Genomic DNA, 144,179 nt, shown 5'->3' with positions numbered 1-144,179 from the left:
CACCCCTCAATGAGGATTTTAGCATCTATGTTCTTGAAGGTATGATTCTGAGTTTTCTTTTCTTCCAGTGTCTTTGTCTGGATTTGTGTACAAGAGTAATTCTGGCCTCATTAAGTGAGCTGGGAAGTATCTTTTATTCTATTTTTCCATTTATTTTTATTTATTCTATTTTTTGCTTCTATTGTCTGGAAAGAATTATGAAATCATTTTTATTTCTTCTTTAAATGTTTACTAGAATTCTCTAGTGAAATAATCTGGGCTAGATTTTTTTTTTCAGATTTTAAAACATGAATTCAGTTTGTTGAGTCGTGATAGGATTATTCTGATTAGATAAGTTTTAGTAGTTTGTAGTTTTCAAGGATTGGTCCTTTTAGTCTTAGGTGCATAGGAGTTATTAAATTGATGTGTATAATTAAAATTATAAATTATTTATAATATTCCCTTATTTTCCTTTCTTGTTATTCTTTTGTTTGTGGGATCTGTAGTGATATCCTCCCTCATATTCCTGATATTAATTTTTTTGTACTGTTTCTTCTGTTTTGCTAGAAGTTTATCAATTCTATTTATTCTTTTTAAAAATCTGTTTTTAATGTTTATTTATGTTTGAAAGAGAGAGACAGAGCACAAGTGGGGGAGGAGCAAAAAGAGAGGGAGACACAGAATCCAAAGCAGGCTGCAGGCAGGCTCTGAGCTGTCAGCACAGAGCCTGACTTGGGGCTCAAACTCGTGAACCGTGAGTGAGATCATGACCTGAGCCAAAGTCGGAGGCTTAACTGACTGAGCCACCCAGGCGCCCTTCAATTCTATTCTTTTCAAAGACCCTGTCCCTTGTTTCAATGACTTCATTGTTTTTCTGTTTTCTCTTTTTTTCTATTTCAACTTGGTTGATTTCTGCTCTAGTCTTTATTTCCTTAATTCTTTTTGCTTTTGGTTTTTCTCTTCTTTTGCTAATTCCTGAATTAGAAACTTACATTATTGATTTGAGAATTTTCTTCCTTTCTAATATAAATATTTAATGCTATAAATATCCTAGTAGGCACTGATTTAGCTACTGTCTTTCAGTTTTAAGATTCATTGTATATTAAGATTATTAGCCCTATGTCCATCTTATATGTCATCAATATTTCTCCCTATTTGTCAGTTTATGACTATTTATGGTTTTTTTGTCATGCAAAATTTTTAAATTTTTATGTAGTCAAATTTATTATTTTCTTATTGTCTCTGGATTTTGAATCATGATTAGAAAGTCTTTCATTATACCTAGGTTAAAGAGGAATTCACTCATGTTTTCTTTTTTTGAAAATTTATTTTAAACATTCATTTTTGAGAGACAGAGACAGAACGCCTGCGGGGGAGGCTGCAGAGAGAGAGACACACACAGAATCTGAAGCAGGCCCCAGGCTCTGAGCTGTCATCACAGAGCCTGATGCAGGGCTCAAACTCATGAACCATGAGATCATGACCTGAGCTGAAGTTGGACACCTAACCCACTGAGCCACCCATGTCTTCTTTTAGTACTTTTATAATTTTTTAATTTACATTTAGATTTCTAATCTATTTGGAGTTTAGATATGGATCTAATTTTATCTTTTTCCAAATGGTTACCTAGTTGTCCACATACTTTTATGTTCTGGGGTTAATGGAAAACTCAGCAACCAGAAATGAATGAATGGATAAATGAATGACAAGATTGTTGAGAATACAGACTCCTCGGGAATTAAGTTTGGGATCGGTCCACCAGGTGATGAGCCCCAGCTAGCTGATATCTTTCCTGAGAGCAAGCAAAATGTGGAAAGTATAGTAGGAGAAAGAAGTCCCAGATGTCAATACAGACTCATGGCCAATTACAAAAGCTGAGGCTATAGCAGCTTTGCATATTTTCTGTTTGCTTAAATGCGTGTATTAGTGACTTTCTTCCGTCTCATTTATGATTTTATATACGTGTTTTTGAAGGTTACATTTACAGTGTAGCCTTTAGATAACAGAATATTCAATTGGCCTATGATTGAATTATAATACAGTAATTACAATAACCGTGTGTCTCCCCATTTTGGGAAAAGGGTAAGAGTTTTCACGTGTACAGAGGACAGCTGTAACTTACTGGTGGAGAACTTGAGTTGTTTTGTTTTTGAGTAGAGGTCTAAATGTGTGGACAAAAGTGTATATGGAAGCTGAAAAGCCAGAGAATGGGCTGTGAGATTATCGATTTATTGTCTGTCAGCTACAAATCCACCATTATCTGCTCTACTTGGTAATATTACAGCTGGACTGTAAACACTAGTGAGACCCTCCAGGCAATAGCAGCAGGAACGTAAGTCCCTTCCAGATTCCTGCCTTCCAATATTATTATTTAGAGCAGATTAGCAGCTGGTTGTTCAGGGGAGCTCCAGGCATACCCTAAGGTTATGATCTCCCTACCAGAAGCCTGAGCAGCTCTGCCCTGCCTACACTTTCTGGCAACGTTGTATCACTTCTAGAAACCAGCTCCAGCCCACTCACAACTGCCAGTAATGATGCACCCTTTTCTGCAGACCGGTATCAACCTGTACTCAGGCAACTTCTTTGGCTACCAGCAGCTATGTGCTACTATTGTAGCCACTTTCTCTCTGAAGACGTCAGAATCTCAGCCCGAAGCAGGGGATAGCCTGCTCCTGGTGATTAGTTCCTTTATTATCTATGGTTTCACAGTCTACAAAAAGTAGCTGCTTTTTTACACCTGACATTTCAGAACTCTTTTTACTCATTTTGGTAGATGACCACCTTCTACCTTCTAGCAACTCTTTATATTGTATCATTTCTGTCCCAACAACTGGTGTGATTTCTGTCTCCTCACTGGACTCTGACTCATAAACCCTTTGAAAAGAGTATCATTTTTTTAAATCGTAAATTGCCTATTGCTCTTTGGTTCACTAGATTAGTAATAAATGTCCTACATCAGATTGCATTTTGTTTTAGAGTGTACTTTCTGTTCTCTAAGCTCCTGTCCCCAAAAAGATGTGCTATGGAACCTGATTTTATCTATTATGAAATACACGATAGCAACCTTTGTACTTGAGTAAGTGTAAAAGTTTTGTGAAGCATTGTAGTAAATAATTGCCTAAAGTCACCGAGTGAAAATTGATGACGGCTCATAAATGTTATCCGTTGGTGCAAATGAATCAGCAGCAAGTTTACTGCTTTTTAAAGTCTTTCATTTTCAGAACTATAAAAAATTCATTGTACATCTCATTGGTTAGAAAAACCAGTCTCTTTTTTCCCCCTGCAACAGACATTTTCAACAAGAGGATTTGTGACTGATTCTTGAGATCTAAACACAATGCAAAAATTTTGGATGGCTTTTTCAAAAAAATGAAAATCTTTAACATATAATAATCAAGACAGAAACTGGCTGTTAGAGTTAGACTGAGCTTCTGCTCTCATTAAAATAAGTTGCAGGGACACCTGGGTGGTTCAGTTGGTTAAGCGTCCGACTTTGGCTCAGGTCATGATCTCACAGCACCTGGGTTCAAGTCCCGCATCAGGCTCTGTGCTGACAGCTCAGAGCCGGGAGTCAGCTTCAGATTCTGTGTCTCCCTCTCTCTCTGCCCTTATCCTGCTCGTGCTCTCTTTCTCTCAAAAATAAACATTTAAAAAAATTTTTTTAAAGCTGTAAACACTAACTGATGTTATAGAGAAGTGGTTCTCAGACTTTAGCGTATACTAAATCACCTGTGGGGGTGGGTTAAAATCTGGGTTGCTGGATCCCACCTAAAAGTTCCCTATTCAGTAGGCATAGGGCAAGGCCTGAGAATCTGCATTTCTAACAAATTTTCATATGATGCTTATCTGGGGTCCACCCTTTAAGAACCAATGTTTTCTAGGGCAACCACTCGGGACCTACTTTCTCTATTTTCTCTCATTTCTCTCTCTTTCCTTCACTTTAGTCCCAAACTGTTTGCACTTGGTATTATTATCTGGCGTTCCATACTCTTCGCACCACATTCTGCCTTAAATTCCTGTAACTCTTTTTTCAACATTTTTTACAAGTTAGCACATTTTTTTCTCTTTCTTTCCTCAATCACCTCACCTTGACATCTCCCATTGCCAAAGCCTTTTAATTGCCTGCCCTAATGTCCAGTGTTATGCTATACTAACTTAAATTACAGCCCTGTAGCCAATGTCCCTCTTCTTTTCCCCTCTCTCCCTCTCTGTAGATCTCAAACACACTTTTCTATTCTTAGTAATGAATGGTAGGAATGAGAGATGAGTTTAGGGTACGTTGATATTTTCAAGTCCTAGGAGAACTAGGAGGACATGAAGCATTCTTTAATAATCCACTTAGAATCCTCCTTGGAATCTATCATTTCAGAAATTTATGGAATGATCTCTCTTCTGCATGTTATATAATCTTTATTTTACTCCTCTGCATCTGTCTTTCATGTGTCATGTGGGTAGCAGTGTTAAGAATGGGATTGCAATGTTTCCTCTATGTTTAGACTTGATATATCTTTCCTACCATTGTTCCTGATGCTTTTCCTCACTTCCTGCTTTTTATGATCTGATCTTTGCCTCTTGGTCCTAATGATTGATATTACTCTTCTAATACTAACTAGAGGATCATATCTGCTTATATGTGTCCCCTCTGAGTAAGCCCTATTTCTGGGACCATGATGTAATGACTTAGTTTTGTACAAATTGGTTTTAGAGTAGCAAAAGTAAGCACTCTGACACATATGTCTTCTATATTTTATTGTGTGACTTACAGTGATACATTTGCAGCAAAACAAAACAAAACAAAACAAAACAAACCTCCAGAAGGTATGAAGCTAGGGAAGTCTTTCTCAACTAATTCCAAGAAAGAATCAGGCATATTTCAATAAGGTATCCCTTGCTTGCAATGGATTGACTTCTCTCCTATGCATCTAGAGTCGTAGTAGTTGTGGAACCAACTTGAGAGAATTGAGAAAATTGTCACTCAAATCATTTTTCCATGTTCTTTGGCTGAGATCTCAGGGTAGAGAATATGGCTTCTAGTGTCCCACAGAATGGGGCTGAGGTTTCTGTGATGGTTCAGGGTAAGGTCTTGCTACACTGAAGAGAGTCCCCTGTTGGAGCAAAGGCAGATCTAAGCTTAAGCTTTAGGATCCCTTGCTTGCAAAAGCCTACCCCTCAGGCCTTTGGAGATACCATATAAATTTTGAATCCATCAGTTTTTATTTCTCAAGTAGGCCCCAGCTGCCAAACTGAATACATTTCAGACTGCAGAAAATCTGGATCTGCTATTGTTGTTCTTACTCAAACTATGTTCACCTGAAACTCCAGGATAATTACCTTCTATGGGTTCTAAACCATCTTAAAAGTACATTACATGCATTTCATCCAGGTTGTAGGTACAATATTTGCTGTTACAGATACCATATTGCTACATGGTACATCGGTCATATACAAATGACTAGGGCTTATCCATGTATAGTGGCACTGCAGCCATGTTTCCTTGGCACTATCCAACAATGGGCAGTCTGCAAACATGCATGTGGCATGTGGGTGCCAGCCTTAGGAGCTTGAACTTGGTCTTCTCCTTTCTTTTTCCTCTCTTTTCCTCTTCTTTTTCTTTGTTTTCTTTGTCTCTCTCTTTCTCTCTTTCTTTTTTCTTTCCTTCCTTCCTTTTTGTGAAATATAACAGAAAAGGCAGGAAGAAGGGAGAAAGGGGATGAAGGTAAGTAAGCAGGAAAGAAACAACTTGCTATGTATGGTATTTTAAAAATCATCTCCTTTTATTTAGGCACATTACTACCCTCTGATGTTTCCCATAGCTACATGCTTTTATTTCCACTACATATACATAAATACATACATACATACACACATACACGCGTTCATGTGTGTATGTGCATGAGTATAGGTAATATCACAATCAAAACTATAATTTAAATGAGAGTACCAAAAATTCACTGTGAATCATATTGTTTCTTTTGATATCTCCTCATTCACTCACTCATACTAAACCAATAACAATACATAGTCTAGAGTAGCTACTCAGTATTAGTGTGATTACTGATGCCATTTGAATTATATAATGGGAAATTGATTTCTGGAGTTTTAAACCCTCTTCAGCTATATAGGAACCTTAGAATCTGTTCCTCTGAGTTTTTTTGAAATATAGCTTCTTAAATTTAGGAAAATTGATTTATTTTAGATTTTAGACTTCCCCAAATTAGATTATGCCCAGTCTTTCTCTCCAGACCTATGACAAACTCTAAAATTACAAAACTTAAGTTCTTTAACACTGCCTCTCCTACATCATCTCCTGCCATTCCCACCTTCACACCTTATGTTCCAACAAAATTGGGCTGCTTAAAATTCTCTAATCCAGTTGGCTCCAGGGTAGTGACAGTAGTTAAGGACATTCACAAAGACACGTCCTTCATAGCCCCTCCATGTGGATACCTCCACCTTATGGGAGGTAAACTTGCTAATAAGCCTGCCAAGATCTCTAACATAAAATATCAGTTCTAAGAGGTGGAGGATATTTAACTGTAACACTTTTAAACTATAATATAAAATAAAACAAAGAAACAAATATACTGGAGTCATGGTTTTTTAAAAATCCCTTGACACTGCAGAATAGTACAAAGATCATGTGCAGCAACTTTAGTTGCATTGGGAATCCTTGTCACTCCAAGAGAGGTGCTGTATGCCGAGCTATGAATAAACACATCCTAAATAGAATGCCTAGGATTACAGTTCTGTATCTTATTTTGGATAATTCCTGACAGCATTTAATGGGAAATATAGCCGACTGTACCACAGGAAATAAGATCTTCCTCCTGCACAGGTTTTTCCCCCAATGGAAAGAAAGTATTTTAACCGAGAAGCAGACTAGAAAGCCAATTTTATATAAATTATATGCAAAACAAAGTTACTGTTTTAGACTTAATTTAGCTTGTGTTCAAATAAGTAAGGAGAGGCTTACAAGAGAAATGACCAGAAATAAATGAGGTAAGTAAATAAATATAGGAGTTATGCTTGTCCCTTTCAATTTTTTTTAATGTTTTATTTATTTCTAGGAGAGAGAGAGAGAGAGAGAGACAGCGTGAGCAGAGGAAGGTCAGAGAGAGGGAGACATAGAATCCAAAGACAGGCTCCAGGCTCTGAGCTGTCAGCACAGAGCCTGACGCGGGGCTCGCACCCACGAACCGTGAGATCATGACCTAAGCGAAAGTGGGACGCTTAACCAACTAAGCCACGCAGGCGCCCCTATGCTTGTCCCTTTGAAATGACACTGAGGAGAAAGAGGGTGAGTCATAAAGCACCTCAGCAGAGCTGAAAATTGGGGCAGTTCCCCAGAAATCTGTGTGTGGGGATGTGCGGGCGGAGTCTGTCACTACTGAGCAAACAGTACCTGGCAAGAGCAGGGCCATGACTCAGGGCAGGGAGTCTCTTTTGAGACAGGAAGTGGCTCAGCCACTATTAGAGCCCGGCCTGAGATCTGTGTTTGTAGAATGCAATTCTACCTGAATACAAATGTTGGCTAACCAGCTAGAGGGAAGGGTGAAGCTGTGATGTTTGTCCCTGACCACCCACACTCTTCTAGAGTTCCATAAAGAGAAGTTAATGCTGTTAGATCATTTGGGGGAGGGGGGAAGGGGAGAGAAGAGAAAAAGAACAAATCCAAGGCAAATTCAACAGCTAGATAAGGTGTAAAGATTTTGGGCTGGGGTGCCTGGGTAGCTCACTTGTTTAAGTGTCCGACTTTTGGTTTTGGTTCAGGTCATCCAGCTCTTTTTAGTTGTTCATATTGCCACCCAGAATAAAATCAAGGTCTAGTTATTAAGTAAGAGGAAGAGAATCAATATTGGTTTGGCAGCAAGCCTCTCTCCTAACTGTAAATCAGGACCCTGACATTGCCATCATTATGAGCTTTTAATTGATCTAAACACAACTGCTAAATTATGTTGTCTGTTTTTGCCCTGTGGTAAAGATGTGCTCGAGCCACTGGAATGCATCTTTTCTTAAAGTTTGTGTGAGGGTAATTCACTTCAAGGTACAAATCTAAGATTTTTGAGTTCTAAGAGTAAGACAGGTTGCCAGTCATTATATTTTGCTTCCAGTATACAAACAGATACAGATACATATGTGTACTTTATCATTCTGTGTTGTTCATGGATCATAGCTATCTCCAGATTGGCATGTAAAAGGATAAAGCCAGCCAGTATATAAGGATAAGCTCTTTCCTTGATTCAATCATTTTAAAATGCCATCACTAATAATTAGCCTAGAAAGTGTATGATCTTATAAATGATAGGTTTTCCGGTGAGAATGTTCTAAGAACTAAGATGTGATATGACATAAAAAAAAACTACTCTTTTTAAAGTACATTCTTATCTTTTATATAAAAGAGAGAGATAATGTAAGTAGTGAGGATGAGGCTCTTTGAGGAGAAAAAGTATAATTATTCTTTGAGTATTAAAGCTTAATAATCAACACAGAGACATCAGTGGCTTAAAGGATCTCCCATGGACAAGGCAGATGGCCAACTACCCAGGTTTGCCTGGGATGTTCCCAGTGTTAAAACCGAAAATATTAAGTCCTGGGAAACTTTCAGTTTAGTTTGGGAAACAGTTGGTTACTCTACTTTTAGTTAATATCAGGTTAGCTGGTTTATGGTCATGTAAGAGAAATGATTACGGGGTGCCTAGGTGGCTCAGTCAGCTGGGCGTCCGACTTCTGCTCAAGTCATGATCTCATGGTTCGTGGGTTTGAGCCGCGCGTCGGGCTCTGTGCTGACAGCTCAGAGCCTGGAGCCTGCTTCAGATTCTGTGTCTCCATCTCTTTCTGACCCTCCCCTGCTCATGCTGCCTCCCTCTCTTTCTCTCTCTCTCTCTCTCTCTCAGAAATAAATAAAACATTAAAAAAGAGAGAGAGAGAGAGATGATTACTTTTTTTTTTTCAGAATTGGCTAACAAAAACCTAACAGATGGTTCATTGTTAGGAGACATTGATTCTTGAAGTCAGAGGTGAAGGTGGATGTTTCTGGAAACGACACAGGTAGGAAAGAAGCACAGCTGATCAGTCTATGATTGTTGTCATGTTATGAACATGTGTTTGTGGACCTGTCTGTTATTGACAGTGAGTCATGCTTGCAAACAAAATGAGCATTAATGAATGAATAAGATTTTTATAATAAACTTCAACCTTAACTTAAAGTATTAGGTATTCGTCATCACATCTAAATTTTTAAGTTCTCATATAAGGTTACCAGATAACATACAGGTTGCCAAGTTAAATTTGTATTTAAAATAATGAATGAATAATTTTTTAGTTTAAGTATATCCCAAATATTGTGTAAAGATGTACTTATCCCAAAAAACTATGCTTTGTTTATTTGAAATTCAAATGGAGACCCATCTCTTATATTATTATTGGCTAAGTCTGGCAACTCTATGGGAAGAAAATCACAGTGGACTCATTGGTACCGATACAAACACACGTTTTTTTTTTCCTTGATAGGGCTCTCTTAGACACATAGCACGTTTTTTTTTTTAATTTTTTAATGTTTTATTTATTTCTGAGAGAGAGAGACAGCATGAGAAAGGGAGGGTCAGAGAGAGATGGAGACACAGAATCTGAAACAGGCTCCAGGTTCTGAGCTAGCTGTCAGCACAGAGCCCGATGTGGGGCTCTAACCCATGAACCGTGAGATCATGACCTGAGCTGAAGTCGGCCACCCAACTGACTGAGCCACCCAGGCGCCCCCACACAGCATGTTTCTGTTTCTCCCGTGAGCTCCATCTCATCCCTCTCATCCCTTCCATGATTCTTATCATTGTTCTTATGCACCTTTGCCTTTTTTAGAATAAGACCTGGGTGCTTCACTGAGAAAAAGCACTGGGTGGGGGGGGGGGGAAGGGGAGGGTAGGATATAAGCAGAATTCCTTCATTCCTGCCCCTAACCTTCCCACCCCAACAGTCTGGGTCTATGTTCCTATCCTTTCTTCTTTAGTTCCTAACTCAGAACTGAGATGCTCGTTCTGTTGAAAGTCTTTCTCCTACAAGATCTATTTCAAAGTCTTGGCTCCCCCAGCTTCTCCCTTCCTGTTACTTCTCTTTCTTTGGCATGTGAACAGTCATGTCATTTAGAACTTTCACCAAAGCTTCCCCTTGGCCTTCTAATTGCCATCCTCTGTCTTCTCTTTTATTTGACACTCAAGTTCTTTGATAATCTGTGTTGGCATACCCCACACCTGACTCTTCAGCAATATACCTAGAAAATTTTATTAAACTATTGGTTTCAAGATCTTTCCATAGACCTACTAATCCTGGGGTGGGGCCCTCATAATGTCTAGCCAGTTTGTCTCCTGAATATCTCTGGGTTTTGTCCCTGCCTCTGAGGGCCTAATGGCCCAGCATTGGCCCAGGTGACCACGACTCCTGCTGCCTTTTCAGTTTCCTATGTGCCTCAGACCTCCTGAATACGCTTTCACCTCATCCTCAGATTAATTGTAAATTCCTAATTTAACTTGTCACAATTCTTTTTTTTTATGTTTTTTTAAGATTTATTTTTGAGAGACAGAGAGAAACAGTGCAAGCAGGGGAGGGTCAGAGAGAGGGGGAGACACAGAATCCAAAGACAGGCTCCAGGCTCTGAGCTGGTCAGCACAGAGCCCCAAACAGGGATTGAACCCACAAACAGTGAGATCATGACCTGAGCTGAAGTGGGAGGCTTAACCAACTGAGTCACCCAGGCACCCCATTTTTTTAAAAGTTTCTTTATTTATTTTGAGAGAGAGAAAGTGAGCATGAGCAGAAGGGCAGAGAGAGAGGGAAAGAGAATCCTAAGCAGGTCCCAAGCTGTGAGCATGGAGCCCGACACAAGGGTTGAACCCACAAACTGTGAGATCATGACCTGAGCCAAAACCAAGAGTCAGACGCCCAACTGATGGAGCCACTCAGGTGCCCCTATCTTGTCACATGTTTCATTTGAGTTTTTTTTTTACTGACTTCCCCTTGTCTTCATGATAAAATCCAAGATCCTTAGCATACCATATAGAGTTCTTAATTATGTGGCTACTCTTAACCATGCAGCCCAATCACTCACCACCCTTCTCCCCAAGAATGCTTAACCACTACAATCTCTCTAGACACTGTGCATTCTGGTTTCTCAGGTTTTTCTTGTGCACCTTCAAAGTTCCTCATACCTGGAACACCTTTAGCCCACTTCTTAACCTTACTCCTCCTTATCCTTTAAGATGAAGGGAGTAGTAGAGTCAACTCCTGTATCATGGCTACATTGATGGTGAGCTCCTTGAGGGAAGACAAGGTATTGAATTCATTTTTGTGACCTCATTATATACCACAAAATTATAAGATATTGTGGTAGATATTCTGTCAAAGGAAGAGTGCCTGAATGAACTACTGAATGATTGAATTAAAAAATTATTAAAAAGCCAACAAGTTACTTCTTGAGAAGAAGTGTTAGGATGCAAGTTTAATTTTAAAAGGCAACTGGAACTTAGAATATTATACTGAGAAAGGAAAAGAATTGCAGAGTTCATATAGTCTAGCCTATAATTACTGTACATCACAAAATTTAAAAATTAAATGTAACTCAGATGTACACATATACCTCATCAGAACTGAGTCCATATTCAGCTACGTTTCCTGCTTTGTTTTGTTTTCCTGTGTTTCCTATGCCCTGATTCTTTGGTCTTTTCTTTGTTTTACTTTCTCTTTACCATAAAATCCCACAATGGCTACCAAACTTCTTAGTATATCTAGTAAATGTAACTAGTAACCTCAATTCTAATGATAGAGAGATAAAGATAGATAGGATGATATTCATCCCTGTATCTGAATCTGTGCTGAATAGGTCAAACATTTAACAGTCCATCTCTCTTACTTCTTTATTTTATAAATGCTTATTTATTTATTTTGAGAGAGATAGAGAGAGAGAGAGAGACTGAGTGCAGGAGAGGGGCAGAGAGAGAGAGAGAAAGGGAGAGAGAGAGACAAAGCCTGACACAGGGCTCAAACTTATGAACCGTGAGGATCTGACCTGAGCCGAAATCAGGAGTTGGATGCCGAACCAACTGAGCCACCCAGGCGCTCCCCGACCTCTCTTACTTCTGCCTGTGAGTAGGATGTTGTAACTGAATGAAACAATTTATTTCCTTTCAGGCAGACATTTATCATCAACTTTTTATGTTTTCTTCGTATTTTTTCTAATTAATCATGTTCTCCACAGTAATTAGAAATTATAAAATTTCCAAGCAAAACTGAGTTCCCTATCTGAATAGTGTTCTTCTTCAGAATATATATACAGGGGTCACTCATGTATTTGTGTATGCTAGATTTGCAGTCACATATTCAAAATATTTATGAATCTCTCTTGTTTCACCCTTAATGTACAGTTTGTCTTATGGTGAAAGTAGCGTAATATAGTCTGTTAACTTATTTTTCTCCCAGGCTTTATTTTTAAGTGATCTCTACACCCAATATGGGGCTCGAACTTACAATCCTGAGATAAAGAGTCACATGTTCTATCAAACTGAGCCATCCAGGTGCCCACCCCCCAATTTTTTTATTGTAGTAAAATACATAATATAAAATTTACCACCTTACCATTTTTAAGTTTTTAAAAATATTTATTTATTTTTGAGACAGAGAGAGACAGAGAATGAGCAGGGGAGGAGCAGAGAGAGAGGGAGACATAGAATCTGAAACAGGTGCTGAGCTATCAGCACAGAGCCCTATGCGGGGCTCGAACCCATGAACCGTGAGATGATGACCTGAGCCAAAGTCGGACACTTAACTGACTAAGCCACCCAGGGGCCCTACCATCTTACCATTTTTAAGTGCACAGTTCAGTGGTATTAAGTCCATTCATATTGTTGTATAATCATCATCACTATCCATCTCTAGAACTCTTTTCATCTTGCAAAACTGAAACTCTATTCCATTAAACAATAATTCCCCACCACACCCTTCCCTCAGCCCCTGGCAACCACCATTCTACTTTCTTTCTCTATGATTTTGACTACTTTAAGTAACTTAGGTAAATGGAATCCTACAGTATTTGTCTTTTTGTGACTGGCTTATTTCACTTAGCACAAATTCCTCAATGTTCTTCCATGTTGAGGCATGTGTCAGAATTCCCTTGCTCTTTAAGACTGAATAATATCCCATTGTATGTATAGACTGCATTTTGCTTATCCATCCCTTTGTCCATGGACATTTGGGTTGCTTCCATATTTTAGCTATTTTGAATATTGATGCTATAAACATGGGGGTACAAATAACTCTTTAAGAATCTGCTTTCAGTTCTTTTGAGTGAATACTCAGAAGTGGAATTGGTGGATCATATAGTAATTCTATTTTTGATTTTTTAAAGAATTGTCATACTGCTTTCCACAATGGCTGCACCACTTTACATTTCCACCAACAGTGCAGGATTCTCAGTTCCTCACATCTCCACCAACACTTATTTTCTCTTTTGTTATTGTTGTTTTGTTTTGTTTTTGATAATAGCCATCCTAATGGGTGTGAGGCAGTAACTTGTTTTTATAAGGATTATTTGCCCTATTTTAAATAACTGAATAGCCTAAAGTTACTTTTAAGTATGTTTGTGAGGCTTTTTTAGTTGTTGTTAGCAAATAATAAATAAAACATACTGAGCTCATTTTCTGAATAGTGATCTCTAATGTTTCTGATACCAAGTGATCGGTCACCTTGAATTGATGACAATATCCTATGTGTTCCCCAACCTTGAAATTTGGTGTTAAGGTGAGAAAAGACAACTGGCATTTTTTTTTTTGGTTTGACTCTATATTTGATAATTTTATGAATTATTGTTAAGGGTTTTTACGGTTTGCTTTTAGCTATGATAATGGATATTTTGATTATGTTTTAAAAAGAGTTCTTGGGGAACCTGGGTAGCTCAGTTGGTTAAGCATCCGACTTTGGCTCAGGTCATGACCTCACAGTTCATGGGTTCGAGTGCCACACCGGGCTCTGTGCTGACAGCTCAGAGCCTGGAGCCTGCTTCGGATTTGATGTTTTCCTCTCTCTCTGCCCCTCTCCCAGTCACATTTTGTTTCTCTCTTTCTCTCAAAAAAATGTTAAAAAAATTAAAAAAGAGTTCTTACTTATTGTGGTAATCATTTCACAATATATGTAAGGCAAGGTATTATGCTGTGTACCTTAAACCCATGCAGTGCTGGATGTCAATTATATCTCAATAAAATTTAAACAAAATAAAAACAAAAAAAGTTCTTATCTCTCAGAAATACATACTAAAATGTACATAGACAAAATGAAATAATATCTGGTATTTGCTTCAAAATAATCCAGTGGAGTGAAAAAAGACACATTATAGATAAAGATTGGTCATTAATTGATAACTGATAACTGTTGAAACTAGGCAATGAACCAAGGAAGATTTCTTACATTAGTTTCTCTACTTCTGAGAAAATTGTGATTTTTCATTATACAAAGTTTGTTTTAATCTGAGTTTGATCTATTAAGTATTTAAAAGATAACAGAGGCACCTGTGTGGCTCAATAGGTTAAGCATCTGACTCTTGATTTCAGCTCAGGTCATGATCTCATGGTTCATGAGTTTAAGCCCTGGACCGGGCTCCATGCTGATAGTGTGGAGCCTGCTTGGGATTCTCTTTCTCCCTCCCCTCTTACCCTCTCTCTCTATCAAAATAAATGAATAAATAACAGAGATAAATAAACAAATAAGTTAAAAATAACATTGGTTAAGTATGGTAGGAGTAGGTTTTCACTTAATGCAGGAAACAAAAATGTGAAATAAAACTTTTTTTATTAGCTTTTTTTTGTTGTTGAGATTTGTTTATTACTACAGGGCATCTTTTTCTTTTTTTTTAATTATTTAATTTTATTTTATTTTTATACAAATAGTTTATTGTCAAGTTGGTTTCCATATAACACCCAGTGCTCATCCTCACAAGTGCCCTCCTCCATGCCCATCACCCCCTGCCCCCCCACACCTATCGGTCCTCAGTTTGTTCTCAGCATTCAAGAGTCTCTCATGGTTTGCCTCTCTCCCTCTCTCCCACTATTTCCCCCCTTCTTCTCCCCCACGGTCCTCGGTTAAGTTCCTCCTAATCCTCCTATACATGCAAACATATAGTATTTGTCCTTCTCTGCCTGACTTATTTCGCTCAGCATAACACCCTCAAGGTCCATCCATGTTGCTACACATGGCAGATCGGAAGAGCACCCGTCTGCCCTCAGTTTGTTCTCAGCATTCAAGAGTCTCTCATGGTTTGCCTCCCTCCCTCTCCCCAACTAGTTTTCCCCTTTTTCTCACCCATGGTCCTCCGTTAAGTTCCTCCTAATCCTCCTATACATGCAAACATATAGTATTTGTCCTTCTCTGCCTGACTTATTTCACTCAGCATAACACCCTCAAGGTCCATCCATGCAGCTGAAAATATTTAATATTAATTTACNTCCTGAGGAACCTCCACACTGTTTTCCAGAGGGGCTGCACCAGTTTACATTCCCACCAACAGTGCAGGAGGGTGCCCATTTCTCCACATCCTCGCCAGCATCTAGAGTTCTCTGATTTGCTCATTTTAGCCACTCTGACTGGTGTGAGGTGATATCTCAGTGTGGTTTTGATTTGTATTTCCCTGATGAGGAGCGATGCTGAGCATCGTTTCATGTGTCTGTTGGCCATCTGGATGTCCTCGAAATAAAACATTATACCACACTCACATATTGCTTTTCTTGCATTTGATCCTTACTATAGATGATTGATTCAGTTCTGAAATAATATTAGGCTTGTATTATATTATAAAAACATTTCTAATGACTAAAAATTAAATAATTTATTGAATAAAATGGAGGCAAAAACATTACTCGTGAATTGATGCATACTCCAATCATGCCGCTTTCTGCCTAAAGTCATAGTACAGTTCCTTTCTGTACTGCACTGTACTTTCTGCAATAACAAAAATGGTCTATATCAGCTCTCTATGATATTGTAGCCACTAGCCATATATGGCTATTAAGCTGGCTGGTGTAACCAAGTGGCTAGTGGGACTGGGAAATGGAAATTAAAAATTTATTGATTTTCACTTGTATTTTTAAGCACTTTTCATTATATCTGAGAAATTATGTTTTTCAGTGACAATGTATATCCCTTAGACAAGTGAAAAATAAAATTACAAACTTAGTCCCCCCCATGTATCAAAAGTTGGTAATTAGAAGTCCTACTACTTGACCTAAAATACTTCATTGTTGTTAAAATGTAAACAGAAGGCTGTATAAACTATAAATAATATTACAGATTTTAAGTCTAGTTAACTATTATATCTGTCTTGTCTTAAGATTTCAGTATTTAGCATACCAAATATGCACTGAATAATTTAATGTGTAATGTGTCATAGATGAACACACTTAATACTTATACCAATCCTATCAGGTAGGTACACTATTTATATTCTCATTTTTCAATGAAGAAACTGAGACACAGGGAAGAAATAACTTACTCGAGTTAATGCTGGTAACTGGTGGGACTAGGATTTGAACACACAAATTTGGCTTAGGGCCACATTCTTGATTGCTTCGTATATTTCCTCTCTTGAAATAAGTTGCCAGGAAAAGGAGTAAGAAAGAATAATTAATTAGTTTTTTAAAATGTGTTCATAAATTTAGGGTTTTTCATCACTTTGGAAAAATTGTATGTAAAGTATTATAAGGTCTAGTGGAAAAGGATATAAAATTGAATATGGAGTATCATTGACTATGTTTACTCTCTCCACTACCTCCCTAAAAAATTATGTCCAGGAGAAGGAATCAGAAATAAAGTCTTTATCTATTTTGTATGTTCATATTTCTAAAATTTTTTAAATGTCAATTATAAAACTTTATTATAATTATAAAACATACTTAAAACTTCTTTATGACTTAAATTAATATTTTATATCAGAGACAATAAAAACCATACTATTCTAAAAGTTAATAAAAAATTTGTCTGAATAGTTTGGCTGTTTATTTTCCCAGATGCTAATTCTAAGAATTAGTCTCAGTTGAGTCTGAAGATGCTTTTATTTCTAATAAGTTAGTAATTTCATATTCCTTAAAGATACAATTCTACTTACTTGTTAGAAAAACAAAATGAAACATTTTCTCTCTGAAAAGACAAATCACTGATACTCCTTAAAACTGAATTCTTTGAAGTGACATTTTAACCTCTTTGAAGTTGTCAAATAGATTTGGGGGTAGAGTAAAAAAAAATGTGTTTTACAAATGATTCTTGTCTTCTTTCGTTGATTTGAACTTTTTATTTTATTTTATGTTTATTTTTGAGACAGAGAGCCGAGAGGGGCAGAGAGCAAAGGAGACACAGGCTCTGTGCTGACAGCATGAGTCTGATGTGGGGCTCGAACTCACGAACAGTAAGATCATGACCTGAGCCAAAAGTTTGACTGGCTGAGCCACCTAGGCACCCCAAATGATTTGAACATTTCAAAGCCAAAAATACCTTTTGGATATGCCATATGTATACGGCCTCAGATGACTTTTTCATAAAGCAGGGGATGCAAGGGATACATGGAGTACCTTAGTCTGGACTTATGTATTGCACACTCTCCAGTTGTTTGCCATCAACATGAATCATTATGTTACTAGCTGCCCTTTATTTAATACCAATTATGTGATAGGCACTATACTAGGTATTTTGTTATCTTATTAAATCCTTACCCCAGCGAGGTGGGTAATTTCATTTCTATTTTATAAATAGGGAAATTAATATGCAAAGGGAAAATTCAACTCAGCCAGTCAGTTGCTATGTAAGCAACAGAGTCAGCTTTCAAATTCAGGCCTACCAGGGCTGGTAATTGTGAAGATTAAACAAAACAACCCAGGTGGAAACAACCCAAATGTCCACTGATGGATGAATGGATAAATCCTATGTGATATATATATATACAATGAAATATTCAGTCTTAAAAAAAGGAATGAAATTTTGATATTACAACATAGATAAACCTGAGGACATTATGCTAAATGAAATAAGCCAGATGCAAAAGGGTGAATCTTATATGAATCTACTTACATGAAGTACTTTGAATAGTCACAGTCTAGAGATAGAAAGTAGAGTAGTGGTTACTAGGAGCTGGAAGGAGCAGCTGGAGTGGGGAGATGGAATTTAGTGGGTACGGAGTCTCAGTTTGCAATAATGGAAAAGTTCTGGAGATGAATCATGATGATGGTTGCATAACAGTGTGAAAGTATTAGTGCCACTGAACTGTACCCTTAAAAATAGTAAAAAGGGTAAATTTGATGTTGCGTACATTTACCATCATAAAAAGTAACTTAGAGAAAAAGAAAAGTGTGAGCTGAGAAGAGGAGCAGGGGAAGGGGAGAGAGAGAGAGAAAGAGAGTCTTAAGCAGGCTCCATGCTCAGCACAGAGCCGGACATTGGGGCTTGATCCCAAGACCCTGCGATTGTGACCTGAACTGAAATCAAGAGTTGGGTGCTCAACCACTGAGCCACCCAGGTGCCCCTCCACCCCACCACGCCATTTAAAGTAGGCTTTATAACCTTAGGAGGAACTTGACAGAGGACCAAGGGGGAGAAGAAGGGCGGAAATGGTGGGGGAAAGGGAGAGAGGCAAACCATGAGAGACTCTTGAATGCTGACAAAAACTGAGGACTGATGGATGTGGGGGGNCACAGAGCCCGACGCGGGGCTCGAACCCACAAACCGTGAGATCATGACCTAAGCAAAAGTCGGACGCTTAACCAACTAAGCCACCCAGGCGCCCCATTCACATAAGATTTTATTTGAATAAAGAGTTTAATTGCTACAATCACTTTGACAGCATTGCTTTAAGACCCAGGACTTTAGGGACTAGATGGCCCTTTAGCATCTTATCATAGTGGACTAGAATTGCTTCTTTTATTATTATTAATGATTATTATTATTATTTAAAATTTTAAATCCAAGTTAGCTGACATATAGTATAATAATGATTTCAGGAATAGAATTTAGTGATTCATCACTTACATATAATACCCAGTGCTCATCCCAACAAGTGCACTTCTTAATGCACATTTAGCCCTTCCTCCCACCCAGAACCCCACCAGCAATCCCCAGTTTGTTGGACTGGAATTGTTTCTTAAGGATGTTTAGACTTTCATAAGCAGCCCCAAGGTCCACATCCAGACCACATCTCAGAATGGCATTGTGTCCAGGTGCTCTTCTCGTCTGTCACGCCACTCAGCGTTCACAGGAAGATCGCAATCCTACCTCTCAAATGAGCTAATGCTACCACTTTGCATTTGAACAACACGGTTCCATACAGTATACTCCAGAGTGTAAACTTGAACCACGGTCTTTCTTGCCTAATGAAATCTGCATCACAAGCAATATGTATAGATGATTGTCTAAAGAATTGTCAATCAATACATTTTTCTAGATACTATAAAATCTATTCTTGGATTCTGTTGGCTAATAGTAATCTGCATGTTGGACCAAACTGTGAACTTGCCATTACTGAATCCTACTTTGTCCTGACACTACATATCCACTTTGGGAGAGCATAGGAGGAAACACTAGCAACTTCAGGCTGTCTTTCCTGCTCTGATAACTGCCAGCGTGTTCTGTCTGTTCCTCTGTGTCTTCTCCATGGAGAAGGAGCCACTCTTTGCCCTCATTCACAGCACAATTCCCTGACCAGTTGTTTAGTGTCTTCCTTAAGGTGTTCCCAGTCATATAACCATTATTTCACTATGGTAATCAGTGGCTGAAAGACTCAGAACCCTATTATTAATATTTTTTCCATACTTCTCATAAACGTTGAAGACCTTCAGGCAGGGATCTGGATATCGGCTTTACTGCTGCTTTGATCAGTTTATTGCTTCTTCTGTGATTTCCTCATTGCCTTTATTTTAAATGTTGTTACAGTGTGTGTGTATTTACATAAGCTACATAAGCTACCTTCATTTCCTTTGCTTATATAAAGGAAGGTATAATAAATTAAAAATACAATCAATTTATAATGTAGGATAAATTTAAATCAGCGAATGTCCACTCCCAGGGGTGGTGACTTGTTACAACTTATCTCCAAAGAATGAATGAAAACCTTACCTCACCCTTGACAACAAAGACCACAGTTTTGATGTTGACCCCTGGTGGAGAAATCCTGCCTATCTTTCAAGCACTGACCAGGAGTGGTAGAGATAGAGAATGTCTTGTGTGTGTGTGAGGTGTCTACATTTTGATACAGATAACACCAACTCTGTTGTAAGTAAAAGAAAGGAAATATGTGTTCCATTACACAGTCATCAGGAGCCTGCAAAGAAGAGGCAAATATGATTTCCAAAAATATATTTAAAGCTTTTTAAAATATATATATATAGATTCAGAAAAAAAAAAAAAAGTAGGCTTTATAACCAGCACAGAACATAGTACAGGGCTTGAACTCACGATCCTGAGATCAAGACCTGAGCTAAAATCAATCCTTGGACACAACTGACTGAGCCACCCAGGGACCTCATGAAAACTCTTTTTGTTTTTAATTCCTTTTTTTTGAGGTGGTGTGGGAGCATCTGTGTGGCTCAGTTGGTTAAGCAGCCAACTTCAGCTCAGGTCATGATCTCAATGTTTCTGAGTTCTTGCCCTGCAAGAACTGTGCTCAGTTCTATGCCCTGCCCTCTGTGCTTAGAGCCTGGAGCCTGCCTCAGATTCTGTGTCTTCTTCTCTCTCTTCGCTTTCTCTCTCTCTCTCAAAAACATTTTTAATGTTTATTTATTAAATGGTCAGAGAGATAGAAAGAATCCCAAGCAGGCTGTGCACTGTCAGTGCAGAGCCTAATGCGGAGTTCAAACTCAAAACCATGAAATCAAGAGTTGGATGTTTAACTGACTGAGCCACCCAGGAGCTCCCTCATGAAAACTCTTAAGTAGAGTTATAGCCCGTTATAGAACTAATACAAGGTTGAGGATCATGAGACTCTATCTGTATAATATATGAAAGTGGGAAGAAGATCATTAGTGAGATGTTATTTAAATGGCCAGACCTAGTTCTATTTACATTTAGAATAAACCAGGAAAATTTTCATGGAGAGCTATCAGAGATTTCCTAAACCTCATTTACAAAGTATCACATTTTTGGTAATCTCTTGAAATATTTTTTGCTGATGTTAAAAATTCTTTTTTTTGTTGTTGTTGATGTCAAAAATTCTCAAAAAACAAGACAACATCCTATGAATGGATACTACTGTGCATCTATTGCATGGCAATCAAATGGAGGCTTCAATCAATTATAGTCAACAAATCAACAGTGAGGGCCTACTTTATGCAAGGGCCCATATTAGGTACTGAAAGCAGACACATACATCCTATCCTTCTCTGTAGCCAGTGCTTGTAGGGAGGGGAATTAAGCATACATAAAAATCTGTAAAAAATACAGGTAAGCAGGCCAAGTGGCTAAAGCCTTTTGAAAGGAATGTTGAAAAGAATAGGCAGATAGATAGTCTGACACTCAGAGAAACATGCACACTCTCTGAAATGAAAGGTCAGATTTAAAAAAATTTTTCAAATAAATTTGCACTAATTTATTCCTCCTGTCCCTATTTTAGGGTATGATTTTTCACTTTATACCCTTGGCATTTTAAACATGTGCATAAGAAAAGGCAGAAAGTGAGGCAAATTACTTATATCTGTCCACTTGCCTGGAGCCTAGTTCCTAACTCCAAGAAGAGTGAAAAGGGGTACATGTGTATACATGAAGGACCTATTATTTCTGGAAAAATAATGAGTTATTACAAATCACAGATAAATGCAGGTAATCCAATAGAAAGACAAATGACCAGATCAGCAAAACGATCTCCACATGATCAATAAAGATATCAACAAGGAGTTCAACTTTATTAATCATCAGAGAAATCAAAATAGAAATCACAATGAGATATAACTATATTCCCATCATAATGGCTTAAATAAAAAAGACACAATACCAAATGTTGGTGAGGCTGTGGCTTAGCTGGAATTCTCATACCTTGATTAGAGGAGGGAAAATTGGTATTACGAATTCGGAAAACTGATTGGCAGTGTCTACTCAAGCTGAACATATGCATAGTCTAAAATCTAGCATATCCACTTGTAGGAATATACTCATCAGAAATAAGTACATTTATTAATTGAGATATGTCCAAGAATATTGTTGGCAGTATTGGCCATTGTAGCCTTGTTATGGGTTGAGTTGTGTCTCTCCCTACCCCCAATTTATCTGTTGAGTTGTGCCTCTCCCTACCCCCAATTTATATGTTAAAGTCTTAACTCCCAGTATCTCAGACTGGGGCCTTATTTGGAAATAGACTCATTGGAGATGTTATTAAAGTGAGATCATAGTAGGGTGTGGCCCTAACCTGACTAATGACCTGTTAGAAGGGGAGACTTTGGACACAGACACACACACACACAAGGAGAGAATGCCTTTGTAAAGATGAAGACAGAGATTGGGGTGATGCTTCTACAAGGCAAGGAACACCAAAGGTTGCCAGAAATCCCCCAGAAGCTAGGGGAAAGCATGGAATAGATTTTTTTCCTTACACGTCTCCAAAGAAGCCAGTCCCACTGACACTTGATCTCCGCCTTCCATCCTCTAGATCATGAGATAATACATTTCTGTTGCTTAAGCCACTCAGTTTGGGTACTTTGTTATGGCAGCTCTGGGAAACTTACACAAGCCCCAAGGTAGAAGGAACTCAAATGTCAGGGGTGCCTGGGTGGCTCAGTCGGTTAAGCATTGGACTTTGGCTCAGGCCATGATCTTGCAGTTCATGAGTTCGAGCCCTGCGTTGGGTTCTGTGCTGGCAGCTGAGAACCTGGAGCTTGTTTCGGATTCTGTGTCTCCCTCTCTCTCTACCCTTCCCCTGCTCATGCTCTGTCTCTCTCTGTTTCAAAAGTAAATAAACTACAAAAAAATTTTAAAAAATGTCAATCAGCTGTATTTACTCAGAAGACAGGTAAATAAGGTAAGTTATGTTCATGCAGTGGAATACTATACAGCAACAAAATGGACTAGCTACACCTATACTCAACTGTATAAATAAATCTTACAAATATAAAGTTAAGCAGAAAATCAGACTCAAAAGAGTACATATACTATGATTTCATGTATATAAAGTCAAAACTATAAATTAGTGCAAACTACTTTATGGTGTTAAAAGTCAGCATTATGATTACTCTTTGTCTGGGAGAAGAGACAGGAATTGGGCCAAGGGTTTTTCTGAGGTTCTGGAACTATTCTATTTCTTAATATGGGTGCTGGTTGCATGGGTTTGTTTAGTTTATGTAAAATCTTTGAGCTGTATATTTATGAAATGCATGCAAGTATTTTATTTCTTTTTTTTTTAATGTTTATTCATTTTTGAGAGAGACAGTGACAGAGCATGAACAAGGGAGGGGCAGAGAGAGAGAGGGAGACCCAGAATCCGAAGCAGGCTTCAGGTTCCGAGCTGTCAACACAAAGTATGACATGGGGCTTGAACCCATAAACTGCAAGATCATGACCTGAGCCGAAGTTGGACGCTTAAGTGACTGAGCCACCCAGGCATCCCAAATATGTATATTTCAATAAAAAGTTGTTAAAGTAAAACAGCAACAACAACAAAACAAACAAACAAACAAATAGAAAATTCCTTTTACCTCAGGTGTTTGTGACCTTTGGTAAATTTTTTGAGACTCTAAGTCTCAGTTTTCTGATATATAAAGTGGTAGTAAGAATAGCACTTACAGGATACATTTGTTGTGAAATATAGGGAGGTAATACATGTGATGCACTTAGCAAACTGACAGCATTTAATAAATGTTAGCTATTATTACCATAATTATAATGATTGACAAGCATACTTCTGGATAAACGTAAAATGACGTATTTTCTGTGGTTACACATATTGGAGTCTTTTATTTATTTTAGGATAACTCCCAGAGAGCATAAGCTCAGACATTAGCTTAGAGAAAAATAAAATGTGGCCAAGTTGGGAGGCCTAACCAGCTTCTGGGTTCTTTCAGTAAGTCTCCATCTTCTCCAAATTATAATATTTATTCCACATTTTATCTATAAAAGGCATTAAACATCACTTTTTTTCTCCTTGCAGTCACTAGAAAATGGAAGAAAGGAAAAGACCCTTTAGGATTAATATTATTTTTTATTTGTATGGTTACATTTCATTTGAGCTTCACAACAGCTTGGGAGACAGATAGGGAAGGAATCAGTATTCTGATATTTAAGATGAGCAAACCAGCTCAGCAGGTCAAGTGACTGGCCTGGAAGCCACATTGCTAAGATATGCAGAGTTGGGATCAAAGCTACTAGAAAATTATGTGGATAATTCAGGAAGTAAAAGGGTGGGGTGCCTGTGTGGCTCAGTTGATGGAGGGTCCAATTTTGGCTCAGGTCATGATCCCATGGTTTGTGAGTTCGAGCCCTGCTTCAGGCTCTGTGCTGACAGCTCAGAGCCTAGGGCCTGCTTCTGATTCTGTGTCTCCCTTTCTCTCTGTGCCCTTCCCCTGTCCACTCTGTCTCTCTCTCTCTCTAAAAATAAACATTAAAAATTTATTTTAAAAGGAGGGTAATTTAAGGTGAATAGTAAGAGAATCTTTGCCTGAGCAATGGTGGCAAATGGAACTTTCTGTGATGATGCAAATGTTCTTTCTTTGCTCTGTCCAACACAATAGTCGCTAAACATTTGTGATTAGTGTCACTGAAGAACCAAGTTTTTAATATTAATTTAAATGTAATTGATCACTTGTAGCTATCATATGTATGTGCATCTGTATCATTTCCAGGAATCATGGTAAAGTCTCATGGTTAAGGGGTTGGGGCTGCACTGACAGCTGCCATCCTGTCCACTGTATGTGTTTACATTGTCTTGTATCCTTACCTTATCTGAATGGGCATGCATGTATGAGATTGGGATTGTTTGTTTTTTAAGGTTGCACGCATACAACTAATGTTAGATATCTGTTGTATTGTCAAACACTATCTTTTTGAGAGCTCATTTATTGTATCTTAAAAAGTAGATGTTCACGGGCAACCTGATGCTAAGCCATTTGTATATGACCTGCTTCTGCGTTGGGGTTTTATACTTAGCAGGGCAGCTCTCTCACTGCGATCAACTGAAAGTCAGCCCCCAACGAAAGGGTTTGAAAAAAGTATATAAGAAAGGCACTTGGCTGGCTCAGTTGGAAGAGCATGTGATTCTTGATTGTGGGGTCATGAATTTAAGCCCCATCTTGGGTGTAGACATTCTACTAAAAAATAAACTTTAAATAAAAGAAAAAAGAGAGGCGCCTGGGTGGCTCAGTCAGTTAAGTGTCAACTCTTGATTTCAGCTCAGCTCGTGATCTCACGGTTTGTGAGTTCAAGCCCCTTGACAGGCTCTGCACTTGGGATTATTTCTCTCTCTCTGCTCTTCCCTCACCCCTCAAAATAAATAAATAAAAGAAAAAATAAGAAAAAAAGGACAAGAGAGAAAACAATATTTAATACCTGTTTATAAAATTGTAAGCACACACACACAGACACACATACAGACACACACACACAGTAGATGTTTTACTTGTTCCGAAGCAGCAGCCCCTGAAAGAATTAGGAATGATCTTAAAATTTATCCTGTTTGGTGGCAATACATTTCACTAGAATATTTCTTCCAAAATAAATATTGACATGTTGAGTTCATGATGTGTTGGAATTCTATATTCACTTTTATTAGTAATGTTTTGGAGGGCTGTTTCTTGTTGAATGTGGTAGGAACAGTCAATGGGGTATTTTCTAATGTTTTGTAAGTTACCACATTTGAACTAAGCTGTAAGTGGAGTGGTAGTTTCACAGATAATCATTTCAAGGCTGCATTTACCTCTCTGAGTCTTAGTTTCAGTATCTCCAAAATGAAGGTTTTGGAATTGGTGACTAGGAAGGTCCCCTGAAATGCTAAAGTTTTATGAATCCATGAAAACACACATTTCTCTCTTTTTCAGACATTTGGGCTCTAAGGAAATTTCAGTGGCCTGTGAGCCAAAGCATCTGTTCTGCTAAAAGCATAGAATTAAATTTGATTTTCTAGTCTATGTGCTTTATTTGTAAGTACACATGTGGGTTTTTTTTGTAACATTTATGCTTTTGTTTTTAAATATTCTTTTTTCTAATGTTTTATTTATTCCTGAGAGAGAGAGAGAGAGAGAGAGAGAGAGAGACAGTGTGAGCAGGAGAGGGTCAGAGAGAGAGGGAGATACAGAATCCGAAGCAGGATCCAGACTCTGAGCTGGCTGTCAGCACAGACACCGACGTGAGGCTCGAACCCGCGAACCATGAGATCATGACCTGAGGGGAGTCGGACACTCAGCTGACTGAGCCACCCAGGCGCCCCTATGCTTTTGTTTTTAAAAGATAGTATCTGGATGCGAAGATCTGAATGTTTGTGTCTCTCTCCTCCCTGCCGCCCTAAATTCAAATATTGAAAATCTAATGCCAAAGTTGATGGTATTAGGAAGTGGATCTTTAGGAGGGGATTAGGTCCAGAGGCATGGGATTAATGCCCTTTTAGCTCTTTTAGATCTAGATGGATCCCTCAAGACCCTTTCTGCCATGTGAGGATACAATGAGAAGCTGGCAGTCTGAAACCTGCATGGGGTCCCTCACTAGAACCCAACCATGCTGGCATCCTGATTGTGGCCTTACAGCCTTGAGAGCTGTGAGAAATAAATTTCTGTTTATAAGCCCCCCCAATCGATGGTATTTTGTTATAGCAGTCCAAACACTCTAGGATACTGGATAAAGAATAAGGTTTAAGCTTGAAGTCTTTATCTTTACTGGGGAAATCATGCCAGATTTCTCAGTGATCATTCTTTGTAAGCAAAATTTATAGGCATTTCATGGGAGCTTCACATATTATTGACAGGTAAAGTGGGAAGTATAAATATTTTATTTTTTCTATGATATCTAGCAGATATAAAAGGAACTCCCTTTTTTCATTATCTTGACTTTTTCTGGCTCAGTCAGGCCATTAAGTTTGTTTGTTTTTCCCTATTTGAATCTGAAGACCGGGAAATGAGTATGAATTTCTTCTTAGTTCTGGAAAGGCAGCATCTTGTAAGTCATTCTCTCTGAATATTGTCATCATTTTATGCCTTCACCTTCAGATATTGAATGCCCTTTATCCTCACTACTGAAACCAGTCACTTTTATCATATGGCAACCTTATTGGTAATGTTGTTAATGGTGAAGCGCCATTCTGACTTCAGATGATTTAACAAATGAGGCCTGGTTCCTGTTACAGAAGGAGAGCAAATAATGACTTACATGTTCAGAAAATCTTGGTATATAAGAGACATTTTAATCTCCTAGTATTTTATACACACACACACACACACACACACACACACACATCCCTATATGCACACAAAAATAGGATTTGTCTTCTTACATGATGATCTTGTGGTAGTTAGTCAAGAGACGCCCGTCATAATAGGCAATGTACTCAGTGTCCTTTCTGCTCTTCTATGATGAAAGTGGTTATCAGGCTTGCAGAGAAAACAGGAGACAAATAACACATAAAATCCTGCTTTAATATGGTCAAAGAACAGCCTTCTCTACTCAAGGTAAAGCAAAGAACATTTTAATAATTTATGACTTAGCCCAATTTTAAATATGTAATCCCTAAGGCAAAATGGCTGTTGATTTGCTCACATTTGTTGCTCATGACTAAACAAAAAATGAAAATGCTAAATAACAATAGTGTTAGGACAACTTATCAGAATTCAAATATTTTCTAATTGTTGCCTGGTGATGCCTCCATATATATGACTACATATAGAAAATAAAGCTGATAGGAAATACTTAATATGGAAATGTATGTATGTATTTATTTATTTTAATATGGAAATTTATTTTAATCTCTAAGCTAACTCTCTGGTACTTCTCCCTCTCTTCTGTTTCTCTCTATCTTTATCCTTTATTTTATAGAGACAGTTTCAGCTTGTAGTATTTAAATAAACATGAGATAGTCAATTTTCTGTGTCAACTTGGTTAGGTTATAGCTCCAATTAATTAGCTCAAATACTAATCTAGGCATTGCTGTGATGATGTCTTCTAGATATTATGATCAAAGTCCAAAATCAGTTGACTTTAAGGAGATTATCTTCTATAATCTGGGAGGGCTTGATTTAATCTGCTGAAAGGTCAAGAGCAAAAGCAAGGCTTCCCTGAGGTAGAAGAAATTCTAGCTGTAGAAAGCAGCTTCTAGAACTCTTCTAGAGTTCCAGTTGCCTGTACTATGGATTTTGGATGCTTAGCCAGCCCTCACAACAGTTTAAGCCAATTCTGCCCAATAAATCTCTTCATATATATCTTCTATTGGTTCTTTCTCTTAGGTTGAGTCCTGACAGGTTAAAAAAAAAAAACAACAACAACAAAAAACCATTAGCTGTATTTTAGATTCTTCCTATATCTCCCTATATTGATGTTCAACATAGTGTATGAGAATAGAGAGAGAGGAAGCAGATACCTGATTGTCAAATTGCTCACTCAGATTTCCTCTCTTAAATTAGAGAGGGAACAGATGACAGGAAACTCACAACCAGTTAAATAAGGACACTATGTAAAGCTAATTCGAGGTTCAAGCCTCCAAGCTGCTTAAAAGATCCACGTACATGGTCATAGAGATAAAAGTTTGGAGTATTAATTATGCTCATTTTCATTTACCAAAATGACAAACAATAGTTACTTGTATTTTTTAAAATCTACTTTAGAATTTAGTGTGCCGAAAATAATGGCTAGTGAATTTTTTAGGTAAAGATAGAAATCTTCAGACAGAATGGAATTATACCTCTTTTCCATCACTAGGTAAATATACAAAATTGTACACATTCCAAATGCAATTAACTATTAGGATCTACAGTCACACTAACCATTAGCAGCTACTTGAGGAGTAGTTCTATGTTGTATGTTGTATGTTCTATGTTGTAGGGGAAGTGGTAAAAAAAATAAGAGTCAAGAAGTAAGGAAAATTGGAGCATTTGCCTACCTGTGATTTAGGCCTGTGTAGAAAGCCATCTGCTGGCAAGGGCATATCTGTCCACTGCTCTTTAACTGTTGAAATATCAACAAAGAGTCCTGGCACATTTATATGCAGTTTGGCATATCTGGTTTGAACTAGGAGGAGAGTATGGAGGATGATAAGAAATCAGTTTACCCCTGAAGGGAATGGCTCTGCCTCTGGGAAGGTAGGAGGAATTCCCAGTGGGAAGTATGTCCCAGGAAAAGGGGTCCCTATGACTTGATAGCATCACCACTCTACAGAACTTCAAAGTCACTCTTGCTGGGAAGACTGTAGATACCTTATGTCTGCATGAGAAAATGGTAATGATGGAGGGTACTGGGGATTCATCTGGGGATGAAACATCAATTAATGTGAAAGGACAGTTGTCACTTCACAAAATTTTGATATTAACCATGTTTTATCACTTTACATCTTGGCACTTGTCTAGTTTGGGTTCTCTAGGAAGCAGGTGTTGATTTGAAGTTATGAGTACAAGAGAATTATTGGGAATTAACATCTGTGAAAAAAAAAAGAATTGGGCAGGGAGAGTCCTCACAACATACTACAAAGTCAATAAAGTCTCTGCCAGTTTAGCAGGGAGTTTGGAAGAAAAGATTGTCCCTTAAAAGGGTCAGTGTCAGGCAAAAGGGGCTCCATTTGACTGACCACCACCAGTCAATGGTCAGATGCCATCCTGAAAATAATACAACCGCAGGTTGAAAATTGACAACTGGACAAAACAGCTGGAGGTTGTTGCTTAGTCACACTCCTTGCAACTGGTCACAGAATATTTTCTTGACAGGGAATCCAGGCACTTTATCTCCGTATCTGCCCCAGTACTGCAGTGTGGCACTAGTAAAATTTTGGGTGGCTGAGTATTTGAAGATGAAAACTGATTAGGCCAGAACAAGAGGTGTTTGTGAAGTGCGTTAACATTCTAAATTTACACTTGCAGTAGATTATATAGTGGTGCATGACCAACAATTCCCTAGGTAATTAGAGTTGTCACCACCAAAACATTAGGGACTGAATATATTGGATGTTGTTAAAAGCTTCTAAGATGGTAAGAATATCGTTTCTACCATTTCATGCTCCCAGTGGGACAATGCAGGGCTTCCACTCGTGATGGCCTATTACAGGCCGCACTGACTTAGTTGTGCAATGGGCAAAAGGAGCTCAGAGTGGCTCTTTTTGGAATGATGAGAAAGCATCATTTATTTCATATAAATCAAGAAGGTGGGATTTAAGAAAGTCAGATTGGCTCTTTGTGATACATCACTATGGGGGGGGTGTATTTTATGCTTAATACAGTGGAGACTGGAGTGTGTGACCACTTGCTAATGATTTGGCTTTGGACAAGTTCCTGAACCTCTTGGTGCCTTAGCTTCCTGATGTGTTAAACAAGGATTATAGTCGTGCCTACATCATAGAGCTCCTGTGAGGATAAAATGACAGAACACATGCAGCCCCTGGCTTGGGAAAGGCTTAATATCCATTAGCTGTTATTTTACTTCTTTCCTCTTTTTCTCTTCGTCTTCTTCACTGAAAAAAAAATGCTTTCTGTTGAATTTTGTCATCTGCTATCTAGATTAGCAAAATGCTCACAAAACTGAGGAGTAGGGTAAAATTGAAAGAATCTGGTGCTTTAACAGAATTCAGGATGACAGGTTTTGGTTTTTGGTTTTTGTTTTTCACCATTATGTTCTCAGTACTGTTCTGGATGTGCTAGGTGTAAAAAATGGCCTCTGCCCAGAGCAGTCGTCTATTTGAAAAACAACAAATGGGCACATAAATGATTAATGAAAACACAAGCACATATAAAATTAGGTTCTAAAGGAACAGTACAGACCAAGTGATGTAGGACTCTTAATTTCATTTTGCTATCTGTTTAAATACTGTGTGATATCATTTGGGGTGAAATTGCGGTGACCTCTTGTACAGTAATATAATAAAATGTTCTGTTTATTGTCTTCGAATCTAAAATACATGAATTTATATAAAAGAAAACAAGTTTAAAGACATTTAAGTATATTATTGCCTCCTTTTAACGTTAGCCTATTCATCTATTCACTAGATGTGTGAAGATGGTAAAAATAGAAAGCACTGGTCAATGCTTTCAATAAAACTATCAAGAAGGCTTAAATTTTTTTAGTTGATGATTTCTCAATGAGTTTGTTTTTATGTATTTTTTCTATTTTAACTAGTTGGATCAGGCTCATTCAGTGGCCTTTTTCATTACAGGACTCTCCTTTGGAAATTCAGAAAGGGAGTAAAGTAAAAGAGATAGCTGGACCAGATTAAGTGGGATCATAGTTTTCGGGGTACAGAAAGGAGGTTAAGAGGTACTTTACTTTGTCCCATCATACTCTTCTACCCGCTAGTAAAACATGCTTTGTGGCCTTTGGGAGATACCCTCATATAGTAGGTCACGTGTGCCTAATCGGACCCTAAGACTGTCTTAACAATGTTGCAAACCAAGTGATTTCTTACTGTTATATCCTTCGTCAGTATTCAAGTACGATGACAAAATCGTCCTATTTTACTTCCTTGTTTTCTTGTATCCTTCCAGTAACCTAGGGCTCAGAGGCCTCCTTCCTTGGCGCGATATGAGAGTGTGGTTCAAGGGGCGCCTGGGTGGCTTAGTCGGTTAAGCGTCGGACTTTCCCTTAGGTCATGATCTCTCGGTTCGTGGGTTCGAGCCCCGCGTCGGGCTCTGCGCTGACTGCCAGCTCAGAGCCTGGAGCCTGTTTCAGTCTGTGACTCTCTCTCTCTCCTAGAAATAAATAAAACATTTAAAAAAAAATAAAGAGAGTGTGGTTCAAGAGTCCCTGTTAGGTTGTTCAATCTCATACTACCAAGAGGGGTACAAAACAGTATTTAAAAAGATTTCCTTTACCTAATGATTTTGAATGAGCGTTTTAGGAACGTCTTAGAGACGGATCTCCCTACATTGTCCTGGCCTGGGTGAGCACTAAGAGGAAGTGTTGGGTAAATAAATGGGTGACCCATCCTGAGGTGTTCTAGGAATTCGTTCCCTTCTTCCTGTGTCTGCGTGGTGTGATGGTGTACCGCCTGTGCCTGCGCCGAAACCCGTCCAATAGAAAAGGCCTATCAAGGACGGTGATGTTTTTTTTCCGTCCCTTTTGCCACCGCCCACTCCTGACAAGCTGACAAACTAGACAGTTCCCCGGACTTGTCTTACTTTTCCATCTCCTCCCACCCAGCCAAATCCCCCAGCTCGCGACGCGAACCGGACGCCGGAAGACCCAACGAGCATGCGCGACCACTGCGAGCATGCTCAGTAGCTCGCGCGGCGTTCCGGAGCTTCACCGCGCGGCGGCCGACGCGGAGGTTTCCGCGGCTGCTGCGGGAGCTACAGGAAGTGAAGCGGCCCGGCCGGGAGACCGCGGCGGCAGAAACAGCGGCGGAAGGGGCGCTGCGGCGAGGACGTCGTCAACGGGGGTGGACGAGGGGTCCGAGCACCGAGGGGACCCGCCGGCTCGGAAGCCGGATCCCGAGCCGGGCAGGATGGATCATCACCAGCCGGGGACTGGTCGCTACCAGGTGGTGAGTTCCTGCGCCCCCCGCCCCGGCCTTCTGCGCGGCCTGGGACCCCGGGACCGCCTCCCGCCCTGGGCCCGGGAATCCCCTTCCTCCGGCTAAAAACTGCCTAATTCTTTTTTTTTTTTCCTCCCTTAACGCCTTTCCTTGTGGAGTTTGCCTCTGACTCTTTCGAGATCCTTTCCTCTCTACCGCCCTACCCCTCACCCGCACCCTATGTTCCGCTGTAAGATACCCTTCGCCCCCCTTCCTCAAACTTCTATTTGTTTTACTTCTCACCGTCTTGATCATTTCCTTATTTCCTGATCCAGTCACTTCTGAGACATTTCCAGTGGATTGTCTGCTGGAAATGTGCTGGGGAGAGGATCGCCGTCAAACATGGAGCGGGGGGGGGGGTGGAGGAGATGTAAGCACAATGTAAGGTGGGATGTGGATTCGGTGAAAAATGTGGGTTGACAAATTGTGTAACAATGGAGAATGGTGGTGCTGATCTTGTGTCTCAGCTCTGGTTAACCTTGTCATTTTGTCCTTTTCCATTTTGTTAGTGTTAAGACTTTATTTCTATCCTCACTTTTGGGGGGGGAGGGGAGCGGTGGGGCAGGAGAGGAAAGAAGTTTTGCTAGGAAAAATGAAAATCTTGTTTGAAAAATTATTTTTCATTAAATACAAGGTTTTCCAGTTCAACCACATAAATCTTTGTATGTTGTGAAAAGTGTTCCTGTATATTTTCAGTGTCAGTTTCTCTAATGTAGTTTTTCCTGTAGTTTGAATTCTGGTAGCGTCTTGGAGATTTCTGTTCTAAACCCTCTTTAAAAAATGGGCTCAGCTATAGTTGACTCTTTTGTAGTAGTTAGATAGCATGTTACAAACTTTCATGTGGTAATTAAACCTTTTCACTAAGGAAGAATAGGAAAACATTACTATGTAGCATTGATGGTGTAATTAATAGTGCTGTTTGTGAAGTTTTGCAGATGTAGATATATTAGTGCAGATTTCACCTCTCAAATATATATTTGCAAATGTGAGACTTAGTTATGAACAAAGAATTCCTATCATTACAAAGAATTTCTAACAGTAAGTGGATTTTGACAAAATATGAAGGCTATTGAAAAAAGAACTTCCAATGTGTGCAGTTTTGGATTTTTCTAAGATATAAACTCATGATGCTTCCATTTCATCCGGTTTACGTCCTGTAAACCTTCAAATGATCTATATTACATTTTGTGAAAATATCAGTATTTTTAGAACGGTTTAGAAAATATTGTTGCCACTATGGAAGGCATTTTTCTTTTCATTTTTTTTTTTAATGTTTATACTTTTGAGAGAGAGAGATCGAGAGATCGAGAGACTGAGCATGAGCAGGGGAGGGGCAGAGAGAGAGAGAGAGAGAGAGAGACAGTGTGAAACAGGCTCCAGGCTCTAAGCTGCCAGCACAGAGCCTGACGCAGGGCTCAAACTCATAAACCATGAGATCATGACCGGAGCCAAAGTGGTGGGATGCTTAACCTACTAAGCCACCAAGACACACCCCTTGGTAATTTTCTTAAAAAGACATTCTTGTTTTTGCAGATGTTAGCTAAAATAAAATGCAGTAAATATTGAATACTCTTTCCAGTGTCTTTTTTCTAATCTTTCTTATTTCTGTTTATTCTCTTAATGGCATTAGCTAATTTGAATTCTTTCTCTTTGGGGTTTTGCTTATGAGAATCAGCCATATTCTCGTACACAAGTCACTACTCAAAACATTTTTTTGGTCTTTATTTTATTTTGAGAGACAGAGACAGAGAGTGAGCGGGGGAGGGGCAGAGAGAGAGGGAGACAGAATCTGAAGCAGGCCCCAGGCTCTGAGCTGTCAGCACAGAGCCCCACTTGGGGCTCGAACCCACGGACTGTATATCATGACCTGAGCCGAAGTTGGATGCTTACCTGACTGAGCCACCCAGGTGCCCCTCAAAACATTTTTAATTGATGTAGCTGTGCCGTAAAATAATTTGTCACATTTGCTTTCAGTAATTATGAACCAGTGACTTAATTATTACTGGGAAAAAAAAATCCTAACATTAATGTATTGAAATTTACTCACCCAGTTTTAAGATTTTTTTTTTCTTTATCCCTACAACTCCTTTCACAATAAATGGACAATATCACTTTATTGAATTTCCCCTCCCAACCCCCCCTCCCACCACCCAGAGTTATGTCCTACATAGACTTTGAAATGGACTGAATGGGTAGAAGCATTCCTTCAGAGCCGAGGGCAAAAAACTGGTTCTTGTAAAGATACTATTCATGGTAGGATATCAGTTATTTTCCTTGTAAGGCAAAATGTTTGAGAATTACAGTTTAAATTTGGATTTTAATTCCTGTTGGTTTGTAATTGCATAGCTATTTCATCTGTCTAGTATAACTCTGGGTTTTATTGAGAATGGCTTGATAAATAACTATAGGTGTTCGGAAGAAGCAGCTGAATTGTCTAGTAGACTCTTTGGGGAAACATCTGCAGCTCTGGATTATATGATGAACACAACTGCTGTGTGCCTGTCTTTAGCTCAGGTTTTCTTTGAAAACTCTGGATTGATTAATAAATTATTGAGCAATAAATAATTTCAAGTGTTGAATGTTAAGAGCTAAGTAGGAGACAGGCAGATATGCTTAGGGGTAAAATAGTCTGTAATGTTAATTTATCACTTATTGATAGAGTTAAAATTTAGCTTTCCATATTGGAAAGTTAGTGGTGGTGACCATCAGAATGACTCACGACCATTAATCAATGTACACGTTTAATGTGGAAACTGCTTTTTCTGTGATATTTTCTTCCCTTTGGTTGTTATAGGGTTCTGAATTTTGTTAAGTAAAGCAGTGGATAATAATGTAGAGCTACAAAAAGCCTGAATTGTTACCCTTCTAATTTTAGCAAAAGCTAGGTGTGCTATGTGGTTTCTTTGTGTTATCGGAAATTAAGTTTTGTTTGGTAAAAAATGAGCAATGGTGCCCAACTATGTAGTTCACTTGGCTTGGAGCTGTTTGGCTACATTTCTAACTTTGATGTTTTCTATTTTAAAGGATTATGTACCTATACCAAGCTGACTACTGAGGTTTCAAAGATGTTCTGTATACAGGTTAAGTTGGCACTGTTGATTGTAGCAGGAGTTTCCCAAATTTTTCCAGAATGATGGTAATAGATGGTCTTAGAAGATTTGTGGTATATATTAGCATGTTAAAACATGTATTTGCATATTAAAACCATGAGAAATTCTGCAGTAAAGACAGTGGTTTAGATTTGTTTAACCTATCTGTTCCTAAATTTTGATCACAGATTTTTAAAGAATAATTTAAGATTAACATTTCCAAAATGTTAGTTTTTTGTGAACCTATTGAAGTATTCATACTGTAAAGATCTAGTCTGGTCTTGTATCTGGAGAATTAGAGTTGTCCTTGCTAAAGCAGGGAAGGGATTAACTGTTGATGACTAAAAAAACAAACATGTTTTAAATTTTTAAAAATGTTTTTATTTCTGAGAGAGAGAGAGAGAGACAGAGAGAGAGTGTGTAAGCAGGGGAGGGTCACAGAGAGAGGGAGACACAGAATCTGAAGCAGGCTTCAGGCTCTGAGCTAGCTGTCAGCACAGAGCCGGACTGGGGGCTCGAACCCATGAACCATGAGATCATGACCTGAGCTGAAGTCTGACGCTCAACCTACTGAGCCACCCAGGCGCCCCTAAAAAGCAAACATGTTTTAAAGTCATCTGAACTTTAGGTTGTGCTGTTTACAGTTTGTGAGCCCTTACCTTAGTTAATTTATTTAGCATTTTGAAGCCTCAGTTCTGTCGTATCAGTACTTACCTCATAAGGATTATTATGAGAATAATACGTTGTAATATATGTAAAAGATGCAATAGAAATTGTTACATGGTAAATAAATACTATGAATAACATAAGGTATATAAACTATGAAATGTTATATATGTTTTTGTTTGTGACCACTTTTGTATCTTTTTGTAAACAGCAGCAGGAATAGCAACTACTTCTTTGTTGCCCCCTCAAGTACTGTGAAAAGTTTTAAGATTTGATTTTATCCTATTTACTGTTTAAGACATTTATTTGTTAATGTTTAATGGTTCATGGTTAGTACCGGAAAACAGGAGACTCCCAGATCAGAAACAAATAGTATTATTACTCATAGCACAGCGAGCTGCATGAATGTCAGCATATTTGGGTACATTTTCCTTGCACCCATGTCCCATTAAAGTGATGGGTCTAGATAGATGCACTTAGTGGGTCACAGCAGAGGAACTCAGGACCTAGCTCTTAGCACTTCAGCAAGCAGCAACATTGTAGCAAGCAACAAAAAAGCTAGTTCACCTCCCCCTCCAGTATAGTTGTGTGTTCTGGTAACCTTGACCTTCTTTGTTGCCTAGGTGACTTAATTACAAGAATCCACTCAGTACCAGGAAATAGATAAGTTGTGCAGACTTTCACACTCAGCAAGACTGTGCAGAGACACTTAGGCCCATGGCGGACTGCCATACCCAATAGCACATGTTCTGGATGAGATAATACATGGGAGTTTTTAGGTGTAGTCATTTACTTTTGTTTTCCATGCTGAAGAAATATTGCAGTCTTTTACCTTATGTTGCTGTCTAGTTTTGCCTTCTTTTCTTGGCTCAGCTCTGTTCCTTTGGTCCTTAATTGTTTGTTTCCTTTGAATTTATCAGGATTCTTTATCTGGTTTATATTCTTAACCACACCACTTTTACATCATCAGAGTTGCCCATTGCTTAATCCGGTAGATATTTTTCAGTTCTCATCTTCCTTGATTTCTATTACATTGACCCTGGGAATTTTCTCTTTGAAACTCGTTTCTTATTCCTGAGAGGAAGAAGCTTACTATTTTTTTTTAATTTTTATTTATTTTTGAGAGAGAAAGAGAGAGAGAGACAGACAGACAGCGTGAGCAGGGGAGGGAGGGAGAGAGAGAGGAAGATACAGAATCTGAAGATAGGCTCCAGTCTCTGAGCTAGTTGTCAGCATAGAGCCTGACACAGGGCTCGAACCCACGAACCGTGAGATCATGCCTTGAGCTGAAGTCGGATGCTTAACTGACTGAACCACCCAGGTGCCCCAGCTTACTACTCTTTACTTCTCTGACTTCTCTTTGTGATTTCATTTTGTACTTAACTCCTTAAATGTTAATACTTTCTATGGCATCTATTGTAATAGCTTGCTTACTACTTTCTTCCTTCATCTGACCATCCTTCAGAGTGTCTTTTGCACCGTGTGAGTCATAGTTGTAGAACCTAAATTGGATTTTCATTTCTTTGCTCAAAAATTTATTGAATTCCCCTTTCCCCACATTTAATATTAAAACTTTCAAATACATATATAGAAATGTTGAAAAATTATACCGTTAACCCCCATATACCAAATACCAATGGTAGGGTCTGTAGTTGCCAACAGTTTATTTTTTGTGTTGTATACCTGTCAGTCCCTTTTTTTTTTTTTTTTTGACGCTTTCAAACTTGCAGATACCAGTGTAACTCACTGCAAATGACGTGCTTATCATTAGCTTAGAGTTTGTTATTTCATGGTTCTCTTTCTTTGAGGATAAAATTAACATACAGTGAAATGCACAAATCTTATGTGGCTTATTGAATGAGTTGTGACAAATGCATACACCTGGTAACTCAAATCACATTCAAAATATAAAGCAGGGATCAGCAAACTATGTTCCAAGTACTGTTTTTTAAATAAAGTTTTACTGTAACACATCCATGTCTATTCATTTACAGTGGCAGAATTGAATATTTGAAGCAGGGCTACTTAAGTATTTACTATTCTACTATTTACTATACTACTTAAGTATATACTATTACTTAAGTATTTCCAGTGAATGGAAAGCATTCACTGACCCCGGGATAGAAAATGGGTACAATTAATCCTTGGACCACTTCTATGAAATAATGTCATAATCCTCACTTTGCACATGAGAAAAAATGAGACATAAAGAGGTTAATTAATAGGCCCCGCTGTGATAGACCTGGTATTCAGATTTTGTTTTCATTTTATATTGTTTTATAACAAACTGCTGCATACACAAGCATTTTATTACGTTTTAGGATCCCATGGGTTGGCTCTGATCACATTATCTTCTGCTCCATGTGATGTTAGCAGGGGCTGCAGCCATTTTATGGCTTATTTGGGTTGAACATAGTTCACTCACTTGGCTAGCAGTCAATTCTGACTATTGATTGGGAGCCCAGCTGATATTGTTGACTGACTAATTTCAGTTCTCTTGTGTGTTAAAGGTTAAAGCAGTCATAGGTCCAGCCCAGATTCAAAGGGAGAGGAAATAAATTCCATCTTTTAGTGGAGGAGAGGCATGCATTTATAAGGAGGTAAGAAATTAGTGGTGACCATCTTTGGAGATGTCACACCAGTTGGTTTGACCCCTCAGTTGATTGAAATCAGGATAATAGAGAACTTTATCCACTCTGAAGGTATGACAGGGTGAGAATTGATTGAACTTTTCTAGTTGATGAGTATTTCAAGTGTGGTTGTGGCCTCTGGTGGAAATGAATTTGTTTAAGAAATAAGAAAATTGTATGGCTAGAGCAAGATGAAGGAGGTTGGCTCAGAGTGAAACGGGGTAAACAGTAGTAATTTTATGAATTTGATTGAACAATGGAACTTTCACAACTTCAGTTTATAGTTTTTGTTTTATGGAAACAGTGAGGTCTAGCTACATGATTTGCAAGGTCCAATGCCAAATGAAAATGTGGAGTCTTGGCCCGGGACAGTCCCTTTCTGTAGGTCTGCTGTCTCAACCCACAGCAGATGGACAACTCCCAAGGATTGCATCCTCCATGCTAGGACTTGCTCCATACTTGAATCAGCAAGAGGAGAAGACCTTGCTGGTTTGCCTGTGAATGTCATGGTGATGCCAGCCTGGGATGGGGCTGGCCAGAGCCTTGCTATACTTCTGCTCATGGGGTAAAGGTGGGGAGGTCAAGCTGAACCAGAAGGTTCAGCTGACTGAGAATTCTTCCTTGGGAGGTGGACTGCTTATGAGCCAAGGTACTAAGCCCCTGGCACATGCTCTGTTTTCCCATTGGAGTTCACTTATAAAACTCTGATTCAAAGATGAAATTATTAAGAATTTTAAGAAGGTGACCACAGAGCATTAAACCCCAAGCATGGGGCCTTTTTGAGGCAGGATTCTGTGTGACTACATTGGTCATGTGCTCATGAAGATGGCCCTGACAGTGGTCTTACTATGAAGGGGTGGTAGTGGTGGTGGTGGTGATGATCATGATGATCTAGACCAAGTATCATCACAGTTTCTGTAAAGGGCTGAATAGTAAATACTTTAGGCTTTGCAGGGTAATGTGGTCTCTGTCACACCTTTTCACATCTGCCATTATAGTGCAAAAGTATCCATACTTAATATGTAAACAGGTTAATGTGGCTCAGAAACAGTGGGCTGGATTGGACCTCCTGGCTGTAATTTGCCCACCCGTGATGTAGATTATATGGGAATGTACCTCAAATAGTCCTGAAGCTGGGGCCCTGTTGCCAGATGCTTTTGACAAATTTTGTATTTCACCCAGTCTCTGAAACAAACCCTTAGGAATGTGGTGAGGTTGTTTTGCATCACTTACTTGTAATCAGGCAACCACCTAGTCGGTCACTAGAATTGGGGTAGAGATGATTGGATAGTAGAATAGAGCATAACATTTTTCTGTGAGAATGGCAAAGACAGTTTCTCATGTCTGGTAGAATCTTCATTCTGTTGCAGTGGTCACCTCATTGAAGCCATTCTTGGCCCTCTTATTTAAAATAACTACACCCTCTTCACAGGACTCCTTAACCCCACTTTCTCAGTTTTTTCCACAGTACTTATCACCACGTGATATTCTAAATATTTTGCTTTATTTATTTCCTGCCTCCCCTTTTCACCACAGGTATAAACTTCATGAGGACAGGAATTTTGTCTGTTTAGGTCACTGCTCTCTCAGTACCTGGTATGTGGTAGGCCCTTAGGAAATATTTGGTAAGAATGAATAAATAAATGGTGCTAGCTCCAGACCAATTTTATACATTCAGAACCTTGCTTATGTTATTTTATTCTATTTTTATATTTGTTTTCCATTGCTACTGAGACTTGGGCTCTCTAAGGTGGCTGTTGTTATGTGTGTTTATTTACATTACCTTCCAACTTAATGTGTATTGCCTAGTCTTTCTGTGTATACATGATTGACACCCCTACATTAACCCATGAAGCCATTTGCAGTAGACTTGCTTAGTATCCTCATTAACTATGGAGTTGTGAATACTCCTTTGATTTTGTCATCTGTTTTATATTGGTTACTTTAAGTCTGTTTTCTTTTTATTCTTAATGTCATTGTAAAGCATTGTCTGATTATATGTATATTAATAACATTTTATAATTTTTATATGTACTTTATGTTTACAGGCCTGACTTAAATTTAAATAAGTATAGGATACATTCTGCTGTTTATTAAATGTAAATTTACTGACAAGATCCTTGTAATTGAGACTAGCCTACCTAGCATGTGATCATAAATCATCCCCTGTGTTTTCCTGTCATGTTGTTATGGTTTCTTCCAGAGTTTGATTACATAGCTGGAATTAAGGTGTGGATAAAATTCTTGTTAAAGACATGCCAAATGCAAGTTGGGAAATGCTGCAATAGTCTAAGATTTTCTATCAGATTATTTCGACTTGTTTGACTTGCTTGCTTTTAAGGTTTGTTTGAACATGAACAATTTAATACTTTAAGGTTAGGAATGTGCTGTCATTTAGTTTGTGATGTTTCTCTAGAATTACCAGTTACATTATGTAAAGAAATTGTGCTGTTTGGCATAGGCTTTAAGAATCAGGAAATAAACCGGATGGTTTTACTTCTTTACTAATTTTGAGGTGCTTAGGACTTGTAGACGCTAGATATTGAACTAAAGGAATCCAGTAGTGACAATTTTTATAGAACATTGTTCTCACTTAGAGCTTTCATTTATGTCAGGGTGACTTTTGTATGGTTTCCCCAAAAGAGGAAGGGCCTTGAAATGAATCTTTACCCTTTTTGAGTTTTTGTTTGTAACCTTTAGAGAACAACATGAACCTCTGCTTTCCTCACCCCTGCTTGATTTGTTATTGCACTGCACACTAAGGGTATTTTGAACTCTTATTATTTTTGTTCTCTTACTTTGCTCCTCTCTAACCACCACTCCAAAGCATGCTCTCTTGCCTTTTATTTTCTGAACATATTATTCCCCTTTTTTCTTTTCTCCCTCCTTCCTCAGGATTAATTTCTATTCTTGATCCATATCTGTTTAGATGTTCTTTCCTCCAGAAAATCTTCCCTCACTGTCTGCTTCCTCCCTCCCCCATTTCCCACCCTTTACTACCAAGTTCTATGTGTTCTTTTAACACTGCACTTACCTTATATTAGTTCTTATTCCATAGTATATATTTTGTAAACTCAATGGGAAGTAGAGCTTAGATCTGTCTTGTTTGTAATAGTATATATTGTAGTTCTGGGCCCATTATAGATGCATGGTATATACTTATTGAAGAAATAGATGAAAGTCTTTTTGAATGATTTCAGGTGTGTGCACGAGGTTATTGGTGTATTGCCTTTTATTTGTAAAATGAACAGCTTTCCAAAGTTATGACCAAAAAAACCAACAACAGTGGGGCGCCTGGGTGGCTTAGTCGGTTAAGCGTCCGACTTTCGCTCAGGTCATGATCTCGCGGTTCGGGTTCGAGCCCCGTGTCGGGCTCTGTGCTGACTGCCAGCTCAGAGCCTGGAGCCTATTTCAGTCTGTGACTCCCTCTCTCTCTGACCCTCCCCTGCTCACGCTGTCTCTCTCTCTCTCCTGGAAATAAATAAAACATTAAAAAAATTAAAAAAAAAAAAAAACAAAAACAAAAAACCAACAACAGTGTATTTCCTAACCTATACAATGCTGATATTCTTTATGTCTATAATTAGGGTAGATACTTTCTTTTTGGAATAATGCTGAGGAATCTGTTTAGATGAATTCTGCTATTTTTACACAATTCTTTGACTGGTGGCTTGTGTTTGCAAGATAGTGAACCCTGGTTAGGTTACTTGATCTGCCTATGGAAAGAAGGAGAATAAACTGTTTCCAGGTATTGTGGAAGTTAGCTAGTGATCATTTTCTTCAACCTTCTCATTTTATAGATTAACTGAAGGAGGAGGGTCTGTTCAAGGTTGTGCAGGAAAACCGGGAGGACAGATTTACTTTATTACTTGCAAACATATCAGCTAAGTTAGAATGTATTACATTTTATAATATATGTTACAATAGTATATGTTACTGTTAATATCAAATGAGAAACAGTCCCCTTTTCCACTCTTTGTCCTCCCAGCCTTTCTCCTCGAAAGAAAGTAATCTCTTATCTGCTTTAACTTTGTATTTTTTTAAAATATAATTTATTGTCAAATTGGTTTCCATACAACACCTAGTGCTCATCCCAACATGTGCCCATCACCCACTTTCCCCTCTCTGCCACACCCCACCAACCCTCAGTTTGTCTCAGTTTAAGAGTCGCTTATGGTTTGCCTCCCTCCTTCTCTGAACTTTTTCCCCCTTCCCCTCCCCCATGGTCTTCTGTTAAGTTTCTCAAGATCCACATGTGAGTAAAAACATATGGTCTCTGACTGACTTATTTCACTTAGTATCATACCCTCCAGTTCCATCCATGTTGCTACACATGGCCAGATTTCATTCTTTCTCATTGCCAAGTAGTATTCCATTGTATATATGTAAACCACACCTTCTTGATCCATTCGTCAGTTAATGGACACTTAGGCTCTTTCCATGTTTTGGCTATTGTTGAGAGTGCTGCTATGAACATTGGGGTACATGTGCCATTATGCATCGGGACCCCTGTATCCCTTGGGTAAATTCGTAGCAGTGCTCTTCCTGGGTCATAGGGGAGTTCTATTGTTAACTTTTTGAGGAACCTCCATACTGTTTTCCAGAGGGGCTGCACCAGTTTACATTCCCACCAACAGTGCAAGAGTGTGCCCATTTCTCCACATCCTCGCCAGCATCTATAGTCTTCTTCTTTGTTCGTTTTAGCCACTCTGATCAGTGTGAGGTGGTATCTCAGTGTGGTGTTGATTTGTATTTCCCTGATGATGAGTGACATTGAGCATTGTTTCACATGTTTGTTGGCCATCTGGATGTCCTCTTTGGAAAAGTGTCTATTTATGTTTTTTGGGTGTGGCGTTTGGTGAGCTCTTTATAGATTTTGGATACTGGCCCTTTATCTGATATGTCATTTGCATCTATTTGTTTTTCCATTCCATTGGTTGCCTTTTAGTTTTCTTGATTGTTTCCTTTGCAGAGCAGAAGCTTTTTATCTTGATGAAGTCTCAATAGTTCATTTCACTTTTGATTCCCTTGCCTTTGGAGATGTGTAGAGTAAGAAATTGCTGCGGTTGAGGTCAAAGAGGTTGTTTCTTGCTTTCTCCTCTAGGGTTTTGATGGTTTCCTGTCTCACATTCAGGTCCTTTATCCATTTTGAGTTTATTTTTGTGTATGGTGTAAGAAAGCGTTCTGGTTTCATTCTTCTGAATGTTGCTGTCCAGTTCTCCCAGCACCATTTGTTAAAGAGGCTGTCTTTTTTTCCATTGGATACTCTTTCCTGCTTTGTCAAAGATTAGTTGGCCATACATTTGTGGGTCCAATTTTGAGTTCTCTATTCTATTCCACTGGTCTATGTGTCTGTTTTTGTGCCAATACATTACTGTCTTGATGATGACAGCTTTGTAGTAGAGGCTAAAGTCTGGGATGGTGATGCCTCTCGTTTTGGTTTTCTTCTTCAATATTATTTTGGTTATTTGGGGCCTTTTGTGGTTCCATACAAATTTTATGATTATTTGTTGTAGCTTTGAGAAGAATGCTGGTGCAATTTTGATTGGGATTGCATTGAATGTGTAGATTGCTTTGGGTGGTGTTGACATTTTAACAATATTTATATTCTTCCATTTGATGACTGTGGAATGTTTTTCCATTTCTTTGTGTCTTCTTCAATTTCCTTCATAAGTTTTCTATAGTTTTCATCATACAGAACTTTTATACCTTTGGTTAGGTTTATTCCTAGGTATTTTATGGCTCTTGGTGCAGTTGTGAATGGGATCAGTTTCTGTATTTCTCTTTCTCTTGCTTCATTATTGGTGTATAAAAATGCCACCGATTTCTGTACATTGATTTTGTACCCTGCGACTTTGCTGAATTCATGTATCAGTTCTAGCAGATTTTTGGTGGAGTTTGTTGGGTTTTCCATGTAGAGTGTCATGTTGTCTGAAAAGTGAAAGTTGACTTCATCTTTCCCAATTTTGATGCCTTTTATTCTGTTTTGTTGTCTGATTGCTGATGCTGGGAACTCCAACACTATGTTAAACAGCAGTGGTTAGAGTGGACATCCCTGTCGTGTTCCTGATCTCAGGGGGAAAGCTCTAACTCTGTATTTTTAGCATATGTGTATATTCATTTACTTATTGATTTATTAATTCTACATTTGATCTTTGGACAATGTGAGGGTGAGGGGTGCTGCACGCCCCCATCAGTCAAAAATCCAGGTGTAACTTGTCTTGATATTATATGTTTTATATGCTGTATTCTTAAAGTGTGCTAGAGAAAAGAAAATCTTTTTTAAAATTAATTTATTTTTATTAGAAAGTGCACAAATGGAAAGGAGAGAGAGCTGGGGGAGGGGAGAGAGAGAGACAGAGACAGAGAGAATCCTATGCAGGCTCCACACTCTGTGCATAATCCAACATAGGGTTTGATGAGCCACCCAGGCACCCCTCTTTATAATTTTCTTTTTTTTTTATTTAAAAAAATTTTTTTAATGTTTTATTTATTTCTAAGAGAGAGAGAGACAGCGTGAGCAGGGGAGGGTCAGAGAGAGAGGGAGTCACAGACTCTGAAACAGGCTCCAGGCTCTGAGCTGGCAGTCAGCACAGAGCCCGACGCGGGGCTTGAACCCACGAACCCTGAGATCATGACCTAAGCGAAAGTCGGATGCTTAACCGACTAAGCCACCCAGGTGCCCCTTGTTATAATTTTCTTAATAAGATTTTCTTTTCTCAGGGTGCCTGGGTCGCTCAGTTGGGAGTTGTGAGATTGAGCCCTGCATGGGGCTCCATGTTGGGTGTGGAAGCTTCCTTAAGATACTTTCTTTCCCCCATTGCTCTCTCAAAAACAAAACAAAACAAAACAAAACAAAAACCCAAGAAAAGTATAATGAAAATACAATTACAGTACTGTATTGAAAAAAATGTGTTAAGTGGAGCCACACAATTCAAACCAATGTTGTTAAAGGATCAACTCTATTTTCTTAGATGTCCTGCTTTCCCCTCCCAGATCATGATTTTGTAGTCTCACCTCTAGCATTCAAATCTTGGCTCCTCACTGTAAGTACTGTAACTTTGGACCAGTTACTTAACCTCTCACTGCCATAGGTTCCTCATCTACAAAGTAAGGGCAGTACAAATACAGGACCTACTTCGTAAGAATATTGTGAGGACTAAATGCATGAAAGACACCTAATTTTTAAATCAGTGATAGTGTTTACATTTTATGACATGAAAATATTGTTCACTACTGAGTTAGGTGGTATATTTTGTGGAACTTTGTAATATTTTTAGTGGAGTTGCCTAATTTTTATTTCTTTATTTTTCTCTGTATCTGAGTTAGTTCTCTGCATACCCAGTGGTAGTTTTTCAGAATTTGCTCTTCAGCTATATTCTTTGTATCAGATAATTATTCATTATTTTGTTCTTTGAAGGTATTCTTCCTAGAGCCCTTCTTCCTTCTGTTTCCATTTGTACTGTTTGTTTTCTAGGTCTGGTACAGAGATATCATACAGGGACTTCTTTCTGTAACATCGTGCTATGTTGGATCCTCTATTTCTTGAATTATAAGTCTTACCTGATTTTGGTTTATTCTTTTATTTCATTGTGACATGTTTTCTAGATAGGTTCCTAAGAAAAGATACTTGGAGGTAAAATTCACTCAAAAATTTTGTTGTTGTTTTGTTTTCTGTTTATCTGCTCATATTCTGTCATTTCATTGATTTCAGTGTAATTTTGTTTTACTTCCGGGAACATAATTATAATAGTTGGTTTGAAATGTTTGCATGGTAACTATAATCTGAGTCATCTTGGAATTGGCATCCCTTGATCGCCTTTTTCCTGGAGAATGTTTTATATTTTCTAGTATTTTTTTATTTAAAATATTTTGGATTTTATTGTGGATCTTCTGAGGACCCTTTGCTGTGGTCCTCTGGAGAACAGAAATGTTTTGTTTTAGGAGCCATCATCTCAGCTTTAGATTTTAAGTACTGCTTCACACTATGTGTGCAGTGGTTCAAATATATTAATTTTTTAGGCCTTTACTAATCTATTTTGGGTCAGTCTTACACCTACATGTTCCAGAGTTAGTGATGTTTCTCTACTTTCTGGCTGGTTGGGCTGTATTTCATGCTTCTCTTGGCTAGAAATAATAAGGTTTCTGTTGGGGTTTTAGTAACCCAAGCCACAGTGCTTTTCCACAACTGTGGTTCTTCCTCAGAGCAAAGCTGCAAAAAGAAATAAAAGCAGGGGTGGTGAGCTGCTGGTATTTTCTGCAGGTTGCTTCATCAAGTTTTACCTTCCCTCTACATCCATCTTTAGTGTTCAGAGTGCTCAGTTGGGTTGCTTTGTATGTTGTCCCACGTTTATAGTTGCTGTCAGTGGGAGGGTTTGACTTTAGGGGGCCTCTAGTGCCCTGCTGGAACTAGATCCAACTATAGATTTGTGAGATTTTTGGTTTTCTACTTCCTACGTTAACTTTCTTCTTAGTATTTTTGTTTTGTTTTTCTTTTATATTGGAGGTTTTCTTCAAATTGGGTACTCCTTTAAAGGAGATGTTTTTCTAAAAATACTTGTATTTTGTAAGATATGTTTATGTGTTCTTGACTTACATTAGTGGGCTTCACTTTTGTATTATTTCTTGGTGAACCAACCAAGAATTAACAGATGTTAGTGTCTGCAATTTAGGAAGCTATGGCAATAGTTTAGAAAAGAGTGGTGGCTTGGATTGGAGGAGTGGCATTGAAGGGAAGTAGATGGGTGGATTCGAAGATGTGTGTATCGTGTGTGTGTGTGTGTACCAACTTGGATCAACATTAGAAGTACTCAGAAAGGTCATTTTGTGGCAGAGGGGATTACCCCTCCTGATGTTAAAAAAAATTTTTTTTTAATGTTTATTTTTGAGAGACAGACAGAGCATGAGAGGGGGAGGGGCCAAGAGAGAGGGAGACACAGAATCCGAAGCAGCCTCCAGGCTCCAAGCTGTCAGCACAGAGCCCGACGGGGGGTTTGAACCCACGAACCACGAGATCATGACCTGAGCTGAAGTCAGAAGCTTAACTGACTGAGCCACCCATGTGCCCCATACTACCCCTGAATTTTTACTGGAGGCATTTTGAAATAGAAAGTGTCTGAATTTAGAGACAGTACAACCTGTATTTGAATCTTGACTTTGCTTCAAACTGAGTAAGTCAGTACAATTAAATTTTGTCCCACCATACTCATTTTACTCAACCATACTCAGAGGGTTATGGTAGAGACAAAAGTGGATGATTCATGTCAAATGCCTTTGTCTTGTGCTTTAAACTAACACTTACTGGGTTTTTACTGTATCAGGCATTATTCTAAGTGTTTACAGGTGTTAATTTTTATAATACTTACAAAAACCCTGTGAGTAACCATTTGTTGTTTAAGATGATAAAACTGAAGCCCAGGTAGATCACAAGAGTTAGTAAGTGCTGGAGCCTAGATTTGAATATAGAAAAGTTGATTCCAACACCCATGTGTTTAAACCCAGTATGCTTCATGTTCTTTGCCCAATGCAGGTGGTTGAGGATGGACTCAGAACTGTTCGGGCTAGTATTTTATTTCATTTGTCTATACATTATATATGCTTACATAGTGCTATTCATTGACCTAGTTAAAAACAAAATTACTGTATAATGATATATGTACTTTCAAGTCTTTCACTGTTGTACTTAGGCTAACTAAAGATTTCTCTTGAAAGCAAAATTCAGTTTTGCAGAGAGTAAAGCATTTAGATTACCATGTTCCCCCCCCCAAAAAAAAACTATTTGGCAAATTTGTTTTATTATGTGTGCTGAGATTTGCTGACAGTTGGAATTTGAGTAACATAGAGAACCACCTACTCAGCTTCTCTCTGGAAAGTAATTTTGCTCTGGTTTCTTAAGAGGCACAAGTTACAACATGTTTTTGTCTTGTGCATCTTTGCTCCTAGAGCAAATCAATACAGTAATGGAATTCACATGTGTAAATTTTTATTAGAAAATAGTAGTCATGTCAGGTGTGTGGAAAACCTAGGTATAATGGTGTTTCTGTATTGACCAGGCCTTTAGAAATGTGGCAATATAGTGATCACTATAATATGAGAATAAATATTATTTATATAGGAATAAAGAAATACATAGCGTGAGTCAGTATAGAAGCATATGCTTTTTTGAAAGGAACAGAGAGAGAATGTGTGTGTGTTTGGCTTCTGATATTATGAAGTTATTGAGATTATGTATTTAGATTTATCAGCCAACTTTTGAGGGTTTGCTTTGGCATATGACACTCTGATGGATGCGCCCTTCGACTTTTGCCTGCAGTGGCATCTTGGCATTTGCTCTGCTTCCTGGATGAATCATTAACAGCTTGTCTCATAATTGATATTGCTGTATTTAGTGTTGCTTGAGGATTCTGTTCATAGTTTCTCTGGGTTTGCTGAGAGAAAATTGATGTTTCAGGCCTGGGTCCTTCATTGCTGGTCTTGACTCTCTGGTTTACCTGTGATAGAAGATAACAGATTTTCATTTTCCTTTATTCTGTCTGTTTCAGCCCTAGTTATACTGTGTCAAGGCCTTGGCTGGAGCTCCTAGTTGCTGGAAGCTAGAAGTTCTAGGGATTGATGGGTTGGGGTTTATACCCACTCCTTGCACCCAGTCTTGTACCTAGAACATATTAGGAACTTAGTAGATGTTGGTTGAGCAGCTGTTGGATAACTGACTACTGAATGAAAAAGAATGATTCACAGAAAGAAGATGAGGCTCAAAGACCCAGTCAAGATTATGCATTTAGTGGGGTAGGAGATTTAGATCTTCTGACATCAGGTTATCTTCTTTTCTAGTTTATTCATTTAGCAGCTACCCAGCCATCTAAGAGAGTGTAAAATCAGAAGACAGTACACTATGCTGATGCTAATTTTTAAATGACAAATGAATGCTTGTAATAGCAACTTCAGCATTGTTACAATGGGGTTAGTTGCTTATGCCCTTGGCAAATAAAACTAAATCATACCACTTACACACTATCCAGCTTCAGTCCAGTCTGTATCCACAGCTCTTGATTCAGTTTTAGCTAAGACTCTTTAAAGTTGGCAGAGTGAAATAAGGAACCCTACAAAAGAAACACAATGAATAGTCAGAGGTAGGAGGAAAACCAGAACGAAATAGTTCTGTGAAGGCTAAAGAAGAACCAATTAGAAATACACTCAATCGTGTTGAAAGTATTAAAGATTTTCTTATAATGAGTACTGAAAAAAAAAAACGCTTTTGGATTTAACAATTAGGAGGTAGATGTTCTTAGCAAGAGCTCTTTGAGTGAAAGCCAGTTAGTAATGTATTGAGAGGAAATGAGAATTAGAAGTGCACAGAATAAGAATAGATCTCTCTCTCTGTGTCTCTCTTTAGGGTGTTTGTCACTGAAGGAAAGAAAGGAAAGATGGAAATAGTTCAAAAAGCACAAGGGAAAAAATTTATTTTTAGCTGATGGCAGTTTTTCTCTTTTGACTATGGCATGAATAGAATATACATGTGGGTAGAGAGAAAGAAATTAGTGGAGAAAGGAAGGAGAGGCATAATTTAAAGTGAAAATGATCCTTTGGGAGGCAGGATCTTCTCTGTACAGTTGTCTGGCATTTAGGAGCAAAGACTATGTTAGGATGGATGCCATAATGCTAAATTTAGAGATGCAGGGGAGAGAAGTTGAAGAAATTTTTGCTTGAAAATCTGTTTTCCTCTGTGAAGTAGGAAGCAAAGATTTTGACTGAGAGCTCCAAGGTCGGAAGTGGGGGATAGGAGGTTGACAGCTGAAACACCTGTTGTGGTGAGGACTGTTCTGACAGCTCTGCTGGGATGAGAACCTGAATTTGCAGTGGCACAATTGTGTGATTTGTTTTCCTCTTTCTACCTGGAGAATAGCAGATAGACTTATTCCAGATTGGATCTCAGTGGGGGCACATGAAGCAGAGAATATAGGAACTAGAAAATTGAGTGTGAGTGCCATGTAAGTTTTTCACTTTATAATCCTGGCTGCATATGATAGAAAGTAAAACCAGGTGGCAGTGAATGGAGGGCCCAAAGAATAGACTTAGTGGAAGTAAGGAAGGGAGAAAGGTAAAGGCCAGAAGATTGTGAACCAAGTACTAGATGTAGAAATCTACATTTTTTTAGTAGAAGCAGGAGTAGATGACTATCAGGTCAGGAAAAGTAGTGAACAAGGTAGTCTCCGGACTACTCAACTCTCAATATCATTATTTCCTGGTTTATAGCTGAGGTGTTAAGTTGGTTTAGTGATCCTGCAATATAGTGGGATTTAAGGCAGAGGAGATACTGGGGGGTAGAGAGCTGGCTTGTAAGTCTTACTTACTGGGGAATGATTTTTGACCTTGTGAATAGTAATAATAAGATGTAAGTGGGTCTAACAAGCTGTATAGACAGTGTGAACTTTAAGAGAGCCCCTCAGGGGGCCTGGTGGCCTGGTTGGTTGGGCGTCTGACTTCGGCTTAGTTATGATCCCGAGGTTTGTGGGTTTGAGCTCTACATCGGGCTCTGTGCTGACACCTTGGAGCCTGGAGCCTGCTTCAGATTTGTGTCTCCTTCTGTCTCTCTGCCCCTCCTCCCCTTGTGCTCTGTCTCTCAAAAATAAATGTAAAAAAAAAAAAAAATGTAAGAGAGCCTCTTGATCTAGATCTGGCAATATACAAAAAAATGTTCTTTTCTTCTTGTTCCCAGTTAAGAGGAAGCTGTGGGAGGATTGACATATTTGTTTGAGAGGCCTTTGAGGGTTGTAATGCCATCCAGGGAAGTTGGATTATGATTAAATGTGGAGAAACCATTTTGTAAAGTGACTGAAGGTATGGAGGTTGTTCATGATCTTACAGGATTTCTGAGGCTGGATTGGAAATTGTTAGAAGCCAAGGGGCGCCTGGGTGGCTCAGTTGGTTAAGCGGCCGACTTCGGCTCAGGTCATGATCTCACAGTCTGTGGCTTCGAGCTCCATGTCGGGCTCTGTGCTGACAGCTAGCTCAGAGCCTGAAGCCTGCTTTGGCTTCTGTGTCTCCCTCTCTCTCTGACCCTCCTCTGCTCATGCTCTCTCTCTCTCTCAGAAATAAATAAAACATTAAAAAAAAAAAAGGAAATTGTTAGAAGCTGGATTGTAGAGTTGAACTTAATCTGTTGGTTTTTGTACAACATATTGTTCTATTTTCTTGTTGTATAGCATTTTGTTATTAACTTTTATTTTAAAATAATTTTAGACTTACAGAAAAGTGTGGAAAAAATGTTGCAAAGAATCCTGTATACCGTTTATCCAGTTTCTTCAAATGTTGACCTTTTATTATATTTGCTTTGTGATACACTGAGTTTTTTCCTGAAACATTTGAAAGTAAATAGCAGACATGCAATACCTTTACATCTAAATATCTCACTGTGTATTTGCTAAAAACAAAGACATTTTCTTATAAACTACAGTGCAAATTATCAAAATCAGTAACATTGATATAATAATATAATCTGTAAACAAAGATCACTAATTTCCCTAAGACCTTTTATAGCAAAAGAAAATTTATTTTTATAATATCAGGATTTAGCCCTTTATTAAATATTGTGCTTCTGTTAGTCTCTTTTAATCTGGAATAGTTCCTGATTTTTTTAGTCCTTCATGAGAATGTTTTGGAATGATTCACATATGTTATTTTGTAGTATACTCCACAAATGTCTATTTTTTTAATGATACTTTCACCTGTTGGCTTTAGAATTCATTGATTATTATTGCCTGAAATAGTTAAAACTGGTTGTTATGGAAATTTTCTAATTCTTTCATTTCTTCTACATTTATTTAGAGTTGTACAAGGAAACATTTCCCCTTGCCTCTAGTTTATTTATTCATTTATATCAGTATGAGTTAATGGATTCTTATTTTATTCTACTGGTTACAATCTGATACTGTTATCATTTATTGTGAGGATCTGCTCATCCCAGATTTGACCAGTGGGTACGTCTTTCATCTCCCCCTATGTCCTTTGAATGTCCTCATCATGTATATACTTTCCTACCATACAGAATCTAGATAATGTGAAATATCTGATTTCTAGAGTTTAGTTCGAATTGAGGAAGTACTGTTTACACTTAAACATAGGGCTTTAGTGGCAGCAAACTGACCAACACAACAGTTACTGTCATAGTAGCTTACTGCTGCTCTGCTGGGTGCTTGATGAGCATTTTCTCATGGAATTGTTTGCAGGATCATTTATCAGCTGAGTTGTTGAATAAAACAGAACATTGGTGGCATTTTGCCGACAATGTTAGTGTGCATCCTTACAATTTGGAGTACTGAGGAGTAGATAGTATTACTGTGCAACCAGAACTGCCTCTGTAGATGATGTAAATGAATAATATAATGTGATTAACAAAGTACCCCCATAAAGCAAACTCTGTTATAGATGGAGAAGAGACCAAGAAAAAGCCCTTATGAGTCATTTTGACCTTTAAATGTGTTTTATTAGAAAATCATCACACTAAAATGGGTACAGATTGGTGTTACTTTATGTATTAGTACTGTTAAGTAATTGATGGAAAATAACAAAGATTATCATATCAGATTTATGTAACCTGACTTTTCTTGTAAAGATAACGGTTATAAAAGGTTGCTGGTTGGATGTAGAGTCTGTGGTGATTTTTTTTTTTCTTTTTGGTAATTGAGAAATTTTACGTTTTCTTTTTTATAAAGTACATTTATTTTTTAAAAATTTTTTAATGTTTTTGTTTATTTCTGAGAGAGAGAGAGACAGACAGACAGACAGACAGTGAGAGCAGGGGAGGGTCAGAGAGAGAAGGAGATAACAGAATCTGAAGCAGGTTTCAGGCTCTGAGCTAGCTGTCAGCACAGAGCCTGATGCGGGGCTTGAACCCACGAACTGTGAGATCATGACCTGAGCCGAAGTCGGACACTTAACTGACAGGCACCCAGGCGCCCCAATGTTTGTTTTCTAATTTACAGAAACTTATTCCTTTAAGCATAGGCAGAAGTCTCTTTAATATATCATATCGTGTCTTACATTAAGAACAAAAAAAGAATGTTTCTTACTTTCATCTCAGTTCTGGGGAACTTGGAGAGAACAGAAAAGTAAAAAACAAAGTACAACTTGCAAGCACTCAGGCTGCCCATTTTGTTACCTGTCAGTTTGAAACATTTTTTCTTATTTAAAAATATAATAATATATAATTTATGAAGGCAGTTTTGTTACTTTTTTTAATACTATATCATGTTCATTTCCTTATGTCATTAAGTATCCTGTTAGAAACCCCATCTTAAATGGCTGGATAGTGTTCCATTCTTTTGATGCTGCTATATTATTTTGGATGAATAGATTATTTCCAGTTTTCCATTACTATAAAACTGTGATGAACAGCTTTATAAAAAAATCTTGTTTTAAGTTTGTGATTAGTTTGGGTGTAGTCTTAAAGTAAGAATTACTAGACTGAAGTGTGTTTTTGTAATGACCTTTTTAATTTTTCTAAAAAGTGATACTTATTTTTAATAATACAGTCAGTAAAAGTACAAAGAAAGAAGCAATCTAGGCATCCATACTTTAGCAACCAGAAATAACTTATGTTAGCATTTGGTGAGCATAATTTCATTTGTGCTTATAGAAAGGAATAATGTTGTAAAAATAAGATAATGCCATTTATGCTATTTTAAAAAATGAAAACATGAAATATGATTTTGTTTGAATTCAACATCAGGGGAAAAAATCTAAATGAACTGAATTCTATAGAACGGTTTAACACAGAGCCATTAGGTTATGTAAGATTTTACTAAAATTAAGAAAAAATACAAAACTAGTAGGGAATTGGGGTAATTAAAAAAATATGTTTTAATTTTAGGTGTTAGAGATTAAATCCCCACTCTGATAGATGAGCTGAATGATACTTTCTCTCATCTCTCATCTCTTTTTTTCCCTCAGTTCCTGATTTCTATGTTGCATATATTTTTACTTCTGGTTATGTAATGTTTGCTTCCTGATTTTTTTTTTCCCTTAAAGTTTTTTTTTAAATGTTTGATTTATTTTGAGAATGAGAGAGAGGGAACACATGTAAGCAGGGGAGGGGCAGAGAGAGAGAGGAGAGAGAATCCCAAGCAGGCTGTCAGTGCAGAGCCCGTGAGATCATGACCTGAGCTGAAATCAAGAGTTGGATACTTAACTAACTGAGCCACTGAGGCACCCCAGGTTTTTTTTTTGTTTTTTTTTTTTAAGTTTATTTGTTTTTCTTGAGACTGAAAGAAAGCAGGTGAGGACCAGAGAGAAAGGAGAGAGAGAATCCCAAGCAGCACTGTCAGTGCAGAGCCTAATGTGAGGCTCCTTCCCACTGACTTCAGCTGAGGTCAAGAGTCGGACACTTAACCAACTGAGCCAGCCAGGCACCCCGATTTCTGTCTGTCTGCCATCAGCTTAGACTTGAGCTCTATATTTAGAATTAGTTCTGTATTTAAGAGGATTCAGTGCTAACCACCATATCTTTTCCCAGTGCTTTTGTCTTTCTTTGCTTTTTATTTGATTCATTTTGATTACCTGGTTTTCATTGTGGAGTAATTCTTTTTTTAAGGAGTCATGGGTGCTGTAAATATTTTATACGTGGAAGACAACTTGGCTAGCTCAACTGTTTTTTTTTTTAATGTAAATATTAAAGTTCTGAAGCATTTCAAACAGAAGTACAGAAAATAATATACAAGGTAGTTTTATATTCACTGTGGAGATAATGGCAAATGGAAACAATAGCATTTTGTCTTTTTTAAGTTTTGAACATTTTTTTCCTTTATTTTTTAAAGAAAGGTATGCATAAAGCCTTACATTTATGTCTCCCCCTTCTTCCTTGTATGCGGTCTTGAAGTTGATGTATGTAATTTCTATGAATGCTTTTACTATGTAAAATAGATAGTTTGGTTTTAGATTATGTGAAAATGTACCTATTACAGTATTTTACTGTTTTATACTTTTCCAGCTTGCTTTATTCCCCTGGCATGTTTTAAAGATTTGTCTATGATGATTCATGTTGATTGAATTCATCAATTTAAAATGTTGAATTGTGTTATAAAATCATGAAATAGTATTTATTTCCTCCTGGCAGACTGTTTTTTCCAGTATCTATCACAAATAGAACTGCTAAGAGCAATCTTGTATATGTGTCTTTATGTCCAAGTGAGAGTTTTCTAGTGTTCGCATCTGGAAGTAGAATTATTGTATCCTTCACACCTTCAGCCTTTATAAGAGTTGCCAAATTGCTCTTCAAGGTAGCTCAGTGAATTTAGACTTGTATTAGTTTGAGTCCCAACACCATCCTTCCTAACAGTTTGTGCTCTTTTAATTATTAGGAATATATTCTTTTTTTCATTAGTAATTTATATTCCTTCTGTGTGATTCTATTTTATTTATCTCCAGTACAATTTGTTTTCCTAGAGTTTTCATTTCTACTAACTTTTATCAAAAGATCACCCCTTTTATGACCTGTTTTTGGTTTTGTACTTACATTCTTTCATAGTAAACTATTTTATGAGTAAAAATCCTGTGTATGAACATTCGTTCTGCTATGTGCCCTCAGTCACTGATGCTTCTTCTGTCTGTGCATACGGATTCTCAGGTAGTTTGTCTGTAATCCAGGAACCTTTACCCTTGCCAACTCATTGATTTAGTTATGGGAGAGGATAGCTGCTTGTGATCTTTGGGACTTTGTTGTTGGCTGTCTTGTCTAGCTGTGGTAAGAAAGGCTGACCCCAGTGTAGTTTTTCTGAAGACTTGGGTGATGTGGGGTTGGAATTTATTTTCTTGTTTAGGGTGTATATTCAGTGATTTTCTAAAAAAATATGGTTTAATTTTAGTAAGCTTAATAATTTTATTAAATTATAATGACTGCCCACAAAATTTGAATGACTAAATATTTCAGGTGTCTACTATATGTAGAGCACCAAAGAAATCATAGAATATATGAAGTATGATTCTTGATCTTGAGATGTTCAGTGCATCTGTCTATTACTTGACTAAGTTCCCTCCCCCATTTTGGTGAAGAAAAACTCTGAGAGGCTTGGAAGACTGTATTTTATGTGAAAACTACTCTAAGCTCTAAACTCAGCTTCCTGTTTTAGGAGATACCAGGATGAATAAAGCATACTTTCTAAATTTCAGAAGGTTATGATCTGATGGGGAAGATAGAATTACTCCCAAATCTAATTAGAGGTTGTCAGGGTCCCTAAGCCACCAGGGCATCATGAAGCACAGTGCAAACTTGCAAGTGGTAGTATCCTGGGCAGAAATGGTTGCAATTAGAATGGACTAGATCTTGTTTTTCATTCTTGTGCCCAAGTAGTTTTGCTTTTAAAAGCTCTTGAATGTTCAGATTCTGATTGCTGAAAGGGGGTTATTTCATGTACGATGAGATCTATTTTGATAGTTTTACTCTATTTTAATGTCTGAGATCTCAATTCTTTATTATGAGGCATGCTCCTTAGCCAATTTAACTTTTTAAACTTTACCACATAGCACATTTGCTGACTTATTTTGGTGCATGCGAATCAGAAAATCTATTAATGTGTTCTTATTTAATTTGATTAAGGAAACAGAAAGGAATAAAACTTCCTTAATTTTTTTTCATGTTTATTTATTTTTGAGAGAGAGAGACAGTCTTTTTATTAATATTCATTCATTGGTTGTACATTCTTTCCTCATTGTTTATATTTTTGCTTTATCATCAGCTAGCTCTCATTAGTGGAGAAATGTCCAGAGACATTTGGTTAATAGTATATGTATGTATGTATATACATACATACATATATGTATATATATATATATATACACACACACACACACACACACACACACACACACACACATAAGGAAGACTGCTGTAATTTAGTTTTATGGGTAGAAAATCTAACTTCATTTGACAAGCAGAAGTGCTTTGTGGGGACCTCTCTTCCCAGCGATTGGTTTAGGTCATTTATGCTGTCTGCAGAGATTTCTTGGCTTCTGCTATTACCACGTTATCTCTAGTGGCATAGATAAGGTAGCTCACTTTCTTCTTGGGTGATTAAAATGAGTAGCTGGACTCTACCAGTTGATCTTACTGCACTCTAATCTGATTTCTCCTCTAATTCAGGTGTTAAATAAGGCAATGTAGAATGATAGCGACCACCATAGGTTTTTACTAAAGTCATGTTATAGCAGCCTTTGGCTTCTATTAATATCACATAAAGGGCAAGGATCCCATTATATGTAGGCTGACCATTGAATTGACCATTCAGTTGTGTTGAGAATGAAAGGGGTGGAGAAAATGCTAAATTGAATGGAGCCCTGGAATAGTAGGTATAAAAAGTAGGACTCCCCTGGGGAAAACAGCCTGGTCTGCAGCCTTGCCAGAGAATCATCCAAAATCTGCCTTTGCCCTTCAGAAAAGCTAGCATTCTAATAATTTAAAAGATCTAATTTAAAAAATGTAAAGGTTTTTTTTTTTTTATTGAGCTAAAACTTATCTCCTTGCAAACTCTTCTTCCCAGTTTTGTCTTCTGATGCTAAAATTAAATGTAGTAAGAATATGGTAGTGTACAAGATGCATTAGCCCATTAGCTCTTCACGTACCTTTTTTCCCCTAATAACCTACAAATTTTTTTTCTTTCAAACATTCCTTGCTGAACAACACTTTATAGTGCATCCATACATTTCATCTTGGTATGTTTAGAAAACATTCAGTGAGGTTTCTGGCTTATCAGAAGCAAAGCTCACAGTTATTATGTTAATTTTTTTATCACCTTAAGATAGGATGAAGCGCTGTAGCATAGGAGAGCTGCCAGTTAAAGGAAAATAAACAGTTTACACATGAGAAGGCTGGACTTCAAGGTCGAGTTAATCATAATGGTTGAGGTTGTCTTATTAAAAGTACGCAGTTTACATCAGTAAGATTAGCTACAGATATGTTGAAGATAGATAGCCCTGTTGTCATTCTTGTATCTCTCTGCAACTTTTCATCACCCTGGTCACTTAATATTAAATATATGTTTTAGTTTTCATGTGCTATTATTTATTTTTTTTAAATGTTTATTTTGAGAGAGAGCACGTGAGTGGGGGGGAGGGTAGAGAGAGAGAGGGAGATAAAGACTGCTAAGCAGGCTCTGCACTGTCAGCTCAGAGCCCTATATGAGTACTCAGTTTCACAAACCATATCATGACTTGAGCTGAAATCAAGGGTCAGAGTCTTAACTGACTGAGCCACTCAGGTGCCCCTTCCTGTGTTATTGCCCATGTTATTTTCAGGAGGCTCAGAAATAGGATAAGCTAGGAAGATAACTTTTGAGGTGCCTGGTTCATTATTGTATATATGTACGTCACACCCAACTTATCCCTGCCCCTTTATTTGCTGTTTATGGTAATCCTTAAAGAATGTAAAATAGAACCATTGCAGCATGATTAAGGACAAATTTCCATAAATGACATTGTCTGTTTTGATAAACATATGATTTGGTTTGAACCCTTGAATGGACTTAGTTAAAAGGCAGTTGGGGCGCCTGGGTGGCTTAGTCGGTTAAGCGTCCGACTTTCGCTTAGGTCATGATCTCGCGGTTCGTGGGTTCGAGCCCCGCATCGGGCTCTGTGCTGACTGCCAGCTCAGAGCCTGGAGCCTGTTTCAGAGTCTGTGTCTCCCTCTCTCTCTGACCCTCCCCTGCTCACGCTGTCTCTCTCTCTCTCCTAGAAATAAATAAAACATTTAAAAAAAAAAAAAAGGCAATCAAAGTAGGTTAATTTACAGAGGCACCTAAGAGATCAAATTAAAAAGTTACATTTTGGAAGTTCTCTGCTACAGTGGGTAGAGATTATTGACTAAGTTAATGGGTTTTACATATGATACATGGCAAATGTTCACTATATAGTATAATTTTGTAAAAATAAAACAAAGTGTTAGGGCAGTTGAAATAATTTAGGGTATGTTTTACAAGTTCCAAGCTTTACTTCTGAAATCATATGTAGAAGTATCTATAGTTACTTTTTTACTGCAGTTATTTCAATACATTTTGATAGGTTTTAAAAATGAGTTGGTTATGTATTTGATACAGTAAGGAGTGTTTCTTATGAGGAACCAAAGGAGAGCTGTTTTGTCATATGACATTTTTTCTTTAGTACAGTTCCCCCACGTTTGCAGTGTTACTAGTAGGGATGGAGCAGTGGTTTCTTTTTTTGACACATTACTGTTAATTGTTTAGTTGTTAATGCTAAGTATGTATCCGTACTTCACTTTTATTTGCCTTAATTTGCTCATCTAACATTTTTGCTTTTCAAAATATGATCAGAGATGACTAAGTTAGGAGTTCCTCTGGGTAACTTGTAATACGAAACATGGAAGATGCTTTGTGACTCCGAGGCAGAGTGTTGTTGCTAGTCAGGAGGGTGGTTGTGTAGTGCCTGCTTGGAAAACTGCTGCAGGTAAATACAAAGCTCCTGCAAAGTCCACTTTGTGATTATTTGACCCAACAATTCCATTTCTTTCAGTGAATTCTATCACATAAACCTTGGTATTATAGAGAAAAACTGTCTTGCTAACTTGAGAAATGATTTAGTTATGTTTATGGCAGTTGTGTTAAAATTTATGAACTCAACAAAAGTATTGTGCTAGTGAGATTACTTACCAAGACACATGCAAACAGCAGTGAAGTGAATTTTACTTTACGTATATATATTTTTTTATTTTTTAGCGGCGTATGAGTGACTATTGGACTGATAGCACCAAATTATTTCAGGCCACAGAATAAAGTATATTAAAGAGGAAGAAGGAGGAAACTAGTATTTATTAAATGCCTTCTCTGTATTAGATGTTAATGCTAGATGTTTTCCAAATACTATTTTACAATTTTGTGAGGATTAGATGTTAATGTTAGATGTTTTCCAAATACTATTTTACAATTTTGTGAGGATTTTGGCTGCATTTAGAACTTAAACTTGGAGACAGTGAGGCACAGAGAAGAGGTTTCTCAAAGCTCTTGAAAGGTAGAGCAAGAATTTACCTGCTCTTCTTTTTAAACTCCAAGTGCCTGTTCATTTCACTGCTTCACAACACCCAGATTTGTGTGTGTACAGATTTGCTCTGTGACAAAATTTATTAGGGGGATAATTTTTAACATTGAATTTCTTAAAGTATGAGGAAAACTTAAGATATGAAAATTGAATAATGTTGAGGACCTGTAGTTTTTCTTCAAAACAAGATTCTAGTAGATTTAAAAGTGTCAAAAATATTTAATAAGGGAAAGAGAAAATACAAACAGAGAGGGAGGGAGGCAAACCATAAGAGAGTCTTATTAAATACAGAGAACAAATTGAGGGTTGATGGGGGAAGGTGGGAGAGGATAAAATTGATGATGGGCATTGAGGAGGGCACTTGTTGGGATGAGCACTGGGTGTTGTAAGCGATGAATCATGGGAATCTACCCCCAAAGCTGAGAGCACACTGTATACACTGTACGTTAGCCCACTTGACAATAAGTTATATTTTTAAAAATGTTTAAAAATATTTAATAAGAACTCTTTTCCAAACATAAGGATCAATTATAGTACCTTTTTGATGAGTCACTTTTTAGATATTGATGCTTTTGGTTCACCTCGAATTAGTTTGCATGTAGTTATTATCACCTCCTAACAAATTTAAAAGTATTTAAAAGACTATGAGTATTAAAAGATTACTTGTAAATGAAGTAAGAAGTCTGCAGCCCTGCTGCTCGGGTTTGAGTCCCGGCCTTACCCTTCCTGGCTGGCAAGTTACTCTCACCCTTTCAGGGTTGTTCTCCATCCCCATTTTAATCTGTCAAATGGAGAGAACACTCTCTTATTTCATAAATCTGTGATGAGGATTAAATGAGTTACATGATTGCAGGTCCAATGTATTGTTCTGCCCTTCCTGAACTTTCAGTAGTTTGTTGTGTTGAAGAGCATCTTCCAGGATTTTATATACACACTGATTCATCTTGCTTTATAAGTAATTCTTCTGGTACTTGAGAAAACCTCCTTAGAAGTATTCTGCATTTTTAAAATGGTTATAAATTATTTCATTTTATTTTACTAATTCAAGTTACATTTTCAGTTATTCTAGATACTAGTGTAATAGAAATGGTATTGTGGTTATATTAGTTGTTTTCTTTATAGCAATTAATACATGGTAGACAGTATTAACTGTAGGATTGAATGGATTTGAATGTATTTGTAGTCATGATTTTTTTTCTTTATAAATTCTTAATCTGAACCTCATTTTTATTGTAAAGAAACTACCAAAAATATAAATTTTTTAATGACTGCTTAGGTCTCTTACAAATTTTGTTCATCTTTTTAAATGTTATTTTACTTTGTTTTTAGCTAAAAAGTGATCCTTTGTCTAAAACAGTCTTTGAAAATTAGCTTAAATTTTTTAAAAAATAATAATCAGAATTACATGATTGTCTTCTTTTTCCTTGTTCTCTTAGCTTCACAATGAAGAGGATAATTCAGAGTCATCTGCTATAGAGCAACCATCAACTTCAAACTCAACACCACAGACTGCTCCTTCTACATCAGTACCTGAAACTGACACTTCTCCTCCACCTTATAGTAGTATTACTGTGGAAGTACCTACAACTTCAGGTATTGTTTTTAGATGAAACGACAAGTAATGCTTTTAATATCTCCTTTTTTTTTAAACTAGTATGGTTTTGTGTAATTATTGAGTTTAGTTAGAGGCTTATTGGTTTTATGATTTTTTTAAAGAAAATGTTTTCCCAAGTTCAGTTTGTAAAATATTTACTTATATATTACTTGCCTCATATTTTTGTTTTCAAAAAAAGTTATAAGTATAAACTTTCTTATGTTTATTAAAATCTATTTCCAACAGTAGCATATTACTTTTGGAAGAAACAAATAAATCGTATATACACATAAATTTGTATACATACACATACGCATATATAGATATATAGGTGTATTTACATATACATATTTTTATATATTTGTACTTGTGTATATCTACTTACATAGTCGTATATCAAAGTATTATTGATGCCGTGTGAGTAGGAATGTGCTATGTGTGAACAGAGGTGAAGTGTATACATAATGTTATCACATATGCATGGTAGTAATCTCTGGACATATGACGGTAGTTCCTGCTTCTTACTGTTCATCTTATCCTTTCAGGTCATTCTAAAGAACTGCCCTCAATTTCTCTGGCCACAGTTTGTGTTTTCCCAGTAATGCTAAGCTAATTACATAATTTTTTTTTTATTCTTTACTTTCATTCCAGTACAGTTAACATACAGTGTTATATGAATGTCAGGTGTACAATATAGTGATTTTGTAGTTCTCTACATTTCAGTGCTCTTCATGATACTTGTACTCTTTTTTTTTTTTTTTAATATTTTTATTTATTTCTAGGAGAGAGAGAGAGACAGTGTGAGCAAGGGAGGGTCAGAGAGAGAGGGAGATACAGACTCTGAAACAGGCTCCAGGCTCTGAGCTGGCAGTGAGCACAGAGCCCGACGTGGGGCTCGAACCCACAAACCGCGAGATCATGACCTAAGCGAAAGTCGGACGCTTAACCGACTAAGCCACCCAGGCGCCCCGATACTTGTACTCTTAATCCCCTTCACCTATTTCACTCATGCCTCTGCTCAGGTCCTTCTGATAACCATTTGTTTGTTGTCTATGGTTAATAGTTTCATTTTTGGTTTGTCTCTGTTTTCTTTCCTTTGTTCATTTGTTTCTTAAGTTTCACATATGAATAAAATCAGATGGTATTTGTGTGTCTCTGACTTATTTCACTTAGCATTATACACTCTAGCTCCATCCATGATGTTGCAAATGGCAAGACTTCATTCTTTTTTTTAAAAAGCTGAATAACATTCCATTATATATATTCACACTATATCTTCTGTATCCTTACATCTACCAGTGGACACTAGGGCTTCTTCTATAATTTGGCTATTTGGGTGTTGTAAATAATGCTACCATAAACACAGAGCACATGCATCCTTTCAAATTAATGTTTTCATATTCTTTGGGTAAATACCCAGTAGTGAGATTACTTCATCATAGGTTCATTCTATTTTTGACTTTTAAAAATTTCTTTTGGGGGCTCAGACGGTTAAGCATCTGATTTCTGCTCAGGTCATGATCTCACGGTTTGTGGGTTTGAGCCCCACGTCGGGCGCTGTGCTGACAGCTAGCTCAGAGCCTGGAGCCTGCTTCAGATTCTGTGTCTCCCTCTCTCTTTGACCCTCCCTTGCTCACGCTGTCTCTCTCTCTCTCTCTCTCTCAGAAATAGATAAAAAACATTAAAAAATTTTTTTTTTATTTTTACTTTTGAGTGAGAGTGAGCACGAGCAGGGGAGGGGCAGAGAGAGGAAGACACAGAATCTGAAGCAGGCTCCAGGCTCTAAGTTGTCAGCACAGCTCCTGATGTGGGGCTCAAACCCATGAACGGTGAGATCATGACCTGAGCCTCCCAGGCATCCCTATTTTTGACTTTTTAAACTTCTATACTGTTTTTCACAGTGGCTGAACCAGTTTGCATTCCCCCAGCAGTGCATGAGAGTTCCTTTTTCTCTACATCTTTGCAAACACTTGTTGTTTCTTGGAGTTAATCGTTATGTAATTAAAAAAAAAATTTAGGGTGTCTGAGTAGTTCAATCGGTTGAACATCTGACTTTGGCTCAGGTCATGATCTCATGGTTCATGAGTTTGAGTCCCGCAGGGAGCTTCCTGCTATCAGTGCAGAGCTTGCTTGGATCCTTTATCCCCTTCTCTCTCTGCCCCTCCCCTGCTTGCACTCTCTCAAAAATAAACATATAAATTTTTAAATATACTTTTGTATATGATTGTAAATAACCTCTAAGTATTTTATGTATTCATTAGGAAACATTTTTTAAACCCATTATAAGAAACATTTTAATGTTTAGTAGACCCTTCCACTAGAGTATTTCATCTTTCTTATTTCTTATTCTGTAATTAATATTAATACTTCACAAACTTCTGCTGACTTTCTCTTGTTACCATTTCTGTTTCTACAGATTTTATCTATACCATACAGGTTGTGTAAAAAGATCAAATTATTTACTTTTTTCATTTACAATTTTATGCAATTACTGAAAATGAACTTATGAAGGCATTCTCACTAATTGTAAATGCTTACTCCTTTTATTTGTATATAATATTTATTTGATCACTATTCTTGTTTAGTACCTAGTTTGATGGTCAGTTTTTATATTGATTTATATCAGTTTTATTTGTCTTTGGCCACAGTATTTAACAGCTGGATTGGCGCTAGCTAAATTTATTTTGGGCTAAATTTTTTTTTCATTATTCCACAGCTTTCCAGAATATAGTGCAATGAATTTGCTATTCTAGATTCTAGGTAAAAAAAAAAAAAAAAAAAAATCTATGATGGTAGTCTTGAAGAAAGAGAATGAGTTATTTTCCTGATGCTTTGCCTGTGTTTAAATGATGGAAGATGCTAAGATTGAATTTGCAGGTTTTTTTGTGGCGGTCACCATTGCCGTGGCTGTATAACAAGCTACCACAAACCGAACAGAGTAAAGTAACAATCATTTAGTGTTACTAGTTCTCATGGTTTTTCAGGTTGGCTAGGCTCAGTCATACAGTTGTCTCCCAGCATCTCATGTGGTTACCAGCTTTTGGTGACATGGAGCTGGAGTCATCTTGAGGCTTCCTTATATATGTATTTGGCAGCTGATGGAAGCTTTCCCTAGGGCCTCAGCTGGGACTGTTGGCCAGGACACCTATACGTGACCTCTTGTTGTGGCCTGGGCTTCCTCATTGAATGGAGGCTGAGTTCCAAGAATAGGCATTCTGAATCCAGATAGAAGCTGTGTCACCTGTCATGGCATTACCACAGAAGTCACACAGTGTCACATCTGCCACACTTGGTTTGTTAGAAGTGAGTCACTAAGTTAATTAGTCTTTTTCAAGACAATTGAGGAATTAATCTCCACCTCTTGACAGGACGAGTTTGAAAGAATAAAGAAAGTTTCAGTACCTTTATAACTGTCTATGGCCTCTTCCTCCATCTCTGAACCTTTTCCTGGACAGTTGTCTTCACTTCGGTAAATGGCTCCACTAGCCCAGAAACCTTGAAGTCATCTTATTGGGTCCTTATCACAGAACTATGTTTTTTTCTCTGTTTAATTTTTGATATAATGAAATATTTTATTAATAGATTTCTTTTTAGGGGCGCCTGGGTGGCTCAGTCGGTTGAGCGTCCGACTTCGACTCAGGTCATGATCTCACAGCTCGTGGGTTCGAGCCCCGTGGCGGGCTCTGTGCTGACAGCTAGCCCAGAGCCTGGAGCCTACTTCTGATTCTGTGTCTCCTTCTCTCTCTGACCCTCCCCTGCTCATGTTGTCTCTCTCTCTCAGAAATAAAATAAAACATTAAAAAATTAAAAAAAATAGATTTCTTTTTAAACCAATCCATTTCTGTATTCATAGAATAAATTGTCACCATGTTCTAATCCTTTCTGGATTTAGATTTGTTAATGTTTTTTTCCCAAAAGTTTTACAGTTTTATTAGTGGGATCTTTACCTCTTGTACTGTCTTTATGGTTTTAGTATTAATATTATGGAAGCAACATAGCATGAATTGAGAAGCTTGTCATTTTCCTGTGCTCTAGAATAGTTTTGATATTGGAGCGTGTCATTTTTTTTAAGTTTGTTTATTTTGAAAGAGAGACGGCATTAGTGGGGAAGGGGCAGAGAGAGAGGGAGAAAGCATCCCACGCAGGCTCCAGTGTGGAGCCAGATGCGGGGCTTGATCTCGCAACCGTGAGATCATGACCTGAGCCAAAATTAAGTCAGATGCTTAACCAACTAGGCCATGCACGTGCCCAACAGATCATGTCATTTTTAGAGGTTAGATAAATTTCAGTTGTAAGACAAGTTGACCCTGCTACCTAGGTGTTCGTCAGTTATTCTTATAATCTGTGTGACTTCTGGTCTCTTTTATTTTCACACTTGTACTAAAAGGCCTTTCATGACTGTAGTTGAGCACAAGAACTGAGTAATTCTAGAAGTTTGACTTCTCTTTAATGAAAACCATTGATACTGGTTTTTTTTTTCAGCTTCTTTTAAGTATGAACAGTACCAGTTTTCTGTGGAGATTATGTTCTTCAGTAGGTCACTTTATGGCTGGTCTTATAGAACTGAGCACCATCAGTAATAAAAGTTGACATTTATATAATGCTTCACAGTTTACAGAGTCCTCTTGACTACTCTTAAATCCTGTCATATAACAGCAAGTGATAGCCTTACTAAGTCAGTTTTATGGATGAGAAAGTAGAGCTTCATAACATGCTTAAGTGATTTGCTTAAGGTCTCACAACTTAAGATGAGCAGCTAGGACTGGAGCTCCCCAGACTTTAAATTTTCTGATTAAGATCCGCTGCCTTAAAGGACAGACAAAACATAAGTAAAATTAACTAGTGTAAGTTAAAGCTATAGTAGTGCTCTTTCCCAATTTGCATTTCCATTTGTTACTTTCATTTTGCCTTTCATGGGAGTTAAAACTTTTCAAAAATTACATATCTGGTGTTAATGTAAACTATATCATCTTCTTGGATAATGTATGTCATAGTTCCAGTTTTTAGATTTGTAATTTTAATGTTACTGCCTTAAAATTCATAATCATTGCTTTCACTTAAATTTTGCTTCTATCCTACTCTTCAGAACTAAGGAAATCGATTTTCTTGACCGTGTGTGGTGTTTTTACATCTGAAAAATAAGTCATTTCTAAGAATTTATGACCCTTGTACCATTTGAGTGGATAACACTCAGTATTATGCTGTTACTAGCATTATCCGTCATTGGATTAAAAATTTCCTAGTTTCAGATCCTTAGCTCTTATTGATAGCATTTAAAAAATTTATTTTAAGGGGTGCTTGGGTGGTTCAGTCGGTTAAGCGTCCGACTTTGTCTCAGGTCATGATCTCATGGTTCGTGGGTTTGAACTCTGCATCGGGCTCTGTGCTGACAGCTCAATGTCTGGATCCTGTTTCAGATTCTGTATCTACCTCTCTCTCTGACCCTCCCCTGCTTGCTCTCTCTCTCTGTCTCTGTCTCTGTCTCAGAAATAAATAAACATTAAAAAAATAAAAATCTTATTTTAAAACCAGTATATATTAAAATACAGAAGGAAAAGTATTGCTAGAGTGAAACTTGTTTTCATGTTGGAAATGCAAAAAATTCTGATAGAGAAAATTATAAACCAGTATAGAAAATGTACAGATACTATAGTTATAATCAAGGAAATCACAAAAGTGATGTCCCACATTGGGGTGTGGACAACTTTGAGAGTCTACCTGATTTTCATGGCAGTGATGGTAGCATAAGTCTAATCAGTGTTACTTGTACTGCTGAGGTTGGTGATAAGTGATGGAGGTTCTTTTAAAATTAGCACTCTGTGGAACGCCTGGGTAGGTCATTTGGTTAAGTGTCCGACTCTTGGTTTTGGCTTAGGTCATGATATCACAGGTTCATGAGACTTGAATTGGGATCTCTGTCAGCAGTGCAAAGCCTGCTTGGGATTCTCTCTCCTTCTCTCTCTGCCCCCTCCCCCGCTTGCTCTCTATCACTCTCTAAATAAATAAATAAACTTTAAAAAATAAAATAAAATTAGCACTCTGCACTTGCTACTGTGTTATATTTCTGAAGAGCATATTTTAGAAATCATTTAAAAATTGGGGAGGGAAAAATTCATAAAAAGAAAATCTAAAACTAGATAGATATGGAAAAAAATGAGAGGGAGAAGAGTAAAAAAGCTAAAAATCACCAATCTTTTTTAGCAAAGAGAAATACTGAGCTTGCTGAAGAGATTTGGACAGTTGCTAAAACTGACAAGAAAAAAAATGACCCTCACATTATGAGAGCAAATATTGGTAATTAGGAAATCCCTGGGTTCTGCCACTGATTGGTTGTGTAATACTGGGCAAATTTCTTAACTTTTCTGAACTTGAGTGTTGTTGCTAAGATTAATGTCTATAGAAGTGGCATATTAAATTATTTCTTATATTATTCCTGATACTTCCGGATATTATTCCTAAAACTTCTACTTTTAGGCTATGAGATGATGAGCAGGTAAATTAAATTCTTTGAGCATAGCAGTAGGCAGAACGGATGCTCACATGTGAGGAGTTTCTCACCTCCCTTCTCTTATCCAGATTTTCAGAATTTCATTCATGATATTTTTGTTTTCTGTATCAGCTTTTAGATGACATTTATCAGGCTTTTCCCTTTATAGTAGATATGAGACTAAACTAATATATATGATAGTATTAGTAACATATATTACGTAGCTTATAAAATAAGACCTCAAGTAGCAGTAATAGTCTTTAGTAGCCTATTGTAAATTATTAAATTGTTTTTGACTATAAAAATTTTATTAAATAGTTTGTTTTAATGGTTGTCCTTTTTTAATCCCTTTCTTCAGATTCAGAAGTTTACAGTGAGTTTTATCCCGTGCCACCTCCCTACAGTGTTGCTACCTCCCTTCCTACATACGATGAAGCCGAGAAGGCGAAGGCTGCCGCCATGGCGGCTGCAGCAGCAGAAACAGCTCAGAGAGTAAGGCGATCTGATTGCTTCCTTTTGAGAATGTCGTCTCGTTATTCTGAGTACATTCTATCAAAAATAGTTCTCTAACAGTGTTTGTGCGTGTAGATTCTTTTTTAGTATTTTCTCTACTACCACTTAATGTGTGTTGTCATTTTTTTGGTGAAATTGGCATTCTCCTAGTTAAATCCACCTTCTCCACCATTTCTGTTTCTGTTTCTATTTATTTCTATTGATCTTCCTCCTATACTCCATCTTAGTTTGTGGACATCCTAGCCCTTGTCTTTACCAATATGTTTCCTAAATCTTGATTTCTCTCCTCTCATGTGCTGACTTTTACCCCTGTATCCTCTGACTTCTCACTTTAGTTACCCCATCCCATTGACCTCTTCACTGTTGATGTCCTTATTTCCCTCTTTATATAGTTTAGATTTTGTGGTCCATAACTACAAATCATAAAGCATCTTTTTTTCCTACTCATTTGTGTATATTAGCATAGCCAGATAGTGACTCCGAATGAACTCAGTGTAGATTAAAAAACACAGAGAAATAAGTTACAAGGCCTTCAAATTATGTTTGTCAATTAACTTTTTTATATTTTTTGGCACTTTAACACGTCTCACACTAGAATTTTAGAATGATGGTCAAGGATTCCACCTGCCCTTTCTCCCCTTCCTGTCTCAGTAAGAGAGTCAGTGATACATATGAATGTTACTTCTTGTTGTGGTAAAGGAGGGGCTGTCTCAGTAGTGGACAGTCAACAAGATGCATGTGTGCAATTCTGCAGTCCAGCAAAACGTGGAAGTTATTTCATTTCAGCGTGGCTGCAGGCTGGAGTTTGTTGCCCTTTTTTCTTGCTTCAGACATTAGAGATGGGTATTATTTCAGTGTCCTAGATTCATCCCATTTTTTTTCAGGAAAAGACACCCAAACTTACATTTACACAGAAAGCTAGAATGAGGTGAGGGACGGAGGGAGAGAAAGGTGCTCTGTGTACAGCATTGTCCTGCTGCCATCAGGCCAGAGCCCAGGGAGCAGAGTATTTGATGCGGGAGTGTTTTTTTTCCTGGATGGGTTTCTTTCACCAGTACAGCACTTTCCATGCCTGCTCCTGCTCCCGTACTCCAACACAGAGACTCAAATGTCAACATAAATAGCTTTGGGCACATAAGTAAAGACAGTAAGCCTCAAATTTATTATTTATGCCTTTTCCTTCTGAGGGGGAAAGCAAGTCTTTGTTAAGACAGTGGCATAAATATAGCTGTCAGTAAGGGTTTTTGATACTTGGAGGAGGGAATCATAGAGAAGGAGCATAGATGTGTAGAGTGTGGGGTTTCTATCAAAATCAGCTCCAGGTTGCTTAGCACATACATGGCTGTCCATGCATTGTGCACATGCAGGCACTCTCCTTAAACCAGGACTGTAACTCCTTTTCTCAAGGAGTGTCTCCCTAGAGACCTTGGAAATGGCAAAGGTCCTTAAAAGGATGTTAAACAACTTGGGACCTCTGCTGCCCTAACTTGCACACAATAAGAACTCTCAAAAGAGAGAGGCAAGCCTTGTCTTGCTCTCTGTGGGGAAAGCAGAAACGTGATCTAACTTTTTGGAGAGAAAACTCTGAAGTGTTACTGTTCCAGCCTTTTCCTGTCATAATTTCAGTACTGGTTTAGAAAGTACTGTGATCCCAGACTGAACTGGAACATGTCCATAAGGAAACGTTTTCTGTTTTCATCTGCTTCTGATACCATTGTAACTGTAGCTTGTGAAGATTGTGGAAAATTTCATGGAATGCAAAATATAATTGAACAGAAGAGACTTTACATAGTTTCTTGTATAAAAACTCTTAAAAATTTATCAGTTTCTAACCCAGTGCTCCAGCACCTGCCTCTTTTCTGCCAAGTCGATTGAGTATGTGTTTCTATACCTGATTTGGATAGAGACTGGTCTGATCAGCATTTGAGTATGCATTCAGTTATAAATGAATCTCACCTGGGTGAGTTGAAAGCTTATTTCTTAAATCCATGCTTTTTGGGAGAACATAGGTAGTAGCCAGGAGACCTGGAAACAATACGGTTGTCTACTGTTTCTTGTTTCTAATGTGTAGTATTGCATGTTAATTATGGGATGATTAAATAGATTTATAGAAGTGAACTACTCATTTTCAATATTTTTATGGAAATTATTTGAATTCAGAGAATTCACTTGCAGCTTTTAGAACATGGCTTATTCACCAGGTAGTCTTATCTTATAACCTAATAGTGGGTAGCGTTTGCTTTTTTGTACCTTGTTTTACAGTTTGTCAGTAATGTGTCTTTTGACACACAGACTAGCACTTTATAAATTGTGAGGCACTCCAGGATGAGGACCTTGTGTTTACACCTCACTATTAATCTTTTCTGGCACCTCGCTATTATCTGGCACATATTTGGTATTTAATAAATTATAATTTATTAAGTTGAAGAATGCTTTTTAAAAATTAACAATGTGAGAAATTAGGAAGAAGAAATACCACACTTGTTCTCTTTATAGCTTTTCATTTTAAAATATATTGGTGTCCTTTACCAGTTTTGGGATTTATAAATCTTTGTTTCATGTAATAGAAATTATTAGAGAGCCTCTTCTATTTTTTAAGCATTTTATATAAATGTTTCTGTTTTAATGATGGCGTGAAATTCCATGGAATCAGTTATACTACTGTAATTTAGTACTCAATCTTCTGGTAGACAGATTATTTTGAAATGTGTGTTGATGTGTCTGTGTTTTCCATTGTTAATATTGTAAAAGATATCTTTGCACATATGTTTTCTGTCTTTTTAAAAATGATGTGTGATAATCTCTGGACTGATATTTAGAAAGAATATGAAATGTTTATATTCTTGCTATCATCTGACTGGTTTTGGGGGGGCTTACACTGGGCTTTAATGTTTATTTCTTGAAGTAACTTGAAATTATACAAAATTTTATTATTGTGTACTTAGTCATTGCCAGTCACTGGATTTTCTATGATACGTGATGGCAGAATACGTTAGGGATTTTTTGGCCCAAATGATGAGCAATATGGTTTTCAAAGTCTTTTTCTTTTGGCAGTGTATGTAGTGAGACTGCTGTGAACATATGAGCAGTTTCTTGACCAGCCTCCTGAGCCTCAGTTCCCACTGGGAATACAAAGAGGGCCACGTAATGTTTCCACACACAGTGTGGAACCTTGAGTTTAGTGAACCCAGTATTTTCTAACGGTCACTAAACATGCCCACATCTCTGCCTTGGGGAATGACATGATTGCTCTCTTCCAGAGCCGTCTGCAGTGTAAACATCCTTGAAAAGATAGTACAGAAGGGCCACCATTGCCTCTACCTGGAAGACGTATAGAAACATGAAGGACTCATGGAGAATTATCTCCTGACAAGAGTCCACTGTTGATGGGCGTTTAGATCGTATCTAATCTTTTGCTCTTATTAACATTACTGCAGCAAATTACCTTTAATACCTCATTTCTTATAATTGGGAATATAATAAGTAAATTTGTACAGTACATTTCAAGAATTGCTTAGTCAAAGGGTGTGTGGGCACATTTTTTTCTTTTTTAAAAGTTTTTATTTCAGTTCCAGTTAACATATAGTATTAGTTTCAGGTGTACAGTTTAGTGATTCAACACTTCCATAAAACACCTGGTGCTCATCACAGGTGCCCTCCTTGATCCCCATCACCTTTTTGACCCATCCCCTGCCTCTCTGGTAACCATCAGTTCTCTGTAGTTAAGTTCTCTGTTTCTTGGTTTCTCTCTCTCTTTTTCCCTATGATCTTTTGCTTTGTTTCTTAAATTTCACATATGAGTGAAATCATGTGATATTTGTCTTTTCTGACTTATTTTGCTTAGCAAAATACTCTTTAGCTCCACATCACATCCACATCGCTGCAAAGGGCAAGGTTTCATTCTATTTTATGGCCAAGTACTATTTCATTGTATGTATGTACCACGTCTTCTTTATCCATTCGTCAATCAGTGGACACTTTGGCTGTTTTCATAGTTTGGCTTTTCTAGATAATGCTAGTATAAACATCGAGGTGCAGGTCTCCCTTTGAATTAGTATATTTGTATTCTTTGGGTAAATACCTAGTAGTGCAGTTGCTGGATCGTAGAGTTATTTCTGTTTTTAACTTTTTGAGGAACCTTCATCCATACTGTTTTCCAGAGTGGCTGCACCAGTTTACATTCCCACCAATACCGCAGGAGGCTTTTGTTTTCTCCACAGCCTCTCCAACACCTGTTGTTTCTTGTGTTGTTGACTTTAGCCATTCTGACAGGTGTAAGGTGGTATCTCATTGTAGTTTTCATTTGCATTTCCCTGATGATGACGTATGTTGAGTATTTTCATGTGTCTTTTGGCTATCTAGGTGTCTTTGAAAAAATATCTATTTGTGTTTTCTGCCCATCTTTTAATAGGATTATTCATTTTTGGGGTGTTGAGTTTTATAAGGTCTTTATACATTTTGGACCTAACCCTTTATTAGATATGTCACTTGCAAGTATCTTCCCCATTCCGTAGTTTGCCTTTTAGTTTTGTTGTTTCCTTCACTGTGCAGAAGTTATTTATTTTTGTTTGTTTATTTTTGAGAGAGAGAGCATGAGCAGGGGAGACGCAGAGAGAGGGAAACACAATCTGAAGCAGGCTCCAGGCTCTGAACGGTTAGCACAGAGCCTGATGTGGGGCTTGGACTTACGAGCCATGAGATCATGACCTGAGCTGAAGTGGGACCCTTAACTGACTGAGCCACCCAGGCACCCCTATTTACTTATTTAAAAAACTTTTTTTAAATATTTGTTTTTGAGAGAGAGACAGAACATGAATGGGCCAAGGGCAGAGAAAGGGAGACACAGAATGCTAAACAAGCTCCAGGTTCTCAGCTGTCAGCACAGAGCCCTACCTGGGGCTCAGACTCCTGAACTGAGAGATCCTGACCTGAGCTGATGTCGAATGCTTAACTGACTGAGCCACCCAGGCAGCCCAGAAGCTTTTTATTTTGATCAAGTCCCAATAGTTTTCTGGGCCTCAGGAGAAACACATCTAGTAAGAAGTTGCTACAGCTTATACTGCCTGGATTTTCCTCTAGGATTTTAATGATTGCAGGTCTCATATTTTAGTTTTTCATCCATTTTGAATTATTTTTGTGTATGGTATAAGAAACTAGTCCAGTTTCATTCTTCTGCATGTTGCTGTCCATTTTTCCCACCAGCATTTGTTAAAGAGACTGTTTTTTTTCCCCACTGGATATTCTTTAATGTTTCGTCAAAGATTAATTGACCATATAGTTGTGGGTTGTACATTTTTATTTTTGATAAATATTGCCAAACTGCCAGCTATAGAGGTGATATAATTTAGACTCCACCGTTATCATGAAATTCCTCTTTCCCATTAGATGCAAATGCAGCGTCAGTCACATCTTTCTTGTTATCATTTTCATTAATCCACTGTTCAGTTTTTATCTTTTTTGTTTAACCCTTTTCAAGGGTGCCCATGAAAAATTAATTGTTGCTAATCTGTTTGAATACTTACTGTGTGCCAGATATTGTACTCGTTATAACATTTTGTCTGTTCAACAAACTGAGGACATTTGATTTTATTTAAATTTTTATCTTTATACTTAAGATAATAAAGTTGTAGCTAGTTTTTAGTGAGCCGTTCTAATGTTACATGTTTTCCAGATTCAGGAGGAAGAGTGTCAACCAAGAGATGACTGTAGTGATGCAGACCAGCTCAGAGTGGGTAATGATGGGATTTTCATGCTGGCGTTTTTCAGTAAGTGATTTTTCATTTCCAGATTGTTTTTTGGGTATACTGGCTGCATGTGTGTTTAAAGTAATTTAGATAGTAAAGAAAGGGAAATACTGTTACTGTGTGTCTAATTAATGTAAAATATAAATTGTTTCTGATATGTGATCATATGAGACAGTACAAATCCTAGAAATTAGTACACACTTACAGCTGTGTATTGCAGTCATTATGCTAGATGTTGACTGCATAGAGTTATATAAGCATATTTAATCCAAATGTTTTTGCATGAGAAATGTCACAAGTTCATGCCGTGATGTAGGACCATGCAGAATGAAGCTATAACTTCTGCTTTTGGGGCAGAAGACTTCCATTTGAGTGTCTTTAAAAAGCAAGAAAGAAGGGTTGGGAAAGGAAATATTCGGGGCAACTGGAATAATGTCATTCGAGATACAAAAGAATGCAGGTTTGTCGTCTTTGTGGGCAATGGTAAGTAATTAGAAGACCAGAAACCTAAGTAAGATTTTTTAATATATTGCAGAATTCTTAGTTTAATATCTGAACTTATAAAGTATACTTTGTACTTTGAGGGAAGACTGTGTTATAGTCTTATTACTTCAGTTCCTAATACAGGGATTGGCATAAGTATACAAAGTACAAATATTATGACACTTGAATTAATTGCTAAAATTAAGTTTTGGAAATCCTATATTCATGTAAGTAAATTTCTTAGACTGTGAATATGGTGAACTTCTACTCTCAACCTGGTTAAATGACCAAGCTTTTATAGAATGCTTATTTAATTCCTTTTAACCAACTGAGCCACCTAGGTGCCCCCTTATTTAATTCCTTTTAAGTATAAAGTTTATTTTGATTAAAAAAAAACCTGAGGAATAGTTTACTTATTTAAAGTATCATATTCAAATTTAAAAATGGAAAATACTTCTTGAGCTGAGTTACTTTTGAGTCTGGGAAATCATGAATCCTCCATTTTGAAATGATTTCTTGCTTCCTTTCTTTCATTTCACCTGCTGAAGAATAGAAGTAGATAACCACTCAGAAATGGGTAGGTGAGTGGGAAGGTAGTTACATTTTCTCTTCAAATTTCATAACTTATGTTATGCTTGGCAACCAGCTAATGTATATGCAGTGGTTTTAGTTAAAATTTATAGTTAGATACAATGTTAGGTACAACAGAGAGACACTTTGGCTACAAATAACTACTGTCTTGTACTTAGTCTAGTAAACTTTGGCTTTTTTCTTAGTTTTAGTTTAACTGGTAAACCTTTATTATTAAGTCTCTCCACATACTTTGCTAAGGGTAGGGTAAATATTAATTTCTTTAATGGTTAAAACTTTAAAAAATCTTAATTGGAAAAGAGAATTTAAATTAGTTGTACTATTTGTAGTATAAATACCAGTTTCTTAGGAATAAAAACATGATTTAATACCATCTAATTATTTGACTCAGAGCTTAGTGATTATTTCTCTATTTCTAGATTTCACTTAACCCTACTATCTTCTTTTTAACCTTTATTTTTCTTTTAGATTTGAAAACATTTTGTTGACATAACAGCGTTGTGTTTGGTAACCTAGACATGTGGTTGACCTTATTTGGCCTGTGATGGTATATTAATTAGTATAAATATATTTAATATATTTAGTGTAAATCACCTGCTTTTACTACATGTTTACTAAGGAATGTCTTTACACCTTATTTTTTTATGCATCCTCTTCTGCAAGTACTGCTCCAATATTGAAAGAGTAAAATTGTATATTATTTTCAGACTTCATTTCCTAATACATTTTTTTCTGGTAGGCTGTAGGCCAGTGTTTGAACTTACTTGCTTTGGTAAGCATAGATTTATTTGTAATCACTACCATCTAGTGGCTGTTCTTCAGATTGCAATTTGGTATACTTTTCATGCTTCCTCAGCTGTTTAATAGTAGTAGCTGTTGTCTAGTAACTGTTCTATTCCTATTTCTATGGTTCAGAAACCGTAGATTTAACAATTTTTTAAGTTTTTAAGTTTAATTTCAGTAAACATACATAGTGTTTCATTGGTTTCAGGTGTACAGTATAGTGATTCAGCAGTTCTGTACATTCTCAGTACTCATCCTAAGTACCCTCTTTAATCCCCATCATCTATTTCACCCATTCTTCCCACCCCGGTCTGGTAACCATCAGCTTGTTCTCTATAGTTAAGAGTCTGTTTCTTGCTTTGTTTCTCTCTCTTTTTCCTTTGCTTATTTGTTTCTTAAATTCCACGAGTGATATTATATGGTATTTGTCTTTTTGTGACTTTTTTTTACCTAGCATTATACTCTCTAGCTCCATCCATGTTGTTGCAAATGGCAAGGTTTCATTTTTTTAAAAAACATTTATCTGTTTTTGAGAAACAGAGTGCAAGCAGGGAAGGGCAGAGAGTAAAGGAGACACAGAATACAAAGCATGCTTCAAGTTCTGAGCTGTTGGCACAGAGCCCATTGCGGGGCGCAAACCCACGAGCCGTGAGATCATGACCTGAGCCGAAGTTGGACATTTAACCAACTGAGCCACCCAGGCGCCCCGAGATTTCATTTTTTTTTTTTTTTTTTTGTGGCTGAATAATATTACTCTGTATGTGTGTGTGTACACACACATCTTTTTTATCCATTCATCTATCAATAGACACATGGGCTGTTTTCAAAATGTAAATTATTGCTATTGTAAATAATGCTGAAATAAGCATAGGGGTGCATATGTCCTTTTGAATTAGTGTTCTTTTCTTAAATTAAAAAAAATTTAATGTTTTATTTATTTCTGAGAGAGAGACAGACAGACAGACAGTGTGAGCAGGGGAGAGTCAGAGAGAGAGGGAAACACAGAATCTGAAGCAGGCTCCAGGCTTGAAGCTAGCTGCCAGCACAGAGCCCGATGCAGGGCTTGAACCCACAATGCGTGAGATCATGACCTCAGGTGAAGTCGGACGCCCAACCAACTCGGCCACCCAGGCGCCCCTTGAATTAATGTTTTTATATTGTTTGGGTACAGACTCAGTAGTGTGATTACTGGATCGTAGGATAGGTCTGTTTTTAACTTTCCAAGGAATTTCCATATAGTTTTCCACCGTGGCTGCACTGTTTGCATTCCTACCGGTAGTGTGTGATCGTTCTTTTTTCTCCACATCCTCACCGACGCTTATTGGTTGTCAGAATAGATTTTCTTTAATATGGTTTATAGCTTAAGCATTTCAAGTAATATAAGTTGTCTGAATAAAAATTAGTGAATATCAATAAGAATGTTTCAGGTAAAACTTTTTAGTGGCTTAATTCTTGCCTTCTCTGTTTCAACATACATTTTTCAGTCTCTTAAAAGTTTACACATAAATTTGGTAAAATAATTGCATGTTCATGTTCAGAAAATGTAAGGAAAGAAATATATGCATCCCTTGAAAACTTTTGCTTTTCATAATCCCTTGAAGTATCACAGCAAAATGTCTCATACTCATACATGCTTAACTTGCTTGTTTAACAGACTTCTTAAGAGAATGGAATGGAAGTCAGTTATTTGTTAGTTAAAAGCTAGAAATTAAGTTTTAATTCATTTGATAATTGATAGTCTGGAAATGACCTTAAACTGTAATGCTTAAGAATGTAATGGACTCTGTTTAGAAAACTTTGCTTCTAAGATTTATTCTTACCTTTTATACTTACTGTAATGATCTGTGGTGTGGTGTGAATAAAGTTTTGTAACTTTATTAAGTGAGAGCTTGTTACAACATGGAAAGAGCTTGACAACAGAAAAAATCAGGTTTGAGTCTTATTTATATCAATTGTTCTAACTTTAAGTTTTAAGTTGTTTTGGGTATAAGTTTCTTCATAATGGGCTGTTAATAGCTGCCTTTCCAGATTTTCGTGAGGTTTAGAGGTGATACGATTAAAGCATTCACCCAGTTGCTGTACAAATACCGTAGATATGATGTGCCATTCTCAGTGGGTCATATCAGGAGGCAGTGATCTAGTTACATTTAGTACTGGTGATGTCAGTTCTCATCAGCTTAAGGTGGTGTCTGCCAGCTTTCTTCACTATAAAGTTTTTCCCTTGTAATTAATAAGCATCTTTTTGGCTTTTGGAAATTTAAAAGTAAACTCTTATGAATGGGTAACTGTAGTGTACAATATTGCTTTCTAGGCTGTCCTGCTACCCTCTTTCTGTAGATGGGAGGTACATGCAAGAAAGAGATCACGGGAGATAAGATGTGAAAGTCTTGGGTGCTCCTATCCTACCTATACCTCTTACTTGCTTTGTGAGTTTATGTGGCACTTTGCTGCTAGAGGTATCAATTTGTCCTTCTGTAAAATGGAATTAATTCTGACCTTGCCCTTCTTAAAAGGGTAATGAGAAGATCAAATAAGTTAAAATAAGTGAAATGTTATAAATTATAGAGTCCTGTTAGGTGAAGGTAGCAGTAATGTTCTCCTTCCACATCCTTAATTGAGAATTTACCTTTTACATGATTTAAACTGATTGGCAGCCTTCTTTTAAATGTCACTAACCTGTCTGATTCACTTTCATACAAAGAAGGGCACTGTGAATGTGACTGTGGAAAGTGTAATTGGAGCAACATTTTGCACTCTGTACTAACTTTACTTACATAATTGCCCTGCTTCCTAGCTGCTTGCTCCCCCCAAATCTTAACTTTTTCCTAAGGAATATACGTTATAGAAGCCTGTTGCTTCTTTGGATTCCATGGTGGGCCTTGCTGTGTGGGGACTAGGTGCCCTGTGCCTTTTAAGCTTCTTGTTTTGTCTTAGGTTTCATGGCACAAATGAAGTAAAGCTGAAAGGAAAGTGTTCTTCTCTTTTTTCTTAGATATGTTACATTCACCTGCCTCTACTACATGTTTCTTTTATTGATTTTACGCACTTAAGGTTTAGTGTATGTTTCTTTTTTTTTTTTTTTAACTTTTTATGAGAGACAGAGAGAGACAGAGCATGAGCAGAGGAGGGGCAGAGAGAGAGGGAGACAACAGAATTTGAAGGAGGCTCCAGGCTCTGAGCTGTCAGCACAGAGCCCAACGCAGGGCTCAGAACCATGAACCGTGAGATCATGACCTCAGCCAAAGTCGGGTGCTTAACCGACTGAGCCACCCAGGTGCTCCTGTTTATTTTCTTTTTTGCCAATTCAGACATGTCATAGAGGATTCATAATTGAATGCTTCTGCCATTTCTGTACTTTTAAGACCTGTTCAGCTTTACTTCGTATATTATAGGCCAAGGACCATAAAAAGTGAATCTATTGGGGCCCTGGGTGAGAGTTAAGATTCTGACTTTGGCTCCGGTCATGATCTTGTGGTTTGCGAGTCCAAGCCCCACATAGGGCTTTCTGCTGTGAGCACAGAGCCTGCTACAGATCCTATGTCCCTGCCTCTCTCTGCCCCTACCCTGCTTGTGTTCTCTCTGTCTCAAAAATAAAATAAACATTAAAAAATTTTAAAAACTGAATGTGTCCACATTCAAGTAGTTCCCAACTTTGTTTCCCAGTGCTTAAATCAGTTACAGATGGATAAAGTTATGTATTAGTGTTTTAGAGCTGCTGTAACAAAATCTGGGTGGCTTAAACAGTGGAAATTTATTTTCTCATGGTTTTGGAAGTCTAAGATCAGAGTGCTGGAAAATTCGGTTTCTGGTGAGGGGTTCTCTTCCTGTCTGTGGACAGCGGTCTTCTTGCTGTGTCTCACATGGTCTCTTTTCTACCTGTGTGGAAAGAGAGAGCTCTCTGGTGTTCTTCCTCTTACTATAAGGTCACCAGTCCTAATGGATTAGGGCTCTACCCTTATTTCCTTAATTACCTCCATAAACGCCCTATCTCTAAATTCAGTTGCACTGAGGGCTAGGGATTTAAGGAGACATGGTTCAGTCCATAATACATTACATTGCATGAGCACAGCTTATAGGAATCCCTGCTGCTGGCAGAGAGCAGAAAGAAAACATGATGACTCAGTAGGTACTTTTTTGTTTTTTGGATCTTAGTTCTGGTGTGGGTACAGTGGTATGTATAGTAGATACTGGTAAATCTGATTTTGAAGAAAACAATGTTTGAATTAATTTTCTCCCAAACTAAACGTACACATGCTCAGAGCAAAAATGAACTTTTGGAATATTTTGCTATTTTGTATTTTCTCCATCAGTGCTTCCTGTGTTTTAACTACATGACATGCTTATAAAATGATAGACTGGGGCATCACTGGGATATAGTAATACGCACACTGGGATAAAGTAATAAGTTGCTAAGGGCTGCTGGCAGTCTGTCTCGTGCCCCAGACCTCACCCACACACTGAGGAAGAGGAGAGTAACTATCTAGTCTGTCTTAGCACACATATGGCACATAGGTTGAGATCTCTACTGCTATTTATTTATGCAAATTCTTTATTTTAAATAGACAAAGCTGTTGCATGCTTTGTCCATAGATAACACAAATATTAACCAATCAGATGTAGAATAGCTATGTCTAATAGTATATTCTATGATGATGGAAATATTCTGTATCTCTGTTGTCCAGTATGGCAGCTACAAGCCAGATGTGACCATTGAGCACTTGAAATATGGCTAGTGTGATTGAGGGACTAAATTTTAAATTTCATGTGGTTTTAATTAATTGAAGTTTAAATATCCCCCTGTGTAGAGCAGGGTAGGTCCCTGGAGCAAGTGGAAGAAGCAGTGTGTCTGGTGGCACTGGATAACACAGATGTAGAGGACAGAAAAGTACTGAACAGTATCTGGGTTTACAAAAAAGAAAAGGTGGAGTGTGAACAAGAGTTATTTCCAGTAGTGTCACCTGAATTTTATTTTTTGGGGGGTGGGAGCAGAGATGCAACCTATTCTGTAGAGAGACCATCTTGTATGGGTAGTAATAATGGCTAACACTTCTTTAGCTATCACCAGGTGCCAGGTTCTGTACTGTGTTAAACTCTTTAAATTCATTGTCTCATTTAATCCATTTATCAGCGTTGTGAAGTAGTACTACAGGTCAGAGAACTGTGGCTCACCAAAGTCAGCAGTGAGGCCAAAGTCATTTATCTAGTGAGTGAGTTCACTGTGACTCAAACACAGGTCTCTTATTTCAAAATTCATTTGCCTGACTATTGTACCATACATATAACACAGCTTACCATAAATGATCAAGAAAGCATTCGGAGAAAGAAGTTCCAGTACGCATTAGGAAGGAAGAAATTACAGGAGTAGGGAAATTGCTTTGAAGAAATAGCTGTTTCATTTAAACTTATCCTAAAATGTTTCCTCTGGGTCTTCAGAATTCTGAAAAAGTCAGCATTTCTGTAAGTAATTTACTTTGTTTACCCTGAGAGTTGGGTGGAGATATTTGAGGTAGGAGGATGGGCACTGAACAGGACCAAAGTTCTGTTCAAATTGATCTGTAGTTTGATTATTGTTACTGTTATTATTTTGATAATGTTACTGTCTTGTACACAGGGCACTCTGATTATATCTTAAGGACCTGTGTCAGAATGGTTTCTGCTACAAGTAATAGAAAACCTCATTCAACAATTTTAAATAGTTAGGAGATTATCTCACAAAACAGAAAATCCATGAACAAGCAGATCTCAGCTGCAGCAAGTGTCAGTATTGCAGCTCTGCTTCTGTTGGATTTTCTCCATTCTCTCGCCCATTTGGACTTAGGGGTTCATCCTCAGGCTGATAGCAAGATCCCTGCAGTGGTTCCAGGTATCACATCCAAGCTTGACATCCGGGGGAAAGGAGTACTTAAAAAAAAAATCTATCTCTTTATACCTAGTGGAAATTCATAACCTAGGCAAGAAGGTAATCAATCTCTATCACTCAGCTTCAAGTCATCAATTTAGAGCCACTCTTTTTTTTTTTTTTTTTTTAATGTTTATTTCTGAGAGAGAGAGAGAGAGACAGCGTGAGCAGGGGAGGGTCAGAGAGAGGGAGATACAGACTGAAACAGGCTCCAGGCTCTGAGCTAGCTGTCAGCACAGAGCCCGACGCGGGGCTTGAACCCACGAACCGTGAGATCATGCCCTGAGCCGAAGTTGGATGCGTAACCAACTGAGCCACCCAGGTGCCCCTTTAGAGCCACTCTTATTTAACTATCTTCCATTCTTCATCTCCTTGATGTGTTTTTAAGAACCGAGGAATGCTTTTCAGAAATCCTATTTAAAAAAAAAAATTGGCAGGGAGTTTGGCTCCTGTGATTTTTTTTTTTTTTTTAAACCCCCAGACTACTCAGGGTTCACCTTTTGGGATTAAGTATGGGGTCCAGCCTTCCCTAAAATAAAGACCCTATAGGTGGTGGATTCTTCAGGAGGGAGATAAACACGTTTTGTTAGGTAGGAGGAAGAGGAAGTGACTAATATCTTCTCTGGAAATACTTTTATAATTATGTGGCTCATTTTTAATATTACTTTTTAAAAAATCCAGTTTTGTTGGTTGATTGTTTAACCTGGGATTCTTGGGTGGGATTGCATGAGAGCTACCTTGTGAATTGGTTTATTAGCTGGTTTAAAAATGCAGTTTAACCAATTAGTGATAAATTTTAAAGAATTGATTCCTCTTGGCCAAACTGACAAGAAACCAGGCTTACCTCTTTGTTAATGTATGGTAAATAACTGATACATTTGCAAAAGGTAAACTAGAGTCTGTAAAGAAGACTTAATTGGTACAGAGTCAAAACAAAGGGGATTGTAATTTCCATTGTGCAGTATAGTAGTGTTAATATTATGTCTCTCTTGATTTGTTTCCAAAATGTGGTCTTTAAAGGAAATTTTTATTTCTCTTCCTTATAGTGGCATTTATTTTCAACTGGCTTGGATTTTGTTTATCCTTCTGTATCACCAATACCATAGCTGGAAGGTATGGTGCCATATGTGGATTTGGACTTTCATTGATCAAATGGATCCTTATCGTTAGGGTGAGTGTTGTGATAGTGTGTATTACTTTTATCTCTAAAATTAAAGTATATGAAATTCTGTCTATGGTTCATGAATGTTTATTTTGTATATAGGAATTCAATTATTTTGAGACTTATTCTTATCTTTTATACGTATTATTATAGTGATTTCTGTGGGGTGAACATTTTGTAAGTTTATTAAATGAAAGCTTGTTACTACGTGGAAAGAGCTTTGAAAACAGAAAAGGTTGAGTTTGAGTCTTATTTATATCAGTGTTCTAACCTTAAATTTTTAAATTGTTCTGAGCATTAGTTTCTTCATTAATGGGTTGGTAACAGCTGCCTTTCAGGATTTGTGTGAGGTTTAGAGGTGATATGATTAAAGCATTTGCCCAGTCACTGCACAAATGTGCTCAGTAAACTATGTCTATGACTATTGTGATCAGTCAAAACATAAAAATTTCTATCGGTTAGTAAAATTATCATGGATTTAGTTATTTTCTCACTCTTTTTGGGAGGAGGGTGAGTAGTATTAAGAACTCAAAGTAAACTGTGGGCTTTGAGGTAACTATCAGAATTCACGTTTTTCCCTTATGTTCCTTCTCAGCCTTTCTTTTCATTTCTCTACTGTTCCTGGGATTCACCCTCTGTCTATTTCTTACCATATATGAGATGGTGTATAGGGAGATAATGGCAAGTCTTTTCTGTTCTCCCATCATAACAGCTTATTCCATAGTAATTTTCTGTAACCATTCCACCCGCAGTAAGTAGTGTTGTTAGCATAGCTTACCCCAGCTCTTTACCTTTGCCTTTTGAAGGCTCCTTTAGGCTCCTTTTTACAAAGCCTTTTCCCTAGTTTCTTTAGGATAAGGCCTAGGAGAATGATCAAGAATGCCTTTATTTATTGTTTTAATAAAAGTTTTCTTAAAAGTAACCCACACATTTAAATGCTATTACACAATTGATAAATTGTATAACTTCTACAAATCATAGTCATTTAAACATTGATTTCTTTTTTTTTTTAATTTATAGTTTATTGTCAAGTTGGTTACCATATAACACCCAGTGCTCATCCAAACAAGTGCCCTCTTCCAGCCCATCCACCCCTTCCCCCTCTCTCCTAACCCCATCAACCTTCAGTTTGTTCTCCGTATTTAAAAGCCTCTTATGGTTTGCCTCCCTCCCTTCTTAACTATTTTTTTGCCCTTCCCCTCTCCCATGGTCCTCTGTTAAGTCTCTCCTGTTCCACATATGAGTAAAAACATATGATATCTGTCCTTCTGTGCCTGACTTACTTCACTAAGCATAACACCCTCAAGTTCCATCCACGTTGCTACAAATGGCCAGATTTCATTCTTCCTCATTGCCATGTAGTATTAAACATTGATTTCTAATTGAATGAGTCACGTACTCCTAAAATATTCAGTAGAGTCACATACTAAAACAGCTTCTCTTAAGTGCTTCAGACACTTAAGTTATGCACCTACATCATCAAATGGATTAAAAACATTAAAACTGGATTTAATGTGTTTCTGCATTATTTTTAAACTTATTACTTCCTAGAGTTTCAGTAATCTTATCAGACCTTGTCTCTGTTCAGACCAGATTAAGGTTTTGGTTATTAATCAGTTGATTCTTGGGTAAGACCTATTGCATGGCTTCTTCTAAGACGATTAAAACTAGAGCCACTGTAAGAACAGCCCCCTGGAAGATTCTTTTTCTAATTTCATTTCAAAAAATGTAGAGTGGATTCCCACTATGAGCAGAAATCTGTTAGGGTGTTATGGAGCATATAAATATAAAGAGATGATCCCTGCCCTTGCATAAGTTATTACTAGAAAAACCTCAAGAGTTGAAGTTAGATATGTCCATTGGTTATGGTTATGTTAGTAATAGAATTAATTACTTTTATTCAAATAGAATTTCTCATCTTAGTCACAGAACACAAAATGATTTGAGGACTGTTTTTTCAATTCTCCTAAATTTACTTTGTGTATTCTAAATTTATAAAGAAGGTAGTCTAGTCCATTATATGCAACCTTCGCCTTAAGGGTATTAGCATCTAATTCTCCCACAGTACCCCTACTTGAGAGGGGGTTGATTATCTAGTAATTAACTCCAGTTAATGTGATGAAGTGGGAAACTTAAATTCAAAGACATTGGGTTCTCAAAGTTTTCTAAGGTATATACTAGCATCAAGTTTGAGCACCAGGAGTGTTTAGTTTCCCTTTATAATAGCGCTACTGAGGGGTACCTGGCTGGCTCAGTCAGAAGAGCATGTGACTCTTGATCTCAGGGTTGTGAGATCCTGATTACATTGCTACTGAGTTAAGGTTAATGTTATGCTTTTAGTGTATACTGAGAATTGATACAAGCATTTTAAAGATCTTTTGTATAAAGTAATAATAGCTGCCATTCATTGAGTACTTACTATGTTCCAAGCAGAATTTATTACCAACATCAAATTCTTGACCCACTACCTGTATCAGTGATGCTTATGACAGTGCAGCCGTTTTATTGATGATGAAGCTAAGAATTAAAAAAAGTCTATTAACTTGCTTCACATCCCATAGTTTGTATGTGGATTAGAATCTAACTTGGTCCCAATTCAGTATCTGTTCTCCTGGTTCTGTAACTGCCTCTATGACACTGCATGTTGACTTTTATTATAATGTTCCAGGCAGTAAATTCCCTGTGGAGCTCAGTGCTGAGACAAACGGTTTCTTCTCAAAGCCTGATGTTTTATTTTATTAGACAATAAGTAATTTATAAATCCTACTGCAGCTTTTGTTTTTGTTTCTGTGTTGCCATGAGCCTCAGATTTAACGTAAATCTCTTTAGCCAGTTCTGGTATTATTTCTGTCTAGGGCTTTTGATCCTTTTATTATTTGTTTGAAAATGCATATGTGTTTTGTTAAAAACTAACAACTCTTTCTAAAAGTAGGATGTAAACAATAAAATGCTTATATTACATTAATAAAATAAAATTAGATAAATTCCTGTTGTCAGTTAATTTATTTTCCAAAATTTGAGTTTTGCATTGATTGGCTAGTCAACATGATGGATTATTCATTAAAAAAAACAAAAAACAAAAAAACGAACTTGGCTTAGCCCTGGGACTGTTGGTATACATTTTTGCTCATTCAGTAATGACTTCAAAAGCTTATTAGTTTATCCTTTTTATGTAGTGAACTTCACAAAGTCTCTCTTTGACTTCAAGGTGAAGGTAATTTTATTTTTCACCCAGAAGTAAATAAAGACTAGCTCTGGTAAATATTTTTGCTGAAGAATGATGATGGTCTTTTCTGGTTGTCTCTTGCCAGTTAGTATTATTTATTAAATATATTCTACAGTATATTTAAAAATTAGTTAAATGTATTGATTTGCTTCTTTATTTCTTTTTGTTCATATAGACTCTAAAACCCATAGGACATTATTTATAATTTATAAGCGTTTTGGTTATTACCAAACCTATAGGATTTTAAAAAATGCTTTTTTGGAAAGTACCAATGCATAGCTGGAAATAATTACCAAAAAAAGTTGGAGATAGATACTTCTAATTTCAGATTGAAGGGCAAGTCTCCATTTGACAAAATCATTTTTAGTTCAGTCAGATTCAGTATGGAGACAATGGAAACAGTAGATAAAAAAACATAATTTTTAATGGTTTTTAGACTAGGATACATTACGTTCAAAAAACTAGTATTTGGAGCACTCTTTAGGTGCTGGAGGGTAGTAGGGAAGAATTATCTGAAGTAACTCTGAAGAGAATGAGCTTAATTTAAAAAAAAAAATTAAATAATTAAAATCATGATGTCCAGAGTCTAATCAAGGAAGATATACCTGTGTTCAGTGTCGTGAAACTCTGCCTTCCCATCTGCCTATTCATACTCTCATTTCACAGAGCATATAAAACTGTCTACTGTGGTTGGTCACTAGTAGGAACTGTTGAAATGCCACTTCAAGGTTCATTTAGCTGTTCTCAGCTCACTGTTGGGAACTGAAGACTGGAGCATCTAGTTTGAAAATAAAAAGAGTCTAATGAGTTGGGGGTCTTTATGTGCCTAGTATTCTTGGCAGTGATTAACAGTAGGGGGTGTACAGAAGGTCAAAAGCTCTTCTTTTTAGAGGTCAGCTGAACATCCCCATCTGATAAGATTAAACTAATGTGGCTTTTGGTGTTAATATCTAAAGCAGCGGGTTGCTGTAGTGTGTTTGGGATAGTCGTTGTGGCTTTGAGAGATTATGAAAAAAGAACTGACATGTGAACTCTTTAATGAGAAAGTTGGATTTTCAGATACATAGAATTTACCTTTCTTTCTTACAAGCATCTTGAAATTGATTTTTGTGTCTAAAATATTTTCTGTAAGTTTGTTAGTTATTGTATAAAAGATTTTAAAGAGTTTTTTCCCTCAAGTAATTATGTATGTATTACATAATGTATTAAGTAATTGTGTGTGTATTCCATAATGTATTAAGCATTTTTTTTCTCTTTGTGTTGTTTTAAGTGCTAGAGATTATTTGAGGCACATCATTCTGAAATTGAGGCTAATCTATGATTTTCAAATTCAGGTACATAAATATGGTTAATATATTTATGTTCGCTCCATAGTTTTCTGATTATTTTACTGGATATTTCAACGGACAGTATTGGCTTTGGTGGATATTCCTTGTACTTGGTAAGTTTCTTCCTATTTCAGTTTAATTTGCATTTAGTTAAACTTTGATATTTCCCCAAATTGTAAGATGTAAACCCACTGTGTTGGAACTTAGGTGGTAATGATTTTTATGCTGTAAAGTTCGCCTATCCAAGCACTTAAATCATCTCAGCTCTTTGGATAATTATACATAGCACTCTAGATTTTGGATTTAAAATCCAGATCCTGTCAATTTAAAAATCAGTGGTTGGATGATAATTAAATACAATAAAACTTGAAAATCCTAAAATGATTTAAAAAATGTCTTCAGCATTTATTTTGGAAAATATACATGCATAATTTCTTTTAGCGATCCTAGGAAATGTTGAGAGTAGGATAGTTGGATGTTCTGTGCATTTACTTATTTTTGGAACATTGAAATGTTCTTTATACTTCTGAAACATAGCCTGTATTAATCATTAATCAGCCAGGCATAAGACTTCATGCCTAACGATCACACTACTTCGTTGAGTTTTCTTCTTACAAGGCATGTCTTTTTATTAATATTGATGAATTTTATGGATTTCCAATTTTTGTTGCCTGGTGATTTTTCACTTTAGGTGTATGATAAGTTTATCTTAAAATCACATGATGCCTTTAATCCACATTTCAGATTTATTTACTGACATGAAGAATGTACTCAAGTTTAAAAGCCCACATTTCTCTAGTAACATTATTATTGTACCAGAAAATAATAGCATTTCAGTAGGTGGCAGTGTTCTCATTGAGTTTTTGTTTGGTCCTGCTTTTGGATCTTTAGGATCTTTACGAAAACAAATTCTTGCAGTCAGATAAAGTCACTAAAGATCCTGTATTCTTTCTCTAATAATTATAGTGAAATTATTCTGGTGTTGTGATTTTGTTAGGGACCCAAACTCCAGCGAGGAAGTTTAGGCAGTTGTTTTGTATTGGCAATTGTGTTCTGACTGCCTGAATTCTGTGCTGATTATTGAGCTGCTTTTTTAACAGTGAAAAAAATCTATAAAGTCTGTTAGGTATTTAAGCATATTAGATGAGTATATTTGCTTCTACGTATATTATGAAAGGATTGGACCTTAGGAAGACAGCTACAGGCCTGAATGGAATGCAGAGGATGACCTCATTTCCACATCAGAACCACAATCTAGCATTTAGGAAAATATGAAAATTTAATCAATGATAAAAATGTTGCTCTCACATATACTCAGAAGAATGTTGAGTACATTGTAGAAGACTGAGAAACAATAGCTGCTGAATGATTAGTTTCTAGATATGAACTGCCTTAGTTTAGAAAATGCCTGAGCAGAACAAAATATGTCTTAGAAACAGCAGTTTTTATAGACAAAAGAAGGGATTTCACAAATAATTTTGGTTTACATTATTCAATAATGCTTTTACATTTGGATCATAATACCATTATCTTTGAACAGTATCTGCAAGGGCATGAGGGTGGAATTCAGAGCGGGAGTCACAAATGGAAGGAGTTTAGGGTATGGGAAGCAGATGGGATCCGATTGAGCTGAAATTTCTACCACCTGTTTAAGTCATTATTTGTATGTCTCCTATCTTTTTCATGTATCATAACCATGCTGTTTTTAGTGCTTTGGTTACTGTCTTGCATTTGGGGTACAAATTTAGATTGGGACCTTGCATTTTAAATGGACAGACTTTCCTCTTGATGAGGAAAGCTGTATGTGTATATATCTTCCGGTTTTGTTTTACACCCCCCGTTACTAGTTTAATATTACTGAAGTTAGTAAATGTTTCCCTTAGAATTCTGTGCTTAATAAGTATATCAGAGAATTTACTAATGATTCTAATGCTTTTTACAGTTAGCTAATATTTTTCATCTGAAACTTCGAAGCATTTCACAGGCATTGTTTTGTTAATTACTCAGGAGACCTGTTATATAAATGGCTGTTATTTAAAATTCCTGTTATAAAGAATGCTGAAATAGATACAATAAGCTATCCCAAATCATTTAAGAAATCACTAGAGTGGTTGTTTTATAAGTCTTTCCTATTCTTCTTATCTAAATTTGTATTATAAATTAGTCTTTTATTATTACTTGAAAAAAAGAAATAATAATTAAAATTATTTATGTAACATATATCTTCAAATGTGGATTTCACAGATGACAGGCACTTGATATTGCTAGACAGGCTTATTGGTTTTATCCCACAGTTGTTAGCAAATTACATGCATATATATTCTTTCTTGAATACTTTATATCAGTAAATATGTCTTTAGTTTGCTTAATAGTTGTATTAATTGAAAAGTTTTATTTATTTAAAAAAATTTTAAATAATTTATTGTCAAGTTGGCTTCCTTCTAACACCCAGTGCTCATCTCCACAAGTGCCCTCCTCCCTGCCCATCACCCTTTTTTAAAATTTTTAATTTTTTTTTGTTTTGATTTTTATTTACTTGAGAGAGAGACAGAGAGACAGAGACAGAGACAGCTTGAGCAGGGCAGGGTCAAAGAAAGAGGGAGACACAGAATCTGAAGCAGGTTCCAGGCTCTGAGCTAGCTGAGAGCACAGAGCCTGATGCAAGGCTTGAACCCCTGAACCGTGAGATGGTGACCTGAGCTGAAGTTGGACGCTTAGCCAACTGAGCCACCCAGGCGCCCCATTAATTGAAAGGTTTTATGTATGGGTCCCTGGGTGGCTGAGTCAGTTAGTCCAACTTCATCTCAGGTCATGGTCTCACGTATCGTGAATTTAAGCCCCACATCAGGCTTTGTACTGACCACAATAGTGTACTTGGGATTCTGTCTCTCTCTGCCTTTCCCTGGCTCGTGCACTTGCTCACTCGCTCTCTTGAAATCAACAAACTTAAAAACCCAGAAATTCTTTTAAAAAAATTCATATAAAAATGGGATTTCTGTGAGTTGAATCAGATTAAATGGATTAGGTAACTTTTTCTATTTAAAGAAATGGAATAAATGTATATTTTTGTATAATTCTGGATTTTCATGGCTGGATACATCTGGACTTAACAAACTGAAAGAATTTTTGGGAGGCAGTAAACTTTTATTAAATTTTTCCATGATGGGATTATCATTCTCATATAAAATAGATTATGGAGTGAATGGAATTTTACAGATTAAATTATTTAAGCCAAGAGGACATTGTTTATAATTGTCTATTTTAAATTTATGGTGCCCCCTCTGTGTAAGAACATAATGTAGCTATTATTTTAACCTCTCAGGCCTGCTGCTTTTCTTCAGAGGATTTGTTAATTATCTAAAAGTCAGAAACATGTCTGAGAGTATGGCAGCTGCTCATAGAACAAGATATTTCTTCTTATTATAGAGGTAAGAAATCTTAATATAGTAATGTTCCTTCATGTATTCATATTCACCAGAATGCATATTATGTGTACTCATGTTGTTTACTTAAATTTAGCATTTTTAATGTATTGATATCCTGTTAATCAACTAATGAAAATTTAATAAGTTGTGAACTTTTTAAGGTAGATTTTAAAAATTAGATTTCTTCATAAATTTTAGTTTTTTAAATATATAATGAATAAACAAACTTTAAGTCAGACTTTTTATACTTCTTTTTTAAAGATTAACCATAGGATGTAAGTAACCATTAGCACAAAATTTAAAAGCTTGAAAAAACAGGACAAGGCACTTCTGCAGAAGGGATGGGCACTTTGTATGAAACAATGTGAAATTCACACGTGGTGAAAAAAGCAAAAAAAACCCCAAATTTGTGATTAAAAAGTAATTTTCTACGCACTGATCTTAACAAACTAGATCCAAGAGTAAAAGTTGTGTGAAGAAAATGTGAGCTCTGATATACTCTTTTCTTAAAGTGTGTCAGTTTGAGCCAGTAGTGAAGGCTTCAACCTGAATAATAGGGAATAAAGACACGAGCAAGGTTTTCTTACCAGTTATCCAGTGAGTTTCTGGAGGCCGTGTGCAACCAGTAATCTTCACATGAAGGGACCTTGTATCTCTACTTTCTGTAGTAGGCTCTTTTTTTTTTTTTTGAAAAACAGTTAACATACAATATTATATTAGTTTCATGTATATAACATAGTGATTTGACATTTGTATAAGTGAACTGGTCATCAAAATAAGTCTAGTTATCATCTGAATGATGTATAACAAGGTTATACAGTATTAGTGACTGTATTCCCCATGCTGTAAATTACTTCCCCATGACTTACTTGTCTTGTATATGGAAGTTTGTACCTCTTGATCCCCTTCACCCATTTTGCCCCCTTTACCCCGAAACTCCATCCTCTTTGATAGCCATCACTCTCTTAGTATCTATGAGTCTGGATGTTGTTTTATTGTTTTTGGTTTTGTGGGGTTTTTTTTGTTTTTGTTTTTGTTGGTTGCATTTGTAAGTGAATCATGCAGCATTTGTCTTTCTTTGACTTACTTCACTTAGCATAATATCCTTAAGGTCCATCCATATTGTCACAAATGGCAAGATCTTTTTTATGGCTGAGTAGTATTACATTTTAGACACCTTATCTTTATTCATCCATCTATTGGTGGGCACTTAGGTTGTTTCCATATGTTGGCTGTTGTAAATAATGCTGCAGTTAACAGAGGGGTCCATATATCTTTTTGAAATTAGTGTTTTCATTTTCTTTACATAGATAGCTGGAAGTGGAATTGCTAGATCATAGGGTAGTTCTTTTAATTTTTGAGGAACCTCCATGCTGTTTTCTCACATGGTTGCCTCAATTTACCTTCCCACTAACGGTTCACAAGGTTTCCCTTTTCTTCATGTCCTTGCTAATACTTGTTTCTTTTTAATTATAGCCATTCTGACAGGTGTGAGGTGATAATCTCATTGTGATTTTCATATGCATTTCCCTGATGTATAGTGATGTTGAGCATCTTTTCACATGCTTGATGGCCATCTGTATATCTTCTTTGGGAAAAATGTCTCTGCAGATCTTCTTTTCATTTTTTGATTGGATTGTTTGATTTTTCAATTATTGAGTTATATGAGTTCTTTAACTATTTTGGATATTAACTTCTTATTGAATATATGGCTTACAAATATCTTTTCCCTCCATAATGTTTTTTTTTAATTTTTTTTATGTTTATTATTGAGACAGAGAAACAGCATGAGTGGGGAAGGGGCAGAGAGAGAGAGGGAGACACATAATGTTTTTAAAGCAAGAACATATACATCATGTCTATAAATGACTTGAACTTTTGAAGTATTTGAACTGCATAAGCAAAAATCACTTCTGTATCTATCTACAGGTACAAAATGTTTCAGTTACTATAACTAAGTATCTTTTTATAAATAAATTGTATGGTTTTTTATTTGAGCACTTAAACTTTATGAGTTTTACATTATCTAATACAATTTATTTCTACTGAAGAGTAGAGGGAATATAGTTGTATTTCTGGATAATATTAAAGTATCTTTTTAAATGTTCTTTTACCTCAGGGTGCCTGGGTGACTCAGTTGGTTAAGTGTCCAACTTAGGCTCAGGTCATGATCTCACAGTTCGTGGGTTCAAGCCCTGCATTGGGCTCTGTGCTGACAGCTTGGAGCCTGGAGCCTGCTTCAGATTCTGGGTCTCCTTCTTTCTCTGCCCCTCCCCACTTGTGTGTTGGTGTGTGCGCGTGTGTGCTCTCTTTTTCTCTCAAAAATAAATATTTTTTAAAAATGCTCTTTTACGTCTACCTAGAAGATGTCACGTTTTCTCTTTAGCCACTAAAATGTCTTTGCAAGCAATAACATTAAGAGTGCATCTGTATGTAAGAAAAAGGCAAAGTAATTTTACTAATTTAAATGACATTCTGTGAGTATTCAGTGTGATTATCTTGTTTGCATTTTTAAGAGTCTATAATGTAAATATTTTCTAGTTTCCTATAGAAGCTTAAATGTTTGAGTATATTCTGATATATGCTATTTTATGTCACATTTACCAAAAGAACATTATATACTTGATGTACCACTACTATAAAATGGGTGTTTGTACTGTCATTTAGATATCTTCACTTTAATATACTTTAAGACTAATTCTTTCTTTGTCCCTAGACTACATCGACCAGACATTCTTTTCTTATCTCAATGTGAAATTTCCAGATCATCTGTAAACCTACAACTTTAATAGGATAGAAGACTACTAAAAGCAGAAGACAAATTAGTGAAGAAAAGATAGATCTTCATAATTGAATGGCAGGGTGGTTTATGCTTAAAGCAATTCTGTTCATTCTCTTAAATATTTATATTTCATTTGTTTTGCACATTTGCATATGTGCCCATTTAAAAGATTTGCATATACTTGAAAGAGACCATAAAGTTGTATCAGTGAAGTCCAGTCATATTTGGTTAATCAGTGTTTGATATAATTGAAAGAGATGAGTGAAAAATAGTCTTCCAGCATGTAAATGCCATTGACTTCTGACCTGACATTTAGTATAATAAAAATGGAATTATTAACCATGTCAAATGCTTTAGTTTCTGGCTTCTAGATTCATCTAGTAACTCTACACATGACACATCCTTTGTTATGTATAGGTTTTTGAAACCTGCAGTGCTGATTATAGAAAAGCTTTGTCAAATTTTTGAACATGATATTTACGTTATTTAGCATACTCTTTCTGTAAATAACCATGCATAAATTACTTTCTGCATTGTTTGATTAGAAATGGTCTGGATATCTTTTCATTAATTTAAAATTAAGGGAACTTAATATATAGAGAAAATTTGGGTGTTAAAGATTGTTTTAGGACAAATTTTAAGAAAGTGTGGGTATTCCACATGTCCTTCATAAAAAAAATCTGTTGGTTTTTTTTTTAAGGGACATGCTAGTTTTAGGGATTCTCAATTGAGAAGTGTGGTTTTTAGCATTGCCATCTTAGAGATTCTTGCAGGAAGAGATTGTATTAGATGTATTTATTTCATTTAAGACATTTTTGAAAATTAATTTTCTGAATAAGATAGTCTCATTTGCATTTGTCTTTTAAAAAGCCAATAAAAGTATCTTTCAATTATCATTGTCATAATTTTTTCTTTAGCTGTTTAGTTTGTTAAACAAAGCAAATCAAAACTTGTACTAATAGCTTCTTACTTTATGATTGTAGGATTAATCTATAAAAATCATATCTTGAATTGAGATATGCAAAATAATTTGTTTTCAAATTATGGAAATGTGTGGAATATGGGGATGTGGTGTGTGTATATGTGTGTTGCCAGAATATGTGTGTCTGTGACCATTATTACAACTGGAATCTATATTCATAAGCTACTGCTGTTTTGCAAATCATTTTATGTCTCATGTGTTTTATTTTCAGTTATATTTTTGCTTTTGGATGCCAACATTAAAAATGATAGAAATTATATCCTCTTTTAAACTTAAAAATCATTTAATACAGATATTTAAAACATATAAAATTGGTTGCTCATTTATTATTTGACACTGACTACTACTAAAAAATACATCTAAAAGTATTCAGGGACATTTTTCCATTTCTGAAAAAATAAGTTATACTTTATAACTTCTTTTGTATTTCTCTGTATTTTCTGATTTATTTCATTGTCTTTGATAAATAAAACATGCAGTTTTGTTTTGCTAATTGAGTGTCCTATTGTTTTTCATCATTCATTCTCCCTGTACAGAATTTTTATTGTTGATTGAGGTACCTGTGTTACCCCCTTGAGGTCAAACAGTAGCATGGGGTAAAGAAAACAAAATATTTAATTTAGTTGCCTGATTTGGAAATGAAAATTAGAATGTACTTATAAGAAATGTAACCTCATGCTAGATCTCTTCTTTATCTCATGTTAAGTTCCTGTACACCTGTACTTTTTTTTTGTGGTAATTTTTAAGTGAAATTAAGCTACCCTACATGGTAATTTTAGCTTACTAGATCAGCTATCACATCACTATATTAAAATGTAATATTTTACTTCTTGTAGTATTTATACTTGGTTTCTAATTATGGATGTGTCACTTTTGGTCCAACATCAAAAACTTCATTTTCTATTGGGATTTTTTTTCCTTTCAAATCTGTAAGGTTCAAGTGTGCATGTTACTGGATGCTCTCTAAGTGGTACAATTCAGTGGTAGCCTTAAATCTCATCATCCAATCAGTTTTAAAAACATTCGCTTCATTTGTTGTGAGCTTGGGTAGAGCAGCTGCTGCTGTGTTTGGGGGAGTCTGAGCTGCCTTTTTACTCTGTCCTAAAGTTCACAAGTTGGAATCTTTGTCAGAATGTCTAAATGATTTTTGAATGAATATGAATTGGGGCTTGGAAGTTAATGACAATATTTATTAAATTATTTTGATTACATAAGACCAGGATGATCCATTTTTATGTATCTATGAAATCAACTGAATTTAAGGTAAAAATACATTTTTATGTACAGTGTGTTCAGGATTGAATTAGAAATTTGAAATTAAAAGATCTTATACTCAGTTAAAATAAAAATCTCCGTTTAACAGAAAAAAAAAATACTAATCTCTACCCTTTGGAGTCTGTGAGATATCTCCCTTGCCTTTGAGGTTGTTCATAAATTTTAACCTGTTAAGACAGCAATAATTAATTTCCAGCAAAACCTTTCATAACAGGAAAAGTGAAATCCAGAAAGTCCAATTGGAGAGAAAAAATTGGGGTTTCTTACTTTAGCATTTCTTTTTCAACTGGTCCTTGCTCTCCCCCAAAGCACAAAATTAACAGTGGTGAATGTGATACTGTATTTAACTGGAGTGACGGATGTCCTGAGTTTGCTCAGAAACAGTCGTGATTATTTGTTTTCTCAGCTTAAATAGTGCCTCTTCTCTGAAAAGTGTCCTAAAAAGGAGAATAAGTTATATGATCACTCTATATAGAGCTGTACCTTTCACCAGGAGGTGACTGCCTAAGCCCACTGCCCTTTGGGAGAGGGAGTCAGAGTATTAGGTCAGGAGCTAACTGTTGTTGGTTGTCACAGCCTTTCCTAGCCAGGCCATGTGGCTGGCCTTTAGAATATGCACAGTATCTTTTTTTTTTTAAATAGAAATTGTACTGGAATGATTCCAGCTTATGGTAAATAGTGAACAATTAGATTTTATATTTTAACTGCTGTTAAATGTTACGTTAATTGTTTATTAGTTATTTAATTCTTCAGTCATATGAAATGTTAGTGTATTATTCTTAAAAATCTCATTCTTGATAAAGTCAACTGGTAGATGATGATGTATCAATTATTGTGAGAATGTTGTTGCCCATATAAAACATGCTGACATGTGTTTTACTTGTTAATAAAGCTCTATAGATGTGGAAATGTGAACCTGTGCATCCTTTTGAAAATGAGTTTCAAGATTGACAACGTACTATCTCCATCTTGGCCTCACAAAATGGTTATATGGTAGACCTCACTTAAGATGAAAACAAGAATAGAACTAGGTTAGAGTGTGGAACATTTAACTTGTCACAGTAATTTGAATGTTAGGAGATGACTGGAGTTTAATTTTAATAAATGCAAAAGCTCAGCCTTATGAAAATTATTTATGTTCATTGCTACTTTGCAAAATATCTGTGGTAACCACGGGCCAGACCTGCCTGTGTATGGGCTCGTGCTCTCATTTGGGACATAAGACGTAAAGTACAAAAACTTCCTTCAAGTTTTTTTACAAAAAATGAAACCCGAAAGCTCATTCCATACTTCCTAAGTTTTTAAAAATGCTTATTTTGAACTCCCCATGTTTGCTTGTGTTAACTTCTCTTTCTTGATGTTTCAGCTTACCTTTCATTCTTTTATTTTGGTTTTGAGAGATTGACCTACCAGCTCTTAAAAACCCACTTGATTTTCATGAAAACCATTAAAAAGAATTCAGCAGCCAGAGTATTACTGTTTTAGCAGTTGAGGTTATGTCAGACCAAAGTCTTACACTCCTGGTTTACAGAAACTTACAGGTGGCTTTCCTATCTCTCACTTGCAAAATGAGTCACCTCATTACTTTCTCACTCCATGTGTGTTTGTTTTACTTAAAATCAACACGTTAGCTTCAGTGACACAAGAAGGGATATAGGCTATCCTTACAGCATACTTTCCTCTTGTAGCTTTGTCAAAGCACAGCAAAGTCAAGGAACAAAAATTTACCCAAAGCTCCAAAGAAATCTGGAGGAGCCTCTGCCCTGGGCATATGAAAAGTAGCAGATAACCTTGTTGGAAAGTATGAACTCCGCGGAGATCTGGGAACGGTACTTGTTCATAAATCCCCAGTGTGGAAATAGATCTGTCATTCCTGTCCTGTCAAACTTACTTTATCAGCCATCTGACTTCCTGCTAGTGATTCGGGTTGGCTATGAAATTTATGGGATTGGAGCTCTACAATTTTGATTTTATTTTCATCTTATTCAGAGATAAGACCTAAAGACTCTTAATTGCTAGGAAGCGTTGGTGATGGCATAAATGTGAAATATCACTTCCCAAATCCACCTTTTAAAATGGCCAGCAGAGTATGAAAAAGAACATCAGTTCATTGGGAGTTACAAACTTTTAAAAGATAACCCAGTCTTAACATTTCCCCAGTCCAGCCGGATCTCTAGGGGTGAATTCTTGATTCCTAGGACCTCTCTTTAGAGCTGTAATTGTTATTCAATGTGGTGTATTATAATCAACCGGAAGTTTGGGTAAATTAGCATTCCAGCCTCAATTTCCAGAGTGTCCAGTGAAATATACCTGCCCTGAGGGCAGCACATTTCCTTCCTATGGACTGAAGTTCTGAGATTTTGGTCTGATAGTACTGCTGATTCCTTTTTGACCACTGTGTGCTCTCTCTGGCTAGCTCCTAGTACACAGGTGATGGAAAGTTAACATTGTTAGGATCAATGTAAGACTTCTTGCGGGGAAGGGAAAAGGCACATAAAACAGATCTTAAAGAGTTAATAAGCATTTCTTGAGTTCTTGCTTTATGACCTCTGAATGAGAGCCCTTCTGGTTTTCATGCCTTTATGCACACAGTGTGGCTGCAGGGCTGTTCAACAGGGTTGTGTGGGAGTGTTGTGCCAGAATAGCACTGTTTGTGCTGAGACGGTGGTTGTTTTCACCGTAATCCTGTAAAGTGAGCAGAATTGGATTCATCTTCAGTTGATTTTTCTTGCCTCAAAAAAATGTAACTATGTTCCACTAACACCTTCCCTTCTGTCTCCTTGAGGGGCCTATGGATTGTTAAGACAAGCAGCTTTATGTAACAGACTGGGTTTGGGAGCCAGGTTAAGTACCCCTGAACTCAAATAACAAGTTTCATGCAAGCTCAGGCAATATGCTTAAGCAGAGCCTCAGGTTCCTCATCCATTTGTTGGGGAGCACAACATGTACCTGAAGATTTGGTGAAGTTCATGAAAAAAAAAAAAAAGTGGGCATTATTACATGTTTGCTCAGTGTTTCCTGACTAAGACGGCCTCTTAGTGTGAGTAGACGCCTCAGGGATTCGAAATAAGCCTGACCCTTGCATGATGTGGGCATTGCACCTGCCAAAAAGAGTGATTATAATGGCATCCTGTTTACCTAGTGTTCGTTCCTTGTGTCTTCTCTGCAGCAAGTGGAATCAAAGCAAAATTTCTTAGGTGACAGTTGATTTTAAGGGACACGATCCTGCCAAGGGGAAGGGAGTTGACTGCTTGATGGGCAATAAAGAACTCCAGCTGGTGGAGAGAGAGGACGCTCACACAGGTCTTGCCAGGCCAAAGCGCGGAGGCCCCAAAACCAGTCCTTCCAAGCTTTGCTGTTGAATTGGAATGATGTTCCTTTTTACAGGAATCTCCTGCTTTTCGAAAGTTTGCCACTTCACTTCTGTGAAAAACCTACACTAGTTCTTGTTTTTGCTACCTGAAAGAAATCCGAAGAGGATTTTAGCTTTAATGAAGAAAGGTGAAAAGCAAAAATAGCATTCAGCATTTGTTTTGCAGCAAGCTGTCAAAGGGGGGGCAGTGTGCATCCCAAGTGGCGAGAGTGGCCCCGCCAAGCTGCTTCCCCTGACCTGCTCCTCGTATCTCAGCCTCAGCCCGCCAGGGCTCTGAACTGTGTCTGAGCATCTGAGCCTTGCTTGTCACGGTTGGTTTTGTGCATTTGTTAGTGAGGTGTCTCTTAAGGTACCAGAAAAGCCTTAGAGAGTTGATTTTTTGGGTCCAGGAATGCTCAAACATTAATGATAATATAATGGTAGTTGCTTTCATATAAATCAATGCTAATTGCCTCTTCACTTTATACATTTCAGCTTACAAAAGGTTTTATAGGAATGCTCTACCTTTGGATAGCAGGGGAGACCTGTAATTGGTGACATATTGCTTTAGCTCAGGGAACCAGTGCGGGATAATCCTGGTTGAAAAGTGACCAGAAAATAGTTTGTGGGCAGGTTGTTTCTGATTCTAGGAATTCTAGGACTCCCCAGCTTTCTCTTATAATCATGTGTTCTCAGTCTTTGATTTATTTTCAAAAATCTCTATTATGTTGGAAGGGAAATACTTAGATAGGAGTTAAGTCCTCTAAAGTCTATCCTGATCATAATCGGGGTCAGCTAAATATTTTTGAGTGCTAAAGGGCCAGTGCTGTTGCCTTCACATGAAATCCATCTTCCCTGTCCGTTTTCCACCTTCAAAAAGAGCTTTCAGGAAGGCCATTCTCTCTCACCATCTCACTCTGATTCTGGTCCTCTTGGTTTTTATAGCCACATATATTATTTCTGTCAAGGCACTTAGGACTCTGTATTATCATTACTGACTTGTGTTTCCATTGTCAGTTGCAGCTATTAAGTCTTACTCAGCTTTGCACGTCTCCCCAACACCCAGCAGAGATCAGAAAATTGGAAGGATGGGTAGGGTGGCTGCTGGTGCCAGGCTGTGTGTGCACCAGGATACGTACCATGCTTTCTGCCCTATAACTCAGGGTCAAATGGAGGAAGATTTATAAACAGAAAAATACCCTACTGTGAAGTAGGGACAAAAATCATGGATCAAACAGTTGACCTCTGGGAGAACCAGGGCTCCCCTCACTCCGGAGGGGACACTGGAACTAGATTTTCTGGAGAAAACAGATGTGCAAGTATGTTTACGTGTATTATAAACATTTCATATTTTGCCATGTCTTGCATGATGCTCTGCCTTCCTTGATCCTCCTCAGAGGGAAATAAGCGGTTTCCCAATTCTCATGACACTTCATCAGAGGTCCTTTATTAATAATCAGTCTGCTTTCGGCCGTGTGGCAGTCATTTGCATTCATGCCTCCTCATCTCTCCTGTTGGAGGCCAGGACCCATGCCTGCTGTAGCTTCCTAGCCTCCATTGTGTCCGGCACAGAGGAAGCTCTTGGAAACCAAGCCTGAGATTCTCCACACGACACTGAACCACTCGCTTTGCCACTGCAGACACTGTTGGCCTCAGAAGCTAATGATGGCACAGGCCCCCTCGTCTCTAGATACACTGGTACAAGATGTATTAGAATAAATTGTGATCTCTCCTTTTCAGATACCTTCCAGTTTTCTCTCCCTTTCCAGAAGCAACCGCCACTATTATATAATCATCCAGACTTTTTCCACATACATTTTGTTTTACTAGGAAGGCCCTGTCTTCTGATGTCAACAGAACTTCTGGTTTCCTATGAAGGTGAGCTGACCCCAGGTACAATGTCTGAGGCAATGTGCCTTTTTCTCTGTGTTCCAGGACTCACGGGACGTTACTATTTCTTCCTGCAAAAATGTACTTTTTTTCTCCTGGGAAACCAAGGTGTATTGTCTTGGTTCTTTAGTCTCTAGGTGAGGCATGACATGTGGCTTCAGGGCCTTTGGGAGCTGGGCTATTCCAGGATCTGATATTTGCAGCATTTAGATGTCCTGCTTTGTGATCTTCTGATAGGTCTATTTTTGGCGAGAAGTTCTCTGGAACCAGGTTATTACAAGGAGGAGAGGGGTCGCAGTCGACAAGAATATCCAGGCTGGGTAGGTTTAGGGAAGACCAAAATGATTCTGGGCTTAAAATTAATTTTCCTTGTTTCAGGACCAAAATTGTGTTCCAGTATGTGGCAGTCATGTTCTCTGGCTAAACCAACAGACGTTGGCCACCCGTCCTTCTCCCTCCCAATTCTTCCTTTCTAGAGCTCATGTGTGACATCTGCAGCTGAAGCAGTTATCATGCCATTGAAGCAACAGTTGGGAGACTTAAGTATGAGAGCAGTAAGAAAGGGGGAGCCTTGGTTTTGCCGACATCACAGAGCACTGTGTGAGCCCTGGACCTGCCTACCTTCCAGCTTTCTGCTCAATGAGAAAAATAATTGCTCAGTTATTGTTACTCAGGTTTTTGTTACTGATATTTAAGAACAATTCAAACTGATACAGGTGTAATCATCTGTTTCCCCAAAGCCACCCATTTTCCTAGAAGAGTTGCTCAGGTCATCAAAGCCACCAACACGAGAAAGGAGTCTAAGTCTTACCTGCCCACAGGGTCACTGGCCATCCAGGACCCTTGCACTTGTTTTATTGATTGTCAGTCAACTCAATACAGTGGCAGTGTGTAAGCAGTGGGTTTACATCTGTTTTACTCACCCCTTCATTCTCTCTTTTTTTTTTTTTTTTAACAGTTGGGGGTCCCATGGCATGACTAACTTCCCAACGACTGCTAACAGATGAAAATGTTTCACTGCTTAGTGAACATGCCAGCAGCCACAGTTCAACCCCTACCTCAAATACCATTCAATGCTATCCACACATCCTGTCAATCGAACTTTGCCAGGGGAAGCAGGTGCCGGTTTTAAACCCCTGCTCGGTAAAACGACAAATGAGAATGGCTCAGGTGAGATAGCCTTCTCTCTTACAGTGATCTAGCCCTCAAATTATGATTTTGGTTCGTATTTTCAGAAATGAAGTTATGATTCTTTGGAGCCAAGAAGCTTTCTAGATAGAGACCCTGCTGCACTAAGACGCCCCAGAAAACACTGTCTGCGCTCTCAGCTGCCCGGAGTTCTGCCCTCTGGTCTAGTACAGGAAATGTGACTCTGAGATTCACTGGCTGGCCACACCAGGGAAGGCTGCACAGACGCTTCCCTAATCATGTGTTTGCAATGATTATGTACGGTTTTGTGCTTTGCTTTGCCTTCCCCCTTAATGTTAGCCGGAAATCCATATTTTCTCACTCCAAACTATTCCCTGGGGGAAAAAAAACCTATTTTCTCACAAGAGTTAAAGAAAGAATATGTAATGGAGCCCCGTAGAAATACATACCTCTTGCCTATTAAGGTTCCAGATTCTGAAATTGATTACTCTCTCAACCCTGTGTAGCACAATGCAGAGGAGATGGAGGGAAAATGGTCTGGGACTGTTCATACCTAGCTGTTTACAGTGATTACCTCCCTCTCTCTTTCTTTTCTTTGTTTCTACCTCCCGTACTTCCTTCCTTTTCTCCCTTTTCTCCCTCCTCCTTTGATTACCATTTCTTTGCTAACATAAACCTAGTTTATCATTGTCTGAAGTCAAGAGTAAAGGCCAACTATTAAAAGTTCTGAACGAGAAATTACTTGTAATGTGAGCTACATCCTGTGTATTAACTTCAGCCGTTTGTCTACATTTGGCAAGTCTCTGGGACCTCAAATTCTAGGGAAATGTTTCTAATAATGCTAATATTTTACAATTTGTGAACTAGAGGTTTTGTTTTGTTTTGTTTTATTAAGGTTTAATGTGCTGTTGGAGGACGTTCCTCCACCATTTTGATGTTTCTTCCTTGTGGATGAAATGTAATTCGTTAAACTTCTGACCTCCCTCTTTATTAGGTCTTCCCCTGGGGAGTAATTTATTTGATGGGCAAATTTGAAATGTAAACACCTAGGTATGTTCTGCTCAGCTTCTCTTCTTCCTCTGGGGAGCTAGCAGCTCACAGGAGTTCCAGTTGTGCTCTGTTCTTTAGGGCAAGCTCTGTTCTGCCCCTGCCCAGGGAAGTCTAACATGACCTGGGTAGGGTTCATCTGCCTAATTCTGGAATTCATTTAACTAACCTATGCCCTCCAATCTAGTTTTATCAGTAAAGTTAGATTTTAATTCTCCACGTACCACTCTTGTTTTAATGCGTACATATCTATAACCCAAGTGGGAAAGAGAAGTGCTTTACTGGGATTGTCAGAAACTCATGATATACATCCCATTAGACTAGCTGTTGACTGTCTCATTAGGCATCTTCAATATACATGACTCAAATGCAAGGCTATCCGAATTCTTAAATTTGAAATCTCTCAGAGGAGGACTTTTGGACAGATCCAACAGATAAAATCAGTAAGGGTATGTTGAACACATCACCATCGATCCCCTGGATATAACTGGTATCTATAGACCCCTTCATCCAACAAGAGAATACACATTCTTTATTCACCAAAGTAGACGACATTCTTGGCCACAAGGTAGAGCTTAAGAAATTTAAAAGAATAGAAATGACACCATGTCTGCTCTCAGATCACAATGGAATTAAATAGATATCAATAACAGAAAGAGAACTGGAAACCCCCCAAATTTGTGAAGATTTAAATAACACACTTTTAAATAACACATGAGTCCAATAAGAAACCTCAAGAGAAATTAAAAAATTTTTAGAACTAAATGAAAACAAAAACACACTTTATTGGGTTGTCTGGGTGGCTCAGTCGGTTAAGTGACTGACCACATTTCAGCATGGGTCACGACCTCATGGTTCGTGAATCTGAGTCCTGGCATCGGGCTCTGCAGCTGGCAGCATGGAGACTGCTTGGGATTCTCCCTCTTATTTCTGTCCTTCCCCAGCTTGCACTGGCTCTGTCTCTCTCAAGATAAATAAAATTTTAAAAAAAGAAAAAGAAAGGCAACTTAGCAAAATATGTGGTGAAAGCAGTGTGTAAAGGGAAATTTATAACAGTGCATACATTAGAAAATAAAGCTAAAAACAATATAATTCAAGTTTCTACCTTATGAAATTAGAAAAAGAGTGAATTAAATCCAAAGTAAGCCGAAGAAATAATAAGTATTAGAGCAGAAATCAGTGATATTGAAAACAGGATAGGGTTTCAATAGACAGAATCAAGGAAACCAAAAGCTAGTTCTTTGAAAAGATGAATAAAATTGATAAGCCTATAGCCAGGTTAAAAAAAAGAGGACACAAATTAGAAACAAAATATCAGAAATGAAAGAGGGGCATCATTACAAATCCCAAAGACATTAAAAGGATAATAAAGGAATACGATTAATAATAGCTCTATACCCCCAAATTTAATAACCTAGATGAAATGAACCAACTCCATGGAAAACACAATTTGCCAAAATTCACACAAGAAGAAATAAATGATCTGAATAGGCCCGTTTCTATTAAATAAATCAAATCAGTAATTAATAACCTTCTAAATAATAGTAATACTCTTCTAAAACAGAAAGCACCAAGCCAGGTGGGTGCAATGGTGAGTTCTACCGAACATTTAAGAAATTATACCAACTTTTTTCAATTTCTTTCAGAAGACAGAAGCAGAAGGAATACTTCCTAACTCATTCTATGAGCCCAGCCATACCCTAATACCAAAACCAAAGCCATTACAAGTAAAGTAAACCAGACCAGTTGTTCCCAGGACCATAGACACAAAAATCCTCAACCAAATATTCGCAAATCCAACGGTACATAAGAGCTAGGATTTATCACCAGGTATGCAAGGTTGGTTCAACATTTAAAAATCAATGTAATCCATTACATCAACAAACTAAAAATGAAAAATCACATAAATATATCAATAGGTGGAGAAAAAAACATCAGACAAAATTCATCATCCATTCATGATAAAAGCATTCAGTAAACTAGGAATAGAGGGAGACTTCTTCAACTTGATAAAGATTCTCTCCAAAACCCTTGAGCTAACTAACATCATTCTTAATGGTGAGAAACTCCAAAATTTCCCACTAGGATTAAGTACAAAGCAAGAATTTCCCCTTATACCACCTCTTTTCAAAATTGTACAGAAAATCCATGCTAATGTCATAATTCAAAAAAGAAAATTAAAGCTGTACAGTTGGGGAAAGAAGAAATAAAACTGTCTTTCTTCACAGGTGAGAGGAATAGACAAATTCCTGGACCAATAAGCAATTATAGCAAGGTTAAAGGATACAAGGTTAATATAAAAGAAATCAAGAGCCTTCCTTTATATCAGCAATGAATAAGTGGAATTTGAAATTAAAAATATAGTACCATTTACATTAGCACCCCCCCGAATGAAATACTTAGGTATAAATGTAAGAAAATATGTATAAGACCTATATGAAGAAAATTACAAAACTAATGAAATTAAAGAAATAATGGAGAGATAGTCTATATTCATGGATAGGAAGACTCAGTTTTTCCCAGTTTGACCTATAGACTTAATGTAATCCCAATCAAAATCCCAGCAAGTTATTTTGTGGATATCAACTACTTGATTCTAAAGTTTATATAGAGAGGTAAAAGAACCAGAATAGCCAACACATTATTGAAGGAGAACAAAGTTGGAGAACTGACCTGACCTGACTTCATCACTTACTACAAAGTTACAGAAATCAAGACAGTATTGTCTCGGTGAAAGAAGAGACAAATGGATCAATGGAACAAAATAGAGAGCCCAGAAATAGACCTAAATAAATACTGTCAACTGATCTCTGACAAAGGAACACTGGCAATACAATGAAGCAAAGGCAGCCTTTTCAACAAATGGTGCTGGAACATCTGGCTATCCACAAGCAAAAGACGAAGCTAGACACTGACCTTACACCTTTCACAAAAATTAACTCAAAATGGATGGTAGGCCTACATGTAAAATGCAAACCTATAAAAATCTTAGAAAACACTACAGGAGAAAACATAGATGACCTAGGGTATGGTAATGACTCTTAAGATACAACACCAAAGACACAATCCATGAATGAAATAACTGACAAGCTGGACTTCATGAAAACTAAAAACTCATTCTCTCTGAAAGTGTGAAGAGAATGAGAACACAAGTCACAGAGTGGAATAAAATATTTGCAAGAGACATATCTGATAAAAGACTATGATCCAAAATATACAAAGAACTCTTAAAATTCAACAATAAGAAAACAAACAACCTGATTAAAAAAACATGCCAAAGAGGGGCACTTGGCTGGCTTGGTTGATAGAGTATGCAATCTCATGTTGGGTGTGGAGTCTGCTCAAAAATAAATAAATAAGGGGCAAAAGACCTTGACATCTCACCAAAGAAGATACACATAGATAGCAACCAAGCACATGAAAAGGTATTTCACATCCCATGTCATCAGGGAAATTCAAATGAAAACAACTATGAAATACCACTACAAACCTATTAACATGGCCCAAATCTGGAACACTGACGTCATCAAATTCCGGAGAGGATGTGGAGCAACAGAAATTCTCATTCATTGCTAGCTAGAATGCAAAGTGACACAGTCACTTTGGAAGACAGTGTGGCAGTTTCCTACAAAGCTAAACATCATCTTACTCCAGGATCCAGCAATTGCACTCCTTGGTATTTACCTAAAGGAGCTGGAAGCTTATGAATGCACAAAAACCAGGACATGGATGTTTATAGCAGCTTTATTCATAATTGCTAAAACCTGGAAGTAATGAAAATGTACTTCAGCAGGTGAATGAATAAATAAACTGTAGTATCAGATAATGGAATATTCAGTGCTAAAAAGAGGATTGTGCTTTCTATAAGATTGAACAGACATTGCTGGGATTGTATATAGGAAGCTCAGAAAATACTAGATTTATCCTCTTAAAAATAAGTTACTGTCCCCTCCAATAATTCAGCCATTTTCCTGGTTGTATGGTTTCTGCGCTGTCATCTGGATTTAGGAATCCCAATAGTAGATTCCACAGTGCCCATTTTCAGTCTGTTCTTTATGTGACACATGTTCTCACAGTCCTTTGTGTGGGCAGTAACGTGACTGAGCAAAAGGAAACTTGAGTTACTATCTCCTTTGAACTTCCACAGCTGTTGGACCTTCCTTTATAAGATGCTGGTTTTGGGTTTTTTTCCCCCCACATGATACGGTTATTTCTGGTTTTAACTTGTCTTCTTTGATGGCAACTTCTTCTCTTGGCAACTCTTGGCCAGTTGTATGTCCTTGTGTTCTTTGTATTCCCAAACTGTGTAATATTTCTCAAATTTCGGTAATTATTTTGAGGAACAGAAGAGAATGTGAGCAAAGAACACAGAAGGAAAGCTAGGAGGGAGAGCGGAAGGAAAGAGGGTAAACAGACGAGGGTGGGTGCATTAGGGTCGCACGGCCGTAGACAAGAAGGCAAATACATGGGAAGGGAACATGTGTTGTGCCAATAATTCAGGCAGCGCAGTGACTCCAGCAGCCACAGTAGAGGCATCCTACCGTGGTCCATACGGAGAGCTGCAACCGCGGGACCAGAGACCGTGCTTTATCCAAGCTCTACTTGTGGATGCTCCTTTTGCAAAGCTCAGAAATCTACTCACGAAAGTTACTAGAGGGATATAGGGACTCAGGAAACCTAAGGGCAGGAAATGTGGCTTATATGCAAAACGACCTGGAACCAGGCACTGAACAGTGAGCAGAGGCCAAGTCAGAATCACGTTCACACAAGTCTTCTCTGGAACCCCATGGTTTCTGGTCTCTTCTTCTCCCTGTGTCTCTGCTTGTTTATTTTTTTCTTTCTACAGATTGATTTCTTCAGTTTATCCTCCTGTGCCTAGCTCATAACCGTCATCTCCAAGTGCCCGCCTCAGCCCTTTACTTGACCGGACCTTGAACTTAACAGGAGCTAGCTTATGAAGTCTCTCTGTGTCCCAACCTCAAACTCTCAGGAGATGGAATTTATGTGCCTCTCTCCCAGGCACCCTGGCCCCTGTCAGTCTGTGGTACTCACCACGATGTCATTCGGCACTGGGGAAGGGCAGGGTCATACCTGCTTTCGTCTGAAGCCATGGCAGACTCTTGCATAGACACGGGAGGACGATTATTGGCATCTTTAGGATTCTGCACACCCCTAGAAATACAATCAAGGTGGAGGATCCCCCAGCCTCGGGTGAACTTTCATCCTAGTTGGACTTGATTTGGGCTTAAACTTAAATGGAGTTTGAGTGAAAGTTGTCTTTCTGTCATAATAGTACGGTTTTTCAGATTTTTGTTCTAGGCAACATAAGGCTGGTTAAAGGATTTTATCTGAGGATCTCTGCTTCTAGGAAGATGGAGTGACATACTTTTCTATTCCACCCGCTGGGTACAACTAAAAACCCTGAAAAAACCTTTTATAAAACAGACCTACGAAGAAAGGTAGAGAGAGGAAGGCAGAACAGCTAGGGACCTCGGACCTTGGAAACAACACTGGGGTGAATTTCCTATTTTCCTTTGCCTTCTGTATCACAGACACGGAGCTGAAGAAGCCAGCAACCTGGAAACACCAAAGGCCACAGACACAAAAAGTGCCCAGGAAAACCGTGGTCTCTCTACCCACAGGACCAGGGAAGGGGCAGTCTAAGAGGACAGAAAACTTTTGGACAACAGCCACTCTACAGTAGCCACCACCACAGAACACTGTTCTCCTCTAACTTCGACCAACAGAGCGTGGCGTCCAGACTTCAACCCTCACCAGGCTGTCACAAGGCACTCCACCTTCCACTGGAAGTCAGGACTTTTGTCTTCTAGTGGTAACAGGACCACCTCAGTGTCACCATGTGGGGAGCTGGAACACCCTTCCTGCCAGAGGAAGCCACCTAAAACAGGTTTCAGTAAGATCCAGGGTCTCATAACCTAATACAAAATGTCCAGATTTCATTAGAAAATCATTCAACAATAAGGGTTTCAACTGTACAGTTACTAAAATCTAAACCAGAAAAATAAAGGCCAAGAAATGCTCGTGACAAGTATTTCATCTTTTTGAAGAAAATGTTTATTTATTTTGAGAGAGATAGTGAACGGGAGAAGGGCAGAAATAGAGGGAGAAAGGATCCAAAGCAGGCTCAGTGCTGACAGCAGAGAGCCTCATGCAGGGCTAGGACTCACCAACCATGAGATCATGACCTAAGCTGAAGTCAGATGCTTAACCGACTGAGCCACCCAGGTGCCCCTAAAGTATTTAATCTTACAAGTAACTTAGATTGGAGAGAAATTTAAGTGATTTCAGTCCTCAGTTGTTTATTTCAACGTATTCAAGAATGCTAATAGGTAGAAGCAGGTAGAGACTTACGACCATTATGCCCTGAACTTATGCTGTGCTGCATATATGAAAGACAGAGCCCTTGGGAGGAGAACTTGAAAGAATAGAATGGAAGGAACAAGATTATCCAGAGAACCATGAAGCAGTGGTCTTGAATTATAAGACCAAACCATCAAGATGTACAACGGGATCTATACACTGGGGAATTTTTCTGGAAATATCTGGAAAATAATCGTACGCTAGTAAGATTCTTGGAGGTAGGAGTATGGTTTTGCTTTCACTGGAGAAGGATTTTATATTTTTCTAAGTAAGTAGATGGTCTGTTTAGTTGCCCATGTCAGTAAATATTAAAAATGCTTTAAAAAAATCTTAAAAATTTCCATCTCTCATATATATTGTTGTTGCTGATCATTCCACAGATTTATGGATGAATTTTGAGCATTTTTCCAAAAATGGAAAAGATGACATTCTTAAGTGAAGAAAAACACTGCCAGTTCTTTAAATGATTTATTTTGCACCACTCCCATCCCCCAGGTCTGGCACTCTTTAGCGCTCACGTATCTGTAAAAGGGGTATGGGGAATGAATGAGCTGTTTAATTGTGTAACCAAGTTTGGCTTCTTTTAATGTCTGAGAAAGGGAAAAGAAAGATCAGATGTGTTGACTTAAGGGTAAGTAATAAATGAATGCTTTTGAGTGACTAGATGAGTATCAGAGAAATGGTTTGTGCAAACTTTGGTTTCTGCCTGCTGCTGCTGCCCACCCAGAATGCTCTCTCTATAAAACCGCCAGTCTTGCTCTCCTCAAGTTCAGCCTTCCTGAATTTACCATATAAACTTTTAATGAGTGCCCTATTTGCAAACCTCCCTTCCGGACTGGAAAACACAAGTTGATAGGGAACGTCTATGCTTTTTTTTTCTTGTAACTTCCCTTTCCTTGTATTCCCCCCGCTGAAACTTATCAAGGCAGGAATCTCTCTCTCTCTCCCTCTCTCTCTCTCTCTCTCTCACACACACACACACACAGACGCGCGCGCGCGCACACACACACACACACACACACACACACACACACACACACACACCAGAGACAGTACACTTAGGGGCCAAAGGAAAACAGACAGCCGGCCTTTACAGCGGTAGTCTATAGCATTGTTACACTGATTTCAGAGTGAAATGAGGTCAAATCACTCTGTTGTATAGCTAACGCTAATATGACAGTTATTTGTTATCTCACTAAAGCTGGAAAAGAAAAAAATAAGGTTTTAGAAAACAGTGAAATGCGTTAAGCACTTTGATTAAAAAAATAACTGAAATTTAAATTTAAAAAATAAGTAAATGAATAAAAATAGTACCTGCTTTAGCCTATGTGGAAGTTTTTAGACATAAAACAAAAGCTTCTTAGTAAATGCTAGAGTCTACCTAATTGTTGAAGGATAAAGTGACCTATAATGATACCTGGAAACAAAAGGATGAAAGAGTTGGGATCTGTTATATTTTGATTTAAAGTAAGCAACTAGAACGCAGTAATGCTATTAGTCATCTTTTAAGATAATTTTACAAATTGAGAAAAGATATGATTGACCTGTTCAAACAAAGCAAAGCCACTTAACCCTCAGTATTATTCCCTTCTTTTTGTCTATTCTGTCTTTCCTCTGCAATGTACATACAAAATGTGAATTAAATTTATATCTGAATGAAAGAAGACTAAAATATGAAAAAAGTTATTCAGTTATGTTGAATTAGTAGATCAGCCATTATTACAACCCCTCAAATTTGCATATTGTAAGAGCAGCACAATTAAAACAGGGTATTTTGAGACTCTTCATGTTGTTGCTACTGTTTGTCAACTGCTTTTCAAACACTGAAATGACAGCAAATCGGGCAACCAATACAAGTTTGATTATGTCACTGAAGAACTATAATGCTCTAAAGAAAAGCCGTTCTTTTTTCATGCCCTCTGTAAAGAATACAAATAAATATGATCAAACAAATAAATTAAAATGAGCCAAAATCAAGAGTCAGACGCTTAACTGACTGAGCCACCTACGCACCCAGGAAATCACTTCTGATCTCATTATCGTGATAAAATTTTCATTTTGGCTCATTTTCTCCCGATCTTGACCCCAAGCAGTCGTTACTATTTTTCAGACAAATTGTGTTTTCTTTTGTCTTAACAATATTTTACCCTAAAATCTATTTTTTATACAATTGTAATAATTGCTGTTTGTGATAGTTTTAATAATCTCATTTATGGGAACTTATCACATAGAAAGTATTCAGCAAAGAAAAAATACTTTATAAAGACGTTTGTGACACCCTCACCACTCACATATAATGAAATAATACAAAATGATCACATAATATGTTAGTGAATAACATAGGAGCAAAATAATAAATACAATCATTGTCCAGCAATGGTAAATCATGGCCTATAAACTGTATGGAATATGACATTAGTGCTTTCAATAGTGGCTGAAAGGCTGAATGCTCAGATTCACTCTTTGCTCCTCTCCAGGGACTCTAACGGTCAAGTTGAGTGTCACGGGAGGTTGAGTGATATTTCTGTGCTGCCTTCTGTGTTATGTTTCCAACAAAAAGTCTTATTTGACAGACAGAATGTTGAGAAGACAATGAGTAAGAGAGGCCTGGGGAGGGCAGTTAGAACAAAAGTGAAATACACCCTAAAATGTGGCCACAAGCAGAGAAGAGTTGACAAGTTGTAGATGTTATTCTTTCCTCTCAGGTTTTTATGTAATGAGGAACTAAAGTGCTGGTCTGAGCACTGAGTCACTAAGATGACTTAGGTCATCTGGCTTGGGAAACCAGAATTAGGCAATCTGGATATAGGTCACAATGGCAAAGATACATTGTGGAGGGACTCATTACACTTCACTGAGGTGCTCACTTGAGATGCTGGCCTCAGGCAGCCTGGGTGGGGCTGGTCCCACGCAAATCAGAATGTCCAGCTCCCAAGGCAAACTGCAAATGCTCCTTCCATGGAAAGAGCCACAGCCATGGCTGATGCCCACAGTATCCTTGCTGTTCTGACCTATATCCATACAGGCAGGGCTAACTGGCCAGGTCAGATTTAGACTTTTGGTTTTCATGGGATATACTTATTCCACTGGCAATATATTTAAGAAATGTCTTAATTTAAACTTTATTTATTTTGAGAGAGAGAGAGGGAATGCAAGCGAGGGAGGGGCAGAGAGAGAGGGAGATAAAGAGAATCCCAAGGAGGCTCTGTGCTGTCAGCATGGAGCCCAAGGTGGCACTTGATCCCATGACCCTGGGATCCTGACCTGAGGGGAAATCAAGTCAGATGCTTAACTAACAGCCACCCAGGCACCCCTAAGATATGTTTTAATTTAATGTCATTATTAGTTTAACAAAGGTCCCTCAATATATGTAAAAATTAAACTAAAAATAAAGGTGGATTAGGGTTTTCAATACTATGTTCATTGTTCATTGATACGTCATTCATAAATGTTCTATTTCACTTATTCATAGTAAGTTAAAGGAAAATGCCTTACATTTTAAATGTCATACTTATTTTGAAATGAATATCAAAAATGATTGCAAAATATTTTAGTGCAATGAGATAATAGCCTACAATATTAATCTATACTTCTTTTTTTGGTCTCCCCTGTGGCCCCTAATGTGCTCCTCGGCCAGGCAGCAGGGAGGTAATACTAACATTTCTGGGGGGTTGGTTATTAGAATAGCAAGGCAAGGACTAACAAGTAAGGGGCTCGAAAAAAAGTCAACGTTCGGCTTCGTGTTCTCAAATAACACATTTGACATTCATTGCAGGGATAGCAGTTGGAGAGAAAAAGTGTTTTGAGTTGTAGGAAAATCAGCATCAAAAATCAGAACTCTATAGGTCGAAAGTATACCTAATCCTCTGCCACAAACAGGAGGTAAAGGGGGTGATTACAGAGATCCAGGTAGCCCTCCTTCCAGGACTTGACAAGGTTACTTCAGTCCGGGGGAAGAAGAGAGCGGACAAGAAAGCCACGATTAGGGGATGAAAAGAGGGAATGAAGGACTCCATGTAGGAGTGCGCTGCAACTCTTTGTTTCCTTGGTGGGAACTGGGCGAGGGGCGAGGTTCCAGATTTCTCCTACATGACAGCGTGGGTCATGATGTCTAGGCAAAGTGGCAAGGAGAGCATCTAAAGCCATACCCTGACCCTAAGATGGACACAGAGACAGGCAGAGAGGACTGTTGAACAGCTGGAACCCCACAGTCAGGACGAGAGTGATGCAGACCTGCCAAGGAGCTTAGACTGTGGACCAGATGGGATGCTGGCCATGGGACTATGGACTATAGCCGTCCCGCACTAGAGGCCAGTGAGAATGAGGACAAGCAGGAAATGCCAGCATGGGCAGAGGACAGCCGGGCCCCGAGGCACACCTGCTGCCTATGCCTGGAGGTTATAGGTCTTTCTGTATCTCGGATACAGCGTTGGAGAAATAGAAAGGGGATGGGAAGAGCATTCTGAATTGGCCAAGGAAATTCTGCTTGATAGCATTACTTGTATGTCATCAGTGAAAAGAGGGCTCAAGAAAGAAAATAAGTCTAGTTATAGAAAACTGTTTTTTGCCTACCTGTACTTGCAGGCTATGAGATTCAATGTCTTTACATAGTTATTAGTACAAAGACTTTGTCAAAAATTTATCTCAGAACCTGTCACATCCAAATAAAATGAAGCATCTTAAAATACTCACATATAAAAGGTTAAATATCAACCCTTGGAGGGAGATTTTCATTATACAAATTCATTCCATCAAAATTTAATGCATTTGGAAGGGGATCTTGCTCAGTTTCCACAGCGTTCTTATGACATAAGTGTCAGCGCTGTTATAGTGGTATCCTTTGTGGAGAAAAAAAAATATTGTAACACAAAACTAAGTTTAAATGAGGACTTTGATTCAGGTTAGAACTTTGCTTTTTCTCTCTTTGCGGAAATAGGTGTATTCTGAATATTGGGTCACTATTAAGGGGATTCTCTATCTGGTTCTTTGAGAAGAGCTTTCAGCTTTGAATGTGGAGGTGCTCTTCCAGCTATGATGGTTCTTTTTTTTTTTTACTGATTAATTTTGAAATAGACAGAGTGCAAGCAGAGAAGGAGCAGAGGGAGTGGGAGAAACCCAAGCAGGCTCCACACTGTTGACACGGAGCCCGTCTTGGGGCTCGAAACCATGCAACAGTGAGATCGTGACCTGAGCCGAAATTAAGAGTCAGAGGCTCAATGACTGAGCCACCCAGGTACCCCCCAGCTATGGTGCTTCTGCAGTCTCATGGACATAGCTAACTGTCCACAGGTATGCAACTGACCCAGGCTGGGCCAATCAGATTCTTTGTTCCTGATATTCAGAACTTAAAAACAGAGGCTAGGAGTTTTGGTAACTGAGACACTGGAAACTCCTGTGGTGAGGTTCCCAGAGCAGCCCTAAGTGGATCCTGAAAGCTTGGTTTTCAGCAATCCTTGGATTTCATCAGCTTTTTTAATATCATCTTTCCATCGGTTTTGCTTAAGTTAACTAGATTGGTTAACTATAGATTGATTTCTAGTCCTTAAAACCAAAAGAGTCTAGACTCCTACTTAGAAACAATGTAGGCAACAAGGCCTTACTCCAATGATCTGGGTGAAATCAGGTCTTGCTTGCGATGCTGGCCTCTATTTTCCTGACTGAATACACAGCTCACGTTAAACGTGTATCACATACACCATACAAAGGGTTCTTTCTGAAATCAGCTCACAAAGGTTGTTGAGGCAACCCTGAAAAACTTAGCCCTTGTTCCTGGAGTCTTTTGTTTTTTTAAGAGAAAAATGATTTTGTTTTTTCATCCTAAGTTAGATCACCACAATTACTTACTAATGGCATGTATGCACCTGTTGGGTATTACAGAACTTCTCGAGCCTTGGAATCAGATTAGACACCACCATCCTTGTTTCCTGTTCTAAATTGATGTTTCCAAGTCATGCTTGCTTATTTTTTATCACAGCAATCACTGACAACTAAGCTTCGCAAGATATGGTGTTCTGGAAACAAATACAGTGTGATCTCATGTTAATGTTGTGAAACTATTTCGAATGAGCTGTTTGTTTCTTGTCCGATAAATGGTGCTGTATTTCTCTCAAAAATATGAAGCAGCCTGGGGCTTCCTCTGTGACCCGGCTGTAGTAATTCTGTCGATTTTTTGTTTGTATACATTTTGAAGATAGGTCACTGGACATCTAGTATTATAATTGTTAAGCTTCTCATGGTGGGTTGGATGCTTTTAACACTAAGGAAAATCTGTCTCTAAAAATGCTTCTTCCCTACATTGTTTGATAAGAGGATTTCTGAAAACGTGTCTGTTTTGGTGAAACTGTTCTTGACAGCGTTTTAAACCTGTTCTAGACAATATTTATATGTGCTTCCTGATAAGAAAATATGAGGGCTGCTTGAAGGTGGAATTAAGATTCCAGAATACTCTTTTATGGCTTATTCCTGTCTATTCTGTAAAATGTTATTTAAAAAATTAACACCGAGTTTTGGAGAGCACTAACCGGCCCCCACACCCTTCTGCATAGGTCTGTTCTTTGGAGTCCTGCTCTGTCCCATGGTATCTGCCCATTGCAGGAAACCTCTCATCCCTGGCCCCGCCATTACTTTCCATTTTGCCTCCCCTCCCTTTTCCCTTGGAGACCGGAAGTGTACTCTTTAGGTAGAAGGGAAGAGACTGCAAATAAATGTCTTACGTACAAAGTTTTATTTATGAAATGTCAAAGTCTGTGGAGGGAAACTGTGGGCTGCCTATTTCTCATGAGACATGTAAAGAGCTTGCGTCTCCCTCCTGTCCTTACAATAAGGAAAAGCTGAAAATCGAGAACCACACTCAGATTCCTGAGGATGCAGATGGCAAGGCCAGACGTTGCCTCAAGTATTAAAGAGATACGTGAATGCAGAGAATCACGGTTTAATGGGAGCAGAAGGCAGTCCCAGGGTAGAAAAACTTACACTAATTGATGAGTTGCTGGAGGCTCAGTGCAGATGAGCTGGAGAGGTGAAGTCTCTAGGCAGTTCAGTCTTCAGGGTCTGCCCTAATTTTGTTGGTTTTACCTCCCAGTGCCCCACCAAGTCCTCAGGGTGAAGATCAAAGAAAAATCTAGTGTGTCTGGTGGCAGGGAGGGGTGGGGGCTCTTTGAAATCTGCCCAAGCCTTCTCTTCTTTTCACAAAATCCTGCCCGATGGAGACATTATTTACCAGAATTTCCCTGATTTAGGGGCAGGGAAACACCCCGCTATACCTCCCTGTAGCCTTCCATGTGGGAGAAGAAAGACACCCAACTACTGCCCCTCACGCCTTCCTGTTTCATCTAAAGTTGAGGAGGAGCGCGTTTGAAGATCACATCCCAGGAGCACAGGCTCACCAGAAGGTTGGGACCTGGTCACAGGACTAATAGAACACTTCCCGTCTCCCCATGTTACTACCACATAGACTGTGCTCCTGTGTAATAACTGGGGATTACAACAGGCTTATCTGTAAGCCTCGGATTCTACATGAGAAGGAGTGTCTAGGGAAACCCAAAAACAAAAGGGGAGGCAAAAAGCAATAAAAGTAGAAGAAATTTTAGCCTCGGACATGTGCTGCTACAACAGTAAATGCAGTCGGACTTCTGTACAGACATGAACAGAAAGTTGGTGAGTTGCCTTGACCCAGGATCTGATCAGGCAACCTCAGATCCAAGTAGGAGGCCTTACCCTTCTCATAGAGTCAACGTAACTCTGCTATCTAAGTTAAAATATTCCTGCATTTACAAGTGTCCTAACTGGTCACTTGACAAAATTCTCTTTACTTTACAAATAGTGTTCTTAGAAATTACATATTGAATAGTATGCAGGGACATGTATAACTTGCAGTCCATAAAGAATGGCAGTAACTAGAACACGTGAACTCAACCCTGCCTCCTCACAGGATGATAGTGGGGATGAAATAATGGAACATAAACAAAAGATGAACAAATGATGTAAGAAAAACCAAAAAAAAAAAAAAAAAAACGACATCATTAGATTGAGAAACTTAGAGCATTAAATATGTTATTTCCTAACAAACTGCTATCTTCACGGTTTTCAAGAGTAACTATGAACAAAATAAAAACTAATATTTTTTTTATAGGTGTGTTCTGAAAAGCCAGTCTTTGAGATGTGCCTTATTTCAACAGCCACCATCTAAGACACAGTGGAATCCAGGGTCTATGAGCTGAAAGACCCTCTTAGTTCTGGGGCTCTACTGTTGGAATAGAGGGTTGCTGGCATTCTATTGGATTTGTAAACTGTGGTAGTAGACTAAACTTCCTATTCCTTGTGCCTCAGGAAAATAAAACTTAAGAAGGGATTTAATAAGATACTTGAGGCTTAGGTTTTTATAAAGGAGTATCTTCCTATAAACATTGTCACATTATTTTAAAAATCAGCTTTGAGTTTAGATTTTCACTTTTTTTGGGGGGGGCACTAATATTGTCTTTAACAAGAACATGGTTGCCAAGACTCATCCATTTGAAGTCTTCTAGGAGAGATTACACTGGTTAAATAATTTTCACAAATTAAAGACATTATATTAGATATAGTAAATCTACAATTATTCACTGATAACCAAAAAGATCATTATATTAAGTATAATAAATTTTCTAGATATTTATATTGTCTTACATCTCTTGATTAAGTTAGAACTTTGGTAGCAAGATATGGTTTAAATATTTGATTTGTGGTACGTCTAAACATAGAAGTTATGTCTACTGAAAGTGACTTTATACTGCGGCAAAAGACATTTTTGACACATTTCCTTTACATTTTATTCAGAGCTGAGCTTTTGGGCTTGAGAGTTTTATTGCCAATTTTATAAATCCACAAGGCATTTTTTTTTTGCTATGTTAATTTATTTTTTTTCTTAAATAGTTTATTGTCAAGTTGGTTTCCATGTAATACCCAGTGCTCATCCCAACAAGTGCTCTCCTCCATGCTTATCACCCCCCTTTCCTTCTCCCCCACCCCCATCAGCCCTCAGTTTGTTCTCAGCATTCAAGAGTCTCTCATGGTTTGCCTCCCTCCCTTTCCTCAACTATTTTTCTTTCTCCTCCCCCATGGTCCTCCGTTAGGTTCCTCCTAATCCACCTACACCTGCAAACATATGGTATCTGTCCTTCTCTGCCTGACTTATTTCGCTCAGCATAACACCCTCAAGGTCCATCCGTGTTGCTACACATGGCCAGATTTCTTTTTTCTCATTGCCATGTAGTATTCCATTGTATAAATATACCACATCTTGATCCATTCATCAGCTGATGGACACTTACTCTTTCCATGTTTTGGCTATTGTTGAGAGTGCTGCTATGAACATTGGGGTACATGTGCCCCTATGCATCAGCATTTCTGTATCCCTTGGGTAAATTCTTAGCAGTGCTATTGCTGGGTCATAGGGGAGTTCTATTGTTAATTTTTCTACAAGGCATTTTGATACAAGAGTAAAGAATGGAAATAATATAAACAAATTTATAATAGAGTTTTATGAGTGGTAGCTGGGAATGAGGAATTGTGTAACATTGAGCAAAATTATACACCTTGTCCACATGCTGTGTCCATTTAAAATTGGAAATTTTATCATAAAGAGAAACAAATCTCTTCTGTTAGATCCATAAGTTGCTGTTTTGCTTTTGAATTTTTTTATTAAAAATTTTTTTTGAATGTTTATTTTAGAGAGAGAGAGAGAGAGAGAGAGAGAAAGGGGGGAGGGACAGAGTGAGAGGGAGACACAGAGCCCCAAGCAGGCTCTAAGCTCTGAGCTGTCAGCACAGAGCCCAACTCAGGACTCAAACCCACTAGCTGGGAGCTCATGACCTGAGCTGAAGCCGGTGCTCAACCAACTGAGCCACCCAGGCACCAGCAGGTTTTTTTTTTTTTTTTTTTAATGTGGAGAGAGAAAGCAGAGAAAAAGAATTGTAGACAGAGAAAAGATCCTGAGCAATGGTAAGAATGTGAGAGAAAACAAGGTATGACAAAACTAAGGAATTCTGTGTAGCAGAGCACAATCAGGGGTAGTGTGTAATGGGGGAAGAGCTTAGAGACTTCAGCAGGGGCCTACAACCAAGTCCGAGCAGGGAGACATGGGCGCCAGAAGAGCCGGAAGAGGTCAGGGTGCCGGGGACGGGAGATTCCTGCCGGATGGAGTTTCCTCTTAGGAAAATGGGAGACAGAGGTAAGATTCCAGGTGGTGGCATCTCGGGGCTATGGCTGCAGGACAGCTTGCTAAGGCTGAGCAGGTGCTTTTAATCTTCTCATTTACAGAACACAGTTTTCCAAATTATAGGACGCTTACATATGGTAATCATCCTAGGTGGTGTGTGGATGAACATTTTTAATCGCTGTGTTACAGAAAAAGATAGCTCCCATAGCACAACCGGGACCTTCTGGATGTTACTGCTCATCCATAAATTAAACAGTTTAAATGAAATGGTTTATTTTTAATTTTTATTATTTTCATTATTTTAAAAATGTTTTATTTATTTATTTTGAGAGAGAGAAAGCATGCGAGCAGGGGAGGGGCAGACAGAGACCGAGAGAGAATCCCTAGCAGGCTCTACACTCCACGCGCCCCTGGACACTGAAATGTGCCTAACGAGAAAACGTGTCCCCCAGAATAAGATGGACCTGGACATTATTACATTGTCTGGCAAGGAGGAACCTGCGCCGAGACCCAAACAGAATACTGTGTGTTCACACATACTAAGGCGTCATCTTTATTAAGTTACACGAAGACGCGAGTAACGTCCTGAGCGATCCAAGCCCCAGCCTAAATCAGAATTCAGATCATGAGGCTCTTAATGGGAAAAAATTAGTACTTACTTTGTGAATTGTGGTCTTAATCTGTGTTCTCTCTCGCAGATACTAAACTGTTACTGAGGTACCTGCCTCGGGGGCAACCAAATAGCCGTGAGCCGCCTCCATGCCAATAACCCCCCTTGCTGACGGCTCAGAACACACTTCCGGGGGGGGAGGGGCGGGTAAGTGGAAGGGCGGGTCCGAGGGCGGCCGTGGCGGAAGAGGGGGTCACCCAGAGGCCCCGGCAGCTGGTTGACCCAGAGCCGGATTGGTAATCAAGTTCCCCACCCCTCCACTGTCCCTGGAATGTTCCTTCCGCCCACCACTTCCACGGCGGGGGGTGGGGGCGGGGGGAGGGGGAAGGGGACGCTTTTCAAGGGCACAGCCCTGACAGCGCAATGTGTTGCTTAGCCCGTCTAGAAGATACACGCGGCGGAACCCCGTTAAGGCCTGTATAAACGCGTGAGATGCTGGAGGCGGAGACGCGCAGGCCTCACCACCGCCGAAGACAAGCCTCGTAAGTAAGCCCCCTTGCTCACTGTAAAACTGCCGCCCGGCCGCCTGGAGGTTTTCCATGTCTCCTTCCCCTCCCTCTACTACGCCGATTTCAACTTTCTGCGCGGAAGCCCCCCATCCTACAATAGTCGTAGGTGGAGGCAGGAAGTAGAATAAGAGAGACCAGGGGCTGGGGGTCAGGGAGGGCATGGGCAGTTACTGCTTAATGGGTGCGCAGTTTCGGTTTGGGCTGATGAAAAAGTTCCGGAGATGGATGGTGCCGATCATTGCCCATCACTGTGAATGTACTTCATGCCCTTGAGCTGTACACTTAAGAATGGCTAAAATGGGGGACGCCTGGGTGGCTCAGTCGGTTGAGTGTCCGACTTTGGCTCAGGTCATGATCTCATGGTTCGTGGGTTCGAGCCCGGCGTCGGGCTCTGTGCTGACATTTAGCTCAGAGGAGCCTGCTTCAGATTCTGTGTCTCTCTCTCTCCCTGACCCTCCCCTGCTCACGCTCTCTCTCTCTCTCTCTCTCTCTCTCTCTCAGAAATAAATAAAACACATTAAAAACATTAAAAAAAAAAGGAATGGCTAAAATGGTAAATTTTATGTTAGGTCTATTTTACCACAAAACAAGAAAAAAAAAAAACCCTGGGGCGCCTGGGTGGCTCAGTTGCTTAAGCGTCAGACTTGGTTTTGGCTCAGGTCATGGTCTCCGGGTTATGTGTTGGAGCCCCATGTGCGGCTTTGCACTGACAGTGTGTTGCCTGCTTGGGATTCTCTCTCTTCTTGCTCTGGCCCTCCCCAGCTTGCGCTCAATCTCTCTCTTAAAGTAAATATTAAAAAAAAATAGACTTCGTACTAATTCAGTGATAACAGAACACTTGGAGTCTAACGCACTGGGTCTTTATCCCTGGGTCCTCCCACAGTCTTGCGCGAGCTGCAGGTCTTGCAAGATCTTTCAGGAACTTAACTCTTTGTACTACTCAGTGTACGCCTTGTTTTGCCCGAGTCGCGGGTCCCCAGAGACCACCAAGGAGCGGGCACGGATGCAGGTACAAAAGGGTCTTTATTACAAGCTCGAGCAGGGGCTCACCCGTCTACTGTCCCAGCAGCAGCAAAGTGAAGCCCTGAACAGTGGCGAGCAGGGTTTTTATGGGGGAAGGGCGGGGGTGTTACCGTGCACACGTTGTACGTTTTGCATCATTACATAAGCACCAGTCATAATTGTACAATGCCCATAGTAACAGCATAGTAACCGTTTTGACCATTTAGTATCTGCGAGGTGTCCGTTACTTTTGGTGGGACCCAATCATGACCTTTGAGAGTCTTTAAAAATGACCAGTTTTGAGGTGGGCTCAGAGAATCTATGTGGGGCTTATGCAAGCATTGATTAATTGGCAAGTTTGTACAAAGTAACTACCTGCAGTTCCCAGCCCTGACTCCTCTCCAAGACTACAGGAATGTTACACATTTGTTTTGACTGGCAGATCGGAGGGCCGTCCGAGGGTGGCTTCAGCTGAGGCTTTTCCTGGAACTGGGACTACGTGCAGCCTGAGGTTGTTTCTAATGGAGGACTTAATTTCAGGCTCCTCAGACTCTCTCAGAGAACCTCAGAATCAGGCCTGGGCTGTGTGGCACATACCAGCCTCCATTCTGTATCTCTTCCCTTCTCCTGAGCTTCAGTGCACTGGAAACATAACTCTGCCTCCTTTAGCCAACATTTCCGGTCCCTACCCTCACTGGATAAGCCTGGAGACCACATGCCAATCAGTTCAAGTAAATAGGGGCCCACAGGGACAGGGGAATTGCTCCCTGATTTAGGATACCAGTTTCAGCCAGGAAGGACCTACTAGTGTAAGATGAATATTATATATTATAATATAAGATATATCACAGTATTCTGAAATGAACTTTTTACTTTGTGTTTAATCCCCTTACAGGAAGCTGATGGAAGGGAGGGGCCAGGTCTTAAAAGTGTATGTTCCTAGAGCCTAATGCTGTGCCAGACACATAGGAGTAGGTATTCAGGAAATTTGTGCAGTTGAACTAGGGATCTTCAAATCAATTACAGCAGTTAAACTAACATTTAGTAAGTAAGTAATAGATAACGTTAGTTATCTATTGCTGTGTAATAAGTTATCCCAGATTTAGTGGTTTAAAACACTAATAATCATATATTACTATTTATAGTTTTTTCTGGGTCAGAAATTCAGGGTTAGCACAGGAAAGAGGGCTTAATGACGACTGGGACTTGAAGGCTGGGGACTGGAATCATCTGGAGTCTCATTCACTCCCATGTCTAGTGCTTGATGTTGGTGTGAACATGTCTGGGTTCTCCATGTGGCCTAAGCTTCTTCCCAATATGGTGGCTGGGCTTCAAGGGTAAGCATCCTAAAAGAGAGAAAGAAAGAGAAGCAGAAGCCATATATTTCCTTGTATGACTCAGAAGTTACACAGCATAACTTTTGCAACTTTTGCAACAGTTGCAAGGTATGCCTAGAGTCAAGAAAAGGAAATAGACCCTAGCGGATGTGTGTCAGTCTCACTTGGTGAGAAGAACATTTTGGGGGTGGGGGGTCATGTTAAATGTGGCCATCTTTAAAAAATACATTTGCCACAGAGCTTGTAATGTGTTAGAGACTGTGTTAATGCCTTTCTCTAGGCTTTTCTTTCATTATTCAAGGTTGATTGACCTGTTAACTTGTTTTTTTCCATGAGTATTTATTGAACACTCACTGCCAGGGAATAAAGTTAGGCGATAAGGAGAGGGGAACCAAACAGAAGTGGTTTCTGCCCACATAAAGATTGTGGTCTGGTGATGGAAGAAGGCATTGTAGCCATTTTATTCATGTGAAGAATGAAGCCTGAGTCAGATGATAGACTCACGGCTCGACAAGGGTATGAAAGACTTCCATAAGGACCACCATTCTTAGTAGGCCATGTTGACCAGATGGTGGACCATTCTAATTTTAAAGCTGTCCAGGATATAAAAGAGGAAATTTCTGATGATAAAAGCTCATGGCAGTTCAAGCTCATTTCTCTCTTGTCTGGTTTTCTGTCAAGCCACAGAAGTGGTCAGGTCTCTCCTTACAAAAACCTGTTTTATATTAAATAATTATTATCAAGTCACTTAACAGCTCTTCCCTTTTCTAGCTCAATTTCCTTAACTTTGAAACCTTTCCTCATGGGCTGTTGTTTATTCTGTAATCATTTTATTGTTTTGTCTTGTTTCTGTAGGGAATCTCAAACTGTCCACAGTATTTTGAGTAAGCCAAGAAGCCACGGGGGTGAAAGAATAACATGTGGGCTCCAAATGCTTTTCTGTGAGTACACACTGATAACACTGGCTCTTAATGTGACACCACCTTGTATCTTAGAGTTCACTGACTCTAAGTGAGTTCTAGATCACATGTGTAGTCTTCTGTAGTTTCTGCTTTTTTCTTAAATGACCATGTTTACCACCGCCGATGGAATTAACACTTTACCAACTGAAATAGGGTCTGGGATCTTATTTTCTTATTTTGATGCCTTAAATAGTTTTTAGCTTTTTTTCTGGCCTACCATTGAGTGTTTGAATCTAATATGTTTAGACAAACTAGTTCTAAACGCCCTTGAACCTGGTTTCTTTCATTCCTCAAATATTTATTGAATACCTCCTGTGTGCCAGATGGTGTACAATGCGCTAGGGGGTCAAATACCCAGCAAAAGCTGACATGGTGCTTGCATTCTCAGAATCTAGTGCTCTCTCACCAAGGGAACTAGATGTTGATTGAATTCTAGACCAAGAAAATGCCTGCTTCCTAACAGGTACAACTGTGTGCTCTTATGGAAGCATGTGAGAGTTGGATCATGGAGCCTGATATTTTAGTTAAATAAACTTTTAATTTTTGAACAGTTTTAGATTTACAGAAAAAGTGAGAAGATACTACAGAGCAGTCCCATATGCCTGGTGCAGTTTCTCTGTTATTAACATCTTACAGTAGTATGCTTTGTTACAGTTAATGCACAATATTAGTATGTTTTCATTCAAATCCATAATTTATTCAGATTTCCTTAGTTTTCACCTACTGTCCCTTTTCTGTTCCAGCATTCTGTCTGGGTTATCACATCGCATTTAGTCATTCTGTCTCCTTAGGCTGTGATAGTTTCTCAGAGTTTCCTTGTCTTTGATGACCCGGAAGGTCTTGAGGAGCACTGGTCCGGTGTTTGTAGAGCGCCCCTCCGTTGGGGTTTGTCCAGTGCCTTACAATTGGGTTGGGGTTATGGGTTTTGGGGAGGAAGACTGGAGGTAAAGTGCCATTCTCATCACATCAAAGGCAGGGTACATGCTATCAGCATGACTTATCCGTTGATATTGACCTTGACCACTTGCCTGCAGTTGTGTTTATTTGGTTCTTCATTGTGCAGTGACGCTTACTGTTCCATGCCAGCCTCTTTGGAACGAAGTCACTGTGCACAGCCCACACTCAGGAGTGGGCGGTTGTGTTCCAACTCCTTGAAGGCAGAGCGTCTCAGTGGATTATTTGGAATTTTTCTGCATGACAGAGTTGTCTTTTCTCCTCCAGAAAGTTCATTTTATAACAGCTAGCTTTGTTGTTGGTTAGCCACGTGACCTCTGGCAAGTCTCTTTGCCTTGATGAGTGTGTTTCCTTGTCTTAAAAATCTGTCTTCTTCACATAAAGTTTTGAGACATGGCAGGCCAAAATGCTTTGTGCTTTATGAACTGTGACTATAGGAAGGACTTGATGATTGTTTCTCTTAGTTCAGTTTTCTTGTCCCCCTGGCACAGCCTTTCCTGAAGGTTCTCTACGTGATGCAGTCGGCTTAGCCGTCAGTGGAATGGCCACTGGTGGAGGGGGACCTGAGGCCTCACGGGGCAGTTGCTGGCTCAGGAGGGACCCACAGGCCCCAGTAGGGAGCCTCCATTGCTTTACATTTCTTTCTTTTTTTTTTTTTTAATGTTTTTATTTATTTCTAGGAGAGAGAGAGAGACAGTGTGAGCAGGGGAGGGTCAGAGAGAGAGGGAGTCACAGACTGAAACAGGCTCCAGGCTCTGAGCTGGCTGTCAGCACAGAGCCCGACACGGGGCTCAAACCCACGAACTGCGAGATCATGACCTAAGCGAAAGTCAGACGCTTAACTGACTAAGCCACCCAGGCACCCCTTGCTTTACATTTCTTTCTTTCCTGCCAGGAAGGCTCCTGGTCTGGGGCGATTGCTGCGGTTAAGATTACCCAATATCGCTGTTTAAGACTGCTTGCCAGGTCAGAGGGATGAGGAAGACAAGGGCTTTTACTAACTAGGTAATGCGAAGAGAGCCCCAAGCATTTTGGTCCAAGGACTTCAGTACCCCTTGCCTACTCTGGCCTTCCTCTTTTTCTTTGCTTCTCCCTCAGGACTCTCTTAGGAGGGTTTTTGGTTGCAATTTTGTGCAAGTTCCTAACACAGTTGCAGGTTGTGATTAGGATGATTGTCTTTATACAAATCAGGTTGAAAGTCAGGTTCAAACACGGCACACTCATGTTCTTTGCAGAAGATGTCGAGCTTGTTGACTGGAACCCTGCCTGCCAGAACACGATCCTTCTGCGAACATCGGAAACAACCTGCTATTGTCTCCTGGGATGAGAAGGTGCCAATAGAGAACGAAAACTCTGAGCCAAGAGACGGAATACTGCATTAACTACTTCCCCACTACAAGTAATTATGGGAAGGCAGAGAGGGAGTAAAACCCTCTCCTTTGTTTTTTAGGCTGCAAGGACACACTGAGCACAGACGTGGCCAGAACCAAGCCTGCCGTGTGTCTCGGTGCAGTGGAGAGAATGGTTCGTTCCTGTGTGGGCACTGGCCAGGGTCAGAGCCCCTGCCTGCGTTCTGAGCACGCTTGATGCTGCCGGTGGAGAAGCTGGGCACCCCCTTACTTTCCTTCCCACTTGATTATCTTGGTTCCAGAGGCTGTTACCACAGGGACAGGCCTGTGCTGGGGTTTGGGGGAGTATGCATAGCTGTAAGGGCACCTTAAGGGAAGAGGATAAAATGCAGTATCCGTGGAGGGAATCTGAGAAGAAGATATGAGAGGGAAAAGACCAAAGAAAATAAATTGAATTAGGTAATGGGGAGGCTTCTTCATAGTTGTTGTTGTTTTTTTTTTTAATTTTTAAGTGTTTATTTTTGAGAGAGAGAGCACAAGCGGGGGGAAGAGCAGAGAGAGAGGGAGACACAGCATCCAAAGCAGGCTCCAGGCTCTGAGCTGTTGGCCCAGAGCCTGACATGCGGCTTGAACCCATGAACTGTGAGATCATGATCTGAGCCCAAGTCGGCTGCTTAACCAACAGAGCCACTCAGGTGCTCCAGGGTTGTCTTAGTTTTATTCGTTCTTTAATTTGTGACTGACTGCGCATGGGGACAAGAGAAGACGGGAGCGGGAGGCTGAAATTCTCACAGTCCTTCTTCCATGTTCTCCCCTAGCCTCTGATGAATAAAAGTAAAGGAATATTAGTTAAATCTATGCGGGATCTCCATTTTCTTCCTTCCTGCAGTCTCTGTCAGCGGCCGGCGTGCACTGCAGCTCATAGCCGACTCTCTGGTGATGTTTTCCTGACCACAAAGCCAGTCTACCATAACGCCTGTCCTTGCACAGAATTCAGCTTTACTTAAAAAATTCAGGGACGCCTGGGTGGCTCAGTTGGTTAAGCGTCTGACTTCAGCTCAGGTCATGATCTCACGGTTTGTGAATTTGAGCCCTGCATCGGGCTCCATGATGAGAACTCAGAGCCCCGAGCCTGCTTTGGATTCTGTGTCTCCCTCGCTCTCTCTGCCCCTCCCCTACTTATGCTCTGTCTCTCTCTCTCAAAAATAAATAAACATTAAAAAAATTCAAAGGCTATGCAACAATTCAAGACTCTAGGAGATTTGGGGAGGCCCTGGCTGCATGTGAGTTATCACTGAGGGTACTGAATGAGCCTCTGGGACGGCAGTCAGATTTCCCTGCTATTATTCAAGGTCTCTCCTCACAGATGACCTCTTCTGAGGAGAAGCCCATTTCTGAGTTACCAAGGTTCCTGGCCAGGCCCCATTCTAGTTTCACGCACTGCAAGTTTGTCGGTGATACTTTGTGAACTGTCCGTGGTAGATTTGGAGGGGCGGGAGGGGAATCTGCCCTTGTTTTAATGTTTGTGTTTGATAATTTCCATACCTGAATCACAACTGCGTTTGTTTCCATTTTGATTTTTTAATCCTAGTTCTCCATCTGGGTGTGCCTGATCATCTAACAGGGAAGGTTTATGAAACATTGTGGAGGGTCTAGATGGTACTCTCTTTGGAGAGGTTGTTGTTTGGTTTTGGGAGGGTGGTTAGTTAGTGGAGATCACAATCCAATTAGAGGTAAACTAGTTAGGGTTTGCCCTTGTTTTTTAAATGTTTATTTATTTATTTTGAGGGAGGGAGGGAAGGAGAGAGAGAGAGAGAGAGAAAGTGAGAAAGAGGATGAGAGAGAGAGAGAGGGAAAGTGAGAAAGAGGATGAGAGAGAGAGAGAGGGAAAGTGAGAGAGAGAGAGAGAAGGGGAGGTGCAGAGAATGAGAGAATCCCAGGCAAGCTCCTTGCTGTCAGCACAGAGCACAACGTGGGGCTCGAACTCCCGAACCGTGAGATCGTGATCTGAGCTGAAGTTGGACACTTAACCGACTGAGCCACCCAGGTGCCCCTTGTCTGGTTTTCCTAAGTAGAATTAGTCTGCTATAAGTCAGATGGCAAAGCCCTGCCCTTGTTTTAAATGCCACTGATGGAAATGTTCTAAAGTTTTCTTTTCTTCTGCCTTGTTTTGAGTCTTTAGTGTCAACCCAGGGAACCACAAAGGTACTTGTTTGACTTTACTTACAGTTTAAATAGGACGTGTATCATATTTGAGATTGTGTATGTGTTTTCCTAGGACAGAAGTTTATATTTCTTGCTTCCCCCATTGTGACTTACAAAGTAGATACTCTTGAATAACTGGAAAGTAAGTGGATTTTATAGTTACCATCTTTCTGGCAAGAAATATCCCCTCTGCCCCTCTGGAAATCCAGCTGAATCATTCAGGGTGTCAGCCAGACAGAGACTTCCTGCCTGACATAGGACAGACCATCTGCATCTCACTTGAGGCAGAGGAGAAGGGAAGCCAAACGACAGATCACATCAGTTTCTTCAGCTGTAAAATGAATTGGATGATTCTCGACATTATCAAAGTTTCTGCAAACCTGAATAGTTTGTGAACCTTTTAGCGAACTCACCTCCATTCTTTGATCCCCTTATTAGGAGTTTGTTAAAGGCAGCGCCCATCTGTACCTTTGTTTCCCCGGGGCACCCACATGCTCAGTGACACTCTGTGGTGAGAGGCTGCAGGCTGCATGTTGAGTTTTGCATTAACACCACCGCATTAGTGTTCTAGGACCGTCCTAATAGCCATGGACTTGGTGGTTTAAAACAAAGTCAATTCATTCTGTCATAGTTTTGGAGGCCAGAAAGTCTGAAATCAAGGTTTCAGCAGGGTTCGTTCCTTCTGGAGGCCCTGGGGAAGAACCGTCCCATGTCTCCCTCTTGGCTTCTGGTGGCTGCTGGCAGTTCTTGCCTTCCTTGGCCTGTGGCCCCATCGTTGCAATCTCTGCCGCCATGTTCCCATGACTGCCTTCTCTCTGTGTCTCCTCCTCTTAGGAGGACAATGAACTATGGATTTAGGGTGGTACCCCCTAGATCCAGGGTGACTTAATCTCAGAATCCTTAGTTACATTTATAAAGGCCCTATTTCTACAGGTTCTGGGTAGGCTTGAATTTTCTTTTCAGTTTATTTATTTTGAGAGAAAGCATGCATGAGCTGGGGAGGGGCAGAGAGAGAAGGCGAGAGAGAACCTCATATAGGCTCCACACTGTCAGCACAGAGCCCAATGCGGGGCTCGATCCCACAAACCTGAGCCGAAATCAAGAGTTGGAGCCTTAACCGACTGAGCCACCCAGGCGCCCCTGAGTAGGCTTGTAGCTTTGGAGAACCCTATCCAACCCACTGTAGCCACCAAAATGAATGTTACAACAAGAAACTCTGTGAGGGTGGTAATTTGGTGTCTTGTTCACTACCGTATTCTCCGTGCCTAATTGAAGGCATTCGATATTTGTTACATAAATGGATGGATAAGCTTGAAATGGGGTCTGAGTGGTGGAAGCTCAATATATATGGCCAGCTACATTCAAATTAAGATGTCATTCATGAGCTAATCTTGCAGAGTGCTTACTTTTTATGAGCTTTCAGTGTTTTTATATAAAGGTCCTATGCCTCAGTGGGTTGATGGATATACAGTCTGTTAGTTAAAAGTGTATTACTGTAAAGTCTACTTTTAAAAAATTAAACTTTTTAAATGTTTATTTATTTATTTTGAGGGAAAGAGAGCAGGGGAGGGGCAGAGAGGGAGGGAGAGAGAAAGAATCCCAAGCTGGAGATAGAGCAGAGCCTGATGTGGGGCTCAATCTCACCAACTACGAGATCATGATCTGAGCCGAAATCAAGAGTCACCCAGGCTCCCCCTCAAAATTACCTTTTTTTTTTAGTATTTGAAATTTTGTTAAATATTTATTTATTTTTGAGAGAGAGAGAGAGATGAGAGGGAGACAGAGAGAGTGGGAGAGGGGCAGAGAGAGAGGGAGACAGAGTCTGAAGCAGGCTCGGGGCTCTGAACTATCAGCACAGAGCCCATTGTGGGGCTTGAACTCACATCCTGCGAGATCATGACCTGAGCTGAAACCAAGAGTCAGACGCTTATCTGACTGAGCCACCCAGGTGCGTCCCTCCAATACCTTTATATTAGCTTTTACTTTCTTTTTTTCTTCTTTCTTTTGTTTTCTCCCTATTTTCTGTTGGATTAGTTTACTGTTACTAGTTACAAGTCTTCTGTTTTCTTCTCATTTTCTTTCCGTTTTTGTCTTTTTCATTTTATCAACTCCTCATACTATGCTTTCAAAAGATATGGGTCTGCAGTGTAAAATAGGAAAAAATATTTTTATATGAATATATTTCAATATATTCAATAAATATATATTTCAACAAGACTTAGGTGAAAGAGATCACAAGTGTTCAGGTAGATTAATTTGAAAAAGGAATGATACTTAGTGATTTTTTTCACTGTTTCCCTGAAGAAAGGAGACACAGCTTATTTTGTATTCTAAATTAGACACAAGAGGAAGGTGTTGCCGTCTGCATCTCTTCTAACTAATAAACTAGAAACATAATGAGGAAGGCGATATTATACAAAATAAGCCACTAGCCATCCAACTAAGAAATCCTTTCTCACGCTATTTCCTGCAGAGTGTGATTGTATGGATGCCTGCAAATATGTAAACTTGCTGCACTGTTTGAACATCCTTATTACTTTGCTGAGCCTCACATCTACTTCTTTGATTTGTTCTCTCCAGCTCCCTAAAGCTTCGTCTATGGCAGTTTGGATAGTATTTAGGAATCTTGCCGAATATGCTCATTATCTAATACAAAGTGACATAAAACACTCCGCCACATAACCATCCTCTGCTCAACTCCCTCGATTTGGTACTAGAATAATAGCATTTATGTTATTCATAGATCTCAATTGACCTTGATCTGCTAGAAACTCCCCCCTTTTTATCTCTGTTCCGTACTGGGGAGATTTTGTACCACATGAACGATGGTTTTTTTGTACATCAAAGCACATGCCCCCCCTCCCCAACATCCAAGTTTTAATTTTCCTTGCGTGCATAATATGTATCTCTCTTCTGTCCAATGTCTATTACTTCTTACCTACCTTTAATTGATGGATAATAGAATTTTCTATTCAGTTTGCAAAAGAAAAGTACTTACAAATTAACCTTTTGGTATCTAAACAACAAAAAGACTGCAGCTTTGTGAATAAAAAAGTTCACAGAAATGATTTTTCCTCTGTTTTTCAAATTTAAGAAATACAAATTAAGTGGGGATTTAGTCTCTTATACCTCCATTTGTCCAGTATCTTTAAAATAATAGTATTTGTCTTGGAAAACAAAGGAGTTTTAACCACACTGAAATATCCCTATTTGGGTTGAGAATTTATTATATATCTCTCTATATTTTGCATATATGTGTATATATTAAACATATGTGTATATATATGCGTGTGTATGTGTGCGTGTGTAAACCCTCACACACAATCTTTCTGAAAGTAATGATACAGGCATTGGATAAAAGTTTTTTAGTAATAATTGAGAATTTAATTCATGCAGTCAATGCTGCCATTCCTTTTAGGAAACTTCTTAGAAAAGCACTTAACCAAAACACAACAAACAAATGAACAAAACAGAAAACAAAATCTAATAACAAAAACCTCATAACTTAGGAATTACTCTGTAATTTAACATAACATAAATTTTCTCACCTGTCAATAAAACATCTTATGTATAAAGTACCCCCTTCAGTTAGCTTATTTTTTTGTAATCAGTGAATACTGATCTGGTATTGAGTAGTGCTGTGTAAAACATTTACAACTCTGTTCTCTAGCAATTACTCTAGTAAGTGAGTAAAATCTTTTAAAGCCTTCTTTCATGGAGTCCAATTCAGAGGGTTGAAACAGTCTCTTGTTTTTACTTGAGGATTCAAATTTTTATTTACTTATTTAATGAATTTATTGTTCTGTCGTATTACTTCTCTATGAGGAAATATTCCACAACTATTTGTGGTAGCAAAATCTGTAATGAGAATTATATACCATACTTAAAACATTTTTCCATTTGAATGTGTTTTTGCACATTCTCAAACTTTAGTTTGATTAAATAGTGCCTAGACAGCTTTTTTTTTTTTTTTTTTAATGCAGACTCTGGGGCCCCATTTTGAGAAATGCTGACTTAGATGGGGAGCAAGGGCCCACGTCTGTGTTTTAAGAAACTGGCTCTGTTGATCCCAGTGTGCTTGGCTACAGATTATACCTTGAGAAACATTTTTCTGAACTATTATGGAGTGAAGAGCTTAGTCCTTTTGCTGGGAAACCCAGAATCTAAGGGTTGAATGGCACAGTGGAAATGTATTCTGGAAAGCTAACAGTGCACCTAGACCCACAATAAAGATACACAACATGTATAAACTAGGTGCGAGAAATACTTGACACATCTGGCTTTTAATGCCTTGCCAAAGGTAGGAAGAAATTGGTGTGGAAGGTCATGTGGGTTGAAGGCTGTCGTTGGAGGGAAAGTTGTAGGACATTTCTTCTTTACTTCTGCTGGGTTTACCTAAAATAAACTGAGCTCTGTGATTACTCATGCAAAAGACCAGGACCATCTAAAGCTACTCTATGGGAATAAAATTACTCACCAGCCCATCTATCCTTATTTTTGTTTTTTAAGTCTTCCCATAATCGTGCCATAGGACTTTGGAAATGAAGTGACTCAATCGTTACAGTTTTTAACTCCTTCAGGATAAAATGCTCATCTCCCTGGATGAATAGGTGTAGGCTTTTCATAGTCCAGCTTACCATAATTCATGTAGAGCCTACTTTAATATTAGGTCATGTGGTTAATTGTTTTGATCTACCTTTGGCTTTAGTTATTACATGAGATGATACATGTGAGAGCATCTGGCATGGAATCTGGCATATGCTAAGCACTTAAGAACAATTGCCTAGTTAGCATCTCCTCTTGGATAGCTCACAACCACCTCAAACTCAATATAAGGCAGATTGAACCGTCTACTGTGCCTCCTTTCCAAATGTTCCCTAAACCAACCAGTCACTCAAGCCAGAAAACTTTGTTTTATCCTTGATGTCCTTCTCCCCGCCGAGTCTTGTTGACTTGACTTCCTCCATGTTTCTTAAATCAGCCACTTCATTCATTGCTCAGTGCACCAGTCCTGGCCTGTGTGAAGTTTCTGGGTAGGTTGTGTGGGATGGCCCTCAGGTCCAAAGAACTTAATACATAAAAGGAACGGAGAGGTCAGCATGCAAGGGGAAGGAGGCCAAAACACAAAGTGCCCTTTTTAAGTCACGTTAAAAGTTTTTTGAAATTTTATTCTGAGAACAATGGGAAAAGTTTAAAGAGTTTCTTTTCTTTTCTTTTTTTTTAATGTTTTATTTATTTACAGGAGAGAGAGAGAGAGAGACAGCATGAACAGGGGAGGGTCAGAGAGAGAGGGAGTCACAGACTGAAACAGGCTCCAGGCTCTGAGCTGGCAGTCAGCACAGAGCCTGACGCGGGGCTCGAACCCACGAACCGCGAGATCATGACCTAAGGGAAAGTCGGACGCTTAACCGACTAAGCCACCCAGGTGCCGCTAAAGAGTTTCAAAGTTAGGAGTGACACGATCAGATTTGAGTTTCATGAAGATTGTTCCCTTCCATCTCTCAAACTCCATTTGTGCTAACATACGACTAAGTCACAAACATCTCTCCTCAGGAGCATTACATCTGGTCCCCTTCCCCCTTCTTTCTCCTCTTAAATGTGCATGCCACATTTCAACCAAGCAAAACCCACAGACAAAACCCCTAGGAATCTGATTATATCATTTTCCTGTTTCAAGTCTTTTAATGGTCTCCCAACGCCCTTAGGATAAAATCCAAATTCCTTGACTGGGGTTCCACGGCTTATGACTAATATTTACCTTCCCAGGCTCTTCTCTCAACCACTTTCCCTCATACATTCCAAGTACACTGAACATCTTTCAGTTATTCTAACGAACCATGCTCTCTCTTGCCCAGACCTTCCTGTTCGCCATGCCCAGGCACCAGTCCTGGCCAGCTCTGTTTGGGCTAGTGAGTGCTTACAGCCTTTACCTGTGTGGAGTGCCCTGCTGATGATCACCATCTTTCCCAGTTAAGACATTGATCACATGTTCCCCTGCCGGGCTGAAGCTGCACCAGTATCTGTCCTGGTCATTCCTTCAAGCACAGATAGCACTTGGCCGTGGTGGGCTCTCAGGAGCACACTCCTGCAGAATGGATGAACGAGTGGTACCTATCAGCTTCCGTCACTTTGCTTTTTATATCATGTCCTCCACCTAGAGAGCTTGTTGGAAAAAGGGCATGCTTTGAGTTTAGACGACAAATTTGAGTCCTGTTACAATGTTGGGAATAAAAACAACCAAGTTAAATTTTAGACAGGGATGTAGAATCTGATATTAGGCAAATAAGGAAAGACCTAAGGGAAATATTTTTATTGTACATGGGAGATGCCAAATAATTGTTGCATACAATGAATGTCATCAGATGCTTAGGGTTGTCCCTTATTCCTTTCACTATTTGAAAAGTGCTTTATATTTTATAAAGTGCTTTTCACACACATGATCTCATTATCCTAACAATACTATATCATCTTTACCTGCCTTATGAAGTAGTAAATGAAGGCCTACCTATGGTGCAAAGTGACTCCCCAGTGGTAAATGGTAGCACAGGACTTGAACCCCTGTCCTCACCTCAAATCCAGTGGTCTTCTAATGTATTGCATTCCTTCCATAAATGTCTGAACGCAAAAACAAAGTTGTTGGCTACTTCTGGGCATGGTTTTGTGTGCACTATTTTATCCAAAGTTGAAAATGATTGGGAAGAAAAGAAGAACAACAGGGAACATGACTGTTTTGGTTGGGAATGGAACCCCTCTCCAAAATGTTTGCTTGTAGAAGGATCGGGAGCAATGTGGCGGACGTGCCACACCTGACTGTGATCCTCATCAAGAGGTTTCCCACCTGAGGAGGAAGACTTTGGTGGAGGGAGGCCTCCAGCACTGTAAGACTTTTCCAGTTTTTGTTAAATTTTAAAGGTATATTTACTTTTTGAGAGAGAGAGAGAGAGACAGACAGACAGACAGACAGACAGCATGAGCAGGGGAGGGGCAGAGAGAGAAAGGGAGACACAGAATCCGAAGCAGGCTCCAGGTTCTGAGCTGTCACCGCACAGCCTGACACGGGGCTCGAATTCACGGACCATGAGATCATGACCCGAGCTGAAGTCGGATGCTTAACTGACTGAGCCACCCAGGCGCCCCGACTTTTTCATTTTTAATAGCTGATCGATCACCAGAGAAGACTGAGATTCAGCTAGGTATTCAATGAATCTAAAGGGAAGATAGAAGGCAGAGGTAAAGAAAAAAAAAAAAAAAAAAGGAAAGAACAGAAAGAGGAAAATAATAAAGAGATCATTCTTGCTCTGATGAAACTTCTCATCTATGGGGGAAATGCATAAACCTTCAAAACCTCCACCGGTGTGATGAGAGCAGCCACGACTACATTAATGGCAAGTGGTTTAATGAAGAGCCTAGGCCCTTGGTTCTCAGTCTTGAGAACCTCAAAACTTCCTCTAAAGTTTTGCTGCCCAGGATGTAGCCGGAAACATTTAAACCAGAATCTCTGAGGATGGCACCCAGGCAGCAGTACTTTCCAAAGCTTGGTAGGTTGTTCTAATGTTCCCGCAAAGCTAAAGTATGAGAAACACTGCCTAGAATCCTCTCCTTTTGCTAATGCGATAGAAGTCACATCAACCTCAGTTTTATGGCCGCTGGCGTGGTGTTTTTGATTATTTTGAGAAATGCTGAAAATTTCCTGAAATAGTGAACCAAAAGTTCATTTAATCTCCTTTAATTCAGGGGTGGCTGGGAGGCACCTGGGTGGTTCAGTCAGTTAAACATCCAACTTAAGTTCAGGTCATTATCTCACCGCTTGTGTGTTTGAGCTCCATGTCTGGCTCTGTGCTGACAGCTCAGAGCCTGGTGGAGCTACTTCAGATTCTGTGTCTCCTCCTCTCTGCCTCTCCCACCCTTACATTCTGACTCTCTCTCTCTCTCAAAAATAAATAAACATTTAAAAAATTCAGGGGTGCCTGGGTTGCTCAGTTGGTTAAATGTCTAGGTGGTTCATTCGGTTAAGTGTCCAACTTTGGCTCAGGTCATGAGTTCGAGCCCCCTCTCAGGTTCTGTGCTGACAGCTCAGAGCCTGGAGCCTGCTTTGGATTCTGTGTCTCCCCTTGTGTCTGCCCCTGCCCTGCTCGGGCTCTGTCTCTCTCTCTCTCTCAAATATAAACACTAAAAAAAAAATCTCCTTACTTCAGTGAATGCATTACAATAATCAGTGTTTACTAGAGCACTGAGTAAAGCTCAGCACAGGGCTAAGGGAGATAAATATATGATTTCATGCATATGTGGAATTTAAGAAACAGAACAGATGAACATAGGGGAAGGGAGGGAAAAATAAAAACAGAGGGGGAGGCAAACCATAAGAGACTCTTAAATCAAAAAATATACTGAGGGTTGCTGGAGGGGTGTGTTTGTGGGTAAGGGGCATTAAGGAGGGCACTGGTTGGGATGAGCACTGGGTGTTATATGTAAGGGAGGAATCACTGAATTCTACTCCTGAAACCATTATTATATTAAATGTTAACTAACTTGGATTTAAATAAAATTGAAAAAATAAAAATAAAACAGATTAATTGAATTCTCACAATCTTAAGATTTCCTTATTAGCCTGTTTGAAGATGAATCAGCTGAGGTTCTGGTAAGTATATTATCTGCCTGAAATCATGTAGCTGGTAGGACTAGTAGAGACAGAATGTGAACTTTCTTGCCTAATTTTGTAGTCATCAGCCTCTAAACCATTCTATATATTCACTGGGAGTGAAGAGATGCTCTTAGAACAAATACCAGCAAACCTCACTTCCAGAAAGGCTGAGCCTTGCTGTACCTCACTTTACAGCTAGAGTGCAGTAGACTTAGGTTATATTTCTACTACTGTTTTAATAATCTGTGAAAATTTAATTTTTAGGCTTAGGTTTTTTAAATTAAAAAATGGAGGATGGGGGAGCTGGGGTGGTTCATTCAGTTAAGTGTCTGACCCTTGATTTCAGTTCAGGTCGTGATCTCATGGTTGAGCCCGGTCAGGCTCTGCATTAACAGCACAAAGCCTGCTTGAGATTCTCTCCTCTCTCGCTCTGCCCCTCCCCTGCTCGTGCTCTCTCTCTCTTTTTCTGAAATTAAATAAACATATAAAAATAAATAAGTAAATAATGGAGGATGAATTATATAAAAATTTTATGATTTTTTTTTTTAATACATACATGTCCTTGTTGCAAATCCAGATAGTTCAAAGGGGTATTTCGAGAAAAGCAAATCTTTCAACCTCATCCCCCAGCCATTGGCTTCCTCCAGAGACAGTAGTCTGGAGATTTTATTGTATGGATGAAATGACTATGATTGATTTAGGATCTTCAAGATTAATCTCCTGGGGTTGTGGAGAGGATTAGAAAAATATGGCCTAATAGCAAAATAAAATTTGGACGGACAAGCAAGAGTGTTGTCTGCCATGTTTAGATGACTTGCCACTTATTTAGGCAATGCCCAATTGATGGCAATTTCCAAACTTCCACTAACACAGGCGGTGCTCTAGGCAAGAGCTTTATATAAACGTCATTTTGCAAATGCCTAAGTATTTCCACAGGATAAATTCCTAGTGGTAGAATTTCTGGATCATAAGTATGTGCATTTAAATTTGGTAGATACTGGGGCGCCTGGGTGGCTCAGTCAGTTGAACGTCTGACTCTGGTTTGGCTCAGATCTTGATCTCACAGTTCGTGAGTTCTAGCCCCACAGTGCCGAGCCTACTTGGGATTTCTCTCTCTCTGTCTCCCTCTGCCCCTCCCCAGCTTGCTCTCTCTCTCTTTCAAAAAATAAATAAACACACACACAAATTTAAATTTTGATAGAAACGGCCAGTTGTGTTCCACGGATGTTGGATTCATTTGCACACCGACTGGTGGCAACATAACTCCTGGTTTATTATGTACTTGCCATCATGGGACTTCACCAAATGTTTTGAATTTTGCCAATCTGATGGATGACAAATGGAATTTCAGTATAGTTTCAATTGGCAGTTTAGAATTATTCTTCATTTGAAGATCTTTTCATGTTTTTTAAGAGACATTTGTATTTACTCTTGTCTGTTTCTAAATTTTGCTTACCTTTTATTAGTCTTTTCTTATTGATATCTAGAAGCTCCTGGTGTTCAGAGAAATTAGATGTTTTTGAATGTGAATTGCAAGTATTATTCCTAGTTTGTTTTTGGATTTTTAAAAAATTTGTTTAAATATGATCTCTCTGATTATTAGGCAAACTACAGATTAAAATCTTTAACCTTACTCTTTACAAACATATGTAAGGCAATGTTTTCAGAATAGCTATAAAATTTCAGTGAACCACATTTATGTTTAACTATCTATGACCGTAAGATCTCTAGGTGTGTTTCTATAAGGTAAAGTTTAATACTGTTTTTAAAAATTTTGTTTCAATTTTAGTAATTTTTATTTATTTTTATATAACTTACCTTTGACTTAAATTCCTTTTTCTTTATTACATTTAAATGACGATTAGATCTAAAATAAGTTCTTTACCAGTAGATATGGTGTCTCAAAAGCGTTTTCTACAAAACATTTCCACAAACTTTATCACAACACATAATAAATAAGTGTACCTCGTGTTTTTATCTCCTTGCCTATTAAGAATATGCAGCCTATCTCAGGAATGCCACTTTTCCTTCTTTCTTTATAAAAATATTTTAATACCCTCTTACCCCATTTCTCACATTACACCCTGCAACTACCAGTCTGCTCTATGTATCTATGAGCTTGTTTGTTTTTGTTTTGTTTGTTTTAGATTCCACATATAAGAGAAATTGCATGGTATTTTTTTTCCTCTGGCCTATTTACTTAGCATGATACTCTCAAGGTCTATCCATGTTGTCAAAAATGGTAATATTTCATTCCTTTTTATAGCTGGGTAATATTCCATTATATATATATATATATATATATACGTACATACCACAATTTCATCATCCATTTATCCATTGATGGACACTTCGGTTGTTTCTGTATCTTGGCTATTGTAAATAGTGCTGCAATAAATGTGGATGGATATATCTTTTTGAATTAATGTTTTTAGTTTATTTGCATAAGTACCCAGAAGCAGAATTTCTGGATGATATGGTATATCTATTTTTAGTTTTTTAATGAACCTCTATACAGTTTTCCACAGTGGCTGCACCAATTTACATTCCCACCCAAAGTGCACAAGTGTTCCCTTTTCTTCACATCCTTGCCAACACTTGTTATTTCTTATCTTTTTGATGATAGTCATTCTAACAGGTGTGAGGTGGTATCTCACTGTGGTTTTGATTTGCATTTCCCTGATGTTTAATGATGATGAACATCTTTTCATGTTCCTGTTGGCCGTCTCTAGGTCTTCTTTGGAAGAAGTCTGTTCAATTGTCTGCCAGTTTTTAAAATCAGATTATTTTTTTCCTATTAAGTTATATAAGTTCTTTATGTATTTTGGATATTAACCTCCTATCTGATATATGATTTGCAAATATATTCTCCCATTTAATAGTTGCCTTTTCATTTTGTTGATGCTTTGCTATGCCGAAGCTCTTTAGTTTGATGTGGTCCACTTGTTTATTTTTGCTTTTGTTGCTTTGCCCTTGGTGTCAGATTCAGAAAATCATCACCAAAACCTACACAAAGGAGCTTACTGCCTATGTTTTTCTTCCAGAAATTTTACGGTTTCAGGTCTTATGTTCAAATCTTCAATTCATTTTGAGTTAATTTTTGTATGTGGTATAAGATAGTGTGGTATAAGAAACTGTGGCCCAGTTTCATTCTTTTGCATGTGGCTATCCACAATTTCCCCAACACCATTTATTAGAGACTATTCCTCATTGTAAACATGTATTACAGACATTACTCCCAATTTGTGTTTGGCATTTTGACTTGATTTATTATATATATGTATATATATTTACTATGTAGAACTATTCTATTGTTACATCGTCAAATTTAATTCTGGACATCTTAGCAACATTAGAAAGATTTTTCTGCTCAAAGATAACTTGAATTTTTTCAATATTTTTTTCCTATTGCCCTTAATGTTTTATTTTCATGTTTAACTATGAATTGGGATTTTATTTTTAATGGAAGTTATGAAGTAAAGAGTCCAAAAATCTTTTCCCTAGATTGCTGCCTGGTCGTATCTGACATCTTTTATTGAACACTTTCTTCTCCATTGATTTGAATGGAGAGGAATTTGAATTTGAATTTTATTTGAATATTTTATCAAATATTAAGCACTTTTACATTTATTTCTGCAATATTGACTCCATTTTATTGATCTATTTGTATGTTTATATAATAGAACCATATTGTTTATAATAACTGTAGCTTTATAATTGACTTGATATTAAGGAGGCCTAGTCTTCATTGACCATTATTGTTTCAGAAATTTTATAGTTATTTTTGCTGTTTTGTTTTGCTCCATGTGCATGATTATTATAATTAAACTACATTTACAAACTAATTTAGAAAAATCCTAGTTGATATTTTGCCTTTCTATCAAAGGATATGGTATATTCTTCCACTTTTTTTTTGGTCAAGTTTTTGTTTTTAAACTCAAGATGTTTGATTCTCTTTTTCAGGATAAATTTATCTTTAGGCAATAGGAAAAAGTATAATTTGAATTTTTTTCTTTTTTTGGGTTTTGGTCTTTAGATCCGGTCAAAATGTTCCCTGAAGTCACTCATCAATTTTGTGACTGCCAGTATATGGCGTGGGAGTGGGGAGAGGAAGGCAGTTTGTTTGCTCTCATAAAGTTTCTTGAATGCTTGGTCCTGAAAGTTTGAGCAGGTAAACGAATCCTAGCAATGTCAAGTCTGTTTTGTTGTACTAAGAGACCCGGCTGCGAAACATACACTGAAGCAGTCCTTGCCATTTCACAGCACGGTGCTGAAAGTCCTGCTAATGAACCCTGTGGCTGTATTTCCAAGGATTCGTATGCTTCGTTGTGGCCTTGGGCCTCCTACAGCAATGCCAGGTCAGCCGGTTCGGGTCGCACCATAGCAATCAGCGTATTAACCTTTTCTAACTGGCCTCACTCTCACGCCAACACTCAAAAAGAACAAACTAAACAAATATTTATTTACTGGTTTCAATCTTGTCTTCAATTCTGCAAACGAAACCTGAAGCTTTTTGAAGTCAACTCCCTGAGTAATAAAAACATCCTTATCAATGTTGGGCATGTGCTGTAATCACTTGTGTTGTTGTTTTGGGAAGTACATAGATCATGGCCAAATAGTCCATTCAGTTTGTAAGGAGCCACTGTGCAAATCTTATGAAATACTTCTGACTTTTCTGCTTGCTCTGACTTGCCATGAAGTAAGAACTTCTCATAGTTAACCAAACTTTCTGGATTCCTCACTGCTTTAAGTTTGAAAAGTGCCCGTTTCTCAGAGAAGTACTTGTTTTACTTGAAATTATTCCTGTTTGCAACACATATACCAACACCTGCGGTCTGGAGGTCATTTTTTCTTTTTTTTTATCTCTCTTTTTTTAAACATACGTTTATTTGTATGTTGGGGATGAATGGAAAATTCAAGTTCAGTGGTAAATTATTAATTTGTGCAGATATTTAATTTGGGAAAAACATCCTGAAATGTATTTTCTACATTCTTCTTGCTGTATGGCTGCAATGGGTCCAGTCAGTTGCCATGATAGTGTCAGAAGTCAACATGAATTTTATGACTAGATAAAAGACTGGCTGGTCTTAATTTATATAATGCTTCATAATTTTGGGAACTTCTTCTACTGTCTACCCATTAATTTGGCCAGCTCGAAGTTTTTTACTTTTTGTTGTTTGTCT

General features: G+C 38.2%; 1 protein-coding gene and 1 long non-coding RNA gene across 3 annotated transcripts; one reads left to right on the top strand and one right to left on the bottom strand.

Moving 5' to 3' along the window:
- Window positions 1-32,314: 32,314 nt before the first annotated feature.
- Window positions 32,315-95,992, top strand: NDFIP2 (Nedd4 family interacting protein 2). Its single transcript, XM_039255455.1, has 8 exons — window positions 32,315-32,629; window positions 62,516-62,672; window positions 69,519-69,652; window positions 75,345-75,438; window positions 84,220-84,344; window positions 88,936-89,002; window positions 92,212-92,317; window positions 95,031-95,992. Exons 1-7 carry the CDS (start codon window positions 32,357-32,359, stop codon window positions 92,313-92,315), a joined length of 954 nt encoding a protein of 317 aa, XP_039111386.1. The 5' UTR covers window positions 32,315-32,356; the 3' UTR covers window positions 92,316-92,317; window positions 95,031-95,992.
- On the bottom strand, window positions 48,624-122,159 carry LOC120247507. 2 transcript variants are annotated; one of them, XR_005532333.1, is made up of 5 exons: window positions 122,027-122,099; window positions 92,902-92,988; window positions 52,290-52,396; window positions 50,052-50,143; window positions 48,624-49,534 (listed from the first exon to the last, which is right to left on the bottom strand). It is a non-coding gene; the product is annotated as an uncharacterized LOC120247507 (long non-coding RNA). The 2 variants fall into 2 exon arrangements; XR_005532332.1 differs by lacking the exon at window positions 52,290-52,396 and having other exon boundaries at window positions 122,027-122,159.
- Window positions 122,160-144,179: the final 22,020 nt, after the last annotated feature.

This window comes from Hyaena hyaena, unplaced genomic scaffold (assembly GCF_003009895.1).
Source record: "Hyaena hyaena isolate Hyena2069 unplaced genomic scaffold, ASM300989v1 scaffold_527, whole genome shotgun sequence".
Taxonomy (NCBI): Eukaryota; Metazoa; Chordata; class Mammalia; order Carnivora; family Hyaenidae; genus Hyaena; species Hyaena hyaena.
The sequence above is the reverse complement of the archived record's forward strand: the minus strand, read 5'-3'. Positions and strand labels throughout refer to the sequence as shown.

Excerpts from the sequence above, each read along its gene's own strand:
- NDFIP2 (XM_039255455.1), top strand. The coding sequence starts at position 32,357 with ATGCTCAGTAGCTCGCGCGGCGTTCCGGAGCTTCACCGCGCGGCGGCC. Across the intron at positions 84,345-88,935 it reads AATGGATCCTTATCGTTAGG|TTTTCTGATTATTTTACTGG; the intron begins GTGAGTGTTGTG and ends TTCGCTCCATAG. Across the intron at positions 89,003-92,211 it reads GTGGATATTCCTTGTACTTG|GCCTGCTGCTTTTCTTCAGA; the intron begins GTAAGTTTCTTC and ends TTAACCTCTCAG.